This window comes from Sturnira hondurensis, unplaced genomic scaffold (assembly GCF_014824575.4).
Source record: "Sturnira hondurensis isolate 20B ecotype Veracruz unplaced genomic scaffold, ASM1482457v3 Scaffold0014384, whole genome shotgun sequence".
NCBI classification, from domain to species: Eukaryota; Metazoa; Chordata; class Mammalia; order Chiroptera; family Phyllostomidae; genus Sturnira; species Sturnira hondurensis.
In genome coordinates, this window is record NW_028087015.1 from 6,582,112 (window position 1) to 6,684,414 (window position 102,303).

At 40.1% G+C, this 102,303-nt stretch overlaps 1 protein-coding gene, 1 non-coding gene and 2 pseudogenes across 2 annotated transcripts; 3 read left to right on the forward strand and 1 right to left on the reverse strand.

The window, feature by feature from the left end:
• Positions 1–4,512: 4,512 nt before the first annotated feature.
• Positions 4,513–75,642, forward strand: DEPDC1B (DEP domain containing 1B). The gene is made up of 11 exons (XM_037062897.1): positions 4,513–4,632; positions 21,585–21,850; positions 36,879–37,014; positions 39,805–39,932; positions 40,562–40,692; positions 42,573–42,620; positions 47,210–47,350; positions 67,197–67,363; positions 69,055–69,231; positions 72,820–73,005; positions 74,667–75,642. Exons 1-11 carry the CDS (start codon positions 4,585–4,587, stop codon positions 74,826–74,828), a joined length of 1,590 nt encoding a protein of 529 aa, XP_036918792.1. The 5' UTR covers positions 4,513–4,584; the 3' UTR covers positions 74,829–75,642.
• On the forward strand, positions 35,102–35,553 carry LOC118998630 (ubiquitin-conjugating enzyme E2 D2-like; annotated as a pseudogene).
• LOC118998827 (40S ribosomal protein S6-like) lies at positions 42,735–43,495 on the forward strand (annotated as a pseudogene).
• LOC118998914 (U6 spliceosomal RNA) lies at positions 59,612–59,717 on the reverse strand. Its single transcript, XR_005068986.1, has one exon. It is a non-coding gene; the product is annotated as a U6 spliceosomal RNA (small nuclear RNA).
• Positions 75,643–102,303: the final 26,661 nt, after the last annotated feature.

Sequence of the window (102,303 nt, forward strand, 5' to 3'; positions counted from 1 at the left end):
TTAAGAACGTCAGCAAATAGATTGTCTTGATGGCTTAAATGCCAACAATGTAGTTGCAGAACAAGCAGGTTTCAGCAGAGGCCTTCACATCCAACTGGCTGAGAGACCTTTCAGACACAGACAGGAGTGACTGGGACAGCCAGGAGTCCTACTAGGAGTGAAGGCATGACTCCCAGCCACTCTCAACTCGCTATGGTTGAGAAATACACCTAACAGACCCTCAATATACTGGATGTCTATGCCACTCTTTCCTCCACAGCTCGAAATTTCCTAACGTTAGTGATAAGTCAGCTGTTGATGGTGAAACTGCTGGTGTACTGCTACTGACCTTATAAAGATGTTCTAAGGCTGAAGCAAAGCTGCTATAAGAAGCTCGATGGCCTCACATGGACTGTGCCACAGCAGATTACACACAGTAATTTATTAAAATTGCTACAGTCAGAATGTAGAAATGAATTTTCACAACTTAACTGAGATATAACTGAGAATTCACCAGTCTTGGGGGGAGTAGTAATCAGATTAAATTTATACTTTGTATGTAGTCAATCCCAGTTAATGCAAAAATGAAAATAAGCCAAACCAAAATTAGAAGGTTGAAAAGGAATTTGAATGTGTGATGTTTACGGAACTCATTCCTGGGAAGGCTCACTTGAACGGACTTATGAAAGGTTTTTATCTCCTTCTTCCTCCTCTCCTGAAATGTGTCTTTGCATAAATAAAAATGAAAATTTGACTTTATATTTGAAAGTTATCCTTTTTTATTCCTGAAGGAATTAGTAAAAACCAGCTAATCAAGCAATCAAGCCAAACCAAACTCCCCAGGTTTTCACAGCAGAAGGTCTAGGTTCAAGTCCAAGTTTTGTTAATGGGACATTTAAATTCTCTGGTTAAGCAAGTCACTTATCCTCTCTGAAGCTTAGTTTCCTCAACAGTAAAAAGGGGGTATTCACAATTTATTTATCCAAATAGTTCCTATAATCAAATAAGGTAATGTGAAACATTTTGAAAGCTGCTTTACAAAAGTAAGGATTATAATTTACTTCTTACAAGAAATAAAAAAAACAGTTCCTCTTTACAAAAGGGAGCTGAGGCAACTTATGGTATATTTATATAATATCAGAGAATAAGTAGAAAATAAACGTAGATTTTTGATCCATTCATTTACTGATGGGAACTTGCATTGCTTCCAACACTTGGTTATTGTAAATTGTGCTGCTATGAACATTGGGGTGCATAGGTTCTTTTGGATTGGTGTTTTAGGACTCTTAGGGTATAATTCCAGCAGTGGAATTGGAATACTGTGCAGCAGAAAGAAAGAAGGAGCTCCTACCCTTGGTGACAGCATGGATGGATCTGGAAAGCATTATGCTAAGTGAAATAAGCCAGGCAGTGAGGGACAAATGCCATACGATCTCACCTATAAGTGGAACCTAATCAACAAAACAAACAAGCAAGCAAAATGGAACCAGAGACATTGAAATATAGAACAAACTGACAGTAACCAGAGGAGAGTAGGGAGGGGGTTTATGAGGAAAAATAAGGGCAGGGTGGTCAAGGAACATGTATAAAGGACACATGGACAAAGCCAAAGGGGATAAACTTGAGGGTGGGAGGCAGGGATGGGTAGAGGGGGAGGTGTGGGGGAAAATGGAGACAACTGTACTTCAACAACAATAAAAAAAGAAAAGAAAGTTAGAAAAATAACTCACCATTACATTTAGTATAGTTGTTCGATATTGGCCACAAATTTGGCTCCAAATTCCTAGTAGATAACACACATAAATATTCAGTTAAAATAGCCATGAGTGTGTCAGGCAAAAACTAGCAATGTTTTGTGCTTCTCATACTGGGGTACCAGTGGAGAGGGATTGGGGACTGTGGCATGCTCAAGTGTGAAAACTCAGGATAAACTATCTTGTGCTTCAGTTTTGAGTAAGTTACAGACATTTTCACGTTAGAATAAATACATATCATTAATTTAAAATTCTTGTTTGGGTATTTGCTCCGTAGCAGATACTGCTCTGTGAACTGGGGTACGGTGGGAAACAAAAGACCCTGATCTCACTGAGTTTATATTCTAGGCCAGAGCAGTGGTTTGCAACTGTATCAGAACGAATATCCTTTTCACTCTGCTAGAATGAAAGTCTCAGATAATGAACCTGCATGTAATTAACAATGAACACAACACCCTTTTATTTAAAGGTGAAATAAAAAGGATGCAATTTATAGTAAAGTAATATTTATTTCAAAATATAAATAAATACCTAAGCATGACTACAACTAAAGGTATAATGCAATAGGAAAGTACTTGCATCTTAGAAAAATAAATTTGGGTTAAAGAGAAGTAAAGACAATAATTAACTGAATTATCACTTTTTATACTTGACATTTCGAAATAAGGACTAAATAAATAAGTGCATAGCATCTATAGCACCATAGCCATGAGTTCAACCATTATAGATGCAGAATGTCACAGATATGTGTCTTGAACACCACAAACTGTGTTGTCATTACTGACATGATTTTCTGACATGGCAAGCAACTTTCCCTAAACAAAACAGACCATAATATTCCTGGAAACTTCGGTGTACATTAAAGCTGGCTGAAAATAGTTTTTATTTATGTGCAATAGAGTAGGTGCTCAGCTGAGATCATCACAAACAGGCTTTTCTCTTACCTCAAAGACCAGGGTGACACACAAAAGGAATGCAGAACACAGAGCAGTTGGCTGTGCAGCCTCACTTCAGCATCTCTGAATATCTTTGGCTCTTGCCTCCAAAATACTGGCTCTCCTATCTCTTTAAAAACCGGAAAACAACCCCACAAATGCTCAAAATACTCCCAGAAGGTGGAACTCCTTTATTTGGTAACTAGAAGTCTCCCAAATAATTTAGAGACTGATAAGTAGTATAAAGGAAATAAAACAGTGCAGGAGTAGGATGGCATTACTTGAACTAAGGCCTGAATGTTGACATGGAGACAGCCTTGCCAAGCGCTGGGGCAAGGACATTCCAGGTGAGGGGACATTCCAAAGGTGGCAAGGTGGGACAAAACTTAGGATGTTTAAGGAACAGTAAGAAAAACATTGTGGTTGGAGCTAGGCCACAAAGGTGGAAAGCGTTGAACTTCAAGGGCACAGAGAGGGGGAGAAATTTCCCAATTATTTTTATGGGATGTAGAAAGACTGATATTAATAGTCCAATGTAAACCACATTTACAGTGACTGTCTGTGTGGTCCCCGATCATTTTGAAGAGGTGTGTTTCCAGTAAAAGGAATTATCTTGTCCATGACTTTTGATGGACTCTTGGGAGAATGTTCAGGAAGCACACACGATGTTTTCTATCAGGTCCCAGCTCCACCACCATGTCAGGTTCTGGATGGACAAGGCTCTGAAACTCCTCTTCTCCTTCTTTCTCTTGTGCTGCCTTGGTATTCCCTGCCAAGAACAAACAAATCTCTTTCTTGGAATTTTGATATTCCCCCTCCTCCTCAAAAGAAGTTTTGACAAGGATTCACTAATTGGAAGTAAAATGACCTTAATTGCTTTTCTAATTACAAAATATACATGCATCATCCCAGGAAATTTTTTGGCTTTCTAAAATTCACATAAAGCCATACCTAAACCAGCAAATAGAGGAAGGTGGTTATGAAGATAGATTAAAGTGGGTGTCCGAGTCTTTACTCAGCTCTTTCTTATGTCTTACTCTGAGCACTCACTGAGATGATCGGATTTGAATTTTGTACTTCAGTCATAGGTATAGAGTTGGTACCTCATTTGTACTTTTGAAAAATTGCAAATCAGACCACTGATTCCTAGGTGGGGAAAATCCTTAGCGGTGAAAAAGAACTCACAGACCTATGGTGAAGGACCGAAAATTTCAGTCTGATATAAAATATAGAACTCAGATTCAAGGGAAAAACTAACTTTTCCAAAAGTACAAATAGAAAAGCTGAGCCGGGGCTCTTTTCTAGCTCTTTATTTTTCTTACAAGCTATCAACACTCCTGTGGCGAAGTGCTCTTATCTAGTTCTTAAACGTCTCTCCACTTGTAGATGCTGTCCGCTCGCTTCATTTAACTGTCTTGGTACTTCTCCAGTATTGGCATCGCCCCCAGCTTCATGGCACACTTTGAAGGGCGAACACGGATTTGCCTATTCAGTCCAGCTGGATTTCGGTCACTGAGTTAGAGACTTCCATTGACATTTTTGCACGAAAGCGTACGTCTGCTGACGGACGAGGGTAGGGAACTCCATCCACCCTCGCCCCAGGGCGTGGCGGAGACACCCCCACAATGTCACTCCTCAACCGCCCCTGGAATGTGCTTAAGGAGGGGCAAGGGTCGACCGCCCACTTAGTCCAGGGTGCGAGGGGGGACACAGCTTCTCCCGCACTAGCACTCCAAAGAAACACCTGCCCCGCCCCTACCCGTGCGACCCTGTGGCCCCGCCCAGCAGCTCCCCTCACGTGCTGCAGCGCCGCCCAATCAGCGCCCGCACTGCACAGGCTCGCGATTCAAACTGCAGCTCGGTAGGGTAGAGGGGTTTAGCAGTGCTGGGGCCGCAGCAGCCACGGCGTGCGGAGCATGGACCACCGCATCGTGGGGCCCGGCCCGTACCGGGCCACCAAGCTGGTGAGTGAGCATGAGGGGCCCTGGGCAGTGCCTCCAGCCCCACGATTCCTGGGCCCTCCTGCCGACGCGCAGCGCTCAGTCTTCGCTTCTCCGAGGCTGGCGGGCCAGGGTTTGGAGGCGGGACGGGTTTGGGCCGGAGCTGGCGTTTTTGGACGCAGTTCAAAGAAAGGATAACGGGGACCGGAGCCCAGGCAGTCGGGGGAGCAGCTTCGTTCCCTAGGCCTTGGCCGTGTTCTACGCAATCAAGGGCACCTCCCAATTTGAAGAGCTCTTTAGACCAGGTGACCCTCCCCACCCCGGCTCCTCTTTGTCCTACGTAATCCCACGCCTATTTCCGGGAGAGGAAAAACCCTGTTCCTTACTTTAGGCCCCCCCCCCCCCCCCCCCCCCCCCGGCGCAGTCGGGGCAGGGTGTGTCTCCGTCCTGAGTATCGCTTGTGGTGATCCTTGAGGTTCTTTCTAACGGTGCCCTGAACGGAGGTGGATCGTCCTGGCCACATTTCCCGTGCTGGAGTTTCTGTTTTGGTCATCACCGGCAAAAATAAGGGTTTGGCCTGAGTGAGTGATTGGTCTGAGAGAGCATTTGTAGACCCTGGTGGTCCAGGGTGCTGCCCTTTCTCCTGGGAAAAGAACTTGGTATTCAGAGATCTGAGGGTACTTATTTGACTTCCTTGTGACCCGGAGCAAGTAATTTTTGTGCTGTCTGTTTCAAAGGATTACCATAGTGGGATAGGTAGTGCAATTTGCTGTGGCCATGACAGGCATTTAGACAGCTTTCTATGAAAGCATACGGCTAATTTGGGAGGAAGGGACTTCCCTTCTTGATCTGTCACAACTCTGGTCACGCTTTAACTTGGAAATTAGTCTCCCTCAATACCCCCTAATGGATATCCAGGAAAAGATGGGAATTAATTTCCAAACTCTCATTCAACCAGACTTATATGTGGAAGAGATGAGGACAGTGGGACAATGGGAAATATCACTAGGGTTTCCTCTTCTTTCTAGAGCCAGTTTCCTGGCAGGTAGAATCAAGCGGAGCTAAGAAAGCCAGCTTGTTGGAGAAATCATGGTTGTGGCAAATAGCTCTTTAATTTTTTATTTGGCTCATAATCCCCTTTGAGAATTTTATCTCCTCTTTCCAGAAAAGTGCATGTGCCTCATAATCATGAAATTTTATATATGATTTCAGGGGACTTGGGGAGTCTGTGGCACTGTTTCATTTGGCCTAATCATTTACTTCCCCACAATTTCGTGGTTAGCAGTCTGGCCTGGGCTTCTGTCAGTGGTTCTTCTGTTGGTGCCACTTATATGCCACAGCCATCTATCTGGTAAATGGCCTAGGTCTAAGATGGCTGCTTGACTTGGTTCTGACTGTTGGCAGGGCCAAGTGTGTTTATATAGAGTGCAGTGGCTCCAACACAACGAAAAGGTTTCTGCTTGTAACTTCGATGGTCAGAGCCAGTGAAACAGCTAAACCGAGACTGTAGGAATTCAGTGCCACTTCTTTTCCTTTTTTTTAAATTAAAAAGTACTTTTCAATTATAGTTGGCATGCAATATCATATTAGTTTCAGGTGTACAGCATAGTGGTTGGGCATTTATATAACATATGAAGTGACCTCCCCCACCCCCTACAGTAAGTCTAGCACCTACCTGATACCATACAGTTATTACAGTATCACTGATTGTATTCCCTGTTCAGCTCCACTTCTTTATGGACAGAATTGCAGTCACATCACCAGAGGTCCCTGTCAACAGGATTGTAGGAGTGATTGTATTTATCTTTTTAAAAAAATTATATTTATTTATTTATTTTTAGAAAGAGGGGTAGGGAGGGAGAAAGAGAGGGAGAGAAACATCAGTGTGTAAGAGAAACATCCATAGATCCGGATGCCTCTTGCATGCCCCCAGGCATGGACCTGGCCCAGAACCCCAGCATGTGCCCTGACTGGAAATCGAATAGATGACTTTTTTTTTTGGTTTGCAGAACAGCAACACCTAATCCACTGAACTGCACCAGTCAGGGCTGATTGCATTTATCTTTGCATACAGTCTACTACAGACACCCAGAATTTAAATCAATTTGTTGATTCATTTAAAAAATCAACAAATACAAATGTAGGTTTTCCTTCAGGCTAGCTTCTAAGAGGTACGAATAGTGGTGGTAGGGAACAAATAGGGTGTTTTAAAGTGATGTTTTCATATCTGCTTTTGCTTCACAACTGTCTCTGCCATTTCAGACTATCTGGTTTCAGGGCTATTGGTAGTTCCAATGTTAGGGACAAACGAGATTGTGCTTTATCAGGGTCTTTCAGACACTTTGCTCTCCTTTGTGGAAGGAAAATAACACATCCTCCCCTCTCCCCAATCTGTTCACATCATTTATGCAGGGGAAACAAGAAGGCTCTCAGTATTGGCATAACTAGTTCTCGTTCTTCCTGCTTTATACTAAAAACGCCAATACATCAGCCCTGGCTGGTGTACCTCAGTGGATTGAGCATGGGCCTGAGAACCAAACAATTGTGGTTCACTTCCCAGTCAGGGCACATGCCTGGGTTGCATGCTAGTTTCCAGCAGGGGATGCATGAGAGGCAACCATACATTGATGTGTCTCTCCCTCTCTCCTTTCTCCCTCTAAAGATAAATAAATACAATTTTAAAAAGTTAAAAACCCCCCCCTGGCTGGCGTAGCTCAGTGGATTGAGCACAGGCTGCAAACCAAAGGGTCACTGGTTCAATTCCCAGTCAGGGCACATGCCTGGGTTGCAGGCCAGGTCCCCAGCAGGGGCTACATGAGAGGCAACCACACATTGATATTTCTTTTTTTAAAAATATATTTTATTGATTATACCATTACAGTTTTTCTATTCCCCCCCTTCATTCCCCTCCACCCGCACCCTCCCTCCCCCACCATTCTCCCCCCCTTAGTTTATAACCACGTGTCTCAAGTTCTTTGGATTCTATATTTCCCCCACTATTCTCGCCCTCCCCCCTATCTATCTTCTACCTACCATCTATGCTATTTTCTATGCCTTCTCCCCTCTTCTCCCCCTCCCAACCCCCTGTTTCTAACCCTCCATGTGTCCTTCATTTCTATGGTTCCACTCCTGATCTAGCTGTCCTCTTGATTTGCTTTTGTTTTAGGTGTGGTTGTTAATAACTGTGTGTTTGCTGTCCTTTCACTGTTAACATTTTTCATCTTCTTTTTCACATTTTTCATCTTCTGTTAACATTTTTCATCTTCTTTTTCTTATATAAGTCCCTTTAGCATTTCATATAATAAGGGCTTGGTGATGATGAACTCCTTGAACTTGACCTTATCTGAGAAGCACTTTATCTGTCCTTCCATTCTAAATGAAAGCTTTGCTGGATAAAGCAATCTTGGCTGTAGGTCTTTGGATTTCATGACTTGGAATACTTCTTTCCAGCCCCTTCTTGCCTGTAAGGTCTCTTTTGAGAAATCCGCTGACAGTCTGATGGGTACTCCTTTGTAGGTGACTGTCCCCTTATCCCTTGATGCTTCTAGGATTCTCTCCTTCATTTTGGTCTTGGCTAATGTAATTATGATGTGCCTTGGTGTGTTCCTTCTTGGGTCCAACTTCTTTGGCACTCTCTGAGCTTCCTGGATTTCCTGGAAGTCTATTTCCTTTGCCAGACTGGGGAAGTTCTCCTTTATTATTTGTTCAAATACGTTTTCCACTCGTGGCTGTTTCTTTCCCCCTTCTGGTACCCCTATAATTCGGATGTTGGAACGTTTAAAGATGTCCTGGAGGTTCCTAAGCCTCTCCTCATTTTTTTGAATTCTCATTTCTTCATTCCTTTCTGGTGGGATGTTTTGTTCTTCCTTCTGGTCCATTCCATTGATTTGAGTCCCAGTTTCCTTTCCATCACTATTGGTTTCCTGTGCATCTCCCTTCATTTCAATTAGTTTAGCCTTCATATGTTCCTCTAATTTGTGACTATGTTCCTCTAATTTGTGACTATAATCTACCAGTTCTGTGAGCATCCTGATAAATAGTGTCCTGAATTGTGCTTCTGAGAGGCTGGCAATTTCTTGGTCGCTTAGAGTTATTGGCTCTGGGACTTTGAGTTCTTCTTGCGCCATCTTTCGGGTTGTTCGTGCCTGTTCCATAGCAGGATCAGAGCCCTAAAGTGTTCACTAGAACAGGGCAACTAAGTCGCTGGGTTGTGACGTTGTATGTGGGGGCGGGGTCAAAGAGGGACTATGGCGTCCTGTCCGCCGCCTGCCGCCACGGCCCTCACGGGTGCAGCAGTTGCTGCCGCCCACACGTTTTGTCCCACTGCACGCGAGTGTGCCACCGCCGTCAGCCCTCGCCCCCTGGGGCCTGCGTGGTCTGTCTCACTGTGCGCGAATATGCGCCCGCGGTCTGCCCCGCACCCCAACTGGTTCCCGTCTGCCTGCGCGCCTGGGTCGGGGGCCCTGCCCTGCCCGACCCTGCTCGCTGCTGGCTCCGCCCCTCTTACCGTCCCCGTTGAACGGTTAGATGTAGTCGGACTTCCGTATAATTCAATTTTCTGTCCTTTGGTTGTGTCTTTGTTTCTCCAAACCTTTGTTGTATTCAAACTTGGTTGTGGGAGAAGGCACAGTGTTTCCACCTATGCCTCCATCTTGGTGGAAGTCCCTAACTCACACATTGATATTTCTGTCCCTCTCCTTCCCCCTCCCTTTCCTTCTGTCTAAAAATAAATAAATAAAATCTTTAAAAAATATTCAAAAAATTTTTAAATCCAATACATCAAAATTAATCTCACTCACAGAAATGTATGAAATACCACTTTTTATAGATGCAGAGTGCCTATGCATTAACACTTGATTCTGAGCCACACTACAGTATTATTAAAGGAATTGGTAAAAAAAAAAAGTGCTCTCTCCAGAAGTCTTCAGTCCCCTAGAAGTGATTTGCAAGCCAAGGTTAGCCAAAACTGATAAAGTTAAGTGGGAAGTTATATTATGTGAATAATTAATGGGAACATCTCCATTTCACCAGAATTTCCCAGGTAGTCAATCCAGTTCTAAACTTTATTCTATTTGAGAAACTTGATCTTAAAGTAAGATTTTGAAAACACAGAAACAATAGCCATTTTTTAAGTGAGAATTCTTGCTTTGTCAGTGATCTCACTCTTATTATAGGTGTTCTTGCACAGCCCCCTCCCTGCCCGCCCCAACTGTAAACTCTATAAATGTTTCCCTGAGCAAAATTCAGTTGTGCCTCAGGCTTTTACCAGGTAAAGTATACAGCTCATGGTAGCTCTGTCTTTACTTTCCTTCTCCCACTTCCAGCGTACCATTTCCTCCTCCTCCCACTATCACCCTCAACCTAATCTTCAGTAAAGCTTTGGGAAATCTGTTGGCGCACAAAGCAGGCCTTTACTTGCTCTTTTTTTAAAAGATTTTATTTGGTTATTTTTAGAGAGAGGGGAAAAGAGAGGGAAAGAGAGGGAGAGAAGCATCAGTGTGTGGTTGCCTCTCACATGCCCCCAACAGGAGACCTGGCCTGCAACCCAGGCAATATGCCCTGACGGGAGTCGAACTGGCAACCTTTAGGTTCACAAGCTGGCACTCAATCCACTGAGCCACACCAGCCAGGTACTTGCTTCTTTTATGGCTCACTCTACTTTCTCAGACCACATACAGCTCAATTTTCCATATGCCAAAAGTCAGAAGACAGATTTATAAGTCAATTCATGATGAATATGGAAGCTAATTAGCAACTTACTCATCATCAGGGAAATAGCTTTCATTTTTGTAACCCACATAATAAATGGTTAATTATTTTAAAAGAATTGAGAAAGAAATTTGCTTTTATGAAAATTGCTTATATCTGCTGATCCTTTCTTTGAACTTACTTCTCAGTTCAAAGTTATGTATATCATCTGATGCAACTGGTAAACTGTAAAAGACTTACAGACATCATTGAATCGGAGAGGTAGAATGTACTCCAAGGATGTCTAGTCCAATGTCCTCATTTGACTGAGGCCTAAGGGTGAACTGACTTGATCAAGTTCACACTGGTGGTAGGTGGCAAGTACAACCAGACCTAGAATTTTATTGTCTGAATTCCTTGCCCAGGTGCTGTATTATAATACTATAGCACCACTCATAATATTTTTGGTGCTAAGAAGAAAGGAAGTGGAGTAAATATTCTGGAGGAAGGAACAGGAAGTGCATTTCAATACTCAGAGCTGTATTTTATAGTGTAGTGTATGATGTTAATTTAAGCTATAACAGTTGTGGTGTCTGATTCTTTATCTCCTACACTGGGGGTTTGAAATAAATAACTGAAACCTAAATAGTTTTTTTAAGCATAAAACAAATCTGTTTGTTCCCTTTGCTATAAAGATTATTTCCTTAGATGTAATGTACCATGGAAGGATATCACATTCTCAAGCTATTATCGTGTTCTTTGTTGACATAGGATATGTTCTTCCTAAATGCAAGTGAGAATGGTGAATTAGTTTAAAGATAACTTAATTTTTTTCTTTTTTGGCAGAGTAGCCAAATAACTACTTATGTTGGGAAATAAATCAGTGCAGAGACCGTGGTCCTCTCTAGGTTTTGAAGTTTTAGTTGAAGCACTGGATTGAGTAAATATAAACCGTAACGATAAATGCCAGTAAAAATCACAATAAGTAAACTCAAAATTCTTTTTGTAAATTCCCTATTTAAGAAGAAATATAAACCTTGGATAAGATGTCTTATAAAATTTTTAGTGTGACATGAACATCAGCTGTTAGGAGAACAGCTAAAAATCCAATCAGAATCCAAATAGGTATTTTTTTCTCTGTGGGGACTGTGTTGAATTGAAGGCTCATAGGCAAGAGTAAAAATGGGAGAATTCAAGAAAATTCTTAAAGGCCATAGGTGCCTTGACCTACTACCAGAGATTTAAATGTAGTATTAATTGGCTGTAATCACAAGGGTATATAGTATTGCACAGAAATAGACAACTCTCTCAGTGGGATAGAAAAAGAGAGTTCCGTATCAAGAAAGGTGATATGTAAGGTGACGAGGTTTCAGTTCAGTGAGAAAAGGCGGCACAACTGGCCCTCCACCCGGAAGAAAAGAGAGTCAGAGCTCTTCTACCTCCCGCCTTAAATATTTCAGTTGAAGCTTCCAATGTTAAAATAAACTCCTGTGGCGGACCCTGGCCAGCAGAGTCTGCCTGTTGTGGCTGACGGTGAGAATGGATGCCCAGGCGACAACAATCCTGTGGGGGAAAAGGGAACAGGCATGACTCTCTCTCGAGGCGAGAGTGCCTATGGATGCCTCGGCCACTCCCTCAAGAGGGGAGCACTTCAACCCTTGTCTAGACAGGCTTTTATTGTTTTCCTGGGGTCTTACATCAGAGAAAGATTTATTATCTATTACATAGAATATTATTGTCTACATTCTAAGTACAATCAAGGAAATAAAAATAACATGCAGAGGAAGGTGGCAATGAGCTGATTAGCTCTGTCCTTGAGAAAATTCATACAGGCTTTGGAAATTACCTTGGAGAGAGACAATACACATTCATTGTTTTAGACCAGGGTGATGGAGTTTTAGCAAGAGCAAGCCATAACAGTCTGTATGCATTTTCTAGGCCCGATTCCCATGGGAAAGCTTGGTTTGAGGGTCTGGCTCCTGCCCACCAGTTTGCTTCTGTAGGTTTTCCATACAGAGCTGAGTCACATTTGCCAGGCCAAAACAAACCAGTCCCCTACAAAATCCCTCTATAATACTAAAATAATATTTTGATGAAAATTTTGATAAATATTTTTAATATCTCAAGAGTAAACCTTAAGAGAATAAACCCTGAAACCATAAAGAAAAAAAAAACATATCTTTTTCCTTAAAACAGTAACATTGTAAACAACAAAACCTTCCCAAAGCTAGAGACCACATAAACAAATGAATAAGCTAGGAGAAAACACTCTAACATACTTAAAGAAGGATTAGTAGTCAGTATTTCTTCATTCAATATATATTTATTGAACATGCATACTACATGTCAGATACTATCCTTGGTGGCTGGGATATTGAACTAAGTAAAATAGACTAACTTTCTTGATTTATATGCACTTAGATTTAAATTCTAGATTTACAGAGTTCTTAAAGTTGATTAAAATTTAGAGAAACAACACAATAGGAAAAGGGCAAGTCTCGGATGAAGAAATAAAGTGACTAAATATGAAGGTAGGAATATGCAACCAAAACATAGAGATAGTATTTCTTGTACATGGGCTGACGGTAGTGAGAAGAATGGGAACACCTAGGTGTGGGCAAAGACAAGGCAGTTGGCTCATACCGTTGTTGATTGGAGTGTGAATTGCTGCGACTGATTTAAATATGGTGAAACTCTATAGATGGCTGTTTGCCGCAGCCCGCTGCAGCAAGCGTGGTCACGAGGTGAGGCGAGGGACTTAAAAAATGGAGAGGACCATAAGCTCTGCTGGCAAAATGGCAAATTTATTCAAGGAACAGCTGTCTTATATACAAACTGTTAATGCCTAAAGCAAGACTGCAGGGAACTAGAAACAATGTTGTTTTTCAAAGTTCGTGCACTCCCTTAAGCTATCAAAAGGGCAAGAAGTTCTCATAACCATCTGGGAACATGACACCTGCGCCAGGGTCTTGTTGTGTCTTTCAAGGCTGGGAACTAGAAGGTTAGGAAAGTGTCAAGGTACCCGCCGGCTCCAGGGACCAGAAACCAAGCTCATCCACCATTCTCACAGTGGAGAACTCTGTCCTTGGTCCCCTTATGGCCTGGCGGGCCCCCACACCTGTTATACGAAAGGTAAATAAACGAGGGCATGGTACTTCAGGCTGTATAAACGAGCATACTTATACAACAAACTGGAAGTAGCTACATGTCCAACAGTTAGAAAACGATCAAATGAATTATGAAACTCGTTTACTTGTAAGAATGGGCCAAATCTACAGGTATTGACTTAGAAAGATATCCTTGATGTGTTAAAGGCAACAGCAGATTGTAGGATAATGTATACAACATGATTGGTCTTGTTTCTTTAAAAAGGAAACAAACAACCGCAATGATAACACATCCATACAAAAGGAAGAGTTCTGTGTATCTGTGTTGGATATGTACAGAGAATTGGAGAGGGACAAGGCAGACTCTTACATATACTTTTGCGTTTAATTTGTTACTATATGCATTATTCTGTAATTAAATTAACAAGTAGAAGAACTGCTAACCAGTCTGATTACATTAATAGACTATTTCATACATTTTACTTATTGAAATTTATTTATATTTCAAAAATACTGGGTTCCATAAAGCCATGTCTTTACTGTGTTTATGTAATACATAAAGTACTATACATTAAGTTTAGTTGATAATGGTTATGATCATTCAATTAACATAAAATAAGAGAAAATCTTTATTAACCTCCTTCCTTCTCCACCTTCCAACATACTTCAGCAGGACTAAAATGAAAGCTAGGTGTCAGCAGAGGGCTAAAAAAATTGTTAAAAATACATGGACATTGTTTAATGTAAATGCTCATAGGTACCGAGTGTAATGAAATGATCACTTAGGGAGGAGACCATATAACAGGGTTCTAGATTTTATTCTGAGACTAAGTACCTGAGTGACATGTGCCAATTTCTGAGTCCTCCTTGGGTTGTGATTTTGCCTCAAAGATTCTTTTCAGCTCTAGAACAGACTGAGCCCCCTCTCTGCCTGATTTGTTTTAAGAGGTTATCCTGGAAATTATATATATTATTTTTATGTGTGAGGAATGCTTTGTGTTTTATAAAGGGCTTTCAGAGTGATCATTTCATCTGACTTCACAGTAACCTGGTATGGTAGGTAGGCAGCTAAAGTTATGTAAGTGTTCATGGACTCCTAATGGGCTCTCTTTCTACTAATCATTATTTAGTTTCAGCCCACTTGCCCTGCTCTTCCTCTGTTTACATTCAGTTCCTTTTTCATCAGCTCAGATGGTTTCCTCTGCAGCCTTCCTTCTCTCTCTCTTCTGCATTCAACCCACCATCACTACCACCCGATTCATATTTACCAACTTTCAGGTTGGTGATCTGAAATTGCGGATTGCCCTTAAAGAGGATTTTAATATGAGTATTTGTGTGCACGTTTGTGTACGTGTGTATTTGGTTGTAGCTTTTTATCAAGCATAATATGTACAGAAAAGTGCACAAACCATAAGTGTACAACTGAATGAATTTTCACAGAGCGAGCACCAACACCCAGACCCAGAAATACAGCATCATCGCACTCCAGAAGTCAGTCACTCCGCCCCTTCCCATTCTCCACCTTCATACGAGTTAACCACTATCGTCCTTTCTAAAACCATAGATTGATTTTGCCTGCTTGTTAAGTTCATGTGAATGGAATCATTAGTGTTTACTTTTCATGTCTGTTCTTATATCAGTATTACATCTTATCTGTTATTCATCTATGTTATTGCATGTAGCAATAGTTTATTCATTTTCATTGTTATGTAGCATTGTATTTCATGAGTAAATCACAGTTTATCTAGCTGTTCTTTTGTTGATGGACACTTAGGTTATTTTTGCCTATTAAGTATATTGCTACTATGAACAGTGTGTTTTTTGGTGACTCTATCCAGCAGTAGGCAAAAGTAGGTTTACAGTTGTTTGTATGGAAAATAATACAATAATTAATAAGCAATAATAAAACAAGAATGAACTTATGTCTTATGTACTCACAAGTATAAACTTCCTTTTGCCTATGTTGTATATGCATTTCTAATGTATATCTACTTAGCAATGAAATTGCTGTGTTGTAAGGTGTGCATATATTTAACTTTTATAGATACTGCCAGCCTGTTTTCCAAAATGGTTGTACTGATTTTTATTTCCTCCAGCAATGTGTGAGATTTCCAGTTGCTCCACATTCTTTTTTAAAAAAATATATTTTATTGATTATGCCATTACAGTTGTCCTATTCCCCCCCTTCATTCCCCTCCACCCTGCATACCCCCTCCTCCCACATTCCCCCCCTTTAGTTTATAACCACGTGTCTCAAGTTCTTTAGATTCTATATTTCCCATATTATTCTTGCCCTTCCCCCTATCTATTTTCTACCTACCATCTATGCTACTTATTCTCTGTACCTTCTCCCCCCTTCTCCTCCTTCTACTCCCCTGTTGCTAACCCTCCATGTGATCTCCATTTCTATGGTTCGGCTCCTGATCTAGCTGTCCTCTTAGTTTGCTTTTGTTTTAGGTGTGGTTGTTAATAACTGTGAGTTTGCTGTCCTTTCACTGTTCATATTTTTTATCCTCTTTCTCTTAGATAAGTCCCTTTAACATTTCATATAATAAGGGCTTGGTGATGATGAACTCCTTGAATTTGATCTTATCTGAGAAGCACTTTATCTGCCCGTCTATTCTAAATGATAGCTTTGCTGGATAGAGCAATCTTGGCTGTAGGTCTTTGGACTTCATGACTTGGAATACTTCTTTGCAGCCCCTTCTTGCCTGTAAGGTCTCTTTTGAGAAATCAGCTGACAGTCTGATGGGTACTCCTTTGTAGGTGACTGTCCCGTTATCTATTGCTGCTTCTAGGATTCTCTCCTTCATTTTAATCTTGGTTAATGTAATTATGATGTGCCTTGGTGTGTTCTTCCTTGGGTCCAACTTCTTTGGCACTCTCTGAGCTTCCTGGATTTCCTGGAAGTCTATTTTCTTTGCCAGATTGGGGAAGTTCTCCTTTATTATTTGTTCAAATAAGTTTTCCACTTGTTGCTGTTCCTCTTCCCCTTCTGGTACCCCTATAATTTGGATGTTGGAATGTTTAAAGATGTCCTGGAGGTTCCTAAGCCTCTCCTCATGTTTTTGAATTCTTATTTCTTCATTCTTTTCTGTTTGGTTGTGTCTTTCTTCCTTCTGGTCCACTTCCTTGATTTTAGTCCCAGTTTCCTTTCCATCACTATTGGTTCCCTGTGCCTTTCCCTTCATTTCAATTAATTTAGCCTTCATCTGTTCATTTAATTTGTGACTAAAATCAACCAGTTCTGTGAGCATCCTGATCACCAGTGTTTTGAACCGTGCATCTGATAGGTTGGCTATTTCTTGCTTGCTTAGAGTTATTGGCTCTGGGGTTTCGAGTTGTTCTTGAGCTATGATGTTTTGGTCTGTTCGAGCCTGTTACATATGAGGGGCAGAGCCCTAGGTGTTCACCAGGGCGGGGCAACTCAGTAGCTGGGTTGTGACGCTGTATATGGGGGCAGCGTCAAAGACGGGCAATAGCGGTCCCCTCTGCTGCTTCCCGCTGCTGGGGCCTGCGAGGTCTGTCTCACTGCTCTCTTCTTTGCCTGGTTTATCTTCATGCAAATGTGTGACCACAGTCAGCCTGCCGCCTTGCGTCCTCACTGGGTCTGCCTGTCGCAACCCCACAGCAGGGATCTGCCAACCGCTACCCACGCACCTGGGTTTTTGGGTTGGTCTGGCTGAGTTTTCCTATGCAACCCACTCTGCCAGTCGCTGGCTCCCCATCTCTTACCGGTCTGGCTGAATGGTTCGTTGTTTTCAGATTTCTGTATAGTTCAATTTTTTGTGTTTTGGTTGTGTTTTTGTTACTAAAACTTTGTTGTTTTTAAATTTGGTTGTGCGAGGAGGCACAGTGTTTCCCCCTATGCTGGAAAGTGTTTCCATCTTGGCCAGAAGTTCTGCTCCACATTCTTACCTGCACTTAGTATTGCTCTTTTCATTTTAGCCATTCTGTGGGTTCGTGGTGCTATTGCATGGTGGATTTCTTTTGCATTTCACTGATAATCAATGAGATTGAACGACATTGTATATTCTGTGGTATAGAATGGTATATATGCTATAAAATTTCCCTGTGGTAAATTTGGAGATCCTTTTATGTGAAGTACTTGTTCAAGTCTTTTTCCATTTCTCTGTTGGAGTTTCTGTCTTTTCTTTCTTGATTTGAATATTTTGTTTTAGAAACTCTGGTTATATGTTATCCTACTCTGGCTTGCCTTGTTTCTGTATGTTTTTTTAAGAAGTTAAAAAAACTTATATCTGGACCAACATAATTTAGAACACTGCTAATAGCTATCAAATGAAATAAAGAAGATTAATATGCATAAGGCAGAAAGATGTATGAATTTTTCCAGGAGGAAGACATGATTGGGAGTCAGAGTGGAATTAAATGGCATGAAGTTGGAAGGTGATTTTTAAAAAAGCAAGAAAAAGTCAAAGATCAGTTACACATTTGCTTATTGAGTACCTCATGGGTGCTGTGCACTGTGCTACGTGTCCAGGGTGCATGCCTTTGGGCTGCAAGCTCTTTGGGAGTCTCCCAGGTGTGATCTGAAACTGGCCTCCATATATGGAGGCAGGGAGAGTCCAAAGAAAAAGGCGGACCACTCAAGATTTGTCAGTGGCAGGTTTAATAAGCAAGGAAACTTATATATGAGGATTGTCTTGCGTGGCTGCAAGACGAATAGTTTTCTGCACCCATCTACCAAATCATAAAAGTTTATTGAGGTCCTAATTGGATTTAGTCATGTACACAGTCCAGATAGTCTCTTTACCACACTTCTATCTCAAGGCTGTGTCTTTGGAGCAGCTTCCAGGAGCAGGGACGGCAAGTGGGAACATACATGCCACACTCAGGGGCAGGTGGGGAGTCTCCAATAGCTCAGGTCCAGCTCGTGGGTCCAAGCAGTGGTCACATCTTCTCGATGACCTTCCCTAACATGTTTGCACAAACCCTGCCTGCTTCAGCCCTTTAAGCACCTGGTGTCTAACTCAAGAATTAGTAGTGTGGCTTAGAAAGCCATCGAAGATGGAAGAGAAATGGGACAGTAGTTGCAGAGGTGGCTGGGCAGTAGAGAGTGAATGTATGAAGAGAAACCTGGAAGAAAAGGCTCGATCGGAAGGGAAAACAAGGAACCACTGTTGGGCAAAATAAAAAGGAAATCAAAATATGATAAGATCAAAACTATAGTGGAAAGAAAAGAGCAAAATCAGGAAATCTGATTTCAGTAGGAAGGGAGATAATAAAATTCACAGTCTGTGAAGTGATATACTAGAAAGAGAAAAGTGCAAGGAGCAGGAATGCATCTGAGGGTAAGACTGAGTTTTCAGGACTTTTTGGAGGTTGGGTGGGAAGTTGGAGTGACTATTTAGGAAGACACCGTATGTTAACATTTCATTTATTATAGGGTTGGCTGATGAAGGCATGAATGCCTAGATTTGTTTATTTATTTATTTATTTCGTTTTCTATATCTTTTAAAAATATATTTTATTAACTATGCTATTATGTTGTCCCAATTTTCTCCCTTTGTCCACCCGTCCCTTCTAGTCCCCCCATTTCCTCCAGCAGTCCCCTCACTTAGTTCATGCCCATGGGTTCTGCATATAAGTTCTTTGGCTTCACATTTCCTATACTATTCTTAACCTCTCCCTGTCTATTTTGTACCTACCATTTATGCTTATTCCCTGCACCCTTCCCCACGTTTTCTCCCTTCTCCCTCCCTGATGATAACCCTCCATGTGATCTCTATTTCTATGATTCTGTTCCTGTTTTGGTTGTTTGCTTAGTTTGCTTCTTAGATTCAATTTTGATAGTTGTGAATTTGTTGCCTTTTTAATGTTCATTGTTTTCATCTTCTTTTTCTTAAATAAGTCCCTTTAACATGTCTCGTAATACTGGCTTGGTGATGATGAACTCCTTTAGCTTTACTTTGTCTGGGAAGCACTTTATCTGTCCTTCCATTCTAAATGATAGTTTTGCTGGACAGAGTAATCCAGGTTGTTGGACCTTTCTTTTCATCACTTTGAATAAATATGTCTTGCCAGTCCCTTCATGCCTGAAAAGTTTCTGTTGAAAAATCAGCTAACAGTCTTATGGGAACTCCTTTGTAGGTAACGCTCTGCTTTCCTTTTGCTGCTTTTAAGATTCTCTCCTAATCTTTAACCTTTGGCATCTTAATTACAATGTGCCTTGGAGCGGTCCTCTTTGTATCCATCTTATTTAGGATTCAGTGCTTCCTGGAATTGAATGTCTATTTTCCTCACCAAATTGGAGAAATTTTATTTCATTGTTGTTTCAAACAAGTTTTCAATTTCTTGCTTTTCCTCTACTCCTTTTGGCATCCCTATGATTTGAATGTCGGTTCATTTGGAAATATCCAAGAGTCTCCTTATACTATCCTCATTTTTTTGAATTGTGTTTCCTTCTTGCTGTTCTGGTTGAATGCTTTGTTTTCCTTATGTTCCAAATCATTGATATGAATCTCAGCTTCCTCCCCTCCACTGTTTGTTCCTTAGAGATTTTTCTTTATTTCACTTCGTGTAAACTTCAGTTCTTCTTTTGGGTCTTTTTTATGCTGCTTCTGCACTCAATGAGTCCTTTGAACATCCTGATCACCAGTGTTTTGAACTCTGCATCTGATAGGGTGGTTGTCTCCATTTCATTTAGTGCTTTTTCTGGAGTTTTGTTCTGTTCTTTCATTTGGGCCATATTTCTTTGTCTCCTTGTTTTGGCCACCTCCCTGTGTTTGCTTCTGTGTATTAGGTAGAACTGCTTTGACTCCCTATCTTAGTAGCACGGCCTGTTGTAGAAAAGGCACCTATAAATTGTGTGGGGCGGAGCCTTAGGTAGTCACTAGGGTGGGGCAACCTGCTTCACTGCTTTGTGGTTCTCTGTGGGGTGATGGCTCCGAGAGGGGACAATGCTGCTGCCTGGCTTCTGAAGGTTTGCCTGGCACTTGCCCTCTTTCTAGTCACTTCATTTACTGGTAGCAACTGGTGCCCTTCCAGCTGTTGCCCTGGTGCTGAATCCCAGAGGGGTCTGCATTCATTCCAAGTCCATGTGGGTCCTTCAACCAGAGTGTCCTGAAAATCTGTTTCTTTTTTTAAATTTTTTTCCTTAAGATTTTATTTATTTATCTTTAGAGGGGAAGGGAAGGAGAGAGGGAGAGAAATATCAATGTATGGTTGCCTCTCATGTGTTCCCTGCCAGGAACTGGCCTGGAACCCAGGCATGTGCCCTGGCTGGGAATCGAACCATGATCCTCTGGTTTGTGGGCCTGCGCTCAATACGCTGAGCTACACCAGCCAGGGCCATCTGACAGTTTCTTTTGCTGCCCCAACCCCCACTGCTTTTTACAGCCAGAAGTTACAGGGATTTCTCTTCCTGGCACTGGAACCCTGGGCTGTGTTGCATGACCTGGGGCTGCAATTTTGCTCACTCCTGAGGTATCCCTCCTGATTTTTATCCACCACAAGTGAATGTGGGACTGTGCATCTTGCCACCACACCTTTCTGAGCCACATTGTGACCTCTGGGTCCCTCCCATCTTTGTGTCTCTGCCTCTCCTATACATCTGGACGAATGTGGCTTCTTTAAATCCTTGGCTGTTGGATTTCCATACAGTTTGATTTTCTGCTATTTTTGTTTTGAGGTCTAGTAGTACTTCTTTCTCTGGTTGTGTGAGCTTGTTTACCTACACCTCCATCTTGTAGATTTCTTTTTAAGTAGGAACATATTCTGCAGAATTTTAAAACATATTTTCACATTTGGCACTCTATCTTTTTTTCCCTCATGTAATGCATTTCATGGAATAAACAGTAAATAATTACCAAGTGAGTTCAAGTCATATTAAACATAGTGCTCCCAGAAGTGAATTAAGCATATTGGGCTCAGGTTGCTATTATTTTTGATCCCATGTTTCTCAGTGTAAAAATTTATTAAGTTCACATAATAGGACAACTTGGCAGCAATATCCAGTAGATTTTTATTGAAGGAATAAATTCATTTTTAAAAATTACTTTTCTTTAGACTGTGAAGCTTGTAATTACATAGTTTACAAAGCTCTGTGACTAAGGCAATCCTTTAAATGGAAAAGTTGTATTTGTTGTCTTAAACTTTTTGGATTCAACAACCTTAAAAAAATCAGTTGATTACAAAGTGCCTTTCTCTTTTTCCTCCCAGTGGAATGAAACAGTGGAGCTTTTCCGCGCCAGGATGCCCCTGCGGAAGCATCGCTGCCGGTTCAAAAGCTACGAACATTGCTTCACAGCGGCCGAAGCGGTGGATTGGCTGCATGAGCTGCTGAGGTGCAGTCAGAACTTTGGCCCTGAAGTGACCCGTAAACAAACGGTGCAGCTGCTAAAGAAATTCCTGAAGAATCATGTTATTGAAGACATCAAGGGAAAATGGGGTCAGGAAAATTTTGAAGACAATGGTCACCTGTACAGGTAATGCCAGCTTGTAGAGTCTGAAGGGGAGGAGTATGGAGAGGCTGGGTGCATCCGGTCAGCGTCTGCTGAAACTTCTTATGTGAAAAAAAATTTACCTCGTCTCTTGGGAGGGATGCTTCTCCTGTGACTCTCTTGTGATGAAACCAGTTGCAATATTTCTTGACTCCATAGAGCACCCATGGCAGTCTTCTGTTGCCGGCTTTTCAGTAAGGGAATCTTTTCATGCATTTTGCACACCTGAGAGGATGGCTGTATAGCCTAGTACCTGTTCTAGGGAATCTGAAAAGGGTTAAACAGTAAGTCTGGGTCGGTCTTTGAGAGCAATGAGAAGGTGTGTGTTCAAGGGCACTAGTGGCAAAGTGGGTGTGAACTTTAGGCAGAACTCAGGGCTCATGTGAAAAATTGTACTGGAATTCCCTGATGTCTCAGATTAACTCTGGCAACACATGCATGCTTTTCCTCAAACATTGTTACTCATATATCAGTGCATTTTTTAAATGTTTGGACACCACCAGATAATTGGAGGGAATTGGATGACTCTCTGCTCAAACTTCCAGGCCCACTGCTTGTTGGGCTGTTATCGCTGGAGGTGGAAGAGACCTGCCTAAGATTCAGGGAATGGGAGAGGACTAAAGAGGAATGAGGTTTTGTGAACCCAAAAAAGAGGAATTGTTGTGTTATCTACAGAGAGGCCCACCAAGGTGCTAAGAAACTGAGAGGGATTTTTTAAAAAATGGAGAATATGGACTCAGTACTTACTTTCTTTTACTCCAGAAAAATAAGGAGTTGACTCTTTGTGTATATTCAAATCTAGTCTGCCTCTAGCTCCTAATCTCCTTCCTTGTAATTTAATGAAGGCCATTTGGGAGTGACTGGGTTTGAGTAGAGAAAACCTAACTTTTTCCAACCTGAACATTTCTTTGGCTTCTTTGAGACTAGCTGCTGAGAATGGTTGCGGAGAAGGTGAGCGTGCCAAGGCCAAATCCGATGTCGCTGTACGTTTAAGAATCCAATTTCCTCATAGCGTTTCATCAGCAGTCTTCAGCTTCTAGATATCAGTTAGCTTTTGTCCACTTGGCAGTTATTTCTGGCTTGCTGATCCAACTTCTAATTAGGACCTTGTGTGATTTTAGCCTGTTCTGGGGCCATAGTGCTCATTAGCATCAGGCAGCGAAAACGCTAGCCCTGGCTCCACGTGCGGTACTTCACTGGGGATTCTTCAGGGATTATTGCTCTTGGAACGCTAGTAGCTTGTACCTCATCAAGATTTAGCCAGCACACTGCTGAAAGATTCTCTGGATGAGCAGCTTCAATCTGTTCTGTTGGGACCTTAAATTGGGTACCTCTCATTGAGTCCCATGAAGCTTTAAGGGCCATCGGATCTGGAAAATAGGGTCATGCTCTAGGGTCATGCCCTATTTGTACCTCTAGTGAAAGAAATCTGAATTTACATTAGTTTAGATATGTGGCCCTTTAGTAATTTTCACTGGCCTGGAGAAAATCCTTCATCACTACCCTGTAGATCTTTTGAAGAGAACTGTTTTAGGAACCTCACTTTCAAGTTGATGTACTGCTAGTTCCCTCTAGTGGACATTGTTTGCTTTAATAGTCAAGCTGAGCATGTGTGCCTGTGATTTTGTTTTTCTTTTGTTTTTGTTTCAAGTCTTAGGTTCTTGGCCTGTAACAGTTGGATAAGTTCCTTAGCCTTCGAGGGCATCGTATTTTTCATCTATAAAATGACAGGGGCTGCCCAGGCTGGGTGGTTCAGTTGATAGGAGTGACGTTCCACACACCAAAAGGTTGTGGGTTCCGTTCCAGTCATGGCACATATACCTGGGTTGCAGGTTTGATCCCTGGTTGGGGTGCACACGGAAGACAACCGATAGATGTTTCTACTCCCTTCCTCTCTCTAAAATCAATAAACATATCCTCAGGTGAGGGTTGAAAAAAAGATAATTTAAAAGAATCACGGGTGAACTCCGGTCACCTCTCTGCCCGGAAGTCTGTCTTCATGCACCGCGCTACCAGCGGGGCTTCACCCCACCTTCCTCAGGCGTTTCCTGTGATCCCTCTCTCACCCCTGGGTCTGGCCAGATCTGCCTGTATCATCCTCCCTAAGAAATAGTTCCTGGTTACTGATGAACTTCTGTTTTGTAATATTTTTAAAGGCCTTTGATGATTAATTTGTAAAAATTTCAAACCCATGACTTATCTTTCTATACTGGTCCTTCTGTGGTCTTAGTTCCCACATTTTATGTCCCCAGTCACGTTTCTGTGTCCTTTCCCTTTATATTTATTTGTTAGAGCCTCTTGGTCTTTGCTCACTTGCCCTTGGAAATCCTCTTTTCTTTAATCCTTGCCTAGGTTTCTGTCCTCTGAGTTCATGATGCCTGGTTATTATCATTAATAGGGAGTGGAGTAGTGGGAGCCAGAAAAAGCAAAGGAGCGTGGCTCATTGAAGGGCCCCATTTTAAATGAAGAGAAGGTGGGTTGGGCAGGAGTACTTCTCAAATACTGTTAATTGGGAAACAAAATAATCAAGAGCATGTAAGTATTGATGAGTTTTCCTGTTGATCCCAAACCATAAGTTTCTGAGGGTAGTGAGAACTTGCCTTGAGATGCAGGTTACATATAAGACCAGATTTAATAAAAGTCCTTGAAAGGTGAGGGTGTACCACTCTCTGGATTGGCGGAGTTAATACGTTTGCAAAGTAGAAGTGGGAAAGGCCAGAAAAATGTTTCATGTGAGTGTCAGAAAGCACAGTCTATTTAAGCATTTACATGCAACTGATGTCCAGCTAGCATTTCACCAGCTGCATGGCTAATACTTACGTTCTGGCCTTTTCTTCGAGCCCTCCCATGTTTGGGCGTCAGTGTTAGATCCTCACATATGCTGCCTCTCCCCGTCCTCCTTTTCCTTTCTCTAGCATTATGAGGTGCCTACTCATGCCAGCCACACCACTAAACACTTTAGATGCATGACCCTATTTTCAGAGCTAAAGTCTAGAGGGGCGGACAGATACATTAGAATTCATTGTCACAGATGCTGTCATGAGGATGTGAATTCACTGCTGTTGGAGGGCTGGGGAATCAACTCTGCTTGAGTATGTCAGAGAATATTTTGTTTCTGTGGCGACACTTGGGTGGAGAATGGATGCATCAGTGGGTGCCTGCCAGGCGAGGGAGGGAGAGGGGCCGGTCAGGGTAAGGGAACTTGCTTATAAAGCCTGTCCTCCTGTGATCATGGGTGAGGTTAAATGATCGTGAGAGAGGTTAAGTATGTAAGGACATGTTGCCTGTCCTTATGCAGGGTGTGGTGGTAGATAAGGTTGGGAAAGGCTTTGCTTTTCTCTATATCCTCACCTAGCCCAGGGCCTCATTTATTGAGAAAGAAGTCAAAGGTTAGTAAGTGGAGAATTTCCTTTTTACTGGGCAAGAGTTAAGCAATAATCACCCCACCTCTGTTCCCAAGTTAAAGTGGCTCAGTCACATCTCACATCAACTGAGCTGCAGTTAAGTATGACACAAGCTCGGGAATGCAAGGGCCATGACAAGCACAGGGTCAGAGTGAGGCAGGCAGGCCCAGGTTTGAATCCCAGCTCCGAGTTACTGCCACCCATGTGGTCTTAGGCCAATTGCCTACACTCTGAACCTCCATTTCCTCTTCTACAAAGTAAGGGTGCTCACATTTCTGTCTTGAGGTTATCTTTGGTCCAGCTAGCCCAGGGCTTGGCACACTTGTTACCTAAAGGGCCAGTTTGTGGGTCAGACAACCTCAGTCGTAACTGCCCAACTGCTAAGCACATGTAAAGGGTTGGGCATGACTGTTTTCCAGGATAACTTTACTGACTAAACGAAGTGGTGGGAATTGGCCTGCAGGTCACGCTTGCTTACTCCTGCACTAGACTAAGGGCAAGAACTGGTATTAATTCTTGTATATCTGTTATCCAGTGGTGTCAGATACGTATGTGGTAGGCACTTAAATTGTTGTAAGTGATGTGAAGTCATCACACACAGATGAGTGCAGATTACTAGAAGATTCTGTTAGTTTAGGCCCTGGGAGAAGAGAAGGAGATGCCAAGATGGACCTAGGTAATGTGCGTGATTTAATGCCAGGGTTCTGGGGCCCCTGGAAAGGTTAAAGGGACAAGGAACAGAAATTGGGGTGAGCCTTCAGATTGTGGTGCAGGTCTGACCTCTGTGCAATAGAGAGGGAAAGAATTGGGTGGGAAGGGGCTCAGCCCACAGGGTGCAGTTCTGAGGAAGTCTTGGCCAGGCCGACTGGGGAGTCCTTGGGTAGAGGTCACCTGCTGGAAGGGTCCTGTGGCTTCTGTTAGGATTGGCTTGGCCTCAGAACCCGCACTGTGCTCATGCATATGCTGGAAGCTTCCTGGGTGAAGCATGAAAGAAAGGTACAGCAGCTAGAAATTGGAGTCCGTTGGGTTCTTGAAGGGCGACGTGGGCTTTGCACCTCCGTGGCTGGCACAGTCCCTTTCTTGTGCTGCCCAGATCTGCTTCTCCACACATGTTCATGGTGCTTCCTGCAGCCATGTCTAGGAGAAGGAAATTACTAGGAAGAATATAGTCCCTTTTGCAGGTCTCACGGTTGCAGCTGATGTTCGTCCTTTCCCTCTCCACTCTCCACTGTAAATTTCCTCACCCTCACCTGTCACCTGGCAGGCTTTGGCTGGCTTACCTGGCAGTGTGACCCAGCAGTTAATTTCTGAGACTTGGAACTCCTGGTGATAACCATGCACTTATTTACTGGGCTGGTGTTTCTGCACATGCCTGGTCACAGCTACAGTGGGACAAGGAGGTAGGTACCAAGAGCTGCCACAGATATTCCTGCCTCAACGGGGTCAGAGCAGCCAGCCCTCTTTCTGCTGGTTGGGATCAGTTACTGCTGCTGAGTTAGCGATTGCTCTTCTTGCCTGCTGCTCCCTGCCACAGGGAGTCCAGAGTGCCCTGCTATGTCTTCTGGCAAGAGTGCTCGCTCTTTAGGGAATGGGGGCTCTAGTTGTGGGAATGGGTCCCTGAGGAGGGGGGTGAGTAATGCGATTGCTGCTTCCTCCCCATTGTGACTGGCCAGTTTCATGTGTATATGAGACATAGCACCACACAGGGTCCTATACGTCCAGCTTGTCTCCGGTACAACACTGTTTTGATTTAGTAGGTTTATATTAAATCTTGAAATCTGTTAGTGTGTCCTCTAACTTTGTTCTCTTTCAAAATTGTTTGGCTATTCCAGTGCTTTGGCCTTGTCATATATGTTTTAGAATCCACTAGCTTATTTCTACAAAAATTTCTGTTGATATTTTGAGTAAAATTGTGTGGAATCTGTATATCATTTTGCAGAGATCTGGTGAATTAACAAAATTGAGTCTTTCAAATCATGAATATGTACATCTTTCAATGTGTGTAAGTTTTTAATCTCTCAGCAGTGTTTTGTAGTTTTAAGTGCCAGACTCTGCAAAAGAAGGAAATGTGTAAACTACGTAGGACTTCTAAAAAATGTACATGATTTACATTTACAGGAAGAACTACCACCACTCAATTTACAGTAGCACCAAAAACCATGGACTACTTAGATCTAAATCTAACACAACTTCTGTAGAATTTATTTTCTAAATAGTTACTGTTAATCTACAGTAGGAGTGGCTTTCAGATTGGATCACATCTCTCCCCTCCTTAAAAATACTCATTTGATCCTTTACTCATAATGGAATCTTTATTTATTTATTTATTTATATTATTTTTTAAGTATATTTTATTGATTATACCATTACAGTTGTTCTATTCCCCCCCTTCATTCCCCTCCACCCGCACATTCCCTCCTCCACCATTCTCCCCTCCTTAGTTTATAACCACGTGTCTCAAGTTCTTTAGATTCTATATTTCCCCCACTATTCTAGCCCTCCCCCCTATCCATTTTCTGCCTACCATCTATGCTATTTTCTGTGCCTTCTCCCCCTTTCTCCTCCTCCCACCCCCCTGTTTCTAACCCTCCATGTGTTCTTCATTTCTATGGTTCCACTCCTGATCTAGCTGTCTTCTGGTTTGCTTTTGTTTTAGGTGTGGTTGTTAATAACTGTGTGTTTGCTGTCCTTTCACTGTTCCTATTTTTCATCTTCTTTTTCTTATATAAGTCCCTTTAGCATTTCATATAAGTGATGATGAACTTGGTGATGATGAACTCCTTGAACTTGACCTTATCTGAGAAGCACTTTATCTGTCCTTCCATTCTAAATGAAAGTTTTGCTGGATAAAGCAATCTTGGCTGTAGATCTTTGAATTTCATGACTTGGAATACTTCTTTCCAGCCCCTTCTTGCCTGTAAGGTCTCTTTTGAGAAAGAAAGTCTGAAAGTCTGATGGGAACTCCTTTGTAGGTGACTGTCCCCTTATCTCTTGCTGCTTCTAGGATTCTCTCCTTCATTTTAGTCTTGGCTAATGTAATTATGATGTGCCTTGGTGTGTTCCTTCTTGGGTCCAACTTCTTTGGCACTCTCTGAGCTTCCTGGATTTCCTGGAAGTCTATTTCCTTTGCCAGACTGGGGAAGTTCTCCTTTATTATTTGTTCAAATAAGTGTTCCACTCGTGGCTGTTTCTTTCCCCCTTCTGGTACCCCTATAATCCGGATGTTGGAACGTTTAAAGATGTCTTAGAGGTTCCTAAGCCTCTCCTCATTTGTTTGAATTCTCATTTCTTCATTCCTTTCTGGTTGGATGTTTCATTCTTCCTTCTGGTCCATTCCATTGATTTGAGTCCCCGTTTCCTTTCCATGGCTATTGGTTTCCTGGACATCTCCCTTCATTTCAATTAGTTTAGCCTTCATATGTTCCTCTAATTTGTGACTATAATCAACCAGTTCTGTGAGCATCCTGATAAATAGTGTCTTGAATTGTGCTTCTGAGAGGCTGGCAATTTCTCGGTCGCTTAGAGTTATTGGCTCTGGGATTTTGAGTTCTTCATGCGCCATCTTTTGGGCTGTTCGTGCCTGTCAAGTAGCAAGATCGGAGCCCTAGATGTTCACTAGAGCAGGGCAACTCAGTCGCTGGATTGTGAAGTTGTATGTGGGGGCGGGGTCAAAGAGGGACAATGGCTTCCCTCTGCCGCCTGCTACCGTGGTCCCCACCAGTCACAGCAGCCACCACCGTCACCAGGCCCACGCGTTTCGTTCCACTGCATGTGAGTGTGCCACCGCCGTCAGCCCTCCACCACTGGGTTCGCCCCCTGGGGCCTGCATGGTCCGTCTCACTTTGCTCGAATGTGCGACCGAGGTCAGTCTGCCCTGCACCTCAACTGGTTCCGGGCTGCCTGAGCGCCTAGGTCAGGGGATCTGTCCTGCCTGACCCAGCTCCACTGCTGGCTCCACCCCTCTTACCGTCCCTGTTGAACGGTTCGTAGTTGTCGGACTTCCGTATAATTCCGTTTTCTGGTCTTTGGGTGTGTCCTATTTCTCCAAACCTTTGTTGTGTTCAAACTTGGTTGTGGGAGAAGGCACAGTGTTTCCACCTATGCCTCCATCTTGGCGGAAGTCCATAATGGAATCTTTAGTCACATGGAATAAGGAATGGTTTCTGGGCTGGGAGTTCAAAGGCTTCCTTAGTTTGACAACTAGTTATTTTTCTTATCTCTCATTCTTCTTCCCTCCAACATTTATGTTCCTGGTAGAGCTTCAAGCAGTATTGTGAAATGTAATGTGGGTTTCTGGAACGTGGCAGTCTCAGGGAGGTCAGCTCCTACAATGACCACTACCCGAGTGCCTTTTCTATACAGAGGTGATAGATGGCTTCTGAAGGCAAAGAGTCCAGCTCAGGCTGGCAAAAGGGGTGTCCCACCTACAGCCTGCGGGCTGCATGCAGCCCAGGATGGCTGTGAATGTGGTCCAAAACAGAGTTGTAAGTTTACTTAAAACATCATGAGATTTGTTGTGATTACATGTCACAATGTATTTAATGTGTGGCCCAAGACAGCTCTTCTTCCAGTGTGGTCCAGAGAAACCAAGAGGTTGGACACCCCTGCTAGATGCTGCAAGTTTCTGCTGATGCCAAAGAGATGATTTCGGTATATATTATGAAAAGGACTTTGTCATTGTGTCCTCTGTCATTTATGGGTCAAATTTATTAAAATTATAAACTGTGTTTTCCTCGTGGTTTAGATGCCCTAGACTATTTTGATTGATTAAATAATGAATTCAAATTTGTTTCAAGTAAATTCATCAAAGAGTAGTAGTTGTAGTATATTTTCTAATTTTTAAAAAATATATTATATTGCCCTGGCTGGTGTAGCTCAATGGAGTGAGCGCGGGCCTGCGAACTGGACAATCGAGGTTCGATTCCCAGTCAGGGCACATGCCTGGGTTGCAAGCCAGTCCCCGGCAGGGGCCAGTTCCCAGCAGGGGATGCACTAGAAGCAACCATACATTGATGTTTCTCTTCCTCTCTCCTTTCCTTCCCCTCTAAAAATAAATAAAGTATTTAAAAAATTGTTTAAAAAATATATTGTATTGATTATGCCATTACAGTTGTCCCATTTTCCCCCTTCATTCCCCTCCACCCTGCACACCCCCTCCTCCCACATTCCCCCCCTTTAGTTCATGTCCACGTGTCTTAACTTCTTTAGCTTTTACATTTCCTGTACAATTCTTGCCCTCCCCCTGTCTATTTTCTGCCTATTGTCTATGTTACTTATTCTCTGTAACTTCTCCCCCCTTCTCCTCCTCCCACTCCCCTGTTGCTAACCCTCCATGTGATCTCCATTTCTATGGTTCCGCTCCTGATCTAGCTGTCCTCTTAGTTTGCTTTTGTTTTAGGTGTGGTTGTTAGGAACTGTGAGTTTGCTGTCCTTTCACTGTTCATATTTTTTATCCTCTTTCTTTTAGATAAGTCCCTTTAACATTTCATATAATAAAGGATTGGTGATGATGAACTTCTTGAACTTGACCTTATCTGAGAAGCACTTTATCTGCCCTTCCATTCTAAATGAAAGCTTTGCTGGGTAGAGCAGTCTTGGATGTGGGTCTTTGGATTTCATGACTTGGAATACTTCTTTCCAGCCCCTTCTTGCCTGTAAGGTCTCTTTCAAGAAATCAGCTGACAGTCTGATGGGAACTCCTTTGTAGGTGACTGTCCCCTTATCTCTTGCTGCTTCTAGGATTCTCTCCTTCATTTTAATCTTGGCTAATGTAATTATGATGTGCCTTGGTGTGTTCTTCATTGGGTCCAGCTTCTCTGGGACTCTCTGAGCTTCCTGGACTTCCTGGAAGTCTATTTCCTTTTCCAGATTGGGGAAGTTCTCCTTTATTATTTGTTCAAATAAGTTTTCCTCTTGTCACTCTTGCTCTTCCCCTTCTGGTATCCCTATAATTCGGATGTTGGAACGTTTAAAGATGATGTCCTGGAGGTTCCTAAGCCTCTCATTTTTTTGAATTCTTATTTCTTCATTCTTTTCTGTTTGGTTGTGTCTTTCTTCCTTCTGGTCCACTCCATTGATTTTAGTCCCAGTTTTCTTTCCATCACTATTGGTTCTATGTGCATTTTGCTTCATTTCAATTAGTGTAGCCTGCGTTTTTTTTATCTAATTTTCGACCAAAATCAACCAGTTCTGTGAGCATCCTGATCACCAGTGTTTTGAACTGTGCATCTGAAAGGTTGGCTATCTCTTGGTCACTTAGAAGTATTGGCTCTGGGGCTTTGAGCTGTTCTTCTTATTCAGCCATAATGTTTTGGTCTGTTCATGCCTGTCATGTATGAGGGACGGAGCCTTAGGCGCAATCCAGTTGCTGGGTTGTGACACTGTTTGTGGGGTTGGGGTCAGAGAGGGAGCAATGGCATTTGTTCTGCTCTCTCTCTTGGATTTCTTTCCCCTTTGCCACTTCCCACAGGCAAATTGGGCCCTTCTGGTGCTGGTTCTCGGGTAGGTAGACTTGTGTACATTCTAGGACCCTGTGGTTCTCCCCAGCAAATTCTCCCGTGATGCTCGGAGCCTCTCCTGGCACCTCAACCCCCGAAAGTTTTTCCAATTGGTGCTTTTAGGCTTTAGTTCCTGTCCCTGGGGTCCTGGGTTGTGTGGTCTGTCTCACTGTTCGTTTTTTCACCTTCTTTATCTGTGTGTGAATGTGTGACCACAGTCAGCTAGCTGCCCCACACCCTCACTGGGTCTGCCTGTTGCCACCCCACACCTGGGATCTGCCAACCGTTGCTTGTGCTTGTGGGTTGGTCTGGCCGCTTTTTCCAGCTTGACCCCTCTCTGCCAGCCACTGACTCCGCCCCTCTTATGGGTCTGGACGAATGGTTCATTGTGGTTGGACTTTGGTACAGTTAAGTTTTCTGTCTGTTTTGGTTCTGTTTTTGTTAGTAAATTGTTGTCCTTAAATTTGGTTGTGCGAGGAGGTACAGTGTTTCTACCTACGCCTCCATCTTGGCCTGAAGTCGTCTATTTTCTAATTTTTTTGTGTGTGCAACCAATATTTGGTAGTTGAGGTGGCAGTAGGAGACCTGGGTCATTTTATTGGTTGACTTGCTGTGGCCAGTGCCTTTTCTGGCCTCAGTGTAGAAATGTGGAGTTTGTACTATATCATTTCCAATGGACTTTTGATTCTGGAATCCACATCATAATGTTAGGATTAAATTTATAATTTATAAAGCAAAAGCAAATGTATTCCACTAGAGGGAGCTCTGTTCTTTTTAATGTTCTAAAACAATTTTATTGAAAAATAGGTCTTTCATAGGAAATGTATAAATGGTAGCTGAACAGCCTATATAAGAAGGATAAAATGAACATCTGTTGACCCACACTTTGCATCATTTCCTCAGAGGTCATTAATAGTTTTGATTTCTGTTTTAATCATAGCCTTGCTTCTCTTTATTGTTTTAACACTTACTCTTGGATCCTTAAACAATTTATTCATTTATTTCTGAAATATTTTTCTCCTTCGAATTTTGCATAAAGGATACTAACGAGTCTTTATTCTTTCCCATTTGTTCTTTTATTTCTTATGATTTTTTAGATTCGTCCAGTTGGTTCATATGTTTAATGATAGTTTGTGGGCTTTTCTCATCTGTATTCTATTGTGTTGCATCAATACACCACAATCCGTCCTCCTGTTGGTGGTGGTTTGGGTTGCTTTCCGTATTTTACTGTTATGCCCCCATGAACATTTGTGGATATGTTTCCTTTTGCACATGCGCAGGTTTCTCTAAGATACCTAGAGTTACCTTGAAGTGGAGTTAGTTTAGAGGGTGTGTACATGTTCAACCTTACCAGGTAGTGGCATTTGTTTTCCATTGTGGGTATGCTAATTTTTATTCTAGTAGTAGAAAATGTTTGATATTGAGTGGCTTACTTTTTTTCCAGTCTGTTAAGTGTGAAATGCTGTCTCCTTGTGATGTTATTTTGATGAGTTAATGTGTTATATTTTGTTCATTGGGGGGTTTTTTGGTCAAAAATTTAGAAAAAGCTCATTAAGCACTTTGCCCCTTACCCGTGTGCCATCATTTGGGCTGGAGAATTCACTTCCGAGAAGGCGTCTTTCTCTGTTCACAAACACGGTGATTGCTGGTGTCTGACACGGAGTTGGTCTTCTGTGTGCCAGGCTCCACTTGCCACCCAGGGTGACTTCACTGGCTTTAGTGTTTAATTTCATTTATATTTTGGAATTATTTGGAAATAATTGCCTTGGTAACTTAAATACCAAAAATTCAAGCTATCTTTTAGTTTATTTATCTTTAACTTGATTTAATGATTTGCAGACCTCATTTTTTTTCTTACTGACTCAAAACTGACCTTTCAAGTAAAGCCCAGTTATTGGATGTTCTTTTCAGAGAAGATGAAATTCAACTTCTCTCCATCAGTCATCTTTTTTCAAGTCTATGATGACTGCTTTTGAAATGTTTCTCTATAATAATCTTTATTTGTGATTCTCCTAACTCACCTCGATGAAACTTTTCTTTGTAAAGTACAGACATTTTAAAATTCTTTACTTCTGCATTTGCCTTGGGAATAAGATCTTTTTGTTTTAAATATATATTTTATTTATTTATTTTTAGTGAGAGGGGCAGGAAGAATAAAGAGTGGGAGAGAAAAATCAATGTGTGGTTGCCTCTCATATGTCCCCCACTGGGGACCTGGCCTGCAACCCAGGCATGTGCCCTGACTGGAAATTGAACCAGCGACCCTTTGCTTCACAGGCCCGTGCTCAATCCACTGAGCTACACCAGCCAGGGCAAGAATAAGATCTTTATAATTAATTTGAGTTATTTTTTTCTATGGATATCATGGACAAAGTTTCAAGCCTTTATTTTGGCCTAACTAAATAAAAAGTCAGAATAAAAACCTAACTGTCAACATTGAGCACTAGAGTTTTTGCGTTGCTTTATCAGTGCAGTGGGATGTTGTTTATTGTTTTCTAACAAGCTAACATAAAAAGGTCCTTTGAGGAAAATACGTATTAATTACCTTTCTGTTGTTCTTTATCAGGTGTGGTCTAGACCAGTTTAAAGAGAGTTAGATTATATTTAGTCGTGTATGTGTTAGTTCAGGAGCGATGCTGCTGATTGATGTCTAGGAGTGCTGGGAGCCCAGGGTTATTGAAAGGCAGAATGAGGACATTGGACAGCTTTCCACCTCCTCTGAGATGGATTTCTAGACGGAAGCTTCAATCTCAGTGTGAAGTGCTGGATATTTTAGGGAAGGAGGATTAATCTTTATTAGAATTAGTTATAAAAATGACTATTAGGCCAAATGCTTTTTGTTCTAATACATGCTTCCTTAGCAGGTATTAGTGCAGGTTCATCTATCAGTAATTTGTATTTGCATACTTATCTACAAACTTCAGCTGCAGTTATGAGGCAGTCAGGATTTTGAGCTAACTGAAAGAAATGGCTTACCCAAGCATCTCATTAATAACTTATTTAATCGTGAAATTCAAATGATAACAGGACAAGTTTTATTTATTTAAAAATGTGTTAGGCTGGGTGGCATGCAGGTCCCTCTGTCCACATGCAGCAGGCAGTCAGTCCCTCCCGCTGTCCCATCAAGAGGGACAGCCCCGGGCCTGGGCTCCTGCTCCCCTCAGAGGGATTCAGGGATCCCCAGGGCCCAGGAGGAGGAGGAGGAGGCAGTGTTGTTGAGGTGAGGAGGAAGGGCGCATCCAGGGGGCCCCACCAGACCTGTGATCACTGAGGGGGCCTCTGTGCCTTTTCCCAGCCCCTCCCCTAACCCCACCACTGTTCTGCTACCTACCACGATGGCCCTGAAGAGAATCCACGAGGAATTTAATGATGACCTAGCGTAGGAGCCCCAGCTCTGGCTCAGCACAGTGTTCTGCAAGTCCTGTTGGAGATAGGTTCCTTCCTCAAGGTGCAATAATGGGGACAAAGGACAGTCCCTGTCAGGGTGGAGTACTTTTCTTGTCAGTTCAGTTCCCAACAGATTACCCCTTCAAACTACCGAAGCCAGCATTTACAACAAGAATGTATCATTCAAATATTAACAGCAACGGCATCATTTGTCTGGATTTTCTGTGGTCACAGTGATTTTATACACTAACTTTCTGAAGGACTGTTGTCCAGCTGTTCTCTGTTGTGCAGTGGTGATCCAGATGATCCCTTGGTGCCTGAGAGTGCTCGGGCCTACAAAACTGATAGAGGCAAATACAACAGAATAGCTCAGGGATGGACTCAGAAGTATGCAATCTAATGAAAGAAATAATTGGATAGCCTCTACAAATAAAGATAGGGGAACTCGGAAAGAGGAAGGTCCTTTGATTTCCACTTGACTGCTTTCTATGAGCTCTTGCCTCATCTTCCCCCGTGCTCCTGTTTACCTGATACCGCCTGTTTACCTGATACTGCTCCTGTTTACCTGATACCGCCATGCTGCTGTACAGGCTTGTTACAAGAAACTAGGAACACTGTGCTTCTGGACCGGCATTGCCCCCTAGCGGAGAAGTGTGTGTGTGACAAACCAGTTCTCCAGGTTGAACCCAGGTTTGGGGCTGAAAGCTTTCCTGTTGATTTAAATTTGGATAAGGGCAAGGTGAGGGGTGGTGGGTATGGGGTGCGCTTGGATGGGGGAAGACAGCTCCACTGTTCTGTAGGAGATGGTTTTTAGATGGAATACTTTTACTGCTAAAACAGATGTTAAGAAGGGGTGGGATGGATTGGGTAAAAGAAGGTGAACGGATTAGCTGGAGACCATGTGCATAGCCCATGGACACGGACAATAGTGTGGTGAAGGCCTGGGGCAGCGGGGCTGAAGGTGGAAAAGAGGGGAAAAGGGAGGCTTTTGTAATAGTGTCAACAATAAAAAAGTGAGCAACAACAACAAAACAAATATGAAAAACAAGGCAAAGAACACAAAGCTGTTTCTGTATTCGTTTTGTGGTGAAGGACCTATGCTTAGGTGAAAGTTATGACCAATCAGATTAAAATCTACCCATATCCTGCATTTTAAGGTCTAAGTTTGACGGGATTGAACCCATTTGTACATAAAGTGTGAAGGGCTTTGTTCCCACTTTTTAACATCTCCCAGCCCTCTAACCTCGGCCTTTCAGCCCCCTGTTCTTGCTTCTGTTTTCTTTGGTTTGTATGTGGTCTCTCAGTTGATACATAGCTAGTGCCTCTTATTTTTCTTATGTTTTTAACTGCTTAGATCTCTTTGGATGTGAGGGTAAAAATTCATTTGATGGAAATACTTGTATATAGTTAAAGATCCTGTTGCTCCTCTGGAGTTTGTATGTTCAAAAATGATTTATCTCTGTAATAAAGTCATTACTACAGTGATAGAAACCGTGTCACATTTTTCCTTTATAAATGTTATTTGATGGGCATGATGAAGAATATTTTTTAAAATTATGTATTGTTGGGTATAATTAGCCCTGTATAATGACTTGATTAAGTATGAACTCATTTATTATATGGAGTTTGCTGTTATATGAGTTTTCAAGGATATAAGAAGTGACTGTTGAAATACCTGTGTCTTTCACTGACTACAATAATGGAGGTTTTCTTCTTGGTTTTTAGATTTCCTCTTTCCTCACCCCTGAAACCATATCCAAAGAAGCCCCCATGCCAAAAGGATGCTATCAAATTTCCTCAGTGGACTGACCCCCTACCGGGCACTTCACAAGAGAACATCCCAGTGAGGCCAGTTGTGATGGTAAGTGTCACTGCTACCCGGGCAGTGGCAGCGAGAGTGAGCAGTGGTCTGGGGACCTCCAGGCTCAGTCCCGGTTCCCTCTGTCAGTTCCTCGATGTGAACTCTGGTGCGAAAGTACTTCAGAGCAGTATCTGACCTGTCAGTAGCTGAGAGACCAGTCACGAAGACTGGGTTTTGCATTTTTATTGCTCTTGTGTATTGATATTTTGAACACATATATGGTAGCTGTTTTCATATGTTCAGACCAAGCAGTTTTTTGTTAAAATTCCCTTATTATCTCCTTTTCCTTTCTGTTCTGTATGTTGCTCTTTTCCCTGTTTGTCTCCTCCTTCTGAACTTTGTGACCAATTGAGAGTGAGAGGTTGGGATATGGAGTGTTTTTTATGGAGCCTTACACAAAATATGAACAAAGGAAGCCCTGGCCGGGTGACTTGGTTGGTTGGAGCATCGCCCTGTACACCAAAAGGTTGTGGGTTCAATTCCTGGTCAGGGCACATACTTAGTTTGTGGGTTCGATCCCTGTTTGGGTGCATATGGGAGGAAACCAGCCAATGCTTCTTTCTCACATCGATGCTTCTCCTTCCTCCCCCCACCCCTCTAAAGTCAGTAAACATATCCTCGGGTGAGGATTAAAAAAAAGAAAAATATATAAATATATATAAACAAAGGTAGAATCTGCTAGTGTTGGAAAACCTAAGCTCATTGAACTTCTTTTTGGGGGACATACTTTTTCTTTGAAATATCCCCATAAAGACTACCAAGATGGAAATAATGCTTAAAAAATAAAATACAGAGAAAAATTTTGTATAGCAGTTTTTAGGAATTGGAATAACACCAATGTTTTAAGTTAATCTAGTCTCATAGGACTTGATGTCCAGTTCATTCTTCTGTTTGCAAAGACTTGATGTAAACATTTTTGGCCAGGTAATGAAAAGAGTTACCTGAAGAGGTTGTATTGTATCTTGGCGAGAACAGTGAAGCAGCTTAGGCTTCATCAAAGATAATTCAAGAAAAAGTGACACCGGTGACAGAAATGGGGACTCTGTAAGGGCTTGCAGATATGTCGGGGCAGTGATGAATTTGGTTTTAAATGTGTTTGATGATAAAATTGGGTTGTGTTAATTGGAAATGTCTAATAGGCAGATGGAAAGAACAGCGCTGGAACTAGGAGGAGAGGTCGTATTTGGAAGTCATTGTATTCACTCGACAAAGATGTATTAAGTGTCTGTTGTGAATCATGCGTTGCACTAGGCTCTACAGATACAATGATACGCCACACAGTTTTGCTCTAAAGTGGCTCATAGTCTAGTGAAGCATACAATACAAAATAGATTATCAGGAAATAAAGTGGAACTACTCTGAAAGAGAGAGCACAAAGGATATTTGAGGACTATTTAATTAATTCCTAATGAAGAGTACTTAATTAAGGTCTACTTGATAGTCCCTATCCAGAGAAAATTAAATTATAAGCTCTATGAAATGAGGTACATTGTTTTTTGCACATTCATGTTTAAACACCTCATTGGTAGACCCTGTGGTAGAGCAGTGTTTCGATTCATTGGCCATTGCCCCCCCCCCCCGCCCCGTGATTTTTCTGGTCACCTGACTCTGCATTTGTTTTGACAACTGTTGTCTTGCCTCTTCTTAAAGTTCCCCCATAAATGAAGTGGTAGAAGTTTGGAAGCTCTCTGCTTATTATGATTCCATTAAAGCCTTTACTGCTGCTTCTTGAGAATTGTCCCAAGAAGGAAAGGCAGAGCAGGACCTCTTTCCCTTGACAGAGGTTTTAGGATGATGAGGTTAATAGTTAATAGAGAAACAGTTCATCTTCCCTAAAGAACTTGAGTTCATTATCTATTTATTTATTTATTTATTTTCCTCTTTCTGACTCTGCTTCCACTTCACTAGTTAGTTTTGGTTTTTGTTTTGTCCTATTTTCTCCCTTGCCTTTATATCAAATAAATTGAAATGCATAAAATTATTTCTTGCATTTGCTGAGGGGATAGTACCATGTGGAGAGTAGGAGTGTGTGCTCTGGAGCCACACTGTTGGGTTGAATCTTGACTCCTCCTTTACTAGCTGTTGAGCTTGTTTCTGTTTCATTGACCGGGTTTGTGTCTCAGTTTCTTTTCGGTGAAACTGGGATGGTACACCCCTCTGGGGTGAGGTCATTGTGATAATCAAGTGAGTTCTCACAGGACTCAGTCACTTAACTGCTATTTCTATTATTCATGTGTTCAGTAGAATTGTGTGCAGCAGAGACAAAAGGAGAAAAATTACCCATAATATCCAGAGAGAATTGATACTAACGTGTTTGTTGCGTGTCTCTCTTGAGCTTTAGTTTTGCTGTCCTTGTGGAGTCTCGTTTCACCTGCCTGTTGGGGACACCAGTGATCTGGGGCTGCTGTTCAACATTGTACTCATTCGATCTTTGCTTACCAAAAAACAGAATTCTTGAAATGAATATAATTTTATTTTAAACAGTCATTTAATTTGGACAGTGTGTGAATTTGGATAGGCATTCCTTTACTTAATTTTGAAATGAGTGTTCGAAACTCCCACAGGAAATGCCATGCTTCCGGTCGTAGCCGCCCTGCAGTTCTTGAATGTTCACTAACAACACGACCTGATTTTTAAGAGTCATACTTTATTTCTCTGCAGTCCATACAAGGAACGTTAGTTTATATTTGCTGTTATTTTAAATAAAGTGAAAGAAATTGCCCATAAAGCCTTACCGCTGTCTCCTGAAGTATTTATTCTCTTTCTTTTCACGTCCCTGCCCACCATCAGAACTCTGAGATGTGGTACAAGCGTCACAGTATTGCTATTGGAGAGGTGCCGGCCTGCCGCCTGGTCTACCGCAGACAGCTGACAGAGGCCAACGTGGAAGAGATATGGAAGTCTATGACGTTAGCATAGTATGTGCATTTGACATTAATGGGACTTTTTTGTGATTTTTTTCTAATTTGCTTTTCCAGTATTCTCGGCATGTTTAGTTTTCTGAACTTATGTATAAAAATCTCAACTTTGTATTATTTGTATCCATGCTGCTTATTAAGCATAATTTAATTAAATTCTGGGTAAATAGTTAAGGATAGACATTTGAAAGTTCTTAAACTTTCTAGAAACTCTGAACTCTTAAGTTAATGAAATACATAATGGGGAATTTGAACTTTTAGATGTTAGATGTACTACAGGTAATTAAAGTTAATGGTGTTTATAGCAGGTTTTTTTTTCCCAGAACGATGTAGCAGTTTCTCATCATTGGATAAGCTAATTTTTGTTTTTATAATGTGTTATAAAATCATTTTTGACATTCATGCTGTTATGTTATTAAATTAGTGAAGTAATATGTTAATGGCAAAATGACATTTTTCAAATGTGTTCTATCATACTCAATTTCTAGCTTGTTTGCCCCACAAATATTGGATGAAATGCATAAAAAGAACACATTTTAAAGATTGATTTTTTTTTACAATGCCAGTTTTTTTTGGTAAATGATGATATTTTAAAAAGTAACTAGTTAATGTAATTATTATCTTTTTAGTTTACAGAGAATCCTTGGCCTAGATTCCTTAGAAGAAGTTTTAGATGTCAAACTTGTCAAGTCCAAGTTCATCTTACATAATGTATATAGTGTGAGCAAGCAGGGAGTCGTTATCCTTGATGACAAGTCAAGTAAGTACATAAAACTATTTTGTTTCTGGTTGATCAATATGTTGGTGCACAGTTCTCTCACCTTCTACTTGACACTTCCCTAAACCTTAAATGTTTACCCCTCATTACACATAGCCTCCTGTCATGTCCTAATACGTTTTACCTGAGTGCTCGGATTAAAGAAATGTCATAGAATGATGAATGCTCAGGAGTAAAAACCTCAGTAAAATCCATCCAGAGACTAGTTCAGTGTTTGCTACACTGGGCTTTAGGTGGTTCTGAAAAATTCCCGAAAAGTGAGTAGATTTAAGACTCACCTGACATCTTGAGTCAGTTCACAGGTGGATCCTGGGGTCTGATTGATTTTAGGTTCTCACTGACTTTTTTATAACGGTAACTCTGTGTCAGTTCCTCTGGGATACTCTTGGTTTGTGTTATTTTTTTTCTTTTTCTAAAGGTCGCTTTTTAAATGTTGAAGGTGTTTTAATTTTTTTAATGCTGTTTTTTTCCTCAAGTCAGTTTACAAATCAGAAAAAAGAAAGACATTTAGCAGGTACCTATCCTGGTTTTTTATTTGGAAAAATAGTCACCGTACATGGAGTGGAGTCAGAATCTCCACACTGATTTTTACAACCTCCTTCTACTGGATAAGGGAGGCACTAGAACTGAATGGGCAGTTTGATTGGTTCTTCCTTCCCCTCAAACCCTTGATCCTGGGAATTAGCTGGAACTAGAATGACCTTTGGTTGTGGAAAGGTGGTACAGTAATTTGGGGTTCTGTAATTTACAGTTAGAGGTAAGGCTGGAGGTTCCTGGCAGCAGACAGCGCTGTGCCAGAAGGGGCCCGAGCAGTGGTGAGAGGGGAAGAGTTTGCTTAAGGCCAAGTTTCCTGACAGGCGCAGCATGTGTCTTTGAAACCTGAAATGCTTCCCTTTCTATAACCCCTGTATCAAGAATGGAGGACATCAGGAAACAGAAATAGATTTGTGAATTTGTGAGTTGTCTGGTTAATACCACATGTAGAATTAAGTGACATAGAATGAGGGGTTTATGGCCTTTGAAATGCATCTGAAGTCCTTTTACATTCTCTAAGTACAGCAAACATTAGTATTTTTAGCCATTGGTCAGATGACCAGTCATCTTTTGGCATACTAAGTAAGTTCTTAAGAAAGAAGGGAGCATTTCACAAGACCCAGCCTCTTAGATCTAACAATTCAACCAGCGTCTGCAGTTCTGCTGAAAGTGGAGATGAAGGAATGGAAGCATGAGTGTGGGCCCATCTCATCAGATGCCTGTGCAGGGCCCGAAGAAAGCGGAGCCTCTACCAGGTGGCTCATCTAGGGTTTTGTAGAGGTGCTAACCATTATTCCTGTAAGGCTGTTCTGACATGAATGGCCTGTATTCATATGTCAGTAGAACTTTGCCTTAAAACATTTTGAAAATTGAAACATAAAGTGATACCTATATTGGACGACTTTGGGCATAGAGAATTCACCTTTTATTTAAGTGTTTGGTGAACTGGTTTCACAGATGCGTTCGATGACTACTATTTTTGCTTTTCCTGTTTTTTCTTTGCCTGATACAAGTCTTAGGATAATTGATTTGTTTGTTAGTTTGTTTCCCTGGAACAAACCATCACACTTCTTGTCACTAAAGCTTTGAAAAGTTCATCTTGTCCTTAGAGAATTTTGCAGGCATGATTTATACAAGCACATGAAACACCGCTGCTAAAGAAAAACTGCCATTTTTTAAATGTTCTGATACATAGATGATTTATGATTGGCAGATATGTTTCATATTACTTGGGCAAGTACTACATTCTTATGAGACCAGCAATGTATATAATTCCTAGGGTTATATGCAATTCATGAAAATATTTTTTTATTTTTATTTTTCTGCAGAAGAACTTCCTCACTGGGTACTGTCAGCAATGAAGTGTTTGGCAAATTGTAAGTACTAACTGTTTGCCAGTTTTATGAAATTAACAGAAATTAATGCCCTGAATTAGAATCTATTTTTGCTGGTCCTCTTTTCCGTGGTGCCTTGGAGGTGGTTGGCCCCTTCAAGATAAGTTGAACATCTCTTTCCTAGCCACTGGCTGTAGGAAACTCATTGAAGTGGATGATGAGTGCAAACTTCGTACTTTTTATGAGAAGCGTCTGACCACAGCAGTTGCTGCTGATGCTCTGGGTGAAGAGTGGAGGGGTTATGTGATTCGAATCAGTGGTGGGAATGGCCAAGTTTCCCCATGAAGCAGGGTGTTTTGACCCGTGGCCGCGTCTGCCTGCTGCCGAGCAAGGGGCACTCCTGTTACAGACCAAGGAGGACTGGGGAGCGAAAGCACAAATCAGTTTGGGGCTGCATTGTGGATGCCAACTTGGTCATTGTAAAAAAAGGGGAGAAAGACAGTCCTGGGCTCACTGATACTACTGTGCCTCGTTGCCTGGGGCCCAAACGAGCTAGCAGCATCCGCGAACTCTTCAACCTCTAAAGAATATGATGTCCGCCAATTGTTGTGAGAAAGCCCCTAAACAAGGAAGGTAAGAAACCTAGAACTAAAGCACCTAAGATTCAGCGTCTTGTTATTCCACGTGTCCTGTAACACAAACATTGGTGCATTGCTCTGAAGAAGCAACATTCTAAGAAAAATAAGGAAGAGGCTGCAGAGTATGCTAAACCTTGGGTAAGAGGATGAAGGAGGCCAAAGAAAAACACCAGGAACAAATTGCCAAGAGACGTAGGCTGTCCTCTCTGAGAGCTTCTACCTCTGAGTCTAGCCAAAAATGAGGTCTTCTAAGAGTAACAAATAAATAAGGATAAACATAAGAGAAAAAAAAAGATCTGAACATTGATTTGACACCTGTGAGACTGGTAGTTAATTGGTTGGGAATTGCTGTACTTTTAGTGATAAATCTGCTGCACGGTGAAAGGGCTGAGTTATAGAATGCTTTTAAAGGAATTTTGTGCTTTTATTTTCTAGTGGATTATTTTTTTCCTAAGTATGTCCTATATTTACATCATCAATTTGCTTAACAGATCCTGTCTACTGTTGGCTTCTTACAGGGTAATGGTTTAACTAGGAGAGAAATGGTTTAGAAGACTAATCTAATGGTACGCAGGATGGTGTGGGAGGAGAAGGACCTGCGTGCAGAGAAACAGGAAAGACTGTTTCAGTAACATGACCAAGATGCCTCAGTCAGGGTGGGCCCTCTGAGGTTTTTTTGTCAAAATCCATTTCGCAGATATGATATCCACTTTATTGGATATCGTAGGCACTGTGAAGCAGTGAGTAGTTATAGTTTCTCACTTCATACTGTTTGTGGGGGGATTTTTTTCAAACAAATGATTTTAATGAGAAGAATTCTATGATTTTGGTTGACTGATAGCGGTGATGTTTACTCTCCAGGGCCCTTTGCAGTCTCACTTGCAGGTCACTGCTTAGAGGTAGTTTCTTTCTTTCTTTTTTTTTTTTTTTTAAGATTTTTATTTATTTATCTTTATAGGGTAAGGGAGGAGAGAAGGAGAGAAATATCAATGTATGGTTGCCTCTCGTGAGTTCCTCTGCTGGGAACTGGCCTGCAACCCAGGCATGTGCCCTGACTGGGAATCGAACCGCGATTGTGTGGTTCACAGGCCCGCGCTCAATCCACTGAGCTACACCAGCCTGGGCTGAGAGGTAGTTTCTGTCATCCCTTTTGAGTGAGACTAGTACGTACAGAGACAGGCGGATAAAGTCTCGAATTAGTAGACTCTGAATTATTTATGTAACTGAAGTTAGTTTTATTTGATTAGAATGATGCTAAAATAACTATTTAGCTTGCTGGGAGTGATCTCAGTGGTGATATACAGAAAATGATTATATACTATTGATCTGAATGTGACTAGCCATATAATAAGTTTGTGTGAACCCCAAAGTTCTGTGTGTTTAACTGTTAAGACTATCATGATTTTTGAGTTAATATTCTGGAACCTCTGAGATGTAGAGTTCTGTGGTTTTCCCTTGGGACAGTAATTTTTATTCTTCTTGCTCAATTATTTGAAATCAATTAAATTTAAATGATATCTTTGGCCAGAGTTAGCAATGACAAGATAGAAGGTATAAATGGGAGGTTCAATTACCCATTTCTGAATTACTGGCAAATTTAGGATCTGGTGGTTGATTACCAGGGAATGAACAGAGGAAGCCAGAATAACAAATCTAGGCTATAGTATCTTGTAAAATGTGTGTGTGTAATTGTTGACACTATTAAGGTGTGGTTATGATGTTGAATTTTCAGATGATCAAAACTTACTGATGAGTATAGTTTTCCCTCAAGGAAGATGTATAATAAAGCCACAAAATTTTGCAGAAAGTTTAGAGTAACTGGAATTTCTCATGAATGGAGAAAAGAGATGTGAAGAGCAACTTAGTAATTTTCTACATGTGTGTCAGGTGGTGGTATATTAGGTGGGAATTCTTGGGGACGGGGACATGTCTCATATGTAGCAAGTGCAGTGGATGGTTGGTATATTCGTAAAGATATTTATGTATCAAAGAAGAAAAGGTGGTCAAAGGGCAAGGCCAGCCTTTTGAATAATTGTATAAAATTATTAATCTCCCAAATTCTTATTGGTCCCCCAAATTTGTTTTGAGTTCATTAAATTTATGTCTTATTCCTCACCCTTCTTTATTTTTAATGAATCTAGATTCCCTCAGAGTCATCTAAAAGGGAACAGAAAGGATAGACTGATTATATGATATTTTAAAGGCCTAGTACCTTCTTTTCTGTAAATCTGCTGCCTCCTTCGTTCCTTTAAGCCTGTCTGCATTTATGGTGGATCATGTGTACATTGTCCTGGGTACTTATGTTGTTGACCAGCTTTATGGTTGACCACAGAATGAAAGACTGACGCTAAGTATATATAAAGCCTGGTTAACTGTGTTTTGTTCTTTGTGCATGTAGATTGCAAGGATTCAATCAGAAATGGATACAAACAGCTCTTCCAAAATCTGTCAGAATAACATTTATAAAAAACTAGTTTAAAAAATATTCCGAAATTCAAGATGCTTTAGAAATAAAAGATTGTAGAAATACGGCCTCTTCTGCAGAGGTCAGTATGCACTGGCATTTTTAGGGAAACTCACCCCTGCCCTTTTTTTTTTTTTTATACGATGAAATGTTCACGAAAGGGAACAGTTGCTTAGAATGAACTGCATACTTATTCTGGGAGGGAGGAAGTCAAGGTGATGTGCATTGCTTGCTGAGACACATCACACCAATGACGGTATTTCCGTTGACTAAGCCTGCAGTATTAGAGGAGAAGGCAGGTAAAAATGACTATGTTTGCTGCTAGGTTAATGTGGTACCGCACATAGAGGTCTTTCAAAATTTGTATTATTTCAGTCAATCAAATTAAGTTATTTTATAAGAAATATACTAGACTATTAGAAGGTAAGAAATTTTTAGAGACCCAACAAAAAGCCACATTCACAATGTCTCAGTGGCCTTGGAATGTGAAGGCCCAGCGTGCTTGTCTTTTTTAGTTCGATGCTTAGAGCAGTTCTGTAGTTTGAATTTCCTTTCAGTTTTTACTGGCCTCATCTTTCATTCTGGGGGTGGAGATCTTTATGGGTACAGTTGTCTAGTCCTGTGTTCTGGCCCAGAATTGGCGAGTACTGCGAAGGAGATTGGGAAGGCTGGCTGAACTGTTCCTCACGGGACTACTGGCCTTGTCCCTGACAGTGCAGGGCTGTCGTTTGTCTCTCCACGCGGCAGTGAAGTCTGTGGCCTCCGGGTGGATTGTTGGGGGCATTTGCTGCCAGCTCTGTAGAGAGCTAAGCATTTCTTGCTCCTCTTCGGTCCCACATGCAAGTGGGTCTTTGGCTTGCTGCTGGCACAGGGCAGGGCTGGGACCAGGTTGTCCAGGCTTCTTACGGTGACCAGCTTTGCACCAGGACTCTGCTTGATTAACTCTTTTGATGGTTGGTTGGGTATTAAATAGAGTTTTATGATCAGAGTGAATTACAAGACACAAGGTAAAATCTCCTTTACAGAATATCTTTAAGAAGAAAATGTATAAATTCTTATCAGTCTGAAATAGAGGCAGAAATTGATTATTTCACTCAACTCTGACTCTAGAATTTTATAATCTAGAAATGATAATTAATGAAAAGCTTCAAAATGTCCTTGTAACTTATCTATTATAATGTGAGCTAATTGTCATCACAGTCAGCTGTAACAAGACTAGGAAAATACTGAATATTTCAAAGAAAATTATCATTCTTTACATTGAGTAAAAATACCTTTCAGAAGGGCATAAAAGAAAGAGTGGATTTTTTAGAAATGGAAGTAAGCCAGTGACTTTTCTCACTGTTTTATAATAGATTTCAATTCAGACATAAATCATATTTGTGTAAACAAAATGGCAATTTATGGCAATTTATTTGATGTCAATTTTCCCCTTGAAATATTTTCTGATCTTCACTGTGCACTTAGAGGTGGTTGTCATGCTAATGTTCTCTTCCTAGCTCATTATCTCTCTCTCTCTTTTTAAATAGGGCCTAATTGTTCAGATTTGAAGCAGCCTGCATATTTAGGATTTGAAAAGGATGTCTTTAAAACAATAGTGGATTACTATGGTCACTTGAAAGAGCCTCTGCTTACCTTCCATCTCTTTGATGCCTTTGTCAGTGCTTTAGGTAAGTTGGAATATGAGCATCTATACCTTGATACCAAATTATTTCATTTTCACTGTCGTGAGACTTCCATTAGCCAAACTTTCAGAAGCATGTTTGAAATTAAAACTGATGGGTTATTTGCCTAGTTGGTATCCTGCTTTCAAAGGAGGAAAAGAAAATGGTTAAGCTATATTAGGAAACTCAAAGCAAGGGCCACTTATTATTTCTTAATAAAGAACATTATGTTATATGTCTTTTTTATACAAAAAATGTGACTTTATTGGTAGAGAAGAATGTAAATTTGACATTTACTGTTTATGAGCAAATCTGCTGCTCCGAATGTGACTTCATGAACTGTCAGGCATGGGAGATATATTTTCACTTACAAATCTAATTTCTTATAGCAGGTACAGATTTTTGTAGAACTATTTGTTAATTGTGACATGTAAAATAGAGTAACTTTATCTGTCTCTAACACTTGTTCCTGATGTCGATTTATACTTCAGAATCCACACCCTAAAAAACCATGGTAAAAGCAAAAATTCAACATTATTGCTGTAAGTCTTTCTGATATTGTTTTTCTTCTAGGAAATCAGAGTTTCCTCTTGCTGTTATGGTTGTTTAATAAGTACTGTTGCTTTCCTGTCAGAACATTTGGTTTAACCACTAAATTTTTGTGTGGGTACCTTACTATGTCATGTAAATTTGTAAGAATTAGCAGTCTTTTCCCTTTCTTCTTCTTTCAGTCTTATTTTCTTCTTGGAAAGTATGGGTGCTGCTGTAGTATCTTAACAATGTATTAACAATATGTGAATAATTTACTGATCTTATTTAAAGCACGGTGCTTCAAATTTTTTAAAGATTTTGTAGGTTTTCTTATAATAAGGAACAAAAACAACAATTACAAATCATGTACGTAGGTGAGATTTGTCTTTAAAGAGACCAATACTGGGGACAAATGAAGGGATTAGTCCTGTTACTCAGTTGTGAGGCCGCTGGGTCTTCTTGGTGTTTCCTTTTCAACCAGGGAGGACTGGAGGCCTGTGTGCTTGTGAATGTCCTGCCTGATGGAGCCAAATACTTGCTGTTATTTAATACGTGTGTGGACTGATGGAGTAGGTTTTCATTATACCCACTCGACTGCCATTTGCTACTGGTAAAAGAATTCTAAAGATTGGCTTAAAAATCACTTCTTAGATTTTCCGCCCTCATTTTCCATTTTTACAATGTCTTATTGTACAATGATCTGTTTTAGAAATGAAAGAGCTTGGAACTTTTGAAAAATGAAGTCTAATTTGAATCAGTTATATTTATGGTGTCACTGATCTATTTTACCACAATTTTCATTTTGAACTCAGCTAGGAATTAAAGCTGATTATTTCCAAATTGATGTCAGAGTCACCACCCTCTAAAATATCATGTGTCGAGGGGTTAGTGTGCAGAAGGCTAGAGAGAATGGGGAATTTTCCTGCACTTGGTTATCAGCAGGACTAGACTAATAATGTGTGCGATGGTCAGGATATACCAACCTTCCCTGATCCAGCCCTTCTTACGTGAATACATTCGACACACTCTGCATTGAAAACCACATCCTTATGTAGTAATAGCAGAAAGTCCTCTAGATTATGGAAGACTATTATTTGTTTATGTGATTAACAAAGATTATCTGATAGAGAAGTCCTGTTAGAGCCTGTGGGAGCAGACATCATCTAGAAGCTGTGTATCGACAAAGCATCTGTGTAGGCTGAATCCCAGTAGGGTTAACTCCTTCCTTAAGCCTTTGACTTCGTTTGATTGGAATAGGATGCCATTGGGTAAAAATGTTTTAAAGGAGGTAATCAATCTGTTTTGTGTAGAAGCTAAAAGCCCTACAGCATTTTCAGTGGAAATGATTTTCAGTTCTGTTAATAATTTTTTTTTGAGGCCTATTTTTTTACATCCAGCATGAAATAATGCTAGCTTGGTGCCAGAGCTGTGACCTGAGAGCAGTTAGTCGTATGGTATATGAGAGCAGTTACCGGTATATGAAACAGGACATCGAAGAGTTGTTAAAGGAAAATATAAGAGACATGTCTGGAGATGTAGGCCTCATTCTTTACTTACAGTTAAAAAAAAAGGTGATTTCACTCAGCAGTCTGACCTAACATAACTATTAATAATTGATCTTTATTTTCTTTTATATATATTATTATTGTTCAGTTACAGTTGTCTCACTATTTTCCCCATTGCTCTCCCCTGCCTTGTCCCCCCAACTCCCAAAGTCAGTCCCTCCACCCCAGTTGTCCGGCCCACGAGTCCTCTATCCCTCTTCCTTAGCTTGCCCCTCCCTTCTTTCCCCCATTCTCCCCCTCCCTCCTCCCCTCTGGTCACTGTCAGGTTGCTCTTTATTTCCATGTCTCTGGCTCTGTTTTGCTCATTTGTTTGTTTTGTTGATTAGGTTCCACTTATAGGTGAGATCATATGGTACTTGTCTTTCATCACCTGGCTTATTTCACTTAGCATAATGCTCTCCAGTCCCATCCATGCCATCGTGAAGGGTCAGAGTTCTTTTTTCTGCTGCATAGTATTCCATTGTGTAAATGTACCACCGTTTTTTTGATCCTCTCATTTACATAGTAATTAATATTTGTTTTCAAAAATAAAGATCCTTGTATTAAGATTATAATTTTCCTGACTCTTGAATGGGTTGAATGAAGTACTGTAGTGTCATTTACTCACGCTGTGCACACACCCTAGAATCTGTTTTGTAGCAGTTCTTGTAGCTTGCAATAATTTGGCATACTGAGGAACGAGGAGGAAGATGGGAAGCACAATAGGGCATGGGAGCAGGGAAGACTACTTTAGAAAAGTGGATGACTTGTGGATTTGTATGTATAATGTTAAAATCTGAGCTCCCACCCTGGTGCTCTGTGGGCCATATCTGGCTCATAAACACATCTGGTTTGACCTGTGTGTTTTTAAAAGAAATTTAATTAACTTTCAAACTCTAAGAAGCAAAAAATTTACATTTACAAAAGAATTCATAATTTTGTCTTTAGAAAAAACTGGAAGATCTGGCAGTTGTGGGCTTGAATTTTCCATGGCACAAACGGCTGCAGCTATGTAATGTCTCCACTAGGAGGGGCTATTGTTTCAGGAACATGAATTGCAATTTGCTGAGTCTCCAATGCCTTCCATTGCTTTTCAGACTCTAAAGCCAAGTTCACTTGCTCATTTATTCCATTTGTCTGCTCCTCTAGGCAGCTGAGCCCAAGACCCCTGGTTTATTTGCTGGTAGGCTGGAAGACTGCGATAGTAGCTCTTCGTCCTTCCTTCTTCCTAAACGTTAAGTTAGAAGATAGCATTAAAATTCACTGATTGTAGACTGGATCATCTGATCAGTAGGTTGAGATCTCCCCCTGTATTTTTAACCTAGAAATATCCATAAGGTTAGGTTTTCTATCCTTTGGTTCCTCTGTCTAGTGACTTCTAAGAAATCTTTGGTGATGTGCTCCACCCTTGCCTTGTTACCTCTTCATACTTATGTTCTTCAAGTTATCTCAGGGTCCTTACCCAGTGATGGATCCTAAGGGAAAACAGTTCTTGTTTTGCAGAGTGCCAGGGTGCTGTTCTTGACCAGCCAGAGGGCTCTTGCCAGTGTAAGTCCAAAGTGCTTGCTGTTGGTGCTCTCTGCTCTCAGGGTCCAGGGCTTGCTTATGGCTGGAGCTTTTGAAGATGCAGATAGGCCAAGGTGAGGATATTGGAGCACCTCAAATATAATGACACTGTTGTATAGAGATTGTGGCTAAGTGGCTTGAGGTACTCCTGAAAGGTGGAAATGTAGGGAAATGCCTAGGTATTCCCTGACTACAACTAAATACATAAACCATTTATAAGCATACTGGTAATTACTAGGATAATTGAAAAAACTTTGGGGGAATAATTTCATACCTTTCTCATACTATTCGGCAGGATAAATTCCAGCTGGGTTAGAGAATTAAATGTAAAAAAAATGCAAATCTAAAATATAGTTGATATTTATTTAATGTTGGGGTGATGAAGGGCTTTCTAAGCATAAAAGCAAAAGGAGTCCTAAACATGCCCAAGCATCAGAATCCTTCATAGAGGGAAAAAGCATCATCTTGTGCGTGGGTGAATCTGTATCTACTTTTAAGCAATTCACAAAGGCAAGGTCTCTAAAAGCCGCTAGGGAAGTAGTCTCTCTTGCTGTGTCTTTCTTTAGGTAGGGTTTTCTTACCAATTGATGTGTGGTCTGAATTCTTTTGGCTTAGTATAAACCTCTTCCTTATTAAACCTCTTTTCAGTGAAAATGAAATTGTGACATATTTTTTATCCCTCTGGTTGTTGGAAAACTGCAGTGAAACTTTCTTGAGTCTCTTGTTCTGTGACTGAACAGACAAGGTCCCAGTGGCCTTTCTGGGAGCAAATTCCAGGCCCTCTCAAAAGTCTTTATATTTTACTTTTTTTTTTTGAAGTTCCCATAAGGAATAGTATGGTTAACATTACAGATGCTAGCGGACTGGTTAGGTCTACTTTGCCAAAATGAAAATTTGTTTTCTTAATGATTTGAAAATGGAAATCTGATATAACCTTGGGGAATAGGAGGGAGGGCAACACAGGCAGGTTATTCGGCCAAAGTGTCACCTAACCTAGCATAGAATATTATAAATTTTCATTGATTTTGGTTTTATTTATTTCTGTTTTAAGAAATAGTTGGGCTTCTTTGAGTATTAAATTGTTTATTCACTTATTGTTCCTCAATCTAGGTAAATAATAAAATGGTTTTATGATGGAAAGAACGCACAGGTGATTTGGTAGATTTTTTATTATCTTTTCTTTCTTTTTTAAAATATATTTTATTGATTATGCCATTACAGTTGTCCCATCTCCCCCTTCATTCCCCTCCACTGTGCACACCCCTCCCCCACCATTCCCCCTTTTGTTTATGTCCATGTGTCACAAGTTCTTTAGATTTTGTATTTCCCCTACTATTCTTGCCCTCTCCACTATCTATTTTCTACCTGCCACCTTGCTACTTATTCTCTGTACCTTCTTCCCACTTCTCCTCCTCCCACTCCCCTGTTGCTAACCCTCCATATGATCTCCATTTCTATGGTTCCGCTCCTGATCTAGCTGTCCTCTTGGTTTGCTTTTGTTTTAGGTGTGGTTGTTAATAACTGTGTGTTTGCTGTCCTTTCACTGTTCATATTTTTCATCTTCTTTTTCTTATATAAGTCCCTTTAGCATTTCATATAATAAGGGCTTGGTGATGATGAACTCCTTGAACTTGACCTTATCTGAGAAGCACTTTATCTGTCCTTCCATTCTAAATGAAAGTTTTGCTGGATAAAGCAATCTTGGCTGTAGGTCTTTGGATTTCATGACTTGGAATACTTCTTTCCAGCCCCTTCTTGCCTGTAAGGTCTCTTTTGAGAAATCCGCTGACAGTCTGATGGGTACTCCTTTGTAGGTGACTGTCCCCTTATCCCTTGCTGCTTCTAGGATTCTCTCCTTCATTTTAGTCTTGGCTTATGTAATTATGATGTGCCTTGGTGTGTTCCTCCTTGGGTCCAACTTCTTTGGGACTCTCTGAGCTTCCTGGATTTCCTGGAAGTTTATTTCCTTTGCCAGATTGGGGAAGTTCTCCTTTATTATTTGTTCAAATAAGTTTTCCACTTGTTGCTGTTCCTCTTCCCCTTCTGGTACCCCTATAATCCGGATGTTGGAACGTTTAAAGATGTCCTGGAGGTTCCTAAGCCTCTCCTCATTTTTTTGAATTCTTATCTCTTTATTCTTTTCTATTTGGTCATTTCTTTCTTCCTTCCGGTCCACTCCATTGATTTTAGTCCCAGTTTTCTTTCCATCACTATTGGTTCTCTGTGCATTTTGCTTCATTTCAATTAGTGTAGCCTTCATTTTTTCATCTAATTTGTGACGAAAATCAACCAGTTCTGTGATCATCCTGATCACCAGTGTTTTGAACTGTGCATCTGATAAGTTGGCTATCTCTTGATTGCTTAAAAGTATTGGCTCTGAGGCCCTGGCTGGTGTAGCTCAGTGGATTGAGCACGGGCCTGCGAACCAGAGGATCGCAGTTCGATTCCCAGTCAGGGCACATGCCTGGGCTGCAGGCCAGTTCCCTGCAGGTCAACTCCCAGCAGGGGACGCACGAAAGGTAACCATTGATGTTTCTCTCCCTCTCTCCTTCCCCTCTAAAGATACATAAATAAATAAATAAAATCTTTTAAAAAAAAGTATTGGCTCTGGGGCTTTGATTTGTTCTTCTGATTAAGCCATTTTTGGTCAAGTTTCTCCTTTTACATATGAGTGGAGGAGCCTTAGGTGTTTACCAGGGCAGGGCAACCTATGTTGCTGGGTTGTGATGCTGTATGTGAGGGCAGGGTCAGAGAGGGAACAATGGTGCTTGTTGTGCTCTCTCTGGATTTTAGTCCCCTCTGCCGCTTCCCACAAGCTGGCACCTTTTCAATCGGTGCTTTTAGGCTTTATTTCCCATCCCTGGGGCTCTGGGTTGTGCAGTCTGTCTTGCTGCCTGTTTTGGGCTAATTTGTCTGCATGGAATGTGTGACTACGATCAGCCCCGAGCTGCCTGCATTTCCGAATCTGGCTGCCACTGCCTTTTCCTGCTGCGATCCCTCTCTGCTGGCCGCTGACTCCGCCCCTCTTACTGGTCTGGTTGAATGGTTGTCGGACTTCAGTACAGCTCAATTTTTTGTTTATTCTGGTTGTGTTTTTGTTTCTAAATCTGTCTTGTCCTTAATTTTGGTTGTGCGAGGAAGCACAGTGTTGCCACCTACGCCTCTGTCTTGGCCACCTTTTTTTTTTTTTTAAGATTTTATTTATCTTTAGAGGGGAAGGGAAGGAGAGAGGGAGAGAAATATCAATATATGGTTGTCTCTCTTGCGTCCCCTGCTGAGAACTGGCCTGCAACCCAGGCATGTGCCCTGACTGGGAATCAGACCACAGTTGTTTGGTTCGCAGGCCTGCGCTCAATCCACTGAGCTACACCAGCCAGGGCTATCTTTTCATTATTTTATTTTTATTTCACCATTGGAAACATTACCAAGATCAGGTATCTTGGTTTGCAGACCTCGTTGTATCGACTTGGACAGGTTGCTCTGCTTCTCTGGGCCCCAGTTCTTTCGTTGGTCAGTGGCAGTAACACCAGTCATACTTCAGACACAAAGACGTGAAATGCAAAGCAATGGCAGCACATATTTTCCTACGAAGTATCTTTTTTGTTGTTTTGTTTTGAACACTACAAAAATTGGAACAATGCATAAACTAAGGTAGGATAATCATATGTTGCCATCTATTTGTTTCTTCTCTCAAATGATTGGAACATTTTAATGTAAAACTACTTGTGATAGATCTTTACAATCTGTAGTTCAGAGAAGCAGCATTACATCATTCTGAGAAGGAGACAAGTTACCTCTGGGGCTGCAGAAGGCCCTTGTCATTTTCTCAGGAGAAGGAAGAGTCATTATTTTTATGATGGCATTAAGATTGTAGAAATGATGCAAGATGAAAAAGTTACTCTTTTAGCTTCTGTTTTAGCAAAATGAGATAAATCCAAATAATAAAATAGATACAACATCACAACTCTTTGGCTGTAAAATGAGAATAGAATGCTAATGTCCTTCAGAAGTTCTTAAAACTGAGCCAAAAAACTCAAGAAGCTCTTTGAAATCACTAACACTTTATGATCTTGAAGAACCCGAAAGTACTTGCTGAAGATGTCTCTTGAGTTCAACTGCGTTTTAAAGCTATGTTCCCTTGCACTTGTTTTTTTTTTTTTCTTTCCTCTGAATTCTGTAGTGTGCTTTTGTCAGTAAGCTTTAATGGAAGGGGGTAAGGATTAGGTAATGGTAAGCAATGAGAAATAAGTTAGGAAAAAATAGAGATTAAAAATAGAGATTACAGCTCAGATTAAACTACTTTTGAGAATCGAAGTATTCCTATATGTATTTGAACTGAGGAATGCAGCACATAGCACTCCAGGATTCAAAGGCAGAACGAAAAGCGAGTTCTGCTGTGATGTTTGAACGATGATGAGTAACATCCTTGGGACTGGATGCCCAGAAGGCCTTAAGTATTAAAGACACATCAAACTTCAAGTCTTATCTTTTCTTTGATCACATCCATACCCTTTGTGAGTCACCCCTGTGCTGAGTATTTACAGTTCTTGTCCTTATCTCAGATCTCTCTCCTGAGATCCAGACCAGACTGCGTGTCTGACTTCTGCTGTGTGTTCCTAGATGTTTGTTGTGTGCGGGCCTCGGTTCAGACTCAGCAGTCCCTAAGCCATGGTTTCAGAAACTGCATGTTGGATGTGAATTCTGTGTAGTAGAACAACATTTAAAAAAAATAAAAAAAGACATAGGAAAAAGACACGGAATAGTATATAGACTATCAGAGTGCTTTGTGTATAATAAGATTATGTATTTTTGTAAACTTTTTTGTTTTAAATACCTATGAATATGCATATGTGTTGGTACTATATAAAATGTACTTTTAAATTTTAGTTGTAAATAAACTTTAAAAAAACCCTGCTCTAAATTTACGTAGGAAGGTGATTGTAAGGATCTAATTAATGTAAAGGCCTGTCAGAAAATATAATATTGCTCAAATACTACTACTAGTAATAGTTAATTGTGACAGATGCTTATATTATGCATGGTTTGTCCTTTATGCTTCGATAAAACAGCATATGGTTTGTTCTTTACAGGTAGATTAAAAATACCTTTCACTCATGGCTCATATTTTAGAGTTGTATTCAGTTTTTCATGCTTATGTGTTGTAGAGTTAGCATTTTAAAGTGGTTTGAGTTTCTCCAGGCATAAACCACGCTCTATTTGTTGCTTTCTAAGAGGGAAACTAGCAATAGTTATCACCTGGCTTGATTGTTGGCTCTCAAGAAAATGGTTTTGAAGTGCCCTCCTTCCAGTAAAGGACCTAGTTTCGGGTTTAGTTATGTTCAGAAATTCTCTGTTCTTTTTACTGTTTCTAATCATAACCCCAAGTCGAAGAATGTAGAATGGCACTTTCTTTGTCTTCCTGCTTGTAAAATGTTTGTCATGCTCTTTGAACCAGCATTTCTACTTCTAGGAACTTCTTAGGAAATAATTGGCCATGCGGGAAAAGTAGGAAATACAGCATAGTATTTAGGAGTAAGTACCTTAGACTCTGTGGGCTCACATCCCGACTCCCACCACCGAGCTGTGTGATTTGGGCAAATGACCTAATCTCTTTAAGCTTCCCCTTTTTAAAATTTATAACTGGAAATAATAATAATGTTATCTACTTCAGAGATTGTTATAAAGAATAAATGAGATATATTAACTTTTTAGTACACTGCTAGGTACATAGTAAAATGCTTAATAAATGCCAGATATTTTCAACATTATAAATTAGTTTCGTCATTATAAATGTTAGCTGCTATTATTAGTTTTAATTTTTTAATTATATTTATTGATTATGCTATTGCAGTTGTCCCCATTTTTCCCCCTTTGCCCCCCTTCACCCAGCACCCCCAGTCCCCCCACCATTGTTCATGTCCATGGGTCATGTGTTATATCATTACTTCCTGTAAACACAGCTTTTATTTTATTTTTAATCTGTTCTTCTATTTTTGTAGGCTGTGTATAATGATGTGATAAACTGGGGCACAGCTAAATGTTCTTACAAGTCAGGTCTTGGCCTGTCTTTAGCACCTGTGTTTCTAATGCTGTAACACATATGTAGGCATGTAACCTTTTACTCTGCTGCCTCTTTAAACATTCAAAAAGATAAAAATAATTATCAAGTGTTTTCCTATCAGTTCTGTCAGTTTTCTAATTAATATTTTTGTGATTTCAAATGATAGCCTTATTGGGGTTGAAAAATGCTATTAATTCATGTGTGCTTTTCACTCTAGGTTTGATGTCTTCTAAAATATAGATTTACTTAATGATTACTAGGGCCTTAAGGTTTTTTTTTCAGGTGCCTGAAGTTTTTGCCAAAAGATTACTTCTGACCTGGTTAAAATGACGATAGGTGGTGGGTAGATGAACTTTTAAAACACAATCCAAAATTAAAATAGTTTGTATCTAAGACATATATAGTAGCCCCCAAAAGTATGCCTACATATATAGAGTATGGTATTAAGTAGAGAGTGTAATCTTTTAATGAATAATAATTGCTGACCACTCGGCTTTAGCACCAAATAGAAACTCAGTGGAGTTTATCGAGAAGAAGTTGACAACCATGGTTTCAGGACTCTATCCTCTTATTGGCCAGATAAGAAGTAGAGAATGCAGTTGTGCATAAGGAGGTCTAGCGCATAGATTTGAATACTAGTTGAGTTCCTGGGTCAAGGCTTAACTACTTTGAACTTTGGTTTCTTTGTCTGTTAAATGGGGCAATATTTTCCTCTCTATAGGATAGTCAAAATGATTAAATGTAAACAGATAAAATTGCTTAGCATATAGTACCGGGACCTAGAAGGCATTCAGTAATGTTATTCAGTCTTCCAAGATGAAGAAGCAACGTTTTCCGAATCTCATTTGATTCGTAAGCAAACAAATTGGTGGTATTACTGATGTCCCGAGTCTTTTCAGGCATCGAAATGACACTAATTTAGCACCTGTCATGTTCTAGACACCAGGGTAGGAAATGAAGAGGTACTAGGCACCAGTATGATTTGAAATGTGTGAAACATTCCAATATTAATTCTGTGTTTAAGTTCAATACACATATAGATATTCTCTTGGACATTATGACTATAAAGGCATTTGTCAAAATTTTGGACTCATTTTGTTAGCTAAGTATTACTTCAGTAATCCTCACCATACTCCTGTGAGATTGATATATTGTTAGTTACTATTATATTTCCATTTACAGATGAGGAGAATTTTAGTAAATTTGATAAAAAGGTTGAATAATTTTTCTAGTTATTTTTGTTCTCTACAGTCATTCCATGCTCCTAGTACCTTTACTTTTCAAATGTTGAGTATATGACATGACTTTTTTAAAATTCTCTTTGGTAATTTTGGGGACATTTTATGAATTACAGGTATTATGGGAAATTATTTGTATGAGTTTCCTTGATCCTTTACAATCTAATTTGTACTATAGCAAGCAGAGCTGACATCACTGTGGAATAAGAATGAGCAATATGTTTTCTTGTCAGTTGCAATACAGGTATATAGATGTTGAGAATGCAGACCCTAGACCTGACAAACTCTAGCTTATTTACTTATAAGCTGTGTGACTTGGCATTATCATGAAAATTAAGCAAACAAATAGATATGGATATTAGCCATTTTTTGAAGATTATTGACCCACAAATTGCAAACTCAAGACTAAATATATAAGTTTTTATTTTTTAAAAGGTAACGGAGGAACTTTTCTGCTTCTGAGTGTGATGGAGGAACTGGGATTGGGTTTACCCTTCTGTCAAAAAACAACTACAGAACTGGACGAAATAAGAGGCAACTATGTTCAGACATTGGACCACATGTGGGACTGTGACCCATGACAGAAGTGAAAACAGTGAAGTGAGCTCTTCGGTTGCCTTGGCTTCCTGCATGGGAGAACTTTTCAGATGGTGGCGCAGGGAGGTGGGGCCCAGCCGAGCATGTCCATCCGTCTTTCTCGGTTGGACAGACCGAAGTTGAATGAAGAGGCTGGACCTTGTAGTTCAGAAAACCAGAGAATGTTAAGGGCTGTATTGTGTCCCTTCTAAAATTATTTTTTAATTAAATATTTTATTTATTTATTTTTAGAGAGAGGGGAAGGGGAAGGAGAGAATGGGAGAGAAACATCAATGTGTGGTTGCCTCCCATGTGTCCCTTACTGGGGACCTGGCCTGCAACCCAGGCATGTGCCCTGGCTGAGAATCGAACCTGCGACCCTTTGCTTCACAGGCCCGAGCTCAATCCACTGAGCTACACCAGCGAGGGCCCTTCTAAAATTCTTATGTTGAAGTCCTAACCTCCATTACTTTAGTATGAGATTGTATTTCTATTAGGACCTTTAAGGTAAAATGCTGTCATATGGGTAGCCCTTATCCAGTATGACTGGTGTCTTTATAAGAAGAGTTCAGGACACAGACAATACACAGACTAAGGGACGACCAGGTGAGATCAGAGCAAGAATGCAGCCATTGGCCAGGCAAGGAGAGAAGTCTCAGGAGAAACCAGCCTGGCTAACACCTTCATCTCTGACTTCTAGCCTCTGGATTCGTGAGAGAATAAACTTTTTCTTTTTTCTTTTTCTTTTTCAAAAAATATGGAACGCTTCACAAATTTGCGTGTCATCCTTGCACAGGGCCATGCTAATCTTCTCTGTATGGTTCCCATTTTAGTACATGTGCTGCTGAAGCAAGCACAAACTTTTGTTCTTTAAGCCGCATAGTCTGATGACTGTGTTATGACAGCCCTACCAAACTAATTCAAGCCAGTCATGCAGAGAAAGAGCTTTAAAAATCTGCATAGGGATCCCCTTGAACCTGTTTCTGAATAAACAATAAGTGTAATTTCTAGGGTAATACTCCTCAAAGCTGGATAAATCAAAACCACACAGAGGCGCCGCTCACCGCACACAGGGATGACTGTAATGGAAAAGCTGGATACCAAGTGTTAGTGAGGACGTGGAGCACGTTGCTGGTGGGAATGAAAAATGGCACATTTTTTATACACTTAGGGCGGTTCCTTAAGAAGTTAAACATGGAGCTGCCATGTGATTTGGCAATTCTCCTTTTAGGTATATGCCCAAGATAATTGAAGAGATATGTCCACACAGCAACCTGTACATGAATGTTCATAGCAGCATTACTCAGCATAGCCACACAGTATAAGCAACTGATATGCCCATCAAATGATGCATCACATGTAGTGTGTCCACACAGTGGAATATTACTTAGCCATAAAAAGGAGTAAAATACCGTTATATGCTACAACATGGGTGAATCTTGGAGATGTTGTTCTCAGTGAAATAAGCCAGACTCAAAAGATTACAATATTGTGTGATTTCATTACCTGAAATATTCAGAACAGGCAGATTTGCAGAGCTAGGTTAGCGGTTTCCAGGGGCTGGGAAAAGGCTGTGGTAAGTAACTGCTAATAGGAACGGGCTTTTTTTTTTTTTTTGGAGTTAGAAAAATGTTCTGGAGTGAAATATGAAATAGTAGTGAGGTACAAAGCTTCATGAATATGCCAAGCCAAAAAAAACCCCCACAAAAAACAACAAAAACCCCCCATTGAATTATACACTAAAATGAAGATAGTCTCATAAAAAATGAACAAAGAAAATAGGACAGATTCAACTGTAGGATTTAAAAAAATAGAATATTGCAAATGAAAAAAAAGCTCATTTGTTGGGATTAGGAACCGATTAGACAGTGCAGAAGAAAAGGTCAAGGAATATAAGGCTAGCCTGAGCAAAGCACGGGGAGAGAGAAGGACTGGTGGGTGGGGGCTGTTCCGTTCAGTCTGCGATACATGTAATCAGAATCCCTGAAGGAGGCTTCTCCAACTGGCTCGCATACCTTTTGCTGCATCCCCATCATTCTTTGAGCACTTCCTGGCCCTACAGACTCATCTTGTACTTTCTTTCCCCAGCTGTAGTCAGCTGTTTCTTCAAGGATTCTTGGTTCCTTTTAGTAGAGAATGATATTTGGAAGCCAAGGTCTAGTGCTCGATGTGCTCATTGTTATTGGAGTTATGGTTCATAAAAAGAGAAGAAAAGCACTTTAAAAAGGAACCAAATCTGTAATTTGATTTCCAGATTTCCATCAAAAAAACTATTTGAGTTGAGGATGGTGTTAAATTAGGAGAGCAGAGACTAATATAACAGACATCCCTGTGCACCCCCACCCCCCAATTTAACAGCACATTTACAATATTGCAAAGGCATCTGCATGTTTCTCTATATGTGGGAGCAAAATTTCTGGGGGTTTTGGTATTCCCTAGTTCTAGCAAGCTGCTTCCCAGAGTGGTTCTATTAGTAATTTACATTTCCATTAGCACTGTATTCCTACTTGAACATTTCCTTACCAATATTTTGTTTCATCTGGCTTTTTAATTTTTCTGATCTGATGGGTATAAAAACAAATCTTAGTGAGATTTATTGGTTATGTGGGTTTCTTCTGATGAAGTATTTTAACTATTCTTAACTCATTTTTTCTTTTGATTTTTTTGTCATTTTAAAAATATGAGATCTGTCTGGTAAAGATTCAGTCGTTATTAATATAGAGAGACCATTTTGCACAACATTGATGTAACCTGGCAGCTAAGGAGAGTGGACTGGAATGTGCATGAGTGAACAATGAGAAATTCACTGTGTTAGTTACTGAGGTGGTAGATAGATACCTTTGAGTGAACATGTGTAGTATGTGGCTGTCGCATTCAGCAGCCACACATAAGCAAGTGTAGAGCAACAAACCTACATCAGATTTTGTGTGAAGCTTGAACATTCTTCCGTGGAAACTATACAGATGACTCAGAAGGCTGCAGCTGTGAGCAACTGGTGATTGACAGATTCATCATGACAACGTGTCCACTCATGCATCATGTCTTGTGCAGTTTTTGGTGAAACGGCAAATCAGCCAGGTGACTCAATCCCCCTACAGCCCAGATTTGGTACCCCGCATCTTCTGGCTTTTCCTAAAACTAAAATCACCTTTGAAAGGAAAGAGATTACAAAATATCTGTGAGATTCAGGAAAATATGACGGGGCAGCTTATGGCAATTAGGAGAACTGTGTGAGGTCCCTAGGAGCTTACTCTGAAGGGGACTGAGGTGTCGTTGTCCTGTGTACAGTGTTTCTTGTATCTTGTATCTTCTTCAACAAATGTCTGTTTTTCATATTACATGGTTGGATACCTTCTGGACAGACCTCATGTATTCTGAATACTAATCCTTTTTATCTTCAGTCTGACAGGTATCATTTCTTAGTCTGTGGCTTGTCTGTGATTTTAACCAGGAGCCGAAGAGCTTTTGAGTTTTTGGTCAAATTAATTTTGGGATCTCATGAAATTTTTTTGTAAGGTTTTATTTCATGTTTAGGTCTTGGACAGAGGAAACAAAAGAAAAAATAAACAAACGGGACTATATCAAACTAAAAAGTTTTTCACAGCTGTTATGAATATCCACATATAAGACTTTGTATGAATATGTGCCTCTTCAGGAAACTAGCTAGAAGTGCAGTTGCTGGATCACATGGTAAATGTATGTTTACTTGTATATGAAAGTGGCAAGCTATTTTCCGAAATAGTTGTGTCATGTTATATTCCCATCAGTGATAGATGAGTCTTCCAGTAGCTCCGCATCTTCTTCAATACTTGACGTCATCAATCTTTTAGATTTTAGCTGTGCAGGTGGGTTTCTGATGGTGTGTGTCTGGTTTTCATTTGTGTTTTTCTGATGGCTAGTGATGTTGGGTGTTTATTCATTTGCTCAATGGCCATTCATATGTCTTTGTTAATTGTCTTGAGATTTTCTGCTCATTTTGAATTGCCTGTTCTCTTATTATTGAGTTGTAAGAATTATTTGCGTGTTCTGCATATAAGTCCTTTGTTAGCTATATATATTCCAATCTTTTTCCCTGGATTGTGGCCTTCTTTTTCTTTTCTTTCTTCCATTTAAAAAAAAAGATTTTGTTTATTTACTTTTTAGAGATTGAGGAATGGAGGGAGAAAGTGAGGGAGAGAAACATCAATGTGTGAGAGATACATGGATTAGTTGCCTCTCGCATGCCCCCACCTGGGGAACGTGGCCCACAACCCAGGCCTGTGCTCTGACTGGGAATCTAACTGGTGACATCTTGGTTCACAGGCTGGCGCTCAATCCACTGAGCCACACCAGCCAGGGCTCTTTTTCTTTTTCTTAATAATGTCTTTCAAAAAGTAAAAAATTTTAATTTTGATGAAGTTCACTTTATCATTTTCGTTTATACTTCAAGCTTTTTGTGTTCCAGGAATCTTTGCCTAACTTTAAGTATTACACTATTTCACATATAACGTCACTACCCTGTAATTGTATTCTTTCATTTTCTCCCTCTTGACCTTTGTGCTAAGTTTCATACATTTTAGTCCTACGTATGTTTTTAATAACATGTTATAAGCCCCACTATACATTGTTATTGTTTTCTCTTTAAACAAATAATTTTCTTTCAAAGAAATTAATAAAAATATAAGAAGTTTTATGTACCCATCTCTTCTGATCTTTTCTGGTATTCCTTTGTGTAGATTCAGGTTTTCATTTGGTATCAGTTTCCTTTTACTTGAGAAGTATCCTTAATATTTGTTGTAATATAGGTCTTTTGGAAAATAAATTCTCTGGGCTTGGAGGGGGGCAGGACTCTGAAAAGTTTGCTTTTTTTTTTTTACTTATTTCTGAAAGATATTTTAGATAAATATAGAATTCTAAGTTAAAAGTTTGAATTCTTCTAGCATTTTACAGATGTCAGTCCCTTGTTTTCTGGCTTAAATAGTTTGTGATGAAAAGTCTTGTGGTAATTCCTTATTTTTCTTCCACTGTACATTATATGTCTTTTTTTCCCTCTGATGGCTTTTGAGGTTTTCTCTGCCACTGATTTTTAGGAATTTAAGTATAATGTGCCTTGACATGATTTTTCTTGTGTTTTTGTGCTTTGATTCATTGAATTTCTTTGATTTGCTTATGTACAGAGTTCATCTAGTTTGAGAACTTCTGGGCCATTAGTTCTTCAAATATTTTTTTCTACACCTCCTCTTTTCCAAATCACTTGATATTTTTCTACAGGTTGCTGCAGCTCTGTTCGTCTTTTCTCTCTCTCTCATTGCTTTTATTTTGGCTAGTTTATATTACTGTGTATTTAAGCTTTTTTATTTTCTTTTTTGCAGTGTTTAATTTATTATAGTTCTCACCCAATGAATGTTTGAGGCTTAGTATTTTCAACTCTAGAAAATCCATTTTGTTCTCTTTTATATTTTCCATTTCTTTCCTCACTGTGTTCATATTTATTTTAAATATATAAACATAGAATACCTGTGAATATATAACATTTATATGCTAATACTTTTATCTATCATTTCTGAATTACTTTTTACTCTGGCAGCCAGAATAGAGAATAGATTGTAAGTGGATAAGAAGGAAGAAGGAACATGCAAAGTTCAGATGAAGTAGCAGTTGAAACTGGCAGAAAGTAATGAAATTCTATATTTATTTCTCTTTCTGCTTTTTCCATGAAGCCTCCTATCCCGTTAGCCCACAAATCCCTTGCTCCAATTACAGAACCAGATTTCACCTGCCTTGCTATGTTTCATGTGTATGTGTATATATAAAAACTCCTGAGGCCTGTCTACAAAGAATCCAGCCATGTGCTATGATAAATAGAGACGTTTATTGAAGAAGATACAAGAAATATTGGACATAGCACAGTGACACTTCAGTCCCCTTCAGAGTAGGCACTTGGAGACCTCACACAGTTCTCCCAATTGCCATCAGTTGCCCTGTCGTATTTTCCTGAATCTCACTGACGATTTGAAATCTTTTCCCTTTCAAAGATGATTTTAGTTTGGGGAAAAGCCAGAAGATGTGGGGTGCCAAATCCGGGCTGTAGTGGGGCTGAGTCACCTGGTTGATTGGATGTTTCACCAAAAATCTCTGCACAAGATGTGATGCATGAGCACGTATAGTGGCGTGATGAAGTTGCTGGTCACCAGTTGCCCATAGCTATGGCCTTCTGAATCATCCTAATAGTTTCCACGGAGGACTGTTCAGGCTTAACACAAAATTGATGCAGGTTCGTTGCTCTACTTGCTTAGTCATTTTGAATGCTATGGCCACATAATACACGTGTTCACTCAATGGCAATGGTACCTACCACCCCCCTGACTAGTACAGTGAAGTTGTCGTTGTTCACGCATGCCCATTCCAGTTCATTTTCTTTGGCTGCCAGGTTATATTGATGTTGCACAAACCATTCTCATTATATTAACAACTGAGACTTTTTGAAGACTCCTATGCAAGGCCTTAGTCCAGAAGTCCTTGTATATATGTGTATATGTAATATATGTTATATATATACAAAACCCTGAATTCTCCAGTGACTTCTCAGGTCACTTATAATAAAATCCAAAGTCATTAATAGTGGTCAACAAGGTTCTGTGTGCCTCTTGGCTTTCTCTCTAACCTCATTTCTGATTGAATATTCATTATACCCTATTCTCTCTTCACACAGGCCTCACTGCTGTTCCTCAAAGACCTCAAACATACTCCCACATGAAAATTTGTATAATTGATATTTCCTCCGCATTGAAATTTGTCGCTTGCTGTTTCACTGGCTTACTGTCATTCTTTCAGATGGAAGTTTTTCCCATCATCCGCAGCTCCTGTCCTTTATTTTTTTCATGGCATTTTTTCCACATCATTTTTCCACCTTAGATTATATTTATATACCTTTTTGCTTATTATCTGCTGGAATTGGAGCTTCATGAGATCAGACAGGATTTCATTTCATTCCTCACTGTATTCTTTTTTGAAGCGGTCCCTGGAATATAGGCATGGGATAATAAATATTTTTTAGATACATGAAAGAATTAAAATATGGTCATAAACATTTTTCCTTTTCATGGATTTGATTATGTTGAATTGAAAGCAGATCTACATAACTGATAATAATAACCCACGGCAATATTTCTGGTGAACATTTAGGATCCTAACTTGGTATATAAAAGCTCCCTCTTCCAGCCCCCTTTCTCTCAATGCATATCCATGGCCTTTGGGATCAAACCCAAGCTCCTTAATCTGCCATTCAAGGATTTCTTAGATCTCATCTCTGCTGGTATTTTTAGCTTCACTTCTATACTAAGCCCTTACCCTCACAATCTGTGCCGCATTCATGTTGAGTGACTTATAGTTCCCCTGATATACCCCTTGCAGATGTTTCTTGCATCACCCCTTACATTTACATTTTGCATTTATTTTTTGTGGGTCTCTCCTTCTCAGAGTGTGCTCTCTCTTCAAAGGAAGGAAGCTGGCATATTTTTGTAATTCCAGGACCATAGTTCCTGTTATAGCATTCATGGTCAGAAAATGTTTATGGAATGTAAAAGATGGTTTTGCCTGCAAGTCAGAGACTAGAAATTGAAAAGGTTGGGTCCCAACCAGTAAATTGGTGAAGGTAGTTTCATCTCTAGTGGTCTTGGAATGGCTGTGTCCAGGGACAAAGAGGGAGTGCGTGATATTAGAATACCCTAGTTTTTAGCCAAATCATACTGGGTGAGGAGGGATGGCATGGAACACAATTGAATCAGCCCCCTTAACTAGAAAAAATAGCTTAAGTGGGAGGAAGGAGTATTGGACAGGTGTTATTTAGAAAGGAGCAGAGTCATTTGGCAGTGGACTGGCCCATAAGAGTATTAGGTCTATTATTCTGTCTTTGAGAATCATGTAGGATGGTAATCTGCTTGTCATGAGGAAATAATACAAGGGGGAGAACTCAGGGCATTGATGGCACATTCATGTCTTTCTCCTGTTGTTTCGGACCTCTTAACAGTGTGAGTTTTGGGAGGTAGGTTAGGCTCAGTCTGACTTCTCTTGGTTCAGTGGGAAAGAATGTTATGAGAGTTTACTTCCATCTATCAAGGGTGTGGAGGGGAAGTGGCTGTGTTTGTTCCACATATTTGCCAACACTAGGTGGTTTGCATTTTCTGTGCTCAGTTGTGAGTGACAGTGGATCTATTGTTTAATGAATTGACCCAGTATAGTTGGATATGTAAACATTTCTATACAATTTTAGTAATATGTATTTTGTAAAAATGTTAACATAAGAGAGTCAAGTAGGCTATAGGTTTTAAAGATTAAAAATTTTCTTTGTAAATCAGGTTTATTACAGGAAGAGAAAATGGCCATCGAAGCATTCCAGATTTGCTGCCTCCTCCTGCCCCCTGAAAATAGGAGAAAGTTACAGCTCTTGATGAAGATGATGACAAGGATCTGCTTGAATAAGGAGATGCCACCACTTGGTGATGGCCTTGGTACACGAACACTGGTGAGTTGATTTCTAATATCTAATGTGGCTTGCGTTTTTGGAATAAAATTCACCTGAGTAAAGTTCACTAGGTTGGCAACCAGAGGAAGGTACCTGGCAGACTGGCTTCAAGAGCCATGGCTCGGGATCCACCCGGACTGGTGTTGTGCTTTTGGTCCTAGGGTCGTAAAGAACATAAGGAAAAGCAACGAGTGAGTGGGGGTAGGCTCTTTAGTGCAGAGATATCTGTGGTATCCCGCCTACTGTCAACCCAAAGAGAAGGAAGGCTGAACAGAAGGGCTAAGGGATTTCCCGAGAAAACAAGTCTCTCCTCCAGGTCAGAAAGCATTGCAAAGCCTGTAGCATATATAAGTGGAGTAAAATTGGGAAGAAGTAAAATACAGAGTTGGATGAGACCATTTGAAAGGGGAAAGAGAACTTGTATGTCCCGGGGTATTATCTAAGGGTCCATGAGTGAGGGTTTTTTGTAAAATATTCTCAATTTTGCTTAAAATTGAGTAATTTTGCATTCTACTTTATAATATTAGCATGTTTTAAAATAGGATTTATGTTTAGAATTGCTCACTAGCTATATTCCCTAATTTCTCTTAAAGACAAGTCTTGGAGTAAAATTGATGCTTCATTGGTATGTATATATTCTTTTCACATCCTGGTGAACCCCTGTGTACCCCTGGGGGTCCACTGGCCCAGTTTGAGAAGTGGGAAGTAAGGTTAGAGGAGGGTTCAGTGCCCATTGGAGGGATTCTTGACCTTTTTGGGGGGGTGGGGCTGCATTGATAGGGAAGCTAATGGACCTTTCTGAAACGCTGAAGAAAAGTTTGCGCTTATTCTCCAGAAGATTGCATGTGTAAAATTTTGCATACAATTTCAAGGCATTCATGGATTTCCTGGGCTCCATAGTCTTCCCGTAAAGAATCTGCGTACACGTAAATGTGAGTGAAGATAAAGTATTACCTGCAGTGTTGATAAAGTGACTTCTCACTAAACAGAATTACATGCTTATAGGCTTTGAAATAAGATTGTCAGTAATAAGATTAGTGAGAAAGGAAAAAAGAAGTCCCTCCAAAGGACAGAATGAAGAATGGAGTAGTTACTATACATTCTGTGGAAGCAGCTGCTATAATACTTTTTATATCTCTGCTTTCCATAGTCTCATCTCTTAATGCACTTCTTGTAAGGTCTCATGGTTTTTTTCAAAGGTGACTGTCAAGTGTACATTCAAAAGTCCTAGAGGAAATAACAGTTAAATAGGAAAATATGTAACAGTTGAGGGACACAGAGTGTGCTAGTAGACCTTTTTTTAAAAAAAAATCAATAATAAAATTAAGGTATTATCAGATTAAGTGGCACCAAACTTAAAAGTACTACGCGATCCAGGTCACCTGGTGGTGATAGTTTTCAGAATTTGTATGTACATATATATTTAACACCATCTGTGAGAGGGGTTTAGAAGCTGTTCGGAAAGGCATCTCTGAGATGCGGTGCACATTCTGTTCATGCTGATTAATGATAAAACCAGCCCATCTGAGATGACCGGGTGTGGCCACGGGCCAGGTGCGATGTGCACCCTGTGCTGTGGGCCATTTCTCACTGACTAGTCGTTTTGCTTTTGCAAATTAGATTGCACTCACCTCAGAGAAGGAAAAAAAATCATCTGTATTTATTTTAAAATTCCTCTGCCTTTTTTTTAGATGATTCAGACATTTTCCCGTTGCATCTTGTGTTCCAAGGATGAAGTGGACTTGGATGAATTATTAGCTGCTAGGTTGGTGACGTTTCTGATGGACAATTACCAAGAGATTCTGAAAGTCCCTTTGGCCTTGCAGACCTCCATTGAGGAGCATGTAGCTCACCTACGAAGAGTGCAGGTAAAGGAAAGGATATTATTAGATCCTGTGAAATTGTCAGCAGAAAGTCTATAAGCTCGGTAGGCTTCTTGGGACTTTATGTTATGAGGATTAAGTGAATTAATATGTACAATGTGCTTACAACAAGACTTGGCACATAGCAAGCACTATGCATTTGTTACTGAAAATCTGTGGATTGCCGACTTGGTTGTATTATATCAGTGAAAGCTGCATACTTTTGATTGCAAATTCCTTAAATGAATTTATTCAGAGTCTACATATACTTCCTGATGGAAATGATGTATGTGAAATACAGTCTTGATCCTTGATAGCCCTACAATCTAGATAATGTTAATATTTATACTCTATGGATGAGAAAACTGCAGCATGGAGAACTTAAGCAACTTGTCCAAGGTCACAGAGCCAGGATTCACACATGAGATCAGTCTCCAGAATCAGTGCCCCTGTCTGCCGTGCCATACTGCCTCACTTTGCCTTGAGATGTGATAGAGGAACAAGAGCCGTAAAGACCTGGGTCGAACTCGTGGCTCTCCCCTTTCCTGGTTGTGCGGTGCTGGGCACGTCCCTTAACCTCTGTAGGTTTTAGCTCCCGTAGGGTTAAAATGGGCCACGTGCTGTAGAACGTTGTTGGGAGGTGTTTTACAGTGTAACACTACACTGTGCATTACTGCAAGCCCTTTGGTGTCTGACACATGGCAGGTACTCTTTGAAAAGGAGTGTTATTATTGTTGTTGCTATTGTTATGTTAAAATGATGCAAAAGAAATGTAATGTATTACTACTATTATGTGGACCCCACAGGGAGGTTTGTGTGTCAGTCTGTGGAAGCAGAGACTTTCGGTAAGAATTCTGTCAGAAATTCTGCTTGGTTCCCTCTGCATGGTTGGACTCTTCACTGAAGCTCTTTTTGAGGTTCCTCAGTTAAGGCCCAGGAACTGCTCCCTTCCAACGTATTAGTAAAAGAAACAGCTGTCTAGTTGTTTCCAGTGAGCAATTTAAAAGTTAAAATGAAGGGTTTTTTTCCTATTTTGATCATTATTAACCTAATACATTGAAGGAATTTGGAAAGCATAGAAAATACACACCAAAAATATCAGAATTACACTAAATGTTCTGTCAATATTTAGTCTTTCAGGTACTTTTCTGTTATCTCTTTTTCTTCTTCCATCCTCTCCCCCACTTTCCTCTCCCCTCCCCTTCTCTTCTGTGTCTTTCATAACTTATTTTTATACAACAAGAAAAATTTTCCACATCATTAAATGTTCTTCTTTGACACTAGAGTGGCCAAGAACACAGACTGGAGCTAAAAGGTGTTTGAATTCCTGGCTCATCCTTTGTTAGCTGTGCGACTTTGGACCCATTATGTAACGTGTCTCTGCTTTGGCCTCTGTCCCAACAACTCTCTTTCTTCATTTGTTCAACGGGATGGTAATAATTAATACCTGCCTTCCAGGTGGCTTTGGGTATTGAATGGTTTAAAGTGTCAAGTGCTTAGAATAATGTTTATCACATAGTAAGGTCTCAGTTGGTAGTTTTATCATCATTGTTATTCCACAGTGTCATTGCCATTGGCAACATAGTGTTCCACAATATGCTTATATCATAATTTGTTTAAATGATTTATTTGGTTGGTATTTAAATTGTTTCCATTTTTTTTCTTTTGTGAGCAACGTGACGGTAAATGTTTTTATAGCCAGATTTTTTTTGGTTGATCCATGATTATTTTCTAAGAGTAAATTCCTAGGAGCAGCATTGCATGGTAAAGGCCATGAGTGTATTTTAAGTGTTTGTTGCATATTGCCAAATTTCCCTTTAGAACGATCATTCCAATTTATATTCCCGTTAGTAGTACAAGACAGTATTCCTTTCTTTGCATCCTTTCCTACTTTGGGTGTTGTCATTAAAATAGACACCTTTGCCATTTCAACAGGTGAAAAGTGTAATCTTACTGCTGTTTTACTTTAATCTCCCTGCCTCTCCTTGATATTTTTGAGTCAAATTTTAAAAAACAAACAAAAAGGAAACACTTCACTGAATTTCTGCAAGGAAAAGTGTTTGTAAGAGCTGCGTTGTGCAGTGTGCTGGCCGGGTTTGTGTGCTTCACAGCACCGGCATCTGTTGCAGCGACTTGTCCTCGTCAGCCCTTTGCTGTCGGTGGACAATCAGAAGGCTGATCTGTGCAGATTAATTTGGCTGTGATGGCACTGAATAAAATCAGTAACTGCTCAATCGTCCAATGACATTTTCTCTCTTAGAATTATCCAGTGGAATTGCCACAGAGCCGTTTGTTTTAGGGCTTAGCTCCTGTAGGTCTCTGTTGTCTTGTGTAGACTGCTTAGCCCCTGCGTCATGACACATTTAGGGCAACGCTTCTCTGAGAGCGAGCCCGGTTCCATGGGCTGTTCTGGTGAATTGTCTGGGGCAGCTTTGGGCTGACTCTGGGAGAGATCAATTGTGAGATCAATTGTTTTTTTACACTAACTTTCTATCAACCTTGTTTACGATGCTCCTCTTCCTCTTGTGCCCTTTGATCACAGGTGTCTAGTGTTTTTCTCCTATCCTAGGCTCTGCCTGTCACCTTGTACCAAGGACTCACACTTTACTCCGGCCCTGTCCTGCTGTTTCAACTCTTCTTGGCAACATTTATCTTTTAACTGTGGCTTCTGGAGAAAAAAATCTTAAGCCAAAGAAGTGAATGTAATGGTAGCAGTTTTATCCACTGCAGGAGAACAATAGGTGTTGTCTTTTTGAGAAGATGACCCTCTTGGACTCTGAAATTAAACAATTTTTTCATCCTCACCTGAGGACATGCTTATTTATTTTAGAGAGAGGGGAAGGGAGGAAGGGGGGTTGAGAAACATTGACGTGAGACCGAAACATCCATCAGCTGGTTCTCACATGTGCTGAGACTGGGGACCGAACCCTGACCAGGAACTGTACCTGTGACCTTCTGGTCTACTAGACGACTCTCCAACCAACCGAGCCACACCAGCCAGGGCTAAAATTAATTATTTTTAATGGATGCTCATTTGTTCACAGGTCTTGGTATCATGCTTCCTCTCATTTCTCTCTGTTCCCTTTGTCCTGTGCATTGTCAGCACGTTTGTTGTTGGCACCTGATTCTCACTATTTACGTGTTTGGAAGAAAGTTGCAGTACTTCTTCCATGTGACAGCTGAGCTGGGTGCACCTCTGTTCGTCCCCAAGGGAGGGAGGACCAGGCTCTTCAGGTCGGGGAAGGAACCTGGATAATTCACCGTGTGTCCAACATTGTCACTGTTGTGAATTGTTTGTAGTCAGCATGTTCAGTTTATGTTTCAACTTCAGACCTTATTAATTAAGAGGGCATTTGGTTTATTAAAATGGCTCTTGGGTTTAAAAAGGTAAAAATCTCATTTAAAACTGTGACATTAAGTGATTTTTTTTTAAGTTCTGGAAGCACTTGCACTTTAATGTGGAGTTTTCCCCAGTGGAGCTGAGAAATGGCATGACGTTCCTCGTAGTAGGTGTTCTGTGTGTGATCTGAACAAGTTTTTGTAGTTTATTTGGAAATACAGTTTCTTCCTTCACTATTAATTCTTTTTTCTCAGATAAAGTACCCCGGAGCCGACATGGATATCACTTTATCTGCTCCATCATTTTGCCGTCAAATCAGTCCAGAGGAATTTGAGTACCAAAGAGCGTATGGCTCTCAGGAACCTCTGGCAGATTTGTTGGAGGAAGTTATAACAGATGCCAAACTCTCTAGCAAAGAGAAGAAGAAGAAACTGAAGCAGGTAAAAAGGATATTCTTTATTAGTCCTGTCTTCTTCCTATTTTTCTTATGTGTTTTTAAATTCTCTATTGTAATAGGCTTTGTACGAATCTCATCTTCTGCAATAACAGTTTTGAAAATATATTGTTTAGTTCATGTATTCCAGAAGTCTCACTGATTTACACAGTTGTCAATTTCTCATATTTTTATTCTCCAGTGTAGATTTTATATCATTATTGAACTCTTCATTTATTCTCTAATATTTGTCTTTTATTCTGATATGTGGCTTATGATATGAGTTAGTGGAATAATTACTTTAAATTTAGGGAAGCTATGAAATGAGGACAGATTTCTTTGGAAGGCAAATCAGACTGAATTTACAAATATAAAATGTCTAGAAATTAAAAGCCTTTGGTGTTAGATATCCAGAGTCAAATTGGTTTCTTGCACCAGGCATCACTAAGTTTTTAGTTGCTACCGAACAACATGAGTTAGGGTTTCAGAGAATAGTTTTCAGCTCAAAACAGGTTTACTATGACCATTCTTAAACTATCGACCCAAGACTAAGTGAATGGTTCTTATTTTTGAAGACTGAGTCCTGCATAGCTCAGTTCCTGATCACGCCGTGCATACAGGGTTATACACAGAGCACCAGGGTGCTGGATTCCCTGTCATATTTTCCTCAGTGATGCTGAAGAAGCGTTCAGCGGTGAGGAACAACTTATTGCCTCTTTTTAAGCTTTTTGTAGTAATGTATAAAGCAAAATGTCTTCATTTGGGCAGAATCAGGTGGGGCTAAGTTGGAGATACAGAGAAAGGTTGAAATGTGGTTGGACCAAATTTTTCTTTTGTTTGGAATGTAAGTTATTTTCAAGTCAGATTACTTGTGCCTATTTTAAAAGTAAGCTTTACATATTGTTGGCAGTGGGGCAAGTTTTAAGAAATGTTACTTAAACAAGAAGTTTATTTGAAGATTGGACCAAATTGAAGATGTGTTAGATACATAGAAAATGGAATCAAATGATTTAACAAACAGAAATGGATTTGTGTTGAAGTAAATTTGATTGTGATCTGTTTTCTTTTTTTTTTAATATTTTATTTATTTATTTTTAGAGAGAGGGGAAGGGAAGGAGAAAGAGTGGGAGAGAAACATCAATGTGTGGTTGCCTCTCATGGGTCCCCCACTGGGAACCTGGCCTGCAACCCAGGCATGTGCCCTGACTGGGAATCGAACCTGCGACCCTTTGCTTCACAGGCCCGCGCTCAATCCACTGAGCTACACCAGCCAGGGCTCTTTTTTTTTTTTTTAAGATTTTATTTATTTGTCTTTAGAGAGGAAGGAAAGGAGAGAAGGAGAGAAATATCAATGTATGGTTGCTTCTTGTTAGTCCCCTGCTGGGAACCCCTGTTAGTCCCCTGCTGGGAACCCAGGCATGTGGCCTGACTGGGAATCGAACCGCGATTGTGTGGTTCGCAGGCCCACGCTCAATCCACTGAGCTACACCAGCCAGGCCGTGTGATCTGTTTTCTTTGTTCTCTTTTCTGATGGAAAACAATAAACATTAAAGCAAAGCAAAAATAGGAAATTAGAGGATCAGAAGCTTTTAAAATTAGATTGTCCAATTTTATTGGCTCTTATCTGTGATGGATTCAATGTGGATCATTGCTTTTTTTTTTTTGTAGTTTCAAAAATCCTACCCTGAAGTCTACCAAGAACGCTTTCCAACACCAGAAAGTGAAGCACTTCTGTTTCCTGAAAAACCAAAACCAAAACCACAGCTCCTAATGTGGGCACTGAAAAACCCCTTCCAGCCGTTTCAAAGAACGCGAAGTTTTCGGATGTGACACTTCCACAGCTGGCAGAAATCTCTGATGCCATTTCGAGTAAATGAGGGATTGGAGAGCAAGATTTTGGAAGAAAGAACAGAAAATAAAGACTACTGAAATATCGATATGAGCCGACCTCACAAAATTTCATTTGAGCCATTCCCAGTGTTTTTCTAAAACTCAGTGCTATTTTGAAAGTGTACAAATCAGTTAAACATGAAATGAATATATAGTGGTCATGTTAACATGTTTATAAGTATTTGAAAAGTCAAGGATATTTTTATTTGCTATTTCTCACGGTGTTTATGAAATATTTGTGTATTCATTTCCATGTGTAGTTCTTGTTGTCTTTGTTGTAAGCAAGTCTTAGAAATGGTGCACACTCTTGAATACAGCGCTGGGCGCTGTTACCATGGTCACTGTGGTGCTGTTGACTTAATAGTCAGTCATGATGTTTCCTGTGTAAATTTTGTTTCTCATTGTTGCAGAAAGATTTTTAAATGTTCTGTGTTATGATGGCTGTGTGTTTCATTGGTGATCTGTTGGGTGCTGTGACAGATTTGACAAAAGCTGGTTCTTTTATGACACATGCATTAATTGGTGTTCACCTGTGAGCTGAGTAGATTTCCACGTGTCTGCAGTGCTTCAGTCTTGGCTAGAGATAGAAAACTGAATGTGTCCCTTTAGACATGTGATTCTAAGTCAAATCTTTATTCATGAAAACCACAAATGGGTTAAGTAAAATGAGAATGGCTTCTTTATACATGTGTGCATATTTTCCCCAACTTCTTCATCCTTTTCAAAGTAAGTAGAATGTAAATAAATACTGTTTTAAAAAATATTGTACATGGTGTTTCTTTTGGGGGGAGGCATTTATTTAAGTTAGAGAATGTTCTTGGATGCTTAATATCACATTGCCTTGCTCCCTGTTCTCAGATTAGTCACTTCTTTCTATGATAGAAGAAGTGAGATTTGGGGTTTGTACAGCCTTTGGGAGGGTGCTTTGTCCGTTTCTTTTGCTTTGCTTTGTGCTTTTGCAAATAGTGGAACACTTGGATTATGTACTATCTCAAAGGCTTCTGAGAGCAACTATCCAAAAATAAGAGTGAACTCACCGATGGACCTGCTCTGCTCTTTGTGGTTTTTCCTGAGTGGGGATTTGCCCATGCTCTTCTGCAGCAAGATGCCTCCGACAACTGACTCAGATTTCGCTTGCATACAAATGGACAAAAGTATTTGTACTAGTTTGGATCCTGCCTTACTTTGCAAATATATAAAGTAACAGGAGTTTTTAGTGTTTCCGTATTCTCAAAACTTGGAATTCTGTAGAGCAAAGAACAAGTGTACTGTTACTCAGTTTGCTCTCCAATGTCAAATTTACTGTCCAGAGTCTCCTCTCCTGGTTTATCTTTGGAAATATATGTTAGTTTTCTCTTTTCTTCTTAATGTTACTTTTCTTTTAAGTATAACATACTTATGGAGATATCATAAAACATTACCATCACCTAAGTGTGAAATTGAAAAATGGATAAAACCAATTTTTCAAAGTGGTTGTACCAATTAACACTCCGTCAGCAGCGTATGAGTTTTTTTCCCTTAACATCTGCACCAAAACTCACCATTGTCAAGAGTTTGAATTGTCCCTGTGGTGGGTGAATCTCATTATGGTTTTACTTTTCATTGTTAATAACAGTTAAAGACTATTTCTGAATGTTGTTTTACTTTTTCCACTTTTGTTGAAATTTAGATATCAGATTATCAAACTAAACATACACACAAACACACGGCTTAAGATTTTGACTTTGATTGTATTGAATTTATAAATCAACTTGGAGAGACTTGCTATCTTTACAGTATTAGGTCTTGAAGTCCATGAACATAGTTTATACCTTCATTTATTTAGAATAATTGATAATATTTAAATTTATTTGTATAGTTTGCAAATGTTTTTTAGACTTTCTAGGTATTAGATATGTTTAAAAAGGTAAGTATTAAAATTTTCAAGTATATATAAAAATAAAGGTAATAAAGGTAATACCCTCAGGTGTATTACTAATACCCTAATACCTTTATAATAATAAAGGTAATAAAGGTAATAGTACTCATCCCTAGCTTCGACAGTTATTAACTGATAGGAGCCTTGATGTTTGATTCTATTATAAATAAGGTTATTTTAAAATTCCCGTTCTCTGTTTGTTGTGTAGAGTGTATGTGTGTAGTATATTTTATGTACTGATTTTTGTCCCCAACGACTTTGCTAGACTCCTATTTTAAGCATCTGGTATTATACTTTTGAATTTTCTACATTTATTACGTATAAGCAGATAAAGACTTTGGATTTTATTTCTGTGGTTGACAGTATCTAAAATGTCCCCAAATCCCTGCCTCTTGTACTTATGCTGTTGTGTCATCTCTCTGAGTGTGGTGTGGGTTGGATCTAGTGACACGTAACAAATTTAATATGACAAAAAGTGATGGCATGTCACTTCTGAGAATAGACTGCCAAAAGGCTCTGGCTTCCATCTTGCTTGCCCTCTCCCACTCTCTCCCTGGGCTGCTCTGAGGAAAGCCAGCTGATCTGTCGGGAGCTGCCCAATGGAGAGGCCCGTCAGGCAGGGAACTGATGTCTCTTCCCAATAGCCAGTGAAGATGTGAGGCCTACCAACGGCTGTGCGAGTGGTCTTGGAGGTGGATCTTCTGAGGTTTGCCAACAGCCACATGAGTGACCTTAGAAGTGGGATCTCCTTTGGTCAGGCCTTGAGATAAAGTTAGCTGACACCTTAATTGCAGCCTGGGTAAGGCCCTAGGCCAGAGCCGTGGCTGGATTTCAGACCCACAGAAACTATGCGATAATAAATATTTGTTGTTTTAAACCACTTCATTTCTGGGGTTATTTGTTTCAAGCAGTAGGGCAACATATATGATATCCTTTCCAATTCTTATTTCTTCTCTCCCTCCTTGCCACCTTTATTTTATTATTTTATCGTTATGAAATGTCACTATCTTTTGTATTTGTTTGCAATCTTCCTTTATACTTGTATTTTAATTGTGTCCCTTATAAACAGCATGCAGCTGGATTATTTTTTAAAGAAGCCAACTAAACAATCTTTAAATTTAGACAAATTTTATATCTTCACCTGAGGGTATAATTACTGATTTTAGAGAGAGGAAGGGAGACAGGGGAGAGAGAGAGAAAGAGACATCAATTAGTTGCCTCCCATACACTCCCTGACTGGAGATTGGATCTACAACCTAGGTCTATGCCTTGACTGGGGATTGAACCCATAACCTTTTGGTTCTCGGGATGACTCTACAACCAGCTGAGCAACCGGCCATGACTAGACAAAGTTCGTGTAATATAATTAGTCTGTATTTGGGTACAAGTCTTTATTAATACTCTCTCTTTGTCTTCACTTTCTTGCCTTTGTTCACATTTAAAAATAATTTCATATTTTCTACTAATTGAAACTTAAGCACTCTTTAATCTTGTTGAGATACTAGAAATTATATCTTGCATACTAATTTATCAAAGTTAAGTTAGTACTTTTTACTCTCGGACTACTCAGGGACCTTATAAAACACTAAGCGCATTAAGCACTCGAAAGAAGTGAGATACTATGGTAATGCATTTTAATTTCATTTTTTAAAGTTCCTACTATATTGTTATTATAAACAGTCCTTGTTTATTAGACTTACCCCCATGTATTTTACCACTTTTTTTCCTAAAATGCATTCTTTAGAATTTATCTTTAGTAAGGGTATTTGAAAACTTTTTTTTTATTTTGCCGATATTCTTTTTGTAACAGTTTTATTGAGATAATTAACATACCACACACTCAACTCACGGTTTTTGGTATGTTACAGTTTTAATTTTTTTAAATTGGTGGCAAAATATACATAACATAAAATTTACCATTTTAATCATCTTCAACTGTAAAGAATGTCCTCATTCTTTAACAATATTTCTGTGGTGTATAGAATTCTGGATTGATAGTTATTTCAATATATTGTAGTTACCATTCTTTTGTTGGCTGACCTCCATTGTTAGTGTTGAGAAGTCAGCTGCCATTCTCATTGTCACTTACTTATAGATATGCCTTTTTTTGCAGGCTGCTGTTCAGGATTTCTTCTGTGTCTTTGGTAGTCTTCAGTTTGCATGACACACTTTTTAAACAATTATTTTGCTTGGGACTTGGGGGCTTTTAAGATAAGATCAAAGTCCTTCATCACTTCAAATACTGCTTTTGTCACAGTCTCTCTGCTTTTGCATCTCTTTTGAGAATATTTTAGATATTCTCACTCTGCTCTGTTCTTTCATGAGACTGTCTTTCTGTGCTGCATTTCTTCCATTTTGGCCCTTGTTAAATTCCTATATTCACTGGTATGGAATTTGTAAGCATTTTATAGCTCAGGAGAGGGAAACTCAGTGAGGTTGGGTAACTTCCCTAAGATTACAGTTTGTGAGAAACATAGTAGCCAGTTGTAGCTAGCTCTGTCTGATTGCAGAGCCCAGGCTCCTGACTAATATCTTATTATCTCCCAGTTAGCACAACTTTATGGTTTTTATGAACACTTTTTAGTTCCTTGTGCATAAGCTCATGTTATTTTTTCAGCCTATACTTTCCAAACCTCAAATTTTTCTTTGATTTGCAATGTTTTCATTGTTCTAACTTAGCTTTGTCAAATTCATTTCCAGTCTCTTTTGATCACTTTCTTTTGATAACTTGGTGATGATTTTTTACTGAGTTTCCCACAAATTCCCATGAAGAGTACCACAATAGTGATGAAAAACAAGTATTCCTTTGGAGCTCTGTGAATACAATCATGTATTTTTTTTTATTTGTAGGTATGATTTTTAAAGTAGTTTCATCTTCATGTATAATTGCTTTTATTTTTAGGTTGATATAAGTAGAAAATGACAGTGATTATCATGATCACAGAGACTGTAATAAGGAATTTATCAAGTGAGTGTTCTGTATGGAACATTTGAGAGTGGCGCTGCATATTTTTAAGGTTGAAATACCTGCTGTGTGCACAGGGCGATGGAACTCAGCCATTCATCATTCTGACTTCTCACGCCTCTAGGTGTACCTTCAGGGAAGTCTTATCTGGGGTCTAGCAAGTGTAAGGGACATATGGGTCATTACTTAGCATTTGTGGTGTCCAGGAGCTGGATTCTGATTCTAGAAGAGAGTTTCTGTACATTTTTATAGGCAATGTAACTGGAAAAGAGCCAGCATTTATTAAATTGCTTACATACAAGAAGAGGAAACTAAATATCCCTATGTTTGAAATGTCATAAAAATCTTTTATTGTGATTGAGAGGGGAATCAATTAAAATGGCTTTTTACTGTATGGGTGTGGCTTAATTAAATTATATCTTTACTTTCATCCCGTAGAACAAGAAACTTTAAACATTAAAGGCCTGGAGTGAAGTGAGACTATTAAGAGGCAATTCAACTGTTTCTATTCATCTTTAATAGTATTAGCCTAAGTTTGAAGTATTCACTTTGGAATGAGACATCGGAAATTCTAATCTTAGGGCATTGGAATCATTCATGTGTTTCCTTGCTTAAGACAACATAACCTGCAAAAAGTATAATACCTTGACGTCTTTGCATGTTGGGTCTTAACAGGCAAACAATCTAAATATAAACTATGATTATTGGGCCTTTAAAATTATTTGTTCCTAGGTATCCAAGAGATTTTGAAAGTTGGGATCTAGGACTACGTTAGTAAATAGAATTCACTTCTTTGTGTCAACTTGGAAATGCATTTATTATTTAATCTTGTAGAACAAATGGAATAACTTGAGGATGTATTCACTAACAGTATAATGAGTAACGCCTGATGAATTTCTTGGTGTTCCACTGTCTAGTTAATAAAACAAAAGCTTAATATTAAAGCCTTTAATTTGAAGAAATAAATAGAAACAATAATAAGACAGTAGGGTCAATTTTTCAAAAGGTCACTTTTGGTTGTTTTGTGCATATTTGTGTTGCTATGTAAGTTTTATAATTTCCTAATGAATGTAAGATTTAATTAAAAATGTGCAGTTTTTCAAAATTGTACCTTTGAGTATTGTTAAGTGAATTGCTTGCTTCACTTGAGGATCTGGAATAAATTGTTTTCCATAAACCATGCCTATCAAACTAAAAATGCGCATATGTATTTGGCTAGGTCTGCTCAATCTCTATTATGTCCTTTGGGGGCTCTTGTCAAAACTGAGAATACGTGGTCTCCAGAGCCTTTTCTGTGAAAGTACAGCAAGTTACACTTCCTTCTTCGGCCCCTGCAAGCTTCACACACTGCGGTCAGCCTGTCTAGTAGCGATGACAAGGGTCTTCTTGAGTATTCGAGTGAAACAGATGCAGCCCTGTTTCAAAGAAAAGACACCAGAGGACTAGACGGTATTTTAGTTTCGTGACAAATAAGTATACTAAAATTGATGCTTAAAATTGAAGTACTTTTGTTTTGATTAGTTGTGGGCTAATCCGACATGGGAATGAAAGAAGCCTTTTGCTCACTGTTTCCACTAAGAACTTGTGACCTATTGAAGAGAGCTGGCAACAAACATTTGAGCCAGGAGCTATGCAATCTCTGATATCCTGAGAGCCGGTTTATCTCTGGTTACTTGATATTTACACCAATATTTTAAAATCAGGTGTATTTTAGACTTGGCTACGTATTCAAAAAAGTGAAGTCAAATGGGAAAGATGTTTGGAAGATTAGAATCAATGTGGCTAAAATCAACTTCGCACGAGATCTTAAATCAGACCATAATGCAAGTCACGAAGGAAAACAACCAAATTCAGTCATTTGCCTAGTATGTTGTATATAAGTTTTTATTAAATCTGTTTTTTTTCATATGCAAGTTTGTCCTAAAGATTCTAGTCTTCAAAAAGCTTTTCGATACTTATGCCTGGGTGGTCAAATGTGATTGGATAATACTGCGTCAGTGTTCTGACTCAAGTCATCAAAGTGATAATTGACATTTAAAACATACAGTGACACCATTTGTGAATTCCTTAAAATTTTCTACTTATCAAAATACCAAGTACAGCCCTGGCTGGTGTAGCTCAGTGGATTGAGCGTGGGCCTGCGAACCACACGATTGTGGTTCGATTCCCAGTCAGGGCACATGCCTGGGTTGCAGGCCAGTTCTCAGCAGGGAATGCACGAGAGGCAACCATACACTGATATTTCCTCTCTTTCCCTTCCCCTCAAAGATAAATAAATAAAATCTTAAAAAAAAATACCAAGTACAATTAGACACAATTACTGCTTAAATACAATGAAGGCTCTGATTTCAGGAAGTTCCTCTTACCTTTTCATGGAGAATTAAACCATGTTAAGGCGCTAGGAGGCAGGTGTCTGGCTTAGGCTCTTTGACTTTCCACAAGTCACGATCCACCTGACAAGGACAGATGTTCCCAGACTGGCTGGTCTTGTGCTGGTAATGATGGTACCATAAAGGACAAATGAGGGATTTTATTTAAAAGTCCAGTATACTTTACACGATTACTAAGTCATTAATTGTAGAAAGAATAAACTTAAAAACCAATTATCACTGTGGTAACAAAAGTAACTGGGTAATATTTTGGCTCCTCTATTATGTTTTTCCCTAAAGTCTCAGAAGGCTAAACTGCTTGCTGTGTACTCTCCAAAAGTCAGCTATAAATGGTAAAAATGAGCAGTTATCTAAATTCAGCAGCATATGATTTGGGATAAATGTTGTATTATTAGGTTTTAAAGTGAAAAACATTGCCTGCAAAATTCAGTTCGAAGGGAAAAAAACATAAGATAATTTTGTGCAAATCAGCCCCTTGTTTAGTTGTGATCTGCAATGTGGAATAATTGCCTGCTCTTTTTCCTTAAAATAAATCTGTTTTACTCTCATTCCTCAGACTAAGCTAATATTTTGCTCTCCAAACCAAACACTTTATAATAAATACAGAGATGGAAATAAGATAAAACATGAATTTACTAATAATGCCTTTGGACTTGTCTTATAGTTGTCAACATACTGTATGCAGTCAAGCAAGCATAGTCCAGAAAATATTCTTTTATTTTAATTTTGTGTCCTTATTTTTTTTCATTGCTTTTAGAGAGAGAGGAAGGGAGAAAGAGAAACCTCTATGCGAGCGAGAAGCCTCGATCAGTTGCCTCCTGCACATGCCTGGGCCAGGGATCATACATATCAGGACTAGACCAAACCCACAACTTAGGTATGTGCCCCAACAAAATTGAGCCACCAACCTTTGGCTATGGGATGGTATTCCAACTAACTGAGCCACGCTGGCCAGGGCCAGAAAATGTTTTGAAGGTTCCTGGGAGAAGTGACTTTACTGGAGGTGGACCGGGCCCTGCAAAGAGCAGTGTGTCGGCAGCAGCAGAGATGCCTCTGGATACCTCAGGAAGGCTTCCATCTCCCACACCTTAAAGGTGCTGAAGTAAACACCCTGTATTTGCCATTCAAGGGCAACCTTGAGGCAAGACTCTGAGACCCTTCTTCCTGACTAAATTATTATCCAAGGGTCTTTTGTAGCAGCACCAGTTTTGGTTAGAAGTCAGACTATTTGGACTTTAAGTTGTAGTACTGCCTGCCAGTAAAGAGTTGAGCAAATGTCCCTGACTGAGGCCCAGCCTCTGTGGGCTTTGGTTTCCTCCTCAGTAAAGCGAAGGATTCGGATTTCAGAGGTCACAAAGTCCATCTTCCAGGGACAGGAAGAGATAAGTTGCTGAGACTGGTGGGGCTGGAGGAGTGTGCAGTTCCTGCGACAAAGTTTCAATGCAGTAGTGCGTCACATGCCCCATGCCGGCCGAACCAATCCTGTGTACAGGTGATGATCTGTGGATTAGATGGTTCGTGAGGCCACTTCCAGTGCTAATGTTTTGTGATGTTTTTCAACCATTATGCACACTGGGCCCCTTACGGCCTTGTGCTTATTTTCCTATCTGTATCTTTTCTCCCCTGTTTCTGAGGGAAACAGTTGTATCAGCAAATTCGGTTCGGTATCAGATAGAAGAAAGCTGGTCAGGGTAAGTTTAAAGTCAATGCTAATGCATCATGAAACCTTTTTTTCCTGAAAGAAGTTTTATCCTCATCCTTTGGCTTATCATAATGTGCCTAACTTAACTTGAATTAGCATTTGTCTTTGTTTATATTAATATGCCAGTTGGTTGAACCCATAATAGCTAACAAAAGCTTTCTTTCATTCATTTCAATACTTGTGTTATATGTCTGTATCTGTTTCATCAAAGTTGTTGGTAGAATCAAGAGTTTTTGATAGTCACTGAGCCAACCTATAATATCCTTACATATGGTAGGTTTATTTTCACTAACAGGTGGCTTTTTAACTTTATTGGCTTGTTATTTGGTCAAATATAGACCAAAACAAATAATACGTTTTGTTCCTAGGGGACTTTGCACAGCGATTTCATGTATATTTTCTGACTTAGTCCTTTCGAATCCTAGTAGGCAACCAGAATAAAATGAGGAGACAGGTTCAGAGAGGGACCCGGTTACAAGTGCGGACCTTCAACTCCGGTCTTCTCTGTGATGGTGGGAACCCTCACCAAGTCCCCACTCAGGTGGGATGTGGACTCGATCCAAGCAAACCTCTGAAGGAGGGGCTTGTATTCGTTTTCCTGTACCCTCCACCTGTGCCCATTTTTCGTGGGGGGGTCTTTTTCTCTTCGCCCTCTACCTCTGAGTCCCTGCTCACGTGTTTATTTTGTATGGGATCCGTGGAGGAGCTGGCAGAACAGCCCGGTGCCCCCATGGGATCGCCCTCTCGCGCGGGGCCACCACCATGATGCCAGCCTTTGTCCTCGCCCTAAATTGCCCTGACCGCACTACACTTCTTGAGATCAGATCGTCATCCAGATGCTTAGAACTCTTTCGCTCATTCGTTTTATTTTTAGAGCCTGACTAGGTCAGGCTCTTGGCTGGGCAGCGCCGGAGGAAGAAAGACAGCTTGAACTCCAAAGGGAATTAGCCAGTCGAAAAGTGAACATGTCTACAGGGAACTGCAGCCGGTGTGACCTTGGTGCTACGGAGCCCTTTAGAGTGCAGAGGACACAGGGGAGAGAAAGGCAATTTTTCCAGGGCAGTCGGAGAGATAAGGGAGGTTTCACTGAGGAGTTCGTTTGAGCTGAGCCCTGAAGAATGTGTTCGGCAACCAGGGAAGCAAGGCAAAAGGCGTTTCCTTGGCAGAACCAGCATGAAATAAGGCACGAGTGGCAACTAGCAATGATTTGCCCTTCCGTATTGTCCAAATAATACTAGGACTTTAATACAGAGTCTTCAACGGCTTTATGTGAAAGTTATAAGAGGATTTCATGAACTGTGGCCTAGCAGGCAGGGAATTATTTTAACTAAAGAGTTTTATAGTGTCTCTTGAACAACATCTCCAAGGTAGCTTCCTTTTATTCCAGCTCAGTGGGTTCAGATCCAAGTGCTTTTTGGAATTGACTTTTGCATCTGATTTAGGCTGCTGCTATCTCATGGTTTCTATTTCAGAGTTTTCACAGGGCATGCCAGTGTTTGTTTGTAACAATAGGTTTACAAAGCTTGCAAAAAATGGTTGGTGTTGATGAACCTTGCACTTTGTTGAAAAGAGTGATCCTTTTATTTGCCTGCCTCTCTTTTTCCATCCACAGTGTGCGATTCCATGCCTCTGGGTCTGCACTGTTTTATTTCATGACATTTAATGAATGTTAGAGCTGGCTCTGCAAATGCATTGCCTTAATCTTGTTGCCTGCAGTGAGATGCTTTTAATATTTTCTCCACATGTGAGCTCAGTGTTTTCCTTCAGCTTTTCTTTAATTTCCATGTGGTTAATCCCCTTCTACTGCAGGGAGCCTAGATATTTATAGATTTCCCCCTTCCACTCTATCTTCCATAATTTGCTTTTTACATTCAGTGAACACATCCATCACAATAAATGGTCTTTTCCCTATTAGTATTGACTTGCATTTATATAACCCAGACTCTCTTTTTATATTGTTATTAACATTCACGGTAATTTTCAGTGGCTTGGGAGGCTGGGTATGAGAGCTGGCGCAGAGATCAAATGATTTATGTTATGATGCCTGGTTTCAAGTTTTATTGCTAAGTCAAAACCAAGGTTATCTGTTTTTTTCCCCCTTAATTGAGCCAATATAAAATGAGAGTATTAAGTAAGCATCTCTAAATTATTCCTCAACCTCATTTCATTAAATGTCCTTGACTTGATAGCCCTTTTTTGCACCAAAAGATGCAAAGTATTCCCATTACTAGTGTTGAACATTTTCATAATTGTAAACCCATTTTATAAGCTTTTATAGCCCCTAGTAGCTTTAAATAGGCGACTGAGTTAAAAGTAGTTAACATTGGCCAAACTTAACTGTTATGGCTGTCTGCTTTCTCGATGTAGTTTAACAGAATCTAGAATGATGTAGTTTTAAAATTCTTACATTCTTTTTATACTTCATTTATACCGTTCTACTACAGGGTAATCTTTTTTCTCACTGTGCATCTCAGCAGTCTGCAGACGTAGGAAAGGGTCGAATGGGCAGGACTCGTGCTGCTGTTTATCATATTTACTGCTTTTACAGCTTGTGCAGATTTCTCAGAAACCATCTGAGAAAGTAGCACTGTGTGCTTCTGAGAGCCTCCCAAACCTGTCATTTTGCTGCAAACCAGAGTCCCGTGCTAACCATTCTGACTGCCCGGGACCCGCGTCAGACGTTAATGGTGTTTCCATGATTCCGGTTGTATGTGCTTTTTGTTTCATAACTGAACTGTTTGAATATTGTGACGTTAGGAGCACTTAATATTTGTTTCAAAAATCCTGTGTCTTTGTTAAATTTTTCTGTAGTAAATTCTGTATGTTGAAACTATTTCTTTTTGATTATTCCAGAAGTTCTTGTTTCTAGTTATGACCTTTATAGCTTTTCTTTGCATCTCCAATATAGTTTTAAATAATCAGTTAATTTTTTGCTTTAGGGTTCAATGGTCTCCACTACCATACTTCATTAAATTATGGATTGTAAACCTAATTTCCCTATCAATTTTAAAGTGTCCCTGGGGTCCCTGCGACCTCTGCTGCACCTGGGCTCACGATATGCTGCACACCAGGAAGGCAGTGATGAGACCGGTTTTAATTTACAAATTTTAATTCAGATTAACTCCATCCTTTTAAAAAGTGAAATTAAGACACATTCAAGTCCACTCATCTTAATTAACAGGTTTCCATTGTTCAAGACATTTTTGGCACTCTTTGCTTTGTCTTTGCCAAAACTTCACAATGATGTCTCACCTGTGTGTGTGTGTGTGTGTGTGTGTCAGGGCGTGTCCGCATAGAGTGTGGACTAAGTGTCATCACCTATTTCTAAATGCTTCTTGGCTGTTTTAAAGTTTACATCTACTCTTAAAGGAAAAAAAAATCACCACTATTAAGAATATTCCAAAGATTTGGCCAAATGAGGCTCATAGAACTGGTTGGCAGATGAAGACTGAAGAAGAACTTGGCTCAGGACTGTGTCCGAGAGTGTGGCAGTAAAGGACACAAACACAGTGGGGTCACATTGCAGAGCAGTGTGGTTTAGGATGTCCCCACAAGCATGGCCTCCGTTAGACTTACACCCACTGGTGCCAGTTGTCCACGGAGTCTTGTGTCACTTCCTTCTGATGCAGTTGTCCCAGGTGTGAGTGTTGGTGCAAGACAAGCTGATGTGCCTTGCACCAGGCACCTGCGAGTGAGGATGTGTGAATTCTTTAGGAAGCATAGCAGTTTCTTACCCAAATTTACACAACAGAAGATTTCCCCACAATTGTGTATTGCAAATTTGTTTACATTAAACATTGATATTATAGGTGCATCTTTGGAATGTTTTAGTTACTTAAAATGAGCATGAATTACTTCTGTAGTTTAAAAAGCAGACTACAGAATTATTATTAAAAAATAGATGTTTTTCTTTTGAGTTCCAGGCAGAGTTAACACCGGCACTAGGATAGGGGGTAGATATGGACATGGCCGATGCTCCCCCAGTTCTCTGCCCCTTTCTCCCTGCAGGAGACTTGGTGCAGTAACTTATACACAGTGTGAGTTGGTGGGAGAAATCAGGTAAGCAGGGCAAAGAAATGGTAGTGAAACGTGCACACGTTCCCCGCCCCCCGCCCCCGCCCCCATCATCAGTAAAACCGCACTAAGATCTTCAGTTTCTTCTCTTGTCTGATCTGGAAGGGCGAAAGCACACTGAGAGTAATCAAAACAAAGCAACAGCGACGAGAAAACCTGGGAAGGCGCGCGCACTGCTCTGTGCGACAACTCACCAGCAGCCCCTCCTGGCCGTGTGACCACTGTTAGCTGGAAAAGTGTGAGCTTAGGGATATTAAGAGGAAACATTTTTCTTCATTTTCTTCTCAGAGTAAAAAGGAGCAATAAGGCAAGGGAAAATATAGATGGGTCAATATAGTCACTGTCCCCTTAGGAAAATTGGTGATAAAGTGCTGATGCATCTTTTTATTCTATCGAGTCGTTTTCTAATTGGCTGTTCTTGAAATAGTGGTTTTTTTCCGTTTGCTCATTCACTTCTATTTTTCTATTAGTGTTCTTTTTAGGAGAAGGGCCAACTCCACTCTGGTGAATGATCAAATGTTCAGCTAGTATATCTTGGTGTAATAAGCTCGTTAAATTCCTTGCCTTTCCTTGCCGTAAGTGGGGGAGTGCTGCTTGCGGCCCATTTCTGCAACTCAGAACCTGTCTTCTGTGAGAGTCCCAGAAGCTCCTCTTTGATGATTAGTCTCCTGTCTTACTCAGAGCTGTTAGCAACTCCAGTCACCGCCAACACATGCCCGTGTGCCGAGCCCCGTGAGCTTCCTATGGCTGCTGCTGCAGGTGACATTTTGCGAGGCTTCTGGAAGTGTTCCTCAACTTTGGAAGCACTGGTTCTCAAACTTCAGGGCCTATTTAAACCACAGATTTCTGGGCCCCGCTTGGACAGGGTGATTCAGCGTGAGATGCAGCCTGACAATTTGCATATCTAACAAGCTTCCAGGTGCTGCTAATGCTGATGCTGCTGGTCCCGTGACCATACACTGAGAGCCAGTGGGATTTTTAGCTGCAGCAGGTATGTAAACAGCCTACGCGAAATGGGGGAAACCGGTGCAGTGAGGAATTGAGTTAATATTTGTTAACTACCACGGGGTGCAGAGCATTATGGGAGGAGTCGGGGAACTATTTCAGGTAAGTGTGTACAACTCCTGCTCCCTAGGATCTTAATAGCAACTATAAAACAGTGTTTTGGTTTTCTAAGTAATTTGAATAATCTCATAGAGAATGCTATTTGACAAATATCTTCTCCCTTTCCTTTAACATAATACTCTAGCAGTTTTTGTTCGATACATAAATGCAAAATTACTTCACATAAGCAGCAATTGACTATTTCTGAAGGCTTTTCCCCTATAAAATAATTTGAGAAAGTTATTTTAAAGTAGAAAAGCTTCAAAAAAACTTTGTAAATATGTTGCATTACTAAAAATGATTCCATTGTTGAAGTCCATTTGATTTGTAAAAGCAGACTTTGTTTGTGTGTTGGACCCATCTTCTAGAAGTGGTTGCTTTTATTAAGGTTCTGCAGGTCAGGGGCCTCTGGACCAGAGGTAGGTTATAGCAGCATTTTAGACCTGGTTTTGCTTTGGGGAGCCAAAGAGCTTTGGGTCATCTCAGCCCTGCCATTTAGGCAAGTTGTGTATCCTATGTGATGAACCAGTCAACTTGTCAACCCTGTCATATGTATGTTTCCTATTTCTTTACCTGGTATTCTTTATTATTCTTCACTCTACTTATTTGACTTAAATCTGCTATTTTTTTCTGAACTTTGTGTGAGATAAAATCTTAGATTATTTATTGTCAGAATTTTGTCTTTTCTAATACATGCATATAAGTCTATACATTGCCCTCTAAGCACAGCTTTAGTAGCCTCCAATGAGTTTTGATATGTGTGATTTTTATTATAAGTCAGTTTGAAGTGTATTCTATTTCTGTTGTGATTTCTTGCATTTATGAGTTATGTAAAGTGTATGTCTTATTAGGTAAACAATTGGGGGTTATTTAATGTCCTGAACCTAAGGTTCTTTATAATATAACAGAGTTCCTGGGAGGACAACCTAAGCTAATGTTACCAAAATATCTAGTATAATATCTGGCAGTCAATATTCAACAAACAGTACTGTTGCTATTATTATTATGTTTTTGTGTGACCCAGGGGTCCAAGGTAGAAAACATAGATCACTTACATTTCTGTACACTACTTTGGGTTTTTAAAAAAACCCAGTTTTCATCCACAGCATATCCGAACCATCTGCAAGGTTTGTACTTTATGGATTTACCTGATAGAAATTTTTAGACTGATGGATTCAGCTATTCCTTTTTCAGGGCTCACTTTCCTGCTGATGTTATTGTATAGAAAAAGCCATGAAAAAGTCTGATGCTAGTTTTTATTCAAGTGACTTTATATCCTCAAATCTAAGATACACATTTTCACTTTTGAAAATTAAGATGCATTTAAATCATATATATATTTAATGTATTATTTTATCAAAGCTTTGAAAAATTAATGTTGCATCTTAACATTTGTCAGTGTGTTGTAATTGAAGAAATATAAATATAGCTTTTATTGTTGGTTTTGACCTACCAAATTGATTTTACAACTCACAAATGGATCATATTCTGTAGCTTGGAAATGCTATATCGTAGTTTATTTCCTGGGTTTGGCAAGTTGCTGTAAAGGGTTCTTGAGCCAGGAAGGTGGACAGATGGTTGTTAGGCATGTATTCAGCCAGAGTCACAATGTCGTCAATTGATTTGTTTTTGACTTCTTTGTTCTGCTTCCAGTAACTCTCTCCTACCACTGTCTTCTATGCCTCCTGCTACTATAAGATCCTTAATATGACTAGCGTTTAGTAATTATAATTTTAGTTCAAAGGTTTATAGCACACTTAAACCTTTTGCATTGGTGAGCAATGCCAATGGTTCTGAGTAGTTTCAAACACTTTTCTTCAGGACTGCCCCATGTACAATCTTCTCAGAGCCGGAGGATATGCCGCACGTAGGCCAGGGCTGACTCTCTCCCAGTACCACCAACTACGAGCAAGGCCTCGGTCAGGGTGGTGCATCTTTACTCAAACATGGTGCAGAAGATGTTTGGTGCAATAATTGGTTTCCCAAGTTTTTCCAAAATGATTGCTATTTGGTAAAAAATTACCCAGCTGATTCTTCTGTACAGCCAGGGTTGAGGGCCACTTGGGACATTTCATTTTTCTACTTAGCTTTCTTGGATAACCTCTCCCCTAAGATGATTCTACCCTACATGACTAGCTTAAGAGAAATTGCTTTATATTTCAATATGAAAAGTTGACAGAAGTGGAGCCATTTTAAAATATAGCTAGGGCAGCCATTTGGGGGAAACTGCCTTGCACGTCTTATTCCTGAAACCTTTGGAATCTTTGAACAGGCAAAACAAAACAAAACAAAACCTTTGGACTGGGCCAAACCATCATTGTATTTCAAACAGTTGTTTGTAAAGCTAACAAGAAAGCAGACATTCTGGCTACCAGGCTGAAAGTATAAGACATTCTTCAGGATTAGCACCACCATGTATAGCTAAAGAATAACTTAGTCTATTTGTTCCTGCAGGAATTCCTCCCTTCTATTCAAGTAAATATTTCCTTTCCCTTTTTCATAAAACCCCTTTGCCTTCATTCCCTAATTTGAACTAGTTTTGGTTTCTGCTTGAATCACTATTCCCAAATAACTGTTTTTTAAATCTCAAACACTGGTTTCCTCTTACTTTGGCCTTTTATTTTTAGATTAACGCCACTCTAAGGGACAAGTCTTAAATTGCAACCCCACCCACCTGGGATTTCCTTAAAAAGTTACACATAAAGTTATTATGTGAACCAGAAATTCTACTCCTAGTTATATACCCAAATAAATTAAAAATAAGTGTTCAACCAACACCTCTGCACAAATGTGATATTGTGATTTATAGTAAGAAAAGTGTATTTAGTCTTCATCTCTGTGGCACAGAGCTCAAGCCTCTGGAATTTCCTAAGTAATGAGAGCAACAAGATTGTCTTTCGTTATGTTAGTAAGGTGACTATTGGAAAGCACCTAAGGCTGGGTCTGGTTGCCAGGAGAATTAACCACCCCATGGCCTCCTGGGAGGGTGGAAGGGCTGGAGATTGAATCAATCACCTGTGGCCAATGGTTTAATCAATCATACCCATGTAATGAAGCTTCCATTAGAAATCCAAAAGAAGAGGGCTCACAGAGCTTCCAGGTTATTGAACACACAGAGATTTGGGGAGAGTGGCATGCTGGGAGACTGACCATACCTTACCATATGCATCTCTTCCATCTGGCTGTTCTGAGTTATATCCTTTTTAGTAAGTAAAACATTTCTCTGAGTTCTGTGAGCTGCTTTAGCAGTGTAATCCAACCCATGGAGGGGTCATTAGAACCTGCACTCCGTTGTCAGTTGGTCAGAAGCACAGGTGATACCCTGAACTTCCGAGTGGCATTTGAAGTGTTTGTGCATGCTATGGAATATGCTATCCCCGAGTAGATTGTGTTAGAATTATGTTGAATTGTAATCACCCAGTTGCTGTTGGAGAATTGGTTGGTGATGTGGGGAAGAAAACCCACACACTGGAATTGGGTGTAGAATCCTTACAATGTTTGTAAGAATAGTAGCCAAAAGGTGGAAACAACTCAAATGTCTGATAAGTAGATAAACAAAATGTGTTATACTCATACAATGGAATATTGTTCAGTCGGAAAAAAGGACAAAGTACTGATACCTACAACAACATGGATGAACCTTGAAAACGTGCTAAGTGAAAAAACCAACATGAAAGGCTGCATATAGTATGATTTTTATTTACATGAAATATCCAGAATAGGTAAATCCGCAGAGACGGAAAACAGGTTATTGGTTGCCAGGGACTGAAAGGAGGGAAGGATGGGAAGTGATTGCTTAATGAGTCCAGAGTTTTCTTTTAGGGGCTGGAAACGTGTTGCAACTAGACAGAACCAATGTTTGCGTAGCACTGCGGATGTACTAAAAGTAACTGGATTTTGGACTCATTAAAGTGGTTAATTTTAGGTTGTGTGAATTTTAACCTCAATTAAGAAAAATGCAACAGACCACAGAAAACAGTACTGAAAATCTGCATAGAGATGCCTTTAACCCAAAAGTCAGCCTTTCCCATTTACTACCAAGAAAATGAAAACAAAAACAAAAACCTTAGGAGAGGTAAGTAATGGGTCAGAGAAAAATTTACCTGAAACCACTGAAGCTTTAGTTGGAGGGTCTTTCATGGGCATGGCCCCATTTTAAGTTAATTTGGGGGCCCTTACAATGTCTTTGAAACTAAGGAACTTTAGCTCTAAAACTTAATCGGGTTGTATTCATTGAGTTGGTACAACAAAGTCCTAGATTCTGTAAAATTTACCAAAGTAATATATTCCAAGTTCAATTAGTTAAGACTAATTGTATGTAGAAGACTTTGGTACTGTGATGGGCTGTGTAATGGTCCCCAATGATATCCAGGTCATGAGCACTGGAACCTATGAGTGTCTCCTTGTGTGGCAAAGGAGACTGCAGATGTGATTAAGTATCCTAAGATAGGGAGGTTATCCTGCATTATCTGGGCAGGCCTTAAAGGAATCAAAAGTATCTTTTTTGAGAAGGAAGCAGAGGTATATGTGACTCAAAAAAAACAGGGGGGCAAAGTGACCACTGGTGCAAGGTGCTACCTTGCAGGCTTTGGAGATGACGAAGGGTCCCGCAAGGCAAGGAGTGCTGGCAAAGGTAAGGAGACCATTTTTCCTCTGAAGCCTCCAGAGGGAGTGTGGCCACACTGACACCTTGAATTTAGCCCAGTGAAACTGACTTCCCGTTTCTGATTTCCAGAATGCTAAGAGAATAAATGGGTGTTGTTTAAGCCCCCATGTACGTGGTCATCATTACAGCAGCCCCAGGAAACAGAGACAGGTTGACAGCCGAGGTAGTGCTGGCTATGCTGCTATGAGAATGGCGGCCAGGGGTACTCCTGTTGCCCACTGCATCAGCCCACACGGTGAGGCAGGAACATGGCAGGGCAGAACCAGAGTTTTATCAAGATCTGAATGGGTCCCACCACATCTAGCAGCAGAAGCAAGTAGGGCATGTAGCAAGGTTTGAAAGGTAGAGAACCGGAAGTTGGTCTGGGGAAACGACTATTCTAATTTCCAGATTTGTAAAATTATTTACATTGATTTCTAGTCAAAATAAAAATTCTCTCCTATCAGCAATGTGTTCAATAATGCCTCATGCCAATTACAGATACATCCTATGTATATATTTCTCTTTTGATGGGAAATGTGCAAAATAGAATTGATCAGCATTTCCATGTAGACCCAAACCTGTTGCCACACTACAAGCAGTGCATGTGTGTGAAGTCATTTTTTAAATGTTTCCCTGTGGATTGGACTGTTTCAGCATTTCAGATGCACCTTGTCCTGCTGAAATCCTGTGGTTCCAGATAAGGAAATGGCATGCCTGGTGCCAGCAGGGTAGTAAAACGGCCCGAAGTAGGAAGTGTCCATGTGACGGACTCATAGCATTCACTAATGAGTCAATGTATGCAGCATAGGAGTTACTGTAAGAGCAGGCAATAGGAGTAATTGTGTAGCTCCATACACTCTAGCAGCGTTCTGAGAATGCATTTCAATTGCCCTTGGACAGGGGTTGGCAAACTGTGCTCTGGGGCTCAAATCCAGCTAGCTGCCTTATTTGTGTATGTTTTACTGGAGTGCATTCACACCCATTTATTTACATATGACCCATAGCTGTTAGTGCTATAAAAGCAGAGTTCCAGAGTTGAGACAAACCTGAAGACTCCCAATATCAAGAGTATTTATTATCTGACCCCTTACTAAAGAACTTGCCAGCTCCTACTCTTGTGTGTGCCTCTATTTCAGATGAATTATGCTGTGTAAGCTATATGACATTGCATGCCAATTACATATTATGCATGTTATTGAAGAATTATTCACTACACAAAAATATAAATATGAATGAAGTATCCCCGGGGGAAGCCAAAAATAAAAATTGAAGAAAGGAGGCTATCGGCAGTTTCAACCTATCAAAGACTCTCTTATTGGATCACAATATAAACTAAAAGCTTGGATGCTCAAAATCATGAAGGTAAGAAAAAGAATTAAGAGCACCAAAAATGATAAAGAATAATAAAGACAGAAGACATGAAGACGTTTAGGAGAGCCAGGACCTTCTTAAGTAGAAAGGGGACAAGCAGAAGGAGGGCAGGAGCGAGAGTAAAGGCAGCCTCAGCACCTACAGCAGAGGGGCGCGGAGGCCAGCGTGGCTGCGCTGTGACACGTCCCCGATTTAGATAGACAGCCAGCTTCTGTTATCACTTGTTTTTTGAGCAATATTTCATCCGACAACATTTAATTCTTTTTTCTGACACATGATCTCATGATATTTACAGCACAGAACCAAAGAGAATATACACTGGACAAAAGAGATGCTTCTTAATTAAATATTTTGGGAAAAAACCCCATTATCACATGACGGGGCGACCAAATAGTATTCAGCCAACACTGTAGGGATAAAGCCATTCTAGAAATGTGTCAGGCAGTTAATTAATGACATTATTTTCTAGATTTTGTGGCATTTATGATTTTTATCACCTTTAAAGGTTTGTAATTTGTTGTAATTTTTTTATTTTAAATATTTATTTTGGGCTTAATATTATATATCTATATCTAAATAGTATATAATATTCTATATCAAATATTCTATATGTACATTTACATTTGTTTTATATTTCATAAGAATATATTTATATTTTATAATTGCATTCATTTTATATTAATTTATATTTTATATTCATCAGTAAAGGCTAAGTCTCTAGTTTCCTTTGTATTTTGTGGGTAGAAGGTTCTCATTCACTGAATATCTGACTATTTTACTTACCTAGTAAATTAAATCAGGTAATATTTGAGGGAATCAATTTTATTTTAAAAGTCTTTGAGCAACATCTAGCTTATAATTCATTCAAGTAAACGGAAATGGCGCAAGCAGCTTTCAACATCTTGATAAAATGTCATAAAAATGACTTAAATGTGGTATTAGCTGATGTAAGTAGCAACTAGAACTAGATTTAACTTGTACGCTTGGAATTGTATGATGGAAGGCTCTTATGGGGACTCTTACTGTACACAAAAAGAAATATGAGAAGGGAAAAGGACTTGTGTTTTTCTTTGTTTTTCCTGAGGTGCCTTGCTTTGCAAGATCCTTGGGGAGGAAGAGGATAGCTGAGTGATGGGAAAGGAAAGTAACAGGGGTGTCCCACCTGTGACCTGCCTGCATGAGGCCAGGATGGCTGTGAACGCGGTGCAACACAATATCATGAATTTACTTACAGCATCATGAGATTACGTGTTGCAATGTATTTAGTGTGTGGCCCAAGACAAGTCTTCTGGTGTGGCCCAGGGATGCCACAAGTCTGGACACCCTTGAGAAAATTTAATTATTTCAAAATTGCCCCATTTTTAAAAAAAATTAGGAATAACTACAGAAGATTTTATTTAAAAAAGAAATGATTACTTTTCTTAGGGGAAATGGCGATAAATATAGCAAATAACTGTAATAAATAATGTTTAAACCTCATCAGGGACTTCTTATTGTGAAGAGTCAGGTTTTGTTTTTATTTCCATCTAGCATCTGATTTGCTGTTTGTTTGCCTGGTTCCCTAAGGAAAGGTAACCTGAGTGGTTTAGAGCGACTCTGTTCCAGGCAAATTTGAGTCATCTAGGCCATGGTACTTCAGTATTTAACATAAAAAATTTACTTCCATTTGCCAAATTTGCTTAGATCTCACCACACTTATATTTGGCTTCTATCATTGATGAAAGAATATGAATTTCTACAGAGCAGAATCTCAAACCCACAGAAATTAGAGACAGAGAGATCCTTGGGGACCATCTCTTTTCAACACTCTCAGTTTGCAGATTGGAAGAGATCTGTCCCCACTCCCACACGCCCGCCAGAGAGAAGAAGGCTCCTTCCACAGCTGTCGCCTCCTTTGAAGAGGCGAAACCAGCAGGACACCCCCTGGCATTTCCCCTTGCACTTTCCCGCTTATCATCTCTTACGAGCTGGTCTTTAACATTGATTTAGAACGGGTGCACTTTAAATCACACTCACAGAGCATACCCTTCGGGCAGTCTGATGAAATGGCCTATTATAAAACATCTGAAAAAAATCATCCAATATCCTCTCAGACGTTTCTCAAAACACGTTTATTGAAACTGAATACAATGAAGCAGCAAAAAAAAAAAAAAAAAAAAAAAAAAAAGCCAGATACACTTTAAAATAAAGATTTTGTGATTTACTGAGTTTAATTCTTGGTTTTATTGTAGTCTCACTTTGAAATATTTCATGAACTATAGTGGCAGAACTAAAGCCATGACTTAAAAAAAAAATTAATCTTTATTGTATTTTTCCATTACCATTTAGTCCTTTTATACTGTTTAAAAGGCAAATTTTCAAAATAGCTTTATTAAGACCTACTGTACATATATTTAAATTTATCTACTTAAAGTGTATAGTTTACTGTTTTTATGATAGTCACAGAGCTGTAAAAAACATCCCTACAATCCAATTTTAGAATATTTTCATCAGCCCCCAAAGAAACCCCATTTCCATTAGTGGTCATTCTCTATTCCTGCCCATTCCCCTCCCCCAGCCCTAGGCAACCAGTAATGAACTTTGTGTCCGTGTAGCTTTGTCTGTTCTAGATATTTCATACAAATGGAATCTTACCATATGTGGTCTTTTATGACTGGCTCTGGTTTCTTTCACTTAGCATACCACTTTCAAGGTTCATCCATGTTATTGCACACACAATACATTCATTACCTTTTATGGCTGACTCATTCCATTGTTATGCATGTGTCACATTTTAGTTACCCATGTATTGGTAAATATTTGGACGGTTTCCACCTTTTAGCTATTAAATTAATGCTGCACATACATTCATGAACACGTTTTTATGTGGCATGTGTTTTCATTTCTCTCAAGTCTAGACCCAGAAGTGGAATTGCTGGATGGTCCAGCAGTAACTGCGAGTTTACTATTCGAGGAGCTGGCTGCCACTCTGTTTTCCCAAGTGAATGCCTGCACTGCTTCATGATCTCCAGCAGTCTATGAAGGTTCCCATTTCCCCACATTTTGTGAAAGGCAAATTTTGCAATTCTAGTGAGCAAAAATTCAGTTATTTATCGAGCATCTCCTAGGCGAAAGGTCCTGTTTTATGTGTTGTATTTTTTAATGGTATCAATTCATATGTGGAAAGAAATCAGATCTTTCCTAAGGGGATTTTGTCTTGAAGGAAGGGGACTATATCTATCAGTGTCCAGTGAGGAGAAAGGAATCACACCAGTAATCTGAGCAGAAAACTTTTTAAATCAAATTTATTGGGGCATTATTGTTAATATATAATTTTCAACTGTACAAGGTTATAATTTGACATCTGTGTACTACATTGTGTGTTCCCCACCCTAAGTCTTCTGTTACTATGTATGCGTGGGGGCCCCCCCAGAACATGGAATTACCTTCTGGTGGCCAGGCCCCCTGTAGTACAGACTTCCACTGCTAAGTGAGTGTTCCAGGAACCCATCTGTATCGGTGTACAGGCCGTGTTGTTGTGAGGGGCTGTGTTCAGCTTCGGTGAATTTTTTTTTTAAAGATTGTTTCAACATGTTTGCCCATTTCATGATGGGTGATTTAGGAGTGCTCCTGCACACACTGCGGTGACTGTCCAGAAGTTTTTAACCAAAAACGGCATGACCCCCACACCCCACCCTCCCTATTCACCTGATCTTTCCCTGAGCAACTATTTTTTTGTTTCCCTGGATGAAAAAGTCCCCAAAGGGAAGCGTTTTGCTGGTGAGAAAGAGGTGAGACAAAAAACCGCAGAAACACTAACAGGCATCAAAATCAATGAGTTCAAAAACTGTTCTGAGCCGTGGGAAAAAGTCTTGGTAGGTGTATTGCATCAGATGGAGAGTACTTTGAAGGTGACTAAAGTTTCAACATGTAAGAATAAATACACAATTTTTATAAATACACATTTATTCATAAATACATTCCATTTTGCGAGGGCGACCCTCGGTGTTTTTGATCTCCTTTATGCACTCTGCCCCACGCGCCCCCGCTCCCCCTGTAACCACCATTTTGTTGTCTGTATCTACGAGTTGATTGTTGCTTGTTTTGTTCGTTTACTTTTGGTTCCGTATCCTACACATGAGGAAAATCATATGGTTTTTGTTTTTTCCATCTGACTTCCTTCACTTACCATAATGCTCTCAAGATCCATCCATGTTGTTACGAATGGCAATATATCATCTTTTTTGAATGCCTGAGTCGTGGTCCATTGCATGGCCACATCGTCTTCATCCAGTCATCTACTAAAGGGCACTTAGGGCGTTCCCATGTCTTGGCTCTTGTCAACAACACTACAGTGAACATCGGGGTACAGAAAACTTTACAAAAACATGCTTTCATGTTTTTGAGTAACTATCCAGTTCTATTTCTAATTTTTGAGAAACCTCCACAGTTTCCCATTAACATTTACTGTTGGCCCTCCAGAGGGCCCCTGCATTCCAGACACAGTCCTGGCCTCCATTGGGTAGTAGATCCCTAAGTTCCCCTTGGTGACCAGAGTCAATCACTCCCTCCAGCAGAGTGACCTTTTTTTTCTGTCTGCGAGTTCAGTGGCACATAGAGTGTAAGATGGCCAGCTGGCATTTTCTTTCTACAGTTCAGGGGAACCCTTGTTAGGTCCCTTGGTGGAAGCACTGCCCCCCTCGATGACTTAATATCTAAACCAGCCGAGGTAAGTGTTACTGGGAAGGGAAGCAAAAATCCTACAAATGGATGAGTATTCGTACAGGGTGGGGCAAAACTAGGTCTGCAGTTGTTCATGGGAAGAATAACCCAGTAATTATAAATTATAATACAAGAACAAACTGGCATATTCACAACTGTAAACCTACTTTTGCCTCATCCTGGATGATGAGAAGAACCACTGTTATTTGCATCCCTTGATTCCAGATCCATGTTTTCTGGCTATGGGGAAGATAACACCGCATAAAATATCTGATTCAAGACATACACGTTATCCTGTAAAATGGAACCGCATGCTTTCAGAGTACTGTCTCCAACTGGTGCTGGACCTGACTCTTCAGTCAGCCATTCAATATTTCATTAGCCCAGTTGCTTCTGGGTGATGAGACATGTGATGACATTAATTCCTCGTGAGTTAATTAATTCACTGAAATTAATTCACTGCTCAGAAGCAGTGCTGTGTGAAATACAATAACGTTGGATGAGGCACTCTTTAAGTTCATGAATGGTGGTTCTGACAGAAGCATTATGGGCAGAAAGACGAATCCACATCCAGATATTATGTGTAGTGCAGTGAAGACAAGTTTCCATCCCCCCACGATGAAAGTGGTCCGACACAATCAAACTGCCGCCAGGTGGCTGGCTGGTGCCCCTGGTAAATGGTGCCATATCAGGGGCTCGGTGTTTGTCTCCACTGTTGGCCAATTGGAAAAATTTTAAATGAGAATATCTATGCAGATAATTAGCCTGCTATTAATGGAAATGGAATATACAGATAAACTTATTATTTAGTTGCTTAAGCACGGGAGAGTCATTCTAAATGAGTGATGCATATATTACTCACTGCTTGCTCTGAAAAGGAAACTTTTTCTTTCCATTATGTTCAAATACATTCCTGTGTGAAAAAAAAAAGAAAAATCAGCAGCAGTGGTGGCCAGGGCAGCCTTATTAAGCACGAGTCTGTGTTGCTGAGCCTACGCAGGGTCTCTGTCTGGCACTCTGGCCCCTTTGCTCATGGGTCCTCTGAGCAGCTCGGCAAAGTGTCTGACTGACATCAGAAAGCATGATTTGAAAGGGCCTCTTCTGTAGTGAGTGTCCCTTGGTAAGCACTCACATACAACCCAAACATCTTTATACTACGCTCATTCTGAGAATTCTATCCAAAGACCTCTTCTCGTTCTTTGTTGCAACTCAAGCAAAGTATTTGGCCACTAGACCTAGAGTTTTCTTTCCTATTAAATCCCATTTTCAGATAACCATTACATCCTTAGTGCCCTTATGGTAAATGGGTCTATGCGGTGGTCTTTGGTGGTAAATTGCTGCCTCATGGCTTCTGCTCCCCTGGAATCCCATCATCCCATTGAAATCAGGGGTCATATTTCAATAGAAGCTCCTATCCTGGTCATACTTGGCCTACCCAGTGAATAACAACAGAGCTTTTCAAGGACACAGGTGCTCCACCCAATTTTGTATGTATTGATGCCTCAGCAGAGGAAATGTGTTCTGGGCCTTCCTGGGGAATGTAATTGGGAGGTGGGTGTTCAGGTCATACATAACAAAGCTTCTCCAGCACTCTTGTCTCCCTAAGTGTTTGTATTCCCTGACATCTCAAGCTCCTTAAATGTAGACTACTGTTGGGACCAAGTTTCAGTCGGCCATCCACGTAAATTGTTAGAGCCACTTCTGGCTGCATGAACTAACATGTTAAATCCGTAATTCTAGTATGTTGAGTGGTGTCCACCTGTGTCAGTGAGTTTGGCCCAAACATTATACTCCAAACATTATACTCCTTATTCTATTAATCTTAGAATCTACTTCCACATATTCCCAGGTTCATGACAATGAATTTAGCAAAATGTTGCAATTCTTTTGGAGAATGAGGTATTTCCTTCCATGTTATAGTGCGTGCCTGGTGCCCTGCGGCATGCTGAGAGTTAGCCTTTGGTGTTGGTTAAGTGGCCATGAGAGACAGTCTGCTGTGGTGGGTCTTGAGACGAATGATCGTCCTTTTTCCAGCCATCCTTCTGGGTAATGTAATCATAGGCTTTTCAAGCCAAGAAAGGCTAGTGTCCTCAGACAAGAGAGGGCAAGTTACTCCATGGGTAAGGAAGCTCTAGGGTGACTTGGTGGTTTCAGGATTGTCACTTTCATTCCAATGCAACCAAGTGTCCTCATTCCACATATTAGGGCTCCATTCTTACTGAATCAGTGCCCTCACCTTCACCAGAGAAACTTGGTGAGATTGTGAATTCAACTGATGTTGAAAATTCAGCAACCTGCACTATTAAATTTTATGTTTGAACTTTAGTAGTATCAGCCCTGTGGCTACAATAAGCAAGTAAATGTCTGGGTTTTCTGATGCTGTACGGTTAAATAATATTTATTTTAGCCATTATGATGTTGTATGTTATGATATAGTAGTTAGAATATTTTCTGAGGACCACAGGGCCCTCATTGTTAAAAATGAAACAAGACTGCATTTAGTTCGATTGATAACCTGCTGGTTTGATATTTATGTCTTGGT

Excerpts from the sequence above, each read along its gene's own strand:
- DEPDC1B (XM_037062897.1), top strand. The coding sequence starts at position 4,585 with ATGGACCACCGCATCGTGGGGCCCGGCCCGTACCGGGCCACCAAGCTG. Across the intron at positions 21,851-36,878 it reads GACAATGGTCACCTGTACAG|ATTTCCTCTTTCCTCACCCC; the intron begins GTAATGCCAGCT and ends CTTGGTTTTTAG. Across the intron at positions 69,232-72,819 it reads CTCACCTACGAAGAGTGCAG|ATAAAGTACCCCGGAGCCGA; the intron begins GTAAAGGAAAGG and ends CTTTTTTCTCAG.